This window comes from Amblyraja radiata, chromosome 2 (genome assembly GCF_010909765.2).
Source record: "Amblyraja radiata isolate CabotCenter1 chromosome 2, sAmbRad1.1.pri, whole genome shotgun sequence".
NCBI lineage: Eukaryota > Metazoa > Chordata > Chondrichthyes > Rajiformes > Rajidae > Amblyraja > Amblyraja radiata.
In genome coordinates, this window is record NC_045957.1 from 18,951,438 (window position 1) to 19,095,035 (window position 143,598).

At 42.4% G+C, this 143,598-nt stretch overlaps 3 protein-coding genes and 1 long non-coding RNA gene across 10 annotated transcripts in view; all 4 read right to left on the minus strand.

Moving 5' to 3' along the window:
• Positions 1 to 12,639, minus strand: part of LOC116984085 — a 19,042-nt gene extending 6,403 nt beyond the window's left edge. Inside the window, exons 1-2 of the long non-coding RNA XR_004414876.1 lie at positions 12,630 to 12,639; positions 5,165 to 5,171 (exon numbers count right to left, since the gene is read on the minus strand). This is a non-coding gene — a long non-coding RNA (uncharacterized LOC116984085). The remainder of the gene's footprint in view (positions 1 to 5,164; positions 5,172 to 12,629) is intronic.
• A 16,165-nt stretch (positions 12,640 to 28,804) lies between these two features.
• Positions 28,805 to 40,138, minus strand: bet1 (Bet1 golgi vesicular membrane trafficking protein). The gene is made up of 4 exons (XM_033042608.1): positions 39,712 to 40,138; positions 37,663 to 37,757; positions 32,061 to 32,117; positions 28,805 to 30,829 (listed from the first exon to the last, which is right to left on the minus strand). Exons 1-4 carry the CDS (start codon positions 39,728 to 39,730, stop codon positions 30,674 to 30,676), a joined length of 327 nt encoding a protein of 108 aa, XP_032898499.1. The 5' UTR covers positions 39,731 to 40,138; the 3' UTR covers positions 28,805 to 30,673.
• Positions 40,139 to 51,120: 10,982 nt separating this feature from the next.
• On the minus strand, positions 51,121 to 98,311 carry LOC116986861 (probable acyl-CoA dehydrogenase 6). Of its 7 annotated transcripts, none has more exons than XM_033042667.1 (10): positions 98,195 to 98,311; positions 97,930 to 98,032; positions 75,803 to 75,923; positions 69,400 to 69,529; positions 67,433 to 67,539; positions 64,701 to 64,868; positions 61,852 to 62,025; positions 54,221 to 54,382; positions 52,896 to 53,046; positions 51,121 to 51,883 (listed from the first exon to the last, which is right to left on the minus strand). In XM_033042667.1, the coding sequence occupies exons 1-10, from the start codon at positions 98,296 to 98,298 to the stop codon at positions 51,790 to 51,792; spliced, it is 1,314 nt and encodes a 437-aa protein (XP_032898558.1). In that variant the 5' UTR covers positions 98,299 to 98,311; the 3' UTR covers positions 51,121 to 51,789. The 7 variants fall into 7 exon arrangements, with proteins under 7 accessions (XP_032898558.1, XP_032898549.1, XP_032898532.1 ...); XM_033042658.1 differs by having other exon boundaries at positions 97,930 to 98,039; positions 98,196 to 98,307; XM_033042641.1 differs by having other exon boundaries at positions 97,930 to 98,080; positions 98,123 to 98,304.
• A 21,166-nt stretch (positions 98,312 to 119,477) lies between these two features.
• LOC116984090 (guanine nucleotide-binding protein G(T) subunit gamma-T1-like) lies at positions 119,478 to 121,413 on the minus strand. The gene is made up of 3 exons (XM_033038181.1): positions 121,310 to 121,413; positions 121,065 to 121,164; positions 119,478 to 119,800 (listed from the first exon to the last, which is right to left on the minus strand). Exons 2-3 carry the CDS (start codon positions 121,143 to 121,145, stop codon positions 119,675 to 119,677), a joined length of 207 nt encoding a protein of 68 aa, XP_032894072.1. The 5' UTR covers positions 121,146 to 121,164; positions 121,310 to 121,413; the 3' UTR covers positions 119,478 to 119,674.
• Positions 121,414 to 143,598: the final 22,185 nt, after the last annotated feature.

Genomic DNA, 143,598 nt, shown 5'->3' on the forward strand with positions numbered 1-143,598 from the left:
AGGTGATGGATGGAGGTCGAGGCGATGTCTGGTAGGGGGGTGGTGGGTGGTCAGGGAGGAGGGGGGTATGAGGACCATAGTGTGGGTGGGAAGGAGCTGGGGTCACATGGTACAAGGGGGAGGAGGAAGACCCAATGGAACAACCACTGAGGTTCCCTGTGTTGGGGTGGGGGGGGCACTAGGATCCAGCACAGGGATGAACACTTATCCACGCACTCATTTATCATTATGATTTGCATGATCTTTTTCAGTGTTAACCACTCCAGCGCAGTTTGTCAAAAACCTTTCACGGGTTCTTAAATGTCATTTCAATAAAAGTAGAAGTGACTAAGAACAGGTGATCCTGAGGATTTTCCTCTACCAGTGCACAATAGCCATCTGAATTAGTTGTCCGATGCTTTCTTAGCCACTAGAGGGTACTATATCACAGCATACTGATTCCATTAGAACTAATGAAATAGCTTCTGCAACAACAATTACTTAGAACTAATTACTGAACTATTTGTGTCATAGTTATTCACTAAAGTAATAAACCACTGTCTTTAAAATAATTAGCTTTAACTTGCAAATACTGTAAAATAATTCTGATATTTTCTTAACTTGACCATTTTGAACTAAGTCTCCAATTATTTGCTACAAATTGCTTATATTTTCCCCCATTAATTTAAAACGCTATAAAGATGAGCCAGTCTGACAATGTAGCTGACAATCATCTGAAGCCAGTCAGCTCTTGAAATCCTTGAGCCTGTGTCGCTAGTGGCTTGAGCGGGCATAAACATGGCTAGTCACACAAAACACAGCACAGTGGGATAGCTGCTAGATCCGCTGCCTCACAGCACCAGACACCCAGGTTCATAAGATCATAAGTGCTAAGAGCAGAATCTAGTCTACTCAGCCATTCAATCATGGCTGATCTCTCCATTCTCCTGCCTTCTCCCTATAACCTCTGACGCCTGTACTAATCAAGAATCTATCTATCTCTGCCTTAAATACATCCACTGTCTTTGCCTCCACAGCCTTCTGGCAAACAATCCCACAGATTCACCACCCTCTGACTAAAGAAATTCCTTATCTCCTTCCTAAAAGAACATCCTTTGATTCTGAGGCTATGACCTCTCGTCCTCGATTCTCCCACTATCAGTCCTGAGTCCTGACCTTGGTCCTTAACACTATTGGTTCGATCCTGAGCTTGGCTGCTGTCAGTGTGGGGTTTGCATGTTCACCCTGTAACTACGAAGGTTTCTTCCGGGTGTTTGATTTTCTTTCCACCATCCCAAAGATGTGTGGATTTGTAGGTTAACTGACCTCTGCAAATTGCACCCAGTGTGTAGGGAGTGGGTGAATGAAATAGTGGGACAACAGAACGAGCATGAATGTGTGAAGTGGACTCAGTGGGCCAGTGGGATTTTATCCATCTTGCATCTTTCAATCAAAAAGCCAATTACTGCTTTGAATTGCCTCTTCTTGACTTGCGTCCAAACTCATCCATTGGAGCATGTTGACGACTGACAGCGTGGCTCTCAATATGTTGCCATTGGTACTGAGGGCTGTCTTTTAGAGCTGACTTTTTTGCGAACAAATAATTATTTTCTGTTTGTGTCACTGCCTCCTAAGATGACATCTTGTTTATGTTGCCATGGTCACTAAAAGCACAGTGGCATAAAGCATTGTCATAACAATACACAATGCAATTATTTTCAGGTTTGGAATACCGGAACAACGTGAAATGTCAAATCTAAAGTTCATATTTTACAACCCAGTTTTTAAGAATATAGGAGTTTCTGGTGGATGGATGGGGCTTGAGGGGGTAAACCTGTAATTGCCCGCAATCTATGGGAAAAGTAAAGTGAGTGGCATAGATGGAAAGGCTCAATTGTCCACACTATTCCCATCAAATGCCCACAAGACAGCACTGAATATGTTGAAACCCAGCAGTTGAATTATGACTAGACTACTATGAAAACTCCAGGGAGTTTTTTGCCAGCTGCTCCCACAACCTTCCCTTCAGCAGTAACAATTGTTCCTTTGGTCTTCAAGTACCACAGTGGCAGTAGGGGTCAGGGGATCAACCTCACAACATAATTTTTCGACCTACATGGTTGAATTATCTGAATTGTGCTGTAGCCAGCAAACGGGCAAGCAGAATACAACTGGCAAACTGCAGTGCTTGTGTCAGACTGTGCCCTGCAGGGCAGATGTAAAGAGCATGCAGGGTAATGTTGCGGGTGCATCTGACCCACCATTGAATCTGAATCTCAATGAGCTGAGCTACGGAGTCTGTATATTTCATATCTAACCCTCAGCTTTATCCTGGTGTGGCCACAATCATGTGAACTTCACTGAAAAGCTAAGTGAAAGTTACTGGTTTGTTTCCCTTTACATTTATTATTATTTTAAAGCCCCTGTCCCACTTTCACAACCTGATTTGCGACCTCTGCCGAGATTGCCCTTGACTCATACTCGCAGCATAGTCGCCACGAGGTCATAGGAGGCCTTTGTAACTCTTCCTCATGCTCATGAGTGGTCTCCACGTACTCGTGGCCTCAAGTAGGTCGCGGCGTTTTTTTCAGCCTTAAAAAAAATGTCCACGAGTAAAAAAAAGGTAGGCATGGAAAAAATTGATACTATTTACTCGTAGGTAGGTCGTAGTAGGTCGTGATGGTAGTCGTAGGTATTCGTAGATAGTCGTAGGTATTCGTAGATAGTCGTAGGTAGTTTCATCTGGCCAGTATAGTGGTGCAGCTAATAGATCTGCAGTGACCAGGGTTCAATCGTGACCTCTGGTGTTCTCCTACATTTTAAAGATGTAAAGGTAGATTGATTGGCCACTGTAAGTAAATCCTGTTAGAATATAGCAGTAGTTAGTGGGAATATGAGGACAATAAGAAGATTGACACAAAATGCTGGAGTAACTCAGTGGGACAGGCAGCATCTCTGGAGAGAAGGGATTGGTGACCTTTCGGGACTAGACCCTTCTTCAGTCTTTTATTTTATTGTGTACTAGATTAAGTGGGACCCGTTGGGTCCCAGGTTCACACGGGAGGACTGGTCCCCCAACGCAATATTCCACCTCCCCACCAATTCCAATATTGGTGGCCAGTGGGGGAGAGGGGTTCTGTAGCACTAGCATGGGTGTTGTGGGTCAAGTCAAGTCAAGCACAGTGAGTGCAGGGCCAACAATCCATTTCACTCTATTTCATGCCAAGTCAATTCATTTCAAGTCAAGTCAAGCACAGGGCAGGTGGGGCCAGCCAACAATACAATCCATTTACTTTCATTTCAGATGAGGTCAAGCTAAGCAAAGGCAAAGCAAAAGCACAGGGCAGGCGGGGCCAACCAACAATACAATCCATTTGCTTTCATTTCAGGTGAGGTCAAGCAAAGCAAAGGCAAAGCAAAAGCAAACGCACAGGGCAGGCAGGGCCAGCCAACAATACAATCCATTTGATTTCATTTCAGGTGAGCTCAAGCAAAGCAAAGACAAAGCAAAAGCACAGGGCAGGCCAAACAATTCATTTCATTTCATTAAGGGCTAACAAACCTTTTATTGCAAGCACATTAAGGGTTAACAAATTATCATTCATTGCAAGCACATTGCTGGCTAACAAATCATTTATTGCAAGCACATTAAGGGTTAACAAATCATCATTCATTGCAAACACATTGCCGGCTAACAAATCATTTATTGCAAGCACATTAAGGGTTAACAAATCATCAATTATTGCAAGCACATAAAGGGTTAACCACATAAAGCACATAACCACATAAAGCACATAACCACATAAAGCACATAACCACATAAACCACATAAAGCACATAATGGGTAGACTCACAGCAGAATCACAGTTGTGGCCTCTCCCTCGCGATCTTCCAGAGTGACTGACTCACGTCCAGGCATCCGGGGTTTTATAGTCCTGCCCCCCAACCCCCCAGAAGAGGCGTTACCTTCATCATGGTGATTGATAGGCGAGAGGACCAATCAGCTGATCTCAAGATTTTTTAAACATTCATAACTTTTTTATTTTTCATCGATCAGAAAAATCCTCGGGGCTGCCTCAGCGGAGGACTGTGAGTGTAAGATGGCCAAAAATCATTGTGATATATGGTAGAGTTTTTTTTCTAAAATCAATATACAGCACAGACAGGAAGTGGTCAGGATGAGACTTTTAGTTATATAGATAGTAAATCTTCAGACTGAACAAAAATCTCAACTCAAAACAGTCTGAAGAAGGGTCTCGACACGAAACATGAGTCTGAAGAAGGGTCTCGACCTGAAAGAATTGTTTTAAGTATCTGGAAGAAGACATTGAGTGAATTAGTTTGAATCTACGATCACCAAAGGAAGAAAGGAAGAAGAGTAAACTTGCAGCATTGCTAGGAACAGAAAAGAAAACTTCACTTTGCTCTAATGTGCAATAGCTGAATTAATGTAAATTTCAAATTTATTGAGTGGAATTGGGAATGAATCACAGCACGGCAAATGGGCCACATAATAAGTTGCCAATCAGTTGGCCTATTTGAGACCACGACTGAATAGAGTTGTACAGCGAGGAAAAAAGCCCTTCGGCCCAACTTGGATCTTTATTTGGATTCAATGCGCTCTAACCTTCCACAGCAGTCTATCATGTGGATCCTTGTCAAATGCCTTGTTGTAATCCATAAATACAACGTCAACAGCTCTGCCCTCATCAACATTTTGGTCACATCTTCACGTACTAAACCATGCTGACTAGTCATAATCAGCTCTTGTCCATCTAAATGCATGTATATGTTATCCCCCAGAATAATCTCTAATAACTTTTTGTCCACAGATGCTCACTGGCCTGTAGATTCCAGCCTTTTCCCTGCAGCCCTTCTTGAATAGAGGCACAACACTTGCCACCCTCCAGTCTTCCGGCACCTCACCTGTACTTAATGATGACTCGTAAATCTTAGTCAGTGGACCTGCAATTTCCTCTCTAGCTTCCCACAGTGTCCTCGGATATATCTAATCAGGGACGGAAAACTTGTCTACCTTCACAGGCATCAGGACCTTCAAAACCTCTTCAACTGTAATACTGACTGTTTATATATATAAGTAGACTGAATGTTTATATATAGTGACTGCCCAGCCTATTAAGTGATGAGTGGACAATTACCTGTAAAAGATGAGTTTGTATGGGACCTAAATTCTGCCTTTATTTTTCCAAAAGCAAATTAGAAGCAAGTTTTTTTTAAAGTTAGGATTTCTGGATTTCGATCTCTGTAGTTTTACCATTGTGTTCCTGACTCAGCTCACCTCTTGATCATGCCTTTTGACAGCTTATCAAGAACAATCTTGGCCAGCTACCCTCTTCCTATTCTCCGTTACTTGACATTATCCAAAACATTGCGCTGACCATTTTGGCATTGTCCGCATCCTGTTAATGAATTGTAAAATTCTTCATGTTTGCTAATCCTTCAGGGTGCTATCCCTCATTATCTACATTGTCTCTTCCAAGATGGCAATCATTGCCACTCCATGTCCACTGTTGCTTGCCATATATATTAATGATTTAGATGGGAATGTAGGTTTCATGAGTAGTAAGTTTGCAGATAACATCAAAATTTGTGGTATAGTGGACAGTGAAGAAGGTTGGGTGAGTGGTGACAGGATATTGATCAACAGGAGCAGCAGCTAAAGAAATGGCCGATGTAATATAACATACTAGACTAAGTGGGACCCGTTGGGTCCCAGCATCACACAGGAGGGCTGGTCATCCAACGCAATATTCCACCTCTCCACCAATTGTAATATTGGTGGCCAGTTGGGGGGGGGGCATTCTGGAGCACTAGTATGGGTGTTGTGGGCTGAAGGGACTGGTTTCCAGAGGGCTAGTATGCAAATTGTGCGCCAAATGGATTGTTGGGCTGGCGTCCCTCCTCCATCTTGCAGAGACTGAGCCACACCCACATTTCCGGGTTTTATAACCCCCCCCCCCCCCCCCCACCGGAAAAGGTGTGGCTTTCATGGAGTGATTGACAGGAGAGAAATTCTCAACATTTTTAAAAAAACTAATAACACTTTTATTTTTCATTGATGGGAAGAATTCTCTGCACCTGCTCAGCGGAGGGGGGCTGAGTAAGATGGCCACAAATCACAGCCGTAAGTGGTAGCATTTTATCTAAAATCAATATACAGTGCAAACAGGAAGTAAGTGCATTTACAGTAGTGCCTTTTAACTTCAAGCCAAAGCATCCAAGCCACCATTTGCAGTAAGTAGTGCATTTCAACTTTATGCCACCATTTGCAGTAAGTGGTGCCTTTCAACTTCAAGCCAATGCACCCAAGCCATCATTTGCAGTAAGTAATGCCTTTTAACTTCAAGCCATTGCATCCAAGCCACCATTTGCAGTAAGTAGTGTCTTTCAACTTCAAACCACACCCAAGCCACACCCAAGCCACCATTAGCAGTAAGAGGTGCCTTTCAACTTCAAGTCAAAGCTCCAAAGCCACCATTTGCAGTAAGTAGTGCCTTTCAACTTCAAGCCAAAGCAACCAAGCCACCATTTGCAGTAATAGTGCTTTTCAACTTCATGCTACCATTAGCAGTAAATAGTGCCTTTCAACTTCAAGCCAATGCACCCAAGCCACCATTTGCAGTAAGTAGTGCCTTTTCTACTTCAAGCCAAAGCAACCAAGCCACCATTTGCAGTAAGTAGTGCCTTTCAACTTCAAGCCAATGCTCCCAAACCACCATTTGCAGTAAGTAGTGCCTTTCAACTTCAAACCAAAGCTCCCAAGCCACCACTTGCAGTAAGTAGTGCCTATTGCTACTTGCAGTAAGTAGTGGATAAATGTGAGGTTATCCATTTTGGTGGCAAAAACAGGAAAGCAGACTATTATCTAAATGGTGGCCGATTAGGAAAAGGGGAGATGCAGCGAGACCTGGGTGTCATGGTACACCAGTCATTGAAAGTAGGCATGCATGTGCAGCAGGCAGTGAAGAAAGCGAATGGTATGTTAGCTTTCATAGCAAAAGGATTTGAGTATAGGAGCAGGGAGGTTCTACTGCAGTTGTACAGGGTCTTGGTGAGACCACACCTGGAGTATTGCGTACAGTTTTGATCTCCAAATCTGAGGAAGGACATTATTGCCATAGAGGGAGTGCAGAGAAGGTTCACCAGACTGATTCTTGGGATGTCAGGACTGTCTTATGAAGAAATACTGGATAGACTTAGTTTATACTCTCTAGAATTTAGGAGATTGAGAGGGGATCTTATAGAAACTTACAAAATTCTTAAGGGGTTGGACAGGCTAAATGCAGAAAGATTGTTCCCGATGTTGGGGAAGTCCAGGACAAGGGGTCACAGCTTAAGGATAAGGGGGAAATCCTTTAAAACCGAGATGAGAAAAACTTTTTTCACACAGAGAGTGGTGAATCTCTGGAACTCTCTGCCACAGAGGGTAGTTGAGGCCAGTTCATTGGCTATATTTAAGAGGGAGTTAGATGTGGCACTTGTGGCTAAAGGGATCAGAGGGTATGGAGAGAAGGCAGGTACGGGATACTGAGTTGGATGATCAGCCATGATCATATTGAATGGCGGTGTGCAGGCTCGAAGGGCCGAATGGCCTACTCCTGCACCTAATTTCTATGTTTCAACTTCATGCCACCATTTGCAGTGCCTTTCAACTTAATGCCAAAGCACCCAAGCTACAATTTGCAGTAAGTAGTGCCTTTCAACTTCATGCCACCATTTGCAGTAAGTGGTGTCTTTCAACTTCAAGCCACACCCAAGCCACCATTTGCAGTAAGTAGTGCCTTTCAACTTCAAGCCAAAGCAACCAAGCCACCATTTGCAGTAAGTAGTGTCTTTCAACTTCAAGCCAAAGCTCCCAAGCCACCATTTGCAGTAAGTAGTGCCTTTCAACTTCAAGCCAAAGCAACCAAGCCACCATTTGCAGTAAGTAGTGTCTTTCAACTTCAAGCCAAAGCTCCCAAGCCACCATTTGCAGTAAGTAGTGCCTTTCAACTTCATGCCACCATTTGCAGTAAGTAGTGCTTTTCAATTTCAAGACACACCCAAGCCAAGCCAACCGGGGGTGGCTTTCTGGAGCGCTAGTGTGAACCATTTTAGAACCAATAGTCATTTTTTTTTGCAAGCTTTAGAACCAATAGACATTTTTTGCAAGCTTTAGAACCAATAGTCATTTTTTTTGCAAGCTTTAGAACCAAGTCATTTTTTTGCAAGCTTTAGAACCAATAGACATTTTTTTGCAAACATTTTAGAACCAATAGACATTTTTTTGCAAGCTTTGACTTTGACTCTGACATCGGGGAGGGAGAGTGCAGTGGAGAGATAAGTTTTTTTGGCCTTCCATCACAGCAATGTGATGGATGTTTATGTAAATTATGTTGTGTCTTGGGTCTATTTGTTTGTAATGTATGGCTGCAGAAACGACATTTCGTTTGGACCTCAAGGGGTCCAAATGACAATAAATTGAATTGTATTGTATATTGTATTGTATTTAGAACCAATAAACACTTTTTGCGAGCTTTAGAACCAAGTCATTTTTTTGCAAGCTTTAGAACCAATAGACCTTTTCAAAGGTCAAAAGGTCAAAAGGTCAAAAGATCAAAAACTTTATTTGCCATTTGTGCTTACACACATAGGAACTCTTGTGCGGTTATTCAGAGAGTCAAGTCGTCAAATTAAAAAAATTTAAAAAAATTAAAAAGACACAGAAGACACATAATCTATAAAAACATATACTACTCTAGAAATAAAAAAAGAAAATGCCTAAAACCCTATATAAACGGGAAAGTGAGAGCATTGTAACTTGCACAAACCCTATATCAGGACATCAGTTCATTTTGTTTTGGCCAAGAGTCTCACTGTTGCAGGGAAGAAGCTCTTAAAAAAGCGTGTTCTGTTTGTGGCGATACTGTCTGCTCGTCTGTGCCTGAGGTTGTATGTGCAGTTTTTGTGTTTGAGCAGGGAGTGAGCTGGATGTAGTGTGTCTCTGATGATTCTCTCTGCTCTTTTTTGACAGCGCTGTGTGTAGATTGTGTCCATGGAGGGGAGTTCCGTTTAGATAATCCTCTCTGCAGTCTTTATGACTCTTTGCAGAACCTTCCTCTCTGTCTGTGTGGTGTTTCCATACCACACCGTGATGCCTGTGGTGAGGATGCTCTCTATCAGTCCTTTGTAGACCTGGGTGAGAGGGCGACAGTGCAGACCAGCTTTTCTGAGCAGCCTGATGAAGTACAGTCTCTGCTGGGCTTTTTTCACTGTGGCTGTAGTGTTCAAAGTCCAGTTCAGTTCTGATGTTACTTGTAATCCCAGGTATCTGTAACTGTCAGCCCTCTCCACCACAGTCCCCTTGATGATTTGGGGCTGCAGGGGGGGTGGATTTTTTCTGAAGTCCATTATTATTTCTCTTGTCTTGTCTGTGTTGAAGCTTAGGTCGTTCACCTCACCATAGGCAAGAATGTCATTCACCAGACTCCTGTAGCCCGACTCGTCCCCCCCCTTGATGAGGCCCAGGATGGTGGTATCATCCGCATACTTAATAATGATGGTATTTTCCTGGGTGGAGACACAGTCATGTGTGTACAGGGTGAAAAGTTTGGGACTGAGACAGCAGCCTTGTGGTGATCCTGTGCTGACGGTGAGCTCTGCAGACACCCTCCTTCCCATCCTCACCACCTGTGGTCTTTCAGTCAGGAAATCCAAGATCCAGTTGCAGGTGGGAGTCGGGACGCCGAGGTCTGTCAGCTTCTCAGTCAGCCTGCCCGGGCGAATGGTGTTAAAAGCCGAGCTGTAATCCAGGAACAGCGTTCTGACGTATGTTCCTCTGCTGTCCAGGTGTTGCAGGATGTGGTGTAAAGCAATGGCCACTGCGTCGTCCACTGAGCGGTTGGGGCGGTAGGCGAACTGGAGGGGGTCGATCGTGCCCGGGACCATGTGATTGATATGTGTGAGAACCAGTTTTTCTAGACACTTCATGGCAACTGGCGTGAGTGCCACTGGCCTGAAGTCATTCAGGGTGGATGGGTTTGGTTTTTTTGGTACTGGTACAATGGTGGAAAATTTAAAAATACATTTTTTGCAAGCTTTAGAACCACAGACATATTTTTGCAAGCTTAGAACCAATAGAGACATATTTCTGCCAGCTTTAGAACCAATAGACATATTTTTGCAAGCTTTAGAACCAATAGACATATTTTTGCAAGCTTTAGAACCAATAGACACATTCTGCAAGCATTTTTTAACCACTAAGGGCACTTACATGTGAGTAGACATGTGTTCAGTGTTATTCACAGCTCAAAGAAACGTGACCCTCTGCCTTCCTCCATCTTGAAGAGACTGTGTGGCACACCACTTCCTGGTTTTATAGTCCCTCCCCCCCTGCCGCCAGCGGGGGCAGCAGAGAGAATGGGGAATTTTGTAAAAACATTAATATATCTGTCATTTTTAATCGACGGGAAAAATCCTCAGCACACATGTGGCGGACGGGGGGCTCTGAGCAAGGTGGCCAAAAATGACGGCCGTAGGTGGCAGCGTTCTCTCGGAAATCGCAGCACAGATGGCCAAAACGGTCAAGAACAGACTTTTAGTAATATAGATAGATAGATTATTACATATAATATAACAAAGTGATGCATTATTGTAGGTCAAATTAGGGAAGCACATAAACTGTGAATAGGACCCTGTGAGTGTTGTTGAATGGACAGATCAAGGGTACAAGTACATGGTTTCATGAAAGTGAGGCCCAATTAAACAGGGTGGTGAAGAAGGCATATGGTGTGCTTGTCTTTGTTGGCCATGGTGTAAAGTACAAACGTTGCGATGTCAAGTTATATTTGTGCAAAACTTTAGTTAGACTGCACTTGAATATTATCTGTAGTCTGGTCACTGATTCCAGGGAGGATTTGATTAAACTAGAGAAGATGCAGAAATAAAAACATAACGAAGTTGCCTGGTCTGGAAAGCTTCAGTTTAGTTTGGTTTAGTTTTGTTTAGAGATACAGCATTGAAATAGGCCCTACGGCCCACTGAATCCATGTCGACTAACAATCACCAGTACACAAGCTCTATTCCACACACTAGGGTCAATTTACTAAAACCAGTTAACCTACAAACCTTAGAATGGGGGAGGAAAGCAGAGCACCTGGAGTGAATCCGCACAGTCACAGGGAGAACATACAAACTGCGTACAGACAGCACCCATAGTCAGGAACGAAACCAGTCTCTGGCACTGTAAGGCAGCAGTTCTATCGCTGCCCACTGTGCCACTCCTGAGAGATTCGATAGGCTGACACTGTTTTTCATGGAGACTGAGAGGTTTATACATTATAGAGGATTATAAAACAATGAAGTCACTGATAGGGTAGATAGTCACAATCTTTTGCCCAATCTGCGAAATCTGAAACGGAATCAGCAAGTCATGTCAAATCAAGTCAAGTTTATTGAATTTATGAGATAACGGTACAATGAAAATCTTGCCTTCAGCAACATCATAGGCACATAGATATGGAAAATGCACAAAAGTATAAATTATATATAAATTACACATATATCCTACTGATTGATTCAAGAACCTGATAGTTGCAGGAAAGTAACTGAGTATCCTGGATATTAGATGGCTCATGTAGAAGCTTTAGATAGTAGGGAGGACTGTGTCCATGATGGACCAGAAGGTAGACAAAAATGCTGGAGAAACTCAGCGGGTGAGGCAGCATCTATTGAACAAAGGAATAGGTGGAGTTTCGAAACGTCACCTATTCCTTTGCTCCATAGATGCTGCCTCACCCGCTGAGTTTCTCCAGTATTTTTGTCTACCTTCGATTTTTCCAGCATCTGCAGTTCTTTCGTAAACACCATGATTTCATAGCAAAAGGATTTGAGTATAGGAGCAGGGAGGTTCTACTGCAGTTGTACAGGGTCTTGGTGAGACCACACCTGGAGTATTGCGTACAGTTTTGGTCTCCTAATCTGAGGAAAGACATTCTTGCCATAGAGGGAGTACAGAAAAGATTCACCAGACTGATTCCTGGGATGTCAGGACTTTCATATGAAGAAAGACTGGATAGACTCGGCTTGTACTCTCTAGAATTTAGAAGATTGAGGGGGGATCTCATGGAAACTTACAAAATTCTTAAGGGGTTGGACAGGCTAGATGCAGGAAGATTGTTCCCGATGTTGGGGAAGTCCAGAACAAGGGGTCACAGTTTAAGGATAAGGGGGAAATCTTTTAGGACCGAGATGAGAAAAACATTTTTCACACAGAGAGTGGTGAATCTCTGGAATTCTCTGCCACAGAAGGTAGTTGAGGCCAGTTCATTGGCTATATATAAGGAGTTAGATGTGGCCCTTGTGGCTAAATGGATCAGGTGGTATGGAGAGAAGGCAGGTACAGGATACTGAGTTGGATGATCAGCCATGATCATATTGAATGGCGGTGAAGGCTCGAAGGGCCGAATGGCCTACTCCTGCACCAGCCTCTTGCATTCCTGTGCATTGTAATACGAAGCCATGATGCAATCAGTCAAGATATTTTCAACACTGATCTGTAGAAGTTTGTTTGAATATTCGGCGACATTCGGTTTACAATTCTAAGAAAATAGACACATTGGCACGACTTTGTTGTGATTACATCCATGTACTGAGCCCAGGGCAGCTTTATGAGATGTTAACACCCACACATTTACATCAATGTAAACTAGCAGTTGGTCTTCCAGCATTCTCGTTCTTAAATCAACAGTTAGTTCTTTGGTTTTGTTAATGTTGAGCGAGTGGTTGTTGCTGAGGCTCCAATCCACCCAGTGTTCTGTCTCTCTCCTGTTTGCTGGCTCATCAGCACCCATGATTTGGCCAACAACAGTGGGTGCTGTCAGTGAATTTCTAGATAACTTGGAGCTCTGCATAGCCACACAGTTGTTGATGTAAAAAGAGTAAAGCAAAGTTCTAAGCATGCAGCCTTGAGCTCCACCTGTGTTGATGGTCAGTGAGGATAAAATGTTTACGACAAGAGCATAGGTTTTGAGTGAGAGGGGAAAGATTTAAAGAGGATCTGACGGGCAGGTTTTTCACACAGAAGATTGTGGTTATATCGAAGTGGCAGAAGCAGGTACAAATAAAACATTTAAAATAACATTTGGACAGGTACATGAATGGGAAAGGTTTAGAGGGATAATTTTCATAGGCATCTTTATTGGCATGCACAAGTTGGGCTGAATGGTCTGTTTCCATGCTGTATACCTCTATGAATCTATGAGTCAGCCACTTGACCATCTCTAAATCTAATCATTTAATTTTTATGCTAGCAAACTTTCAGTTGCCAAGGACCTAAGGTCAAGAATTCCATACCAAACCTTTTTGCCCTCTTTCACATATCTTTTTGCCCTCTTTCACTGTATCTTGATCAAGTTTAGCCGTTTTAATGGAGTATTAAACACTAAACAAATCTCTAGCTACAAATACAATTTAAAAATAACTTGCTACTCTACCTACTAAATACAAATGTATGTTTGGAGTTTGACTCTCTGCAAAATGCTTTAAAAAGTTACTTCAAAGATTAGATTTTATCATAACTTATTTTTAACACTAAATTAGCAAATAAACTCTAAGGGAATAACAAGGTCAAACTACCTTTTTCAAGAAACTAACAGTGAAACAGCAAAAGCCATTTTGTAGTTTGGGGTATATTCGAAGCTTTTGGAGAATGTCTGTATTCACAATATATTCACAGCTATCTCCATTTGGCAGCAAAACTGGATCTATTTTCAGATTTTCAAACCGATTAGAAACTCTAACTGGATTTCTTCTTCAGGTGCATTAAAGATAAAATTATCCACTAAAATTCTTAACAAACGGCACCTAACGAGGTAGAGTGAAGACAGAACAGTCGCAACAAATCCCTTCTCCCTCTTTTAATCCAATGCCTGTGCAAAGAATTTACTAATTTTTACCAGTTTAGCAATATTGGATGAATTATGATATGAGATGTAATGAGAAGAAAAACACTGTGCTGAATGATGACCAATGATCCACATAACATAGACACAAAATGCTGGAGTAACTCAGCGGAACAGGCAGCAATTCTGGAAAGAAGGAATGGGTTCCTTCTCTCCAGATGGGCTGCCTGTCCCACTGAGTTACACCAGCATTTTGTGTCTATCTTTGGTTTAAACCAAGTCAAGTCAAGTCAAGTTTATTTGTCACATACACATACGAAATGTGCAGAGAAATGAAAAGTGGCAATGCTCGCGGACTTTGTGCAAAAAGACAAACAAACAAACAAACAAACAACCAAACAAACTACAAACAGAATGGAACAGAACCACATATTATTTTACATATTAAATATTGTGGGCGGAAGGAAAAAGGGGAAAAAACAGCACTTTTAAAAAAAGCAGTAGAGTGGTACAGTAAAAGTTAGTCCCTGGTGAGATGGGAGTTTACAGTCCTAATGGCCTCTGGGAAGAAACTCCTTCTCAACCTCTCCGTTCTCACAGCATGGCAACGGAGGCGTTTGCCTGACCGTAGCAGCTGGACAAGTCCGTTGCAGGGGTGGAAGGGGTCTCCCATGATTTTATTGGCTCTGGAGTTGCACCTCCTGATGTATAGTTCCTGCAGGGGGGCGAGTGAAGTTCCCAAAGTGCGTTCGGCCGAACGCACTACTCTCTGCAGAGCCTTCTTGTCCTGGGCAGAGCAGTTCCCAAACCTGATTGTAATGTTCCCGGACAAGATGCTTTCCACAGCCGCAGAGTAGAAACACTGGAGGATCCTCGGAGACACTCTGAATTTCCTCAATTGCCTGAGGTGGTAAAGGCGCTGCCTTGCCTTACTCACGAGTGCTGCGGCGTGTGATGTCCATGTCATATCCTCAGAGATGTGGACTCCCAGGTGTTTAAAACAGCTCACCCTATCCACAGTATCCCCATTTATCCTCGATGGTGTGTACGTCCTCGGATGATATGCCCTCCTAAAGTCCATGATCAGCTCCTTAGTTTTTTTGATGTTCAAGAGGAGGCTGTTGTCCCGACACCAGAGTGCCAGATCAGCCACCTCCTCCCGGTAGGCCTTCTCATCGTTATCGGAGATCAGGCCCACCACCACAGTGTCATCAGCAAACTTGATTATTGAGTTGGAGCTGAACCTGGCCACACAGTCATGTGTGTACAGTGAGTACAATAGGGGGCTGAGGACGCAACCCTGGGGTGATCCTGTGCTCAGGGTGAGGGACTTCGATGTATTCCCTCCCATCTTGACTACCTGGGGCCTGGTGGTGAGAAAGTCCAGGGCCCAGGCACACAGGGGGGTGTTGAGCCCTAATTCCAGTAGCTTCTCGGCCAGTCTGGTGGGGACTATCGTGTTGAAGGCTGAACTGAAGTCTATGAACAGCATCCTCACATAGCCCCCCTTCTGGCTGTCAAGATGAGAGGGAGCGGTGTGCAAAACCTGGTAGACCGCATCGTCTGTGGATCTGTTCGGACGGTATGCGAACAGTAACGGGTCCATGTTGCGAGGGAGGAAGGTGCAGATGTGTTTCTTCACCAGCCTCAAAGCATTTCATGACTACCGAGGTAAGGGCCACCGGACTGTAGTCATTCAGACAGGCTGGGGAGGCATTTTTTGGTACCAGTACAATGATGGATTTTTTGAAGCAGGCAGGGACCACGGACTTGTCCAGGGAGAGGTTGAATATTGTAGTGAGCACCGGAGCTAGCTGCGTAACACAGGACTTGAGTACTCGCCCCGAGATGCGATCGGGGCCTGCAGCTTTCCTCGTGTTCACCCGTGTCAGAGCCCTCCTCACATCGTGCTCAGACAGCGAGAACGTGTGCACATTCCTCCCTTCAGCTTCGTTAGCCAGCCCGCTGGCGGTATTGTCGATAGTCGGCAGACCTGGTCGATAGTTGGCTGACCAGCATCTGCAGTTCCTTCATACACGGAATTATATTTCAAAAGCATAGCAGTTTCATACAATTAAAAAATGATTGTCTGTTTGGGAAACATTGGGAAAATGATTAGCAGAACAAAGTAATTTTAACCATATGAATTACTGATATTTTTATTTGAAAAAAAATGGAGATTCCATAATGTCAATTATATTTAATCTTTTTTGAGATCTACATAGCCTATAGTCTGACAGCAACTAAGTAAAAGTCTCAAAGGATTTCAAACATAAATAGAATTTGACACAGCTTCAACAAACAGTTACTGTCACTGAACAGTTGAGTACGTCCACAGAAGCAAAACATAACCTCAGCTGGCAGTCTGTGGCCTAAGGAAATACTTGCTTGCTTCAGTACAACTACATATGTCTGTATTTGGAAGGTCAGGATAAGATCAACTTCCACCACTCAAGTAAAATAAATATTGGTAAAGGACAAGGTTGAGGCAAGTTCATAACATTTTGCTAGCATGTAAGTTAATTGGACAATCTATTAAACTGGAAATAGGCACATGGATATGCAGGCAATGGAGGAATATGGATCACGTGCAGGCAGAGGAGATTAGTTTAATTTAGCATCGTATACGTCACGGACATTGTGGGCTGAAGGGCCTGTTCCCATGCTGTGCTGTTCTTTGTTATAAATTGGCGGTTAGATCAAGAAAAAATTCAATCTTTTTTGAACTTATTGTTAGGGTAAATCAAAGAACTAATACAATTCAAAGATGGACACAAAATGCTGGAGTAACTCAGCGGGACAGGCAGCATCTCTGGAGAGAAGGAATGGATGACATTTTGGGAGTAGACCCTCTGTCAGTCTTTTATTTTATTGTGTACAGTAAATCAGCCAGTATCTGACTAAGTTGCCGATACACCTCTATTATATCACAAGATGATAGATATAGTCTGAAGATTCTATGTATTACTGAGATGTTCCTAGAAAGTGTTGTGCACCCAATTGTAGACCTCCCATCATTGCAGTTATCACCAGCTCATCTGTTCAGAATCACAACCTGCTAGATAAAATCATGATTCATTTGTTTATGGAACCAAGTAAGATGCATATATTTGTTTTGCATGACATTAGCGTGGCCAATGGCCATGCGCTTTAGTACTTTAGCCTTTGTGCATGTGCACAAAGCATTGAAGGCCATGGAAGACTATTGGAAAATAAATTAGTCCTAGAAAAATAACAATCCTGCAGTCACCATATTTAATCAACCTATAGCTCTGTCACTGCTGAAATGAAATCAGCAAGAGCCACAAATGATTTTAATTCTGTTATCAGCTTCTACAAACTCCCAGGTTCGCCATTTTTGATTAACTGTATATTTTTGTCAATCAATCTTAAACACATCCAGGTTCAAGCAGATTCTATTTAAGCATTGGCCATTTAAATTGCATCATACAGATACATATAGCATCTATTGCATAGTTTGGAGGTGCAGAATCCATAGAAACCATTCAAATAAGTTTACATTCAATTTTATCATACCTACCATCATGGGGACATTAATTTTAGAGGTGTTGATATGCTGTACTAGCACGTACTGTCACAGAAAAAGTACTGGTTAGATCCAGGATGGCTTCTTTGTTGGTTGCTATCTCTTTTAAACCAATTTGTTTCTAGTTCTTGTTGTGGTTCCCGACTATTCTGCTGTTGCACTTCCTTTCCCGAATTTGTGCGTTATGATTAATGGGTATACTCTGCTAAAAGCTAATAGATTCCCTTCCATTCCACATGGATAATAGTATCTTATAAAATTTTCAGTAACTCTGAATTTTTCACTTCTTATTGTATCACTTTTTACAAAATTGTGTATTCTGAACTATTGATGGAATATTATTGCAAATACATTATTGCATTATGTGAAATAAATTGCATGCACATGAGGCGAGTATTCGAAGCAAAAGCACTTTAGATATGCTGTTAACGGTTTGGTCAACGAGAAAGATCGGTAAGAACTGACAACCTTTCTCTGGAAATGCAAAAGCATATTTCTGAAAAGAGGAACACTGTTTCTAAGTACAGTAAACCCTTGCTGTAGACAATAGGTGCAGGATTAGGCCATTTGGCCCTTTGAGCCAGCAACACCATTCAATGTGATCATGGCTGATCATCCACAATCAGTACCCCGTTCCTGCCTTCTCCCCATATCCCCTGACTCCGCTTTCTTTAAGAACCCTATCAAGCTCTCTCTTGAACGTATCCAGAGAACCGGCCTCCACCTGAGAGAATTCCACACTCTCTGTGAGAAAAAGTGTTTCCTCATGTCCGTTCTAAATGGCTTACCCCTTATTCTTAAACTGTGGCCCCTGGTTCTGGACTTCCCCCAACATCGGGAACATGATTCCTGGCTCTAGCGTGTCCAAACCCTTAACAATCTTATATGTTTCAATAAGATACCCTCTCATCCTTCTAAACTCCAGAGTGTACAAGCCCAGCCGCTCCATTCTCTCAGCCTATGACAGTCCCGCCATCCCGGGAATTAACCTTGTAAACCTACGCTACACTCCTTCAATAGCAAGAAGGTCCTTCCTCAAATTAGGGGACCAAAACTTCACACAATACTCCAGGTGTGGTCTCACTAGGGCCCTGTACAACTGCAGAAGGACCTCTTTGCTCCTATATTCGACTCCTCTTGTTATAAAGGCCAACAGGAAACAACAGCCAACAGGCCGATTAGGAAAAGGGGAGATGCAGCGAGACCTGGGTGTCATGGTACACCAGTCATTGAAAGTAGGCATGCAGGTGCAGCAGGCAGTGAAGAAAGCGAATGGTATGTTAGCTTTCATAGCAAAAGGATTTGAGTATAGGAGCAGGGAGGTACTACTGCTGTTGTACAGGGTCTTGGTGAGACCACACCTGGAGTATTGCGTACAGTTTTGGTCTCCAAATCTGAGGAAGGACATTATAGCCATAGAGGGAGTGCAGAGAAGGTTCACCAGACTGATTCCTGGGATGTCAGGACTTTCATATGAAGAAAGACTGGATAGACTTGGCTTATACTCGCTAGAATTTAGGAGATTGAGAGGGGATCTTATAGAAACGTACAAAATTCTTATGGGGTTGGACAGGCTAGATGCAGGAAGATTGTTTCCGATGTTGGGGCAGTCCAGGACAAGGGGTCACAGCTTAAGGATAAGGGGGAAATCCTTTAGGACCGAGATGAGAAGAAACTTTTTCACACAGAGAGTGGTGAATCTCTGGAACTCTCTGCCACAGAGGGTAGTTGAGGCCAGTTCATTGGCTATATTTAAGAGGGAGTTAGATGTGGCCCTTGTGGCTAAAGGGATCAGGGGTATGGAGAAAAGGCAGGTACGGGATACTGAGTTGGATGATCACCCATGATCATATTGAATGGCGGTGCAGGCTCGAAGGGCCGAATGGCCTACTCCTGCACCTATTTTCTATGTATCTATGTAACATGCCATTCGCTTTCTTCACTGCCTGCTGTACCTGCATGCTTACTTTCATAGACTGATGAACAAGGACCCCCAGATCCCGTTGTACTTCCCCTTTTCCCAACTTGACGCCATTTAGATAGTAATCTGCCTTCCCATTTTTGATACCAAAGTGGATAACCTCACATTTATCCACATTAAACTTCGTCTGCCATGCATCTGTCCACTCCCCCAACCTGTCCAAGTCACCCTGCATTTTCATAGCATCCTCCTCACAGTTCACACTGCCACCCAGCTTTGTGTCATCTGCAAATTTATAATGTTACTTTGAATCCCTTCATCCAAATCATTGATGTACATTGTAAATAGCTGCGGTCCCAGCACCGAGCCTTGCGGTACCCCACTAGTCACTGCCTGCCATTCTGAAAGGGACCCGTTAATCCCTACTCTTTGTTTCCTGTCTGCCAACTAATTTTCTATCCGTCAGCACTCTACCCCCAATACCATGTGCCCTTATTTTGCGCACTAATCTCCTATGTGGGTGGGATCTTATCAAATGCAGTAGGACCTTAGCAAATTTAGAATAAGTTGAGCCATACCTGTACCAGGTGAGGTGTGTGAAACAGTACCAAGTGCTGCAATTCTTTGAGAAACACAGGAGAATTGAGATGCTGAAGTCTTAAGCAAAAACAAAGTGCTGAAGGAACTCAGCGGGTCAGGAAGCATTGGTGAAGGGAGATAGACAGACAATATGAGCAGGAAAGAACTGCAGATGCTGGTTTAAATTGAAGGTAGGCACAAAATACTGGAGTAACTCAGCGGGTCAGGCAGCATCTCTCCAGAGATCCTTCTTCAGACTGAAGCAGGGGGGCGATAGCTGGTAGAAAGAAGTGATGGGAATAATGAGAATGGGCAAAGAGCAGGAGAACCACAGGAATTACAGAGGGGGAGAAGTAAGAGAGTGTCTCACAGAACTCCTGTCGGAGAGAGAACGTCTAGGTGGATAAATCCTTCCTCCCATCTGACATCTCCACCCTTCTTTCCCCCACTTGATGTATCTGACAATCAACTGCTCCTCATCCACTTATCACTTGCTGACTCTTTCCCCACCTTCCCCTCGCCTTTTTAATCAGCTTCCTCATTTCTAATCCATTAGTCTGAAAAAAGGCCCAGGCTGCAGTTCTTTGACTTCCATAGGAATGGTATCTAAATGTGGACATCTTCTTAATATTGTTCATAATTAGCTTTCAGCAAAAATACCGTAATCTCTGCATTTCATTTCACAGTGACATTTAACTGCTTATCTCATGGCAAAGAAATCCAGCTCTGTTAATCAATCACAATCACAATAATACTTTATTAGCCAAGTATGTTTTGCAACATACGAGGAATTTCATTTGCCAAGTCAGTCATACAAATAAAAAGCAACGGAACACACAAAATACATTTTAACATAAATATCCACCACAGTGACTCCTCCACATTCCTCACTGTGATGGAAGGCGAAAAAAAAGTTCAAATCTCTTCCCTTCTTTGCTTTTCCGCGGTCAGGGGCCTCGAGCCCTCCATTGGCGGGACGACCTTGACTCCCGTAGCCGGCGGCGTTTGGGCCCTCTGCATCGGGGCGATCAGCTCCTGCATCGAGGGGGATGTCAGCTCCCTGCGCCGGGCGATCGAACCCCGCGTCGGGGATGGTCGAACCTTCCATGATGTTGGAGCTCCCGACTAACCTCTCCCAAGACTGTGAGCTCCTGACGTAAAGTCTGCAGGCCACGGTTGGAACGATCCCAGGCAAGGGATCGACTCCGATGTTAAGTCCACATCCCGCAGTGGGGCTCAAGTCAGTCCGAGGAGGCCTGCAGCTCCATCGATGGTAGGCCCCAGAGCGACTGGAGATGCAATCCGGAAAATAATCGCATCACCGGCACGATAAGAAACTGAAAAAAGTTTCCCTGACCCCTTCCCCCACATAAACCAAAGCAGAAAATAATATGAAGCGATATATGATGCCAATCTAATGAATGCCATCTGCCTGTACCTAGTCTGTATCCCTCTATACCTTGCTGTTCATGTGTCTGTCTAAATGCTTCTTAAATCACATCCAACCATAAAAATAAAGACTGAAACCATAAATATTCTATCTTGCATGAGTACATGGGGAGGTTGTGAGGATCGGTGAAATCTGAGTATCCTGTCCAGGGGATATAGAGAAAGAAAGACATTCAGTCACCTGTCACAGGTATTAGTGCTCAGTCACCATACGATATGTTAGTAGAATTAGGCCATTCGGCCCATCGTCTACTCTGCCATTCAATCATGGCTGATCTATCTCTCTCTCCTAACCCCATTCTCCTGCCTTCTCCCCATAACCTCTGACACCCATGCTAATCAGGAATCTACCTATATTTAATCTATCTATAATTGTCATAATGACAATCGCAGCAGGGAAGAAAATCTATCTACATTAGTTTATTGCACCAATCTTACCATTTCAACACTAAATAGATTTTTTATCTCAGATCTTCACATGTGCAATAGCAGGTTGCAGTTCTGCTAGTTTTTCAGAAGAGCTCGTCCCTTCCGAAAGGGAAGCTGCAGTACCAGGGATCTCATGTATACCATGCAGTTGCAGTAGCTCAGAAATGTGCTTTTTGGTGAGAACCGATAGAATTTTACTTGGATATTCACCTGCAGATTCATAAGTGAGTGTAAACTGCCAGTGCTGTTGGCTGGCTATAATGAGTCCTTGTCAGGATGTGTAGCAATCTCTAAGTTCTTCTCCACTGGGCAGAGACACAAATAAACAAGAATGTTTTCTGAATAGATTGATTGTGATTGAAGAGAAAAATAGATGAGTGAATTGGTTAACATTGCTGGACAATCAAATGTATCTATGCATGACTTCACCACAGCTGTGCACAGCATGTTAGCTAATAAATCCATCAACATCTAAAAGATGTTCAATGTCATGTCATCGGCCTTACTGTGCTGCATGGATCTGCATCCATGTTCTTGCCAGCTAGATTAGTTGTGGTGATATTCAGCTGAGCCATAAATGGGACGATGGCAAAGGAGTATTGGAAGCACAGGCTTTCAATTCTCATCTATTGTTCCTAACCTTAGTCAGCATTTGACATACTGCCTCATCTCTACATTACTGGCCCTGACCTTACATGGGAGGAACAACCTTCAGCAATGTCCACGTTGGGTCTAAAATGCAAAGTTCATCAGCTAAGAGTTTCTGATATTCAGAGAAGGGACCAGAGAATCTTTTGTACAATTGGTGTGCAGAAAATGTAAATGAAAGTTTCTACTGAGTTGTCAAAGAACATCAATTATATTGCCCATTTGTGGTTGCTGGTTTGCAATTGGCTTATAATAATCTTTATAATGAATAGGAGGACATACATGGCTGTGGCAAAATGGAGATTATGCAATTAATGGTAGGTCAATTGAAGGAGTAATGATGGATGATTGAGAGAGGGGCACATTCAGAATATATCGTGCCCTTCAGTGGTTATTGCAGTGCTCAAGCTGGAAAACATTAACTCACCTGAGATGGAGCAGTGGTAATCAGTGGTTTCCCTCTCTATACCAACCTGATGATGTGGAACCATGCATCATGAAATTGATGTTGGGACCTTCCAGAGCTGTACCCTCTCAACTCTATTCCACCTTGCCACTATCTCTGATTTGTCTGGCTACAAATGTAATAGGATGGACCAGGAGATGGTGATGGAGGGTCTGGAACCCTGACTGAAAATTATGTTCCATGAGTTGACCAGTTTAGATGAGAAGTATTACTCAGGTTTAGAATTAATAGCTGACCTATTTGGTAGAGTGACTTGGTTAAACAGCTATTCACTGTAGAGGGCACTGTGTGATAACTGAATCTGATTCAAATTTCTTGCCTCACTTCATCTTTGGCTGTTGCACAGAATCGAGTCTGAGCTATTTCCACTCCAAATTCTGTGAGTGCTTAAGTGGCTGATGAGGCCAATGTGCGACCTGGTCACTATCACAGATGAGGCACTTAAAGGGCTGAAGAGGTGGGCAATTACTCCTTTCCCCACTTTAGCATGGTTTCTATATGACTCCAAGTCGTTTGACAAGGGCATTTGAACGGCCATAAACCTATGAATCAATAGAAGTATTGCAATTTTTTCGAGCTTTTGAGTGCAGCCTTGAATTATTTTTTTGTACACCTATTCGTCGTTGGCCTTGACTGCGGTCTGTCCATTATATCAGCTAATTGTAAGAAAACCATTGATGCCTGAATGTTCATCTAGGAATATGACACTTACGTTACTTTGCTCACCCTGTCAGTGGATTTAAAATACTTTGTAGAGAAATTGTTGATATTACTTTTGTAGTTTTCTGAGATACCGGTTCCTGGCAATCCATGTATCTGAAGCAGACAGAGAAGGAAATAATCACTAATACCTAGCAGACCATGAGTTGTCTGCTGTGCTTAATTACTTACTTTTCAAGTCATCTTTTCAATGGCCACAACCTACACTAGCAGGCAGAAGACAAACCTAACTTTTTAAAATCATCAATACATTAATAGGAAGCTCGCAAGATATGAGAAGGTAATGCTTTCTATAAAATAGCCATGGAATTTAATTGGTGGTGCAGTGCTGTGTAGAGCGGGGTGAGCAAAAGGACAGCTTGGTAAAGGCCCTTTGTGTTATGAATGTTTAGTGCAAAGTTCATTTTTTTGTATTCTTTAGTGAAGGAGTTGACGATAGCTTAGAGCTTGTCCATAAGTGTGCACATACTAAAGTTCAGCATTAGGAGAATATATAATTTAGTAAAAAAAAATAAAGACAGACAAAGGAGACGGTAGCTGCTGGAATCTGGAACATTCTGTCCAGATGAAGGGTCTCAACTTAAAATGTTAATTGCCCATTTCCTTTCACAGATGCTGCCTGATTGACCGAGTTCCTCCAACAGCTCATTTTTTTGCTTAAAGTGAAAGATTCATATAATTTCCTTTTAAGTTTAACAATTATTTGTTATATCTTTTCATGCTTCCACTTCGTGAAGCATCAATCCATTATAGCAGCCAAAGTATTTCAACAGGGTTAGGCCATTTTTGCCAACTTTGACTTCTTACAGCCTACTTTGAAAACTGGCTACAATGCAAGTGAATTTCTAGCTCATCTGGCCCAGATCAATAAGTTAAAATTCATTTCTGTCTTTTCAATAAACCTTGAAAATGTTTCACGGTAGGATACACTTATAATTTATTCCAGTATACAGTGCATTCACAAAGTATTCAGACCTCTTCACTTTTTGTTACATTACAGCCTTATATAAAATGGATTAAATTCATGTTTTTTTATCATCAATCTACACACAATACCCCAGAATGAAGAAGCGAAAACAGATGTTTAGAAATATTTGCAAAGTAATTTAAAAGAAATAACTGAAATATCACATTTGCGTAAGTATTCAGACCCTTTCCTATGACACTCAAAATTGAGCTTAGGTTCATCCTGTTTCCATTGAATATCCTTCAGATGTTTCTACAACTTGAATGGTCCACCAGTGGTAAATTACATTGATTGGACATGATTTGGAAAGGCACACACCTGTCTATATAAGGTAAGGTCCCACAGTTGACAGTGCATGTCAGAGCAAAAACCAAGCCATGAAGATGAAGGAATTGTCCGTAGATCTCCGAGACAGGATAGTGTCGAGACGCAGATCTGGGGAAGGGTATAACACAATTTCTGCAGCATTGCAGGTCCAGATGGTGACAGTGACCTCCGTCATTCTTAAATGAAAGAACTTTGGAACCACCAGGACTCTTCATAGAGCTGGTCGCCTGGCCAAACTCAGCAATCGGGGGAGAAGGGCCTTGGTCAGGGAGGTGACCAAGAAGTCACTCTGACAGAGCTCCGGAGTTCCTCTGTGGAGAGGGGAGAACCTTCCAGAAGGACAACTATATCTGCAGCACTCCACCAATCAGGTCTTTATGGTAGGTACACAAAATTACTGGGGAAACTCAGCGGGTGCAGCAGCATCTATGGAGCGAAGGAAATAGGCGACGTTTTGGGCCAAAACCCTTCTTCAGACTGATAGGGGGTGGGGAAAGAAAGAAGGACAAAGGGAGGAGGAGGAGGAGCCCGAGGGCGGGCGGATGGGAGGGTGGGGGGAGACAGCTAGAGGGTGAAGGAAGGGGAGGAGACAGCACGGGCTAGCCAAATTGGGAGAATTCAATGTTGATGCCATAGGGACGCAAGGACCCCAGACGGAATATGAGGTGCTGTTCCTCCAATTTCCGCTGTTGCTCACTCTGGCAATGGAGGAGACCCAGGACAGAGAGGTCGGATTGGGAATGGGAGGGGGAGTTGAAGTGCTGAGCCACCGGGAGGTCAGGTAGGTTATTGCGGACTGAGCGGAGGTGTTCGGCGAAACGGTCGCCCAACCTACGCTTGGTCTCACCGATGTAAATCAGCTGACATCTAGAGCAGCGGATGCAGTAGATGAGGTTGGAGGAGATACAGGTGAACCTTTGTCGCACCTGGAACGACTGCTTGGGACCTTGAATGGAGTCGAGGGGGGAGGTGAAGGGACAGGTGTTGCATTTCTTGCGGTTGCAACGGAAAGTGCCCGGGGAGGGGGTGGTGCGGGAGGGAAGGGAAGAATTGACGAGGGAGTTGCGGAGGGAGCGGTCTTTGCGGAAGGCAGACATGGGGGGAGATGGGAAGATGTGGCGAGTGGTGGGGTCACGTTGGAGGTGGCGGAAATGGCGGAGGATTATGTGTTGTATTTGCCGGCTGGTGGGGTGAAAGGTGAGGACCAGAGGGACTCTGCCCTTGTTGCGTGTGCGGGGATGGGGAGAGAGAGCAGTGTTACGGGGTATGGATGAGACCCTGGTGTGAGCCTCATCTATGGTGGCGGAGGGGAATCCCCGTTCCCTGATGAACGAGGACATTTCCGATGCCCTGGTATGAAATGTCTCATCCTGGGAACAGATGCGGCGTAGGCGGAGGAATTGGGAGTAGGGGATGGAGTCTTTACAGGGGGCAGGGTGGGAAGACGTGTAGTCCAGATAGCCATGTGAGTCAGTGGGTTTATAATGTATGTCGGTCAGGAGTCTGTCCCCTGCGATGGAGATGGTGAGGTCAAGGAATGGTAGGGAAGTGTCTGAAATCGTCCAGGTGTATTGGAGTGCCGGATGGAAGTTGGTGGTGAAGTGGATGAAGTCAGTCAGTTGTGTGTGGGTGCAGGAGGTGGCACCAAAGCAGTCGTCAATGTAGCGGAGGTAGAGGTCGGGGATGGGGCCCTGGTACGCATCGAACAAGGATTGTTCAACGTACCCGACAAAGAGGCAGGCGTAGCTGGGGCCCATGCGTGTGCCCATAGCTACGCCTTGTGTTTGGAGGAAATGGGAGGAGTCAAATGTAAAGTTATTGAGGGTGAGGACCAACTCCGCTAAGCGGAGGAGAGTGTCAGCGGACCATCGGTACCGACTGGCTATCCACCGGCATACCCAGCATTGAAGAAGGTCTTTATGGTAGAGTGGCTAGACAGAAGCCTCAGTAAAAGGCACATGACAGCCCGCTTAGAGTTTGCCAAAAGGCACCTAAAGGACTCTCAGACCATGAGAAACAAGATTCTCTGGTCTGATGAAACCAAGATTGAACTCTTTGGCCTGAATGCCAAGCGTCACGTCTGGCTGTACTTGAGGCTGTAATAGCTGCCAAAGGTGCCTCAACAAAGTACTGAGTAAAGGGTCTGAATACTTTTGTAAATGTGATATTCCAGTTATTTCTTTTTAATTAGTTTGCAAAAATTTCTAAAATTTCTAATCGTACAATATTAGCTTACAATAAAGTTGGTTTGAGGAATACGTTCATATTTTTTATCACATTTTTATTCTGGGGTATTGTGTGTAGATTGATGACTAAAAAAAAAGAATTTAATCCATTTTAGAATAAGTCTGTAACGTAACAAAATGTGGAAAAAGTGATGGGGTCTGAATACTTTCTGAATGCACTGTATGTGTCACAAACATCATGTATGTTATTCCATAACATTAATAATTGCAATTCTTTTTAGGGCACTACTATTATTGAAAGTTTTCTAAACTTTCATTCTATTAATGTAGGGAAGTATTTTCAACGTATCTTCTATCTTTCATTTTCATCTGCTTCTCAGGCTATGCTTAAGGCTATTTTACATTCAATCATCAAATCATAATGCAAGTAACATTTTCTATACCCCATGACATTTACAATTTAATATAAATGCTATCACGGATCATTTATTGTCACAACCTTTTGGTCCTACAAAAGCATCCTTCTGTATGTATTCTTAAATGAATATAATCAGGCAACAAGATCTCGACATTGTTAATACTGCAAACTTATGTTCCACTTTCCTGCAAGAGCACTGTTCGATATTCAGGTCTATGAATCACAGTGCTGTGGAGAGCTAATGGAACTAATGGCACCAGGAACAAGCCTGATATTCTGGGAAAATACAATCTTGTATTGCCGCTATATCAACATTTTTAACAAATAATGTTTCTGGCAATATTATAGTAGACAATGATGGAACATTCAAGCAATCGCCGTAACTCCTAAAATTGTTTCAAAAAACATTACTAGTAGAGGTATCATTTGCTCTTTTCAGTTAATTTTGATTATCTACAACAGATCTCAAAATGCTTCTGCCATCAAAATACAAGTTATTTCCAGAAATACAATGCAATTTCACGATAGGTAAATCGAGGACCAGAGGTTTAAGATGAAGGGGAAAAGATTTAATAGGAATTTGAGGGGTAACCTTTTCACACAAAGGGTGGAGGAGGGTGTATGGAACAAGCTGCTAAAGAAGGTAGTTGAGGCTGAGGCTATCCCAACATTTAAGAAACAGTTAGACAGGTACATGGATAGCATAGGTTTTGGAGGGATATATAGAGCAAACCCAGCTAGGTGGGACTCGTGTAGCTGGGACATGTTGGCCGTGCCTGTTTCTACACTATATCACTCGATGACTATAATTTATTTGAAATGGTGCTGTGGATAGCTTGTTCTTAATCTCCCTCTAATACAGTTGTGTGCCAAGGATCTTGTTATGGTTATAGATTGATATAGCGCTTTGCGCTTCTAAATACAACAATGCCTTTTCTCTGACCTCTTTAGTTGCTTCCCATAACTTTTTCTCAACTCCTGCTTGATGTCACTTTCTTCCTGCAAATAACTTGGGACTACATAACTTTCAAAAGACGTTTGCAACCACAAATAATTAAAATGTTTAAAAATGCAAATGGTGCAAATAAAACCACATTTGGATAGTACTTTGCTCATGAACAGGAAAGCATTTGGAGGTTTACAACTGGATCATATCCCCACCATTCCTCTATTTATAGGGATATTCAAAAACATTATCTTGCCATTAATATATGTTCAACTGAAAATACTGTCCACAATCAGTAGAAATAAACTATGACAAGTAAAAGAAAATTCAAAAAATTTAATTGTAAAGTATTTTGGTGTACATTTGAATACAAATAATAATTGCATCCAATGTATGGATCTTCTATTTATTTATTTATTTATTTGTTGTCACAACCAAGGACCACCATTTTAGACATGTATAATTAGCTTTCTTTGAGAAAAGATTCTGAAAGCATAACTTGAGAAAAAGTGGTTACCACAACAGTCATAAATCAGGGCAAGCGTTCACTGATGTTAAATTATTTGCAATATTCTAGTGTAGCCAGTCCTCACCAGGAACCAGATGAATCCTTCTCACATTGACTTAACATAATATATAAAAGGTTAGGCAAACCAGGATTGAAATTGGCCTTTTGACCAATTCCAGCATTTTGCAATGCCAGGAATTTTAAAATCATTTATAAGATGGATTTTTGTTTCAAAAGCAATTACATAGGTTCCAATAAAAACATGAAGGGATAAACTGTACCAAAGAACTGGTTGCCGCAAATGCTGATCCAACTATTTTACACGTAACTGATGAACAGTTGAAGTAAACAAGAGTTAAACAAAACACCAGCAAGATAGGAAATCAACCTTCCTTTAAAATCACTACTGTAAAATTAGTTAAAACTGCTCAGCCAACTGCAACTGAAATGATTCAAGGAAACATCCTCAACAAAAAGATAGACACAATAACCTGGAGTAACTCAGTGGGTCAGACAGCATCTCTAGAGAAAAAGAATAGGTGACGTTTCGGGTCGAGGCCCTTCTTCAAAATATCTTCGGATAAATCTTTTTGTTTTGTTTCATATTTACCCATTCTCCTTGAGTTCCTCTGCATCACCCTTTCACTTCTGTGTACAGAAATGAAGCCAACTTCACCTGCCATCTTTGCCCACTCCATACCCATGGCTTTCCACAATTATTTTTGAATTTCCAAGCATCTCATGAAACAAGCACTGTATCTTACAAAGAACATGTAAACAATATTAGCGTACAATAAAGTTGTTTTGAGGAATACGTTCATATTTTTAATCAAAAAAAGGCCTTTGCATCATATTGGATTTGCAATAACCAGGCAACCCCATTAGTGGTGCACTCTCTTCTGAATGTGCCTTAAATCAGCTTGGGAGACAATCTTGCTTTTCGTCTGCTTTGGGATGCAGACGTCAACTGAAATTTATTAAGACACTGTTAAAAATCATCGACTATTGTGAAAAGTAATTTAATAGAATCTTTTGTGTAAAGATTCAAGGTTATTCAAGCGAAAGTAATAAAATATAGCACGGAATGTCACGGAATAACTTAGCATTACCTGATTTTCCTTCTTATTCCAAATTACAAAATAAGTTGGCAATGCGAGTGAAAAATAACATGCAGCATCAGAGAAAGGGTCTATCCCTTGCTCTGCTACTGAGCAGCTCATTAATGTGCTGCACCACCATAAAATGCTCAAATCCAATTGGCACAAGTTAAGCACAAAGAGTTATCAATGGTACATTTTACAAAAAGGTGCTATTTATTTTTTCCATAATAGTCCCATAACTAGCAAAAGTAATCATAAATGTCATGCTATTATTGTGACAAAAATTGCATACCTCACGTGATTCATTGATCACCTTTGAACCCACAGAGCCATTGTGGAAGCAAAGTTATCTATGACCCCAAGGGATTATTTCAGAAGATGACTACTACTGACATTTCTCATTTTATAAACATGGAACGTTCTGATAAACAAACATTGAAAAAAATGAAACAACAGTCTACAATGTGAATGTAATGTTAAGAAATAGTCTACAACATAATCACATCAATTATCTTATAGAGAAGGGCCTATACAGTAATGTGTAATAATTTAGATCCAGATACTGGAATAGGATAATTTATTTCACCTTAGTTTAATAATCCAATAAAGAACAAAAAAGACAAAAAGTGCAAAAAGCATCATGTAACACAAGACTTTTGTTTGGTTCCCACGAGATAAATGTTTGAGTCGACCCATGGTTGCTCCCAGCAGACCACCTGTAGATTCAAATCCTGAATCCTGTGAAGAGTATGGATACATAGCTGAAAATACACCTCCAAAGTATACAATGGATTATATAACCTTTAACACTACTAGGTGCTGAATGATTAATGTAAAATCAAAGTTCAAATCTAAAAACAAAGGTTTGAAAAATTACCATACTTCAATAGTTATTTACATCAAGTAACAAACTGATGAACATCATTGTGGAGAAAAGAACTGGACATGCTGGGTTTTTTAATGAAGATAGACACAAAGTGCTGGAGTAACTCAGTAGGTCAGGCAGCATCGCTGAAGAAATAGGGTTGATAACATTTTAGGACGGGATCCTTCATCAGCCACCATCATTCAGCCGTGATCATCATGGATCTGTTTCAAGAGCCTATGAATCCTTGTACAAAATCATTTTACTGCAAACATATTTTATTCAATTCCTCTCATAATTTATTAGCTTTCATATATACCAACACAATTCAAGCTACCTTTCAAGCATTCCTCATTATTTGGACACATTAGTTTTGCAGACATTAACTACTGAAGCAACAAAGGGCTTTACCATTATGTCCACCTTCTAGCTGCACACTTAAGCCCCTGTCCCACGATGCGAGTTTACCCAAGAGCTCTCCCGAGTTAAAAAAAAATCAGACTCGTGTATTTTTTCACTCGTGAAAATTTTTCACGCTGTTGAAAAAACTTCACGAGTTTCCGCGTTTCCCGAATACCTGCCGTTAACATTACGAGCTGCTACGAGGCATCCACGAGCTCCGACGTACCCGCTACATACTTACCACGAGTTTGATTTATTTTTTTAAACTCGGGAGAGATCTTGGGTAAACTCGCATCATGGGACAGGGGCTTTATATTTGGTTGAATACTTACTTGCTTATTTTTTTGCAATGACTGCAAAGTCAGGAAGTGACAAATCTTGACCAACATAAAGAATCAGTGGGATAAATAATTTCCAGTACAATCCCCTTACTGACATAATAAAGTATTTGTGATATTGTAGCTGATTCATGCTCATTAAAATTCCATTATATCAAAATGCTTAAACCCAAACTGCTGAAATTAGAAAATGAACTATGCATCAACGACACATACTTCAAATAGGGTCTCGACACAAAACACCGGCTGTCCATTTTCCCTCATGGATGCTGCCTGATCTGCTTGGTTTCTCCAGCACTTTGAATGTTGCATGCAGACAATACATTTTTACTGATATCTGATTGAGAGTGTACTTGACACGTACCATTTCATCCAGCACTTTGTTGTGGTACTTCACTTCAGTTCCAATATCAATGGAAAGCTGTCAGTAGGGGGAGATATAACAAAATACGAAATGTTTATTTGTCCTCGGATGTGTCATTTCATATTTCTAAATTCCAATAGGTGTGCTATAAATTATGATGATCACATTTTCATTTAATAGCACATTTCTGGTGTCTACCTAGCAGCACAGCAAAATGTTGCTGGAAATTTTCATGACATAGTGGCACAGCCAATACAGCTGATGCCTCACAGCTCCAGTGATCTGGGTTCAATCCTGATCTCTGGTGCTGATTGTGTGTTCTGCCTTTACGGCAGTTTCCTCTCACATCCCAAAGATTTATAGGTGGATAGGGTAATCGGACAATTCTTCTTGGTGGTTTAAGTGAGCCATAGAATCGAGGAGAAAATGATGGACATTTGGGGAAAATTAAATTGGCTTTATTGTCAATGGGTGCCTGCTAATCAAGTGTTTAGCTGCTAGGCCAAATGACTGTTTTTTCTGCCTTCTCACAGTTGGTCCTCCTGATCAAAGAGAATGAAAAGCCTTGGATAACTTTCTGCTGGACCTAATGATTACACACTACATTACATTAAACTCTCTTCACTTGCAAAGTCAGTTCAATGCATTCTTCATGCAATCCAATTTTGGCTTCTTTAACTGTTCTTTTTGTGTTTTAATTCTATTTCCATCTCTGTACCCAGAGGCCAGTAAGTATTTCCAAAAGGTATAGAGCAAAGGTCACAGGAATAAGAGTCGAATTAGACCATACGGCCCACCAAGTCTACTCCGCCATTCAATCATGGCTGATCTATCTCTCCCTCTTAACCCCATTCTCCTGCCATCTCCCCATAACCTCTGACACCTGTACTAATCAAGAATTTATCTATCTCTACCTTAAAAATATCCAAACAGATAAGTACACATGCATTGGAATTGTTCAATTATTTGCATTAAATCTCTTGTTTCAAATAATTATTCATGCATTAATTATTATGCACTGTTATATGTGCAATTATTATGCACAATAATAATGATGTACAGTTATAGGAATGTGTATGCGATTTAATATAAAAATAAAACAATTATTGCAGTCATGGTGTAGTTAGAGTTGCAACAGAGGCTGTACATAATGTCAACCTCTAGATACATTTTGAGCATGAAAAATACAAAAAAAAACATACTGGAGGGCATTCTACGGAGGTTAAACCAATTCAATACACTTTGTTCACGTTTTACTGCAAAGTCATAAGTGCCCTGTATTTAAACTAATTATGTTGTGCATCCCACAGGAAATTTTACCCAATTTTGTAAAAATCTATTTTCAAACAAGAATCAGCAAGCACAATTCAATAAACTACAAAAATCAGATTTTTCTTTACAAAAAGAAAGAGAATCCTTGCTTCAAATTATTAGTTATTGAGTGATTTACTAATTACTGAATAATTGGATGAAATTAATTTAGCATCTATATAATTAAAACTCTCATCTAGACCACTTCCTGTTTGCATTGTGCTTTGATTTTAGAAAAAAACGCTACCACATATGGCTGTGATTTTTTTGGCCATCTTACTCAGTCCTCCTCCGCTGCGCAGGCCCCGAAGATTTTTCCCATCGATGAAAAATAAAAGACTTATTAGTGTTTTAAAAATCTTGAGATTCTCTCTCCTGTCAATCACCGCCATGAAGGCCACACCCCTTCCGGTGGGAGGGGGGAGGAACTATAAAACATGGAAGTGTGGGCGTGGCTCAGCCTGTCTGCAAGATGATAAGGGAGAGGTCACAACTCTCTGTCTGAGCTGGGAAACTACAGAACACTGTGAGTATGCAATGTACTTGAATAAATGATTTGTTAGCCCTTAATGAAAATGAAATTAGTTATTTGGCCTGCCCTGTGCTTGAAACTGCAATGGCAATGGAAATGAAGTGAAAGTGCAATGAGTTGTTTGACTTGAGCCTGCCCTGTGCTTGAAAGTATAATGCAGGGCTCGAAATTAACGGTTGCCCGGGTGCCACAGACCACTCAAAGTGCCGCCGGGCAACTAAACACAGAGTCATTTTGCCCGGGTTGGCAACCAGATACTGGTTTGTACCGAAGATAGACACAAAAAACTGGAGTAACTCCGCGGGTCAGGCAGCATCTCTGGAGAAAAGGAATGCGACGTTTTGTGTCGGCGGTGACGGCTGTATTGCGTGGGAAAGATACTAGGTGCGGAGTGACGAATGGTCGCAGCGAATGACGGGCCCCGAACACCGACAGCGGCTCCATCTCCTCCTCCTCCCGCCCCCCGTGATAAGGGCCGCTGCTTGCAAATCCGCTATAGGATCTTTGCCGCTAACGGCGCACTTTCAAAACAAACCCTCCCGCACACCGAGGCCAGGAGCAGGGAGGGAGGAAGGGAGGAGGAGGCCTCGGCGTGCGGGAGGGTTTGGTTTGAAAGTGCGCCGTTAGCGGATTTGCAAGCAGGAGGAGGGGATGGAGCCGCTGTCGCGGTCGCTGTGCGGGACCCGTCATTCGCTGCGACACTTCTGAAGCAGCTGCACCATAGATCCTATAGCTATGGGATCTTTGAGCTGCATCGCTCGGCCCCGCACCTTGCTGTTGGCTGGCGGAGGAGGGAGGCGGTGGCGAGGAGTTCCCAACGGCCAAGGCAGCGGGGCGATGTTGTCCGAGGAGCGCTGACCTTCCTTCCTCCCCACCTCGCCCCCCTTCTCTTTCTCTCTCACGCCCCCTCCACCCCCTCCCCTTATCCTGGGACCCCTCCTCTACATCCAGCACTGATCCCCATTTCCGCCTCTATTCAGTTCTCACTGACATCCCCTGTGCTTCCTTCCCCATCTCCCCCCCCCCCAATCTATTCATCCTGCGCTGATCACCCTATCCACCTCGCATTAATTCTCCTGCAACCCCCCCGCTCCCATCCATCCTACACTGGTTCCCCAATTCACCCTGTACTTACCCCTTTCCCATCCATCCTGCACTTCTCTTCCAACCATCCTGTACTGAGCCCCCATCCATCCTGTACTAATCCATGCATTCATCCCGTACTGACCCACCCTCCATTTACCCTGCACCTTCCCCTCATTCATCCTGTAGTGATTCTCCATTCATCCTGCACAGACCTCTGATCCACACTGTACTGATCCCCCCCCCCATTCATCCTGCGCTGATCTCTCCCCCCCATCCATCCTGTACTGATCCTCCCATTCAAGAAGAATGGGGGGAACAGTCTGAAGGGTCTCGACCCGAAACTTTGCCTATTTCCTTCGCTCCATAGATGCTGCCTCACCCGCTGAGTTTCTCCAGCACTTTTGTCTACCCCCATCCATCCCGTACTGAACCCCCCATTCAACACCACTGACATCCCCGTGCTCTCCCCTCACAATTTTTCCTCCTCCAACCAACACGTACTAATTCATTTTCCTCAATCCATCCATTCTGCACTGACTGCCTTCTAATCCCCCCCCCCCCCCGCCATCTACCCACCCCGCACTGATTCACACACACCCCCCTCCCTGACCCTATTGTCCTGGAAATGCCTTCAGAGCAAACATTGACTATGTTTGATAACGGAATGCAATCAAATGTGTTTTAATTCCCAATGTTATTATTTGTTTTAATAATTCATTATATTGTGAACACGTGAAACATTAAAACCGCAGTGTTCGATTGTCACGGCTACCGTTGACACGTTATTACAGAATTCATTTTAACGGCAAATCAATGCTCTTAATATGGAATATCAGTACTGTTATTTAATGAGCAACATTCACAACTATACGTACGCATATATGTTACCATGGTCCAGGATTTATTGACACAGGTTGATCATACGCTGAATAATTCAACCACATTTTTGTTTGGAAGTGGAAAGACCTAATAGAAATTGCATTAATTGCAATGTGTAAAAAGAGTTGAGATACTGTCTTATAATTTCGCTGCATGTCATTGTGGGATATATGTCTTGATTGGTGAATGTTTAGTTTGTGACTTTATTTGAAGCAGAAATAATATGTGAATGCTTCATTGAGTATAATTCTGACTGGTAACTACGCACTTCGTCCGAGCACATTATCGCACGCGTCATGTAAGCCGTCTTAAATGACCACCTAAACTGTCATTTGGCAACCTAAAAAGCTGCCATGGTTGCCCGGCTGGCAACAGGGAAAAAAAGTTAAGCGAGAGCCCTGATAATGGCAATGGAAATGAAGTGAAAATGCAATCAGCTGTTTGGCTTGAGCCTGCCCTGTGCTTGAAAGTGCAGTGGCTTCTTCTTCTTGCGTATGGCGTGCACAGCCTAAAGTTGTAGGACAACTTGTTTTATTTGATTGTGCACACCAGGTTGATTGCATTCGTCGAAACAGGGCGGAACACGTGAAGGTTGCAATCTCCCACCCAAAGTGCAGTGGCAATGGAAATGAAGTGAAAATGCAATCAGCTGTTTGGCTTGGCCTGCCCTGTGCTTGAAACTGCAATGGCAATGGAAGTGAAATGAAAATGCAATGTGCTATTCGGCCTCCCCTGTGCTTGAAACTGCCATGCAATTGGAAATAAAATGAGTTGTTTGGCCTGCCTGAAACCACTAATTTTGGCCCACAGGCCCCTATTATCTGAGAAACCAGTCCCCTTTCCCCAAAATGCCCATATTAGCACAGAAGGAGCATTTTGGCCCAAAAGGCCCGTGCCAGGCCAGGAATAGTCCAGAAAAAGTGCTTTTCACATATTTCACTCAGATTTTATTTTTTTTAAAGAGCACATTCGGCCCAGGAGTCCCTTCGGCCCATCAGTAAGTATTCCCCCTGCAAGTATTAAACCTCACCCCAGTATTTTTCTCCCTCCCTTCATTTGCTCCCTGTGAGATCCAGGCCAGGATAGACTTTCCTCCTTCATTGCTGTGATCTGCAGAAAAAGATGAAAAGTGTCTAAAATTGATTCTCCACCCTCTCCCTCACAGAGTCTCTCACCTGTTTTGGGCAGAATTTCTGGCAGTTTCTGAGCTGCCAGCCCACCAGGCCTGAGTGACTGAGCTGCCAGCACACCAGGCCTGAGTGACTGAGCTGCCAGCCCACCAGCTCTGAGTGACTGAGCTGCCAGCCCAAGAATCCATTTGGCCCACAATGTCCATACTAGCCCTCTGGTAACCAGTCGCCCACTGGCCAGCAATATTGGAATTGGTGTAGAGGTGGAATATTGCGTTGGGGGACCAGCCCTCCCATGTGAATATGGGACCCTACGGGTCCCACTTAGTGTAGTTTATAATAAATGTAGTTTAGAAATAATAGAGCTCCACTCTTTTTACAATAGTCAATTGTAAATATAACCGTTAAGTAAAATGACGTGTTATTCTCAATAAGCAACCGCGTGAAAGTTTTAATTAATCAAACTTAAAAAAAACGATATAGTGTCTCTGTAGATTTTAAGTTTAAATCAACCATTTAAAAATTAACACTGTATTCGGAATTCATGGAATCAGTACCAAAGAATATGAATGCAAGGAGATAAATAATGAAAAATTTAAAATACACGATTCAAAATCACTATTAGTTTACAGGAACAAAATTATTCAGAAGTATTTGAACTTACTGATTTTAATGCAGTCACTTTTTCTCGAAGGCCTTCGGTTAAGTTATCATTTTCCTCTTCATAAACATTATAACCACCTCCAGCGTATCCTTCCCCTGGGAATCAGAAAATTAATTATGGAGAGATGAATTACAAATATTTGCACGGAAACAAATTGCATCTAAAATAAGTACATATTTCAGTCTCCTCCCTGCAACACCTCTTTTAAAAGCCTCCTTAAACCTCATATAGAGTGGTTGTCATCCTAATAGCTTGTTTTCTTTGATTTGTTGTCTATTTTCCTCTCTCTGTGAAATGTGTTGGGTCATTTTCAGACACTACAACAGTAAGTATTTGTACAAAACTTACACCAAAGCAACCTGTTTGTGTGTTACAAAGAAACATTAACAAATACTGCCATATAGGAGACACATGGAGCAGACAACCATAACTGTTCAAATAATTATTTAAATTAGTATTTTTTGGGAATGAAAGCAAACAGATAGTCAGAAAGATTTCAGTTTAGTTTTGAGAAACTGTGTGGAAACAGGCCCGTTGACCCACCAAGTCCACACCAACCAGCAATCACCTCTCTGTTACTTCTATCCTACACACCAGGGGCAATTTACAGAAGCCAATTAACCTACAAACCTGCACATCTTTGGAATGAGAAGGAATGAGTTGCTCTGTGCATCACACCCTTTGACCCGATGACCTTACGTGCAACCCCCCATAGGTCTTAGGGCAAAAGTTCTTGGGCAACAAAAGATCATGTAAATAAAGAACGAGGAGAGAATTAAATTAAAAACTTTGTACAGATACGTGAATTATTTCAGTGTATATTATCAACAACTGAATATATATTTTTATGGCACACGTTGTTCTTATAGCATCAACAGCTAAATAGTTGCACGTAAGATCATCAGGTCAAAGGGCATGATGCACGGAGTAGCTCAATCCTTCTGGAGTACAAGGCAGCTTCCGGCATACACTAGTAACACACGAAACACGTACGTTCTTACCTGTTAGAAACCACCAAAATGGTCAATTTTTGCGCTGTAAAATATTGTGGAAATAAGGGTAACCGTGAGAGAAAACCGGCAAAATCACTGCTGCTCAATGACTTGCGAAAGAGCAGCGTGCTGGCGGATTGAGGGCAAGTCCCGACCCACGACCGCCCGGGGCTGGAGTCTCCCTCCAGTCTGAACCCGAGCACCAAGGTGGAAGCGGCCAAAGGTGCGGATCACTTGGAACAGCCCCCACTCTCCCCTCGGGTCAGCGATGTCCGGCCACGGCCGCCCTCCACCCCGTCTCCCCCAGTGCGGCTGCACTGTGACGGGCTGTGGGTTGGCAGCGCCCACACACGGGGCTGGGTGGAACAGGGTGCCAAAAACCCAGCAACGTCCCCGTCAGCTGCAGCAGAGTTGGGGACAGTCTGGTCCCTCAGCCCAGTCACTGACCACGATGCACCAGCACCCTACCCCCACACCAGGGTGATTCACCCCCTGACCCCCGGACCCAACATCAGGGTGAATCATCCCCCCCACCGGCCCCCACCACCATACCTGACCCCAACACGGGGTGATTCCTACCCGCTCTCTGCTTGTACTCCAGAAGGCGTTGCGTGGCAACAGTACGGGTCAACCTCCCTATAAGTATTTGAGGGAATTTCTGCAGTTCGGGAATTACTTGCAACCAGTTGTACCTCCAAACAGCTATTGATCTTTGTGTAGGAAAGAACTGCAGATGCTGGTTTAAATCGAAGGTAGACGCCAAAGATCTTTGGTAGACACAAAGTGATGGAGTAACACAGCAGGCCAGGCAGCATCTCTGGAGAGAAGGAATGGGTGACGTTTCGGGTCGAGACCCTTGATCTTTACTCAGAATCCTTTGGCTTCTTTCCGTAAATTGCATGACTAAGTACTGCCGGCGAGTTAACGGGGAATAGCTCAGACCAATATGACTGCAGTTTTCAGCTAACTTGAGTTATCCATCTGATAAACAAACTATCACCCACAAACAAGTACATGGTGATCTTTTTAAACAAACAACAACATATCCTCGTCTTACCTAAACCTGCACGCCTCATTTTCCCCAGCTGTCTGGTTTATTTTATGCCCTCTTGTGACGATGGCAGCCTAAGCACAGGATGGTTCACACACCAGCCCCTGTGTGCTGAACTCTGTACCCGACTTCCTGGCAGCGCCACGACATCACTCTGGCGGCGGCGGCGGCCGCGGTACCGCGCGCCTGCTGCTGGGAGAATCTTGTGCAGTCCGCCCGCCGGCACCGGGTTCCAAACCCCCGGCAGCTCGCGCCCCGCCGGCGCCGCGCGTCTCGTCCCGCGGCTGCAAGAGAAGGAGCCGCGCTCCCCGGATCCGCGACCGCCTCCTCCGCGGTCACCAGTGCTGCCCCCCGCACCCCTCCTCCAGCACCGAGACTACACCTCCCAGAGCTCACCGCCTGCACTCTGTCACCACGCTCACGCCCGTGGGCTTCTGGACTGTACGGACGTATGAGTTGCCTGAACATCGCCGACTTGGGGGAGGTTCCTTCTTGCGTCCTGCTTCCGTTATGCACATTGTTTGCGTTAGGGATAATAAGATCTTCTGCAGAAATTGCAAAGCTCAGCTGCACGGCCACGGGGAGTATCTTGTGTAGAAATTGCAATGCGTCAGCCGTATGGACAGAGGAACGTGTTATTATGTGGGAAGGAACTGCAGATGCTGGTGTACACCGAAGACACACAAAATGCTGGAGTAACTCAGCGGGACAGGCAGCATCTCTGGAGAGAAGGAATGGATGACGTCGCGTTTCGGGTCGAGACCCATCGTCAGCATTATAGCATATGTTACTGTATCCGATGTACAGATGGATGAATTGGCACAGTGGTCGTTAACACTGGTCTAACTTATAGGTTAGCTGTTGAAAATCAAAAGAGCAGAAAATCTAGGACAATTCTTTAATTCTTAATTTGTCAATTCTAGGACAAAATCTAGGATATTCTTATGATAATGCTATTTTACTCCGTCACAGGTATCCCTTTTGTCTTATCATTCTTTCCCACAATTAAATTATCTATCTTTCCCAATTCCAATGAAAGAGTTTGACCTGAAATGTTAATTCCAATTATCTTTCCATAGATTGTTCCACGAGCCCCATTTAAATCTTTCCCCTCTCACCTCAAACCTATGTCCTCTGGATTGTGACCATTCATCATATCTATGTTTCTCATAATATTATCGCTAAATAAGGTTATTCCCTCCCTAGCTCCACGGAAAACAGTCCCGGCCTATCTCGTATTTCCTCATAACTCAGGCCCCCTTGTCCCGACAAGATCCTTGTGAAACATTTCTACATTCTCTCTAGTTTAATCACATCCTTCTTATTGTATGGTGAGCATAACTGCACACAATAATCAATATGCGGTCTCACCAGTGCTTTCTACAGCTGTTAAATGATGTCACAACTCCTGTACTCAATGCCGTCTGATGAAACAAGCGTGCCAAACACCTTCTCTTGTCTACCTGTGTTGCCACTTTCAAGAGGAGAGACATGTGTTTAATTGTCACTAGACTAAGTGGGACCCATTGGGTTCCAGATTCACATGGGAGAGCTGGTCCCCCAACACAATATTCCACCTCTCCACCAATTCCAATATTTGCTGGCCACTGGAGGGGGGAGGTGGGCTTTCTGGAGCACTAGCGTGGGTGTTATGGGCCGAAGGGACTGGTTTCCATAGGGCTTGTATGGACATTGTGTGCCGAATGGATTGTTAGGTTGGCAGCTCAGTCACTCAGGCCTGGCAAGCTGGCAGCTCAGTAACTCGGCCTGGCGGGCTGGCAGCTCAGAAACTGCCAGAAATTCTGCTGTAAACAGCTGACAGACTCTATGAGAGAGAAGGGGGAGAGGGTGGAGAATCAATTTTAGACATTTTCATCTATTATTACGGATCACAGCAATGAAGGAGGATCCTTGCATGGATCTCTGGAGCGCTAGTATGGGTGTTGTGGGCTGAAGGGACTGGTTTTCAGAGGGATAGTATGGACACTGTAGACTGAATGGATTCTTGGACTTGCAGTTTAGTGAGTCATGGCTGGTGGGTTGGCAGTTCACTAAGTCATGGCTGGTGGGCTGGCACTTCAGTAACTTACAGCTGGTGGGCTGGCAGTCCAGTCACTCACGGCTGGTGGGGTAGCAGTTCACTCAGTCACCCCTCCTCCTTTCACCCCCCCCCCCACTCTGCTCCTTGCCATTCCCCTCCCCCCCGACGCATTCAGTCCATCTCCCCTCAACCCCCCCCCCCCATGCACTCTTAGTGGCTCTCTGACAGCGCAGCCATTCCTGCCTATTAGGTTCCCATTTTGATGAAGAACACGCAGGCATGGCAAGCGGAAATGGATTTATTAAAGTTTAAAATGTGAATGACTTAAAATATAACAAACAATTAAATGTTAAAGATGAGATTTATTAAGTTCAGTTCTTTCTTGTTATGTCTCTTGTTGTGTTCTGCTGCTCACTGCCTCTTGATGGCTCTTTTTGGTTGATTAAAAAAAAGAGAGATTGAGCGGTCAAATTTTAACAAAGAAAATCTGAGAATTTACCTCAAAAGTCATCATTCAGTGCAGGCCAGGTAGCAAATCCAATCTCCCAGCACTTACAGCAGAGTGCAGGCCAGGCAGTAAATCCAATCTCACAGCACTTCAAGCAGAGTGCGTGCCGGGCAGCAAATCCAATCTCACAGCACTTCAAGTAGAGTGCGGGCCAGGCAGCAAATCCAATCTCACAGCACTTCAAGTAGAGTGCAGGCCGGGCAGCAAATCCAATCTCACAGCACTTAAAGCAGAGGGCGGGCAGCAAATCCAATCTCACAGCACTTCATGAAGAGGGCTGGCAGCAAATCCAATCTCACAGCACTTCAAGCAGAGGGCGGGCAGCAAATCCAATCTCATAGCACTTCAAACAGAGGGTGGGCAGCAAATCCAATCTCACAGCACTTCAAGCAGAGGGTGGGCAACACATCCAATCTCACAGCACTTCATGAAGAGGGCGGGCAACACATCCAATCTCACAGCACTTCAAGTGGAGTGCAGGCCAGCAAATCGAATTTCACAGCATTTCAAGCGGAGTGCAGATCAGCAAGTTCACACACACATACACACGCTCCTCCTCACACACACATACACTCTCACACACATAGACACACACACATACATTCACACACACACACACACACACATATTCACACACACACATATACTCACACACACACATACACTCACAGACATACACACACTCAGATACACATATGCACTCGCACACACTCACACACATATACACTCACACACATACACACCCACACATACACACACACACACACAGCAGTAAACTTTCTTGCATACTCACACGGCTGAGCACCACCTCTGCACTGTGGGGCTTCCGCAGTCAACGGCACTTCCACAATCAGCGTGACCTCTGCACTCACCGGAAATTACCCAATCAGCGCGATCTGTCCACTAAGCGGAAGTCACGAAATGAGCGGGACCTTTGGAGTCAACACAGTCGGGTCTAATAAAGCATTTATTCCTTCCAAACACAGTAGGACATAAAAAAGCATTTATTTGTTTCAAACACAGTTGGACATAATAAAGCATTTATTCCTTCCAAACACAGTCGGACATAATAAAGCATTTATTCCTTCCAAACACAGTCGAACATAATAAAGCATTTATTCCTTCCAAACACAGTCAGACCTGATAAAGCATTTATTCCTTCCAAACACAGTCGGACCTAATAAAGCATTGCAGTTTCAAGCACAGGCAGCGCAGCAGGCCAAACAACTCATGGCATTGTCATTAAGGGCTAACAAATCATTTATTGCAAGTACATAAAGGGTTAACAAAGCATCATTCATTGCAAGCACATTGCTGGCTAACAAATCATTTATTGCAAGCACATTAAGGGTTAACAAATCATCATTCATTGCAAGCACATTACTGGCTAACAAATCATTTATTGCAAGCACATAGGGTTATTCACATAAAGCACATAACCACATAAAGCACATAAACTGCAGACTCACAGTTCAGTTGACTCAGTGTTCTTTGGACTCACAGCAGAATGAAAGTCGTGGCCTCTCCCTCGTGATCTTGCAGTGAGACTGTCACATCCAGGCATCCGGGGTTTTATAGTCTTTTTTATCCTAAATGAGGCAAATTTCAGAAATATAATTTGATGAGATTTTTGCGGAAAGAATAGTTATTTGTACAAAAGCTCATGACAAGGGCAACATTGCAAGTATAATAGAGTGACACAGTATGGAAACAGGCCCTTCTGCCCAACTTGCCCACACCGCCCAACATGTCTCAGCTACACTAATCCCACCTGCCTGCGCTTGGTCCATATCCCTCCATACCTGTCCCATCCATAATATTCCATGCTCATAGTCGCCTGTGCGGAACATAATGCCAAGAACCGCCCTTATCTGTCTGCACATAATCCACAATCACAATAATACTTTACTAGCCAAGTATGTTTTGCAACATACGAGGAATTTCATTTGCCAAGTCAGTCATACAAATAAAAGCAAGGGACCACACAAAACACATTTTAACATAAACATCCATCACAGTAACAACCCCCCCCACCCACACATTCCTCACTGTGATGGAAGGCAACAAAAAGTTCAATCTCTCCCATTTACTCCCCTGCGGTCGGGGACCTCGAGCCCTCCGTTGACGGGATGATCTTGACACCCATAGCCTAGCAATGTTACAAAATTTTGAGATTTTAAAAATCAAGTCTTTAATTTATCCCATCAGATAAAGCATAAAAAGTTTAATTTGACACCTAATTCACTTTCATATCTTCAGTATTAAAAAAGTTATGGCCATTTTCATTCTCGGAAATTGGCATCTTGTTCCCTATAGCTTTTTCATTGACTTAACACAAAAGCTGTGATCGAGAACATTTAAAAGCCGATAACTTTCTTAAAATTTAAGAGAACTGAAAGAAATTTTCAGTTATTTTAGATTGAAGCATTCTGAAACAAATATGAAACAATCTTACTTAGATGACTTGAAATTAAAGCATATAATTAGTTAGTTATCTAATTGTAGCTAATTACAAAATTCAATTACTGGATCTAAACATCTATCCATTTCTTAAGAATAGATTAACATTTTTAAATAGCCTAAGTGTCCAAATAACATTCACACAAGAATTCAGAATATCACAATTTTAAAATCTCATTGTCATGGGTTTATAGGCCAAATGGAAGGAATTTAATGTTTAATACCTGTAAATTAATGGCCATTTAAATCAGCTTGTGAGTGGGATTTTCTGGAACAGGACCATTTGGAACGTTAAAGTTGTGGTGAATTTAGTCCCCATATCGGCAGCAAATACACTGCCGGTTCTTCGGGGGGAAAAATCACCGTTTCGCAACTTAAAATGTGAATTAAATACATCTTAAGAAACACTTTTATACATAAAAATAAATTACTTTCTTTTACCTGGTCCTCCATAAAATCCGTCCCCGTTGTCGGCATTGACGGCTTCAGAAGCTGATTTAAAAATCATTCCAGTCGATTAACTTGTCCGGTGAATTTTTTTTTAAAACACACCAAACGGCCGTAGGAACGATTCTTTAGCAACATCTTGCGCTCCAACAAAATATAATTCAGGACCAGGTTGGGAAAAAAACCCGTTTTAATCCCACCCCTCCCCCCCTCAAACGCGCCAAAATCGCGCACATGGCCAGTGGCAGAATTGCAGCGCCGCTGAAGGTAAGTATTGTAACATACCTACAGATCCAGCAGCGGGCCCTCCTCGTCTATGCGATCAGCTCCTGCTTCGGGGGGATGTCAGCTCCCCTGCGCTGGACTTTCGAACCCCGCGTCAGGGCTGGTTGAACCTTCCGCGACGTTGGAGCACCAGACATCCACGGCCATTCACCATCTTCTGTGTAAAGAACTTGCCCTGCATATCTCCTTTAAACTATACCTCTCTCATCCTAATGTCTCTAGTATTTGATATTTCCTTCTAGGGAAATAGGTTCTGACTGTATTCCCTATCAGTGCCTCTCATAATTTTATATATTTCTATCAGGTCTCCCCACACCCTCCGGCATTCCAGAGAAAACAATCCAAATCTGTGCAAGCATGCCTTCTTTACCACTCTATCCCGTTATTCATTTTAAGGAAGTTATTCGCTTGGAATCCAAGATCCCTCGGTACATCAATGCTGTTAAGGATCATGTCATCTATCTCTTTCCATAACTAAAACTCTGATCTTGTGCCCTTCCGGTTTGCGGTTTTTCTATTTGCGCAAAAACAGTACGCGATAACACTACGATTTTTCGCCAGGTTAGTCACTGTTCTTCTGTAAGTTGGTAAATTGTAAAAGTTATCGAGGTTGAAAAATCTTAAAAACTGCACTGCAGATTCCTTCAGTCAGCGCCACGCAGATTGGACTCTTCTGCAGTCAATGCCACGGACGGGATGGCAACACCTTCCTGCCCCACTGGCAGCGGCCTGTCCCGCCTCACTCACAAACTCCTCTCTCCCCTTCTCACAGTAACTTGTCTATCGTATTCCCCTGCCACCGGCAGCAGCCGCAGGGGGGGGGGTTCAGTGGAGGCCCTGGTCCATCTCTCTCCCTCATCACTCACCCCTCTCCCCCGCCCGCCTTCTGCGGCAATGGCGGTCCCGTCCGTCCCCCCGGGTCCATCTCCTCCGCCGTTGCAGTAACTCACCCACACGGCCTTCTCGGAAGACATCTCCACCAGCTCATCGAAACTCCTCTAGAATCTTTGGTAGGGAGGGAGGAGGGGGAATAGAGGGGAGTGGGGGAGGTAGGGAGCAGGGAATAGAGGGAGAGGAGGGCAGTGGGGGAAGTAAGCAGGGATAGTGGGGGGGGGGGGGTAGAGGGAGGTGAGGAGTGGGGATAGAGGGATAGGAGGGGGGTAGGAAGGGGAATGGAGTTATGGAGGGAGGAAGTGATTGAGGGTAGGGGTAAGGAGAGGGAGGGATGTGAGGGAAGGATTGGGGGAGGGGAGGGAGTGAGGGTGAAGAGGTGGGGGAGGGAGTGCTGGGGATGAGCCGTGCCTGCACAGTTGGGGGCTATGCGTGAGTGGTGCAATATTGCGTTGGGGGGATGGGTTGCATTGGGGGAACAGGTGAGTGATGGAATATTGCATTGGGGAACGGGTTCCGTTGGTGGACCTGGCCTCCCATGTGACAGGGACCCAACGGGTCCCACTTAGTCTAGCTAATTGTGTATTTTCCTCTTACACTCAACCTCACAAAGTGCAGCACCTCACACATGCTTGGATTAAACTCCATCTGCCATTTCTCCACCTATTTCTGTATCTGATCTACAGTGCCCTCCATAATTTGGGACAAAGACCCGTCATTTATTTATTTGCCTTTGTACTCCACAATTTGAGATTTGTAACAGAAAGAAATCACATGTGGTTAAAGTGCACATTGTCAGATTTTAATAAAGGCCTTTTTTATACATTTTGGTTTCACCATGTAGGAATTACAACATTGGTTATACATAGTCCCCCCATTTCAGGGCACCATAACATTTGGGTGTCTGTAGTTTCCACGTTCTCTTTATTTAGTTTAGGTTAGAGATACAGCACCTTAGTCGACCTAAACAACCCAGTAGGAAACATTCAACGTTTGCCTTCAGTATTGCAACCATTGCAATGTCATGTAAATGCAAGTAGTCATGTTTACTATTTTGTTGCATATCCTTTGCATACAATGACTGCTTGACCGCTGGTGTCCTGGTGCCTTCATAACAACCTGGAGCTCAATTCTCTTAGGACAGTGGAATTGATAGTAGACTTTAGGGATAGGCCCTTAAAGCCTTCATCCATATATTTGCTGTTCTCATATCATTTGCTCTAATGTGCTTCCTTCTTCTGTCCAGAAAAAAGTAATAATGCTGCATATTAGGATATTTTGTATTAAAAAGGTACCATATAGGTTTTGTTGCATCACTTTGTGGGAGTTTCCTGTGAAAACTTAATCACATGTTGACTGTGTTGAAAGAGTAATAACACTTCGGAAAATTATTTTATTGGTTGTAAAGCAGTTAGTGATGTGCTAAGGTCATCAAATGACTCTATTTAGCCAAATCCAAGAGAGGGAAAAAGTTATCAACAGAAAGGAAAATAACCCGAGCATATCAGACAACATCTGAGAAAGAAAGAGAGCCAATGTTTCAGGTCAGTGACCTTCAATCAGAACAGGTTTGCAGTCTCCTGCGTTCATTTTTGGAGTCCCAATGACAGAGAAACAAACAAAAACTAACCCGTAATAAAATCTTGCTTTCCACATACAAGCACATTAGAGCAATTCCACCTGAGGGCAAGAGTCTTTAATAATCATAGTCAAGAAGCTTAAAAAAAGAAACCAGCTGGGAAGTCAATACCACAATTTTCACATTTAGGTCTTATGAGCTGGTATGTTTTGTCAAGCAATAAACTGATAATATTCCAAATTTAATCAGGCTATTATATATTACAAGCTTATATTATAATACAATAGTGTATTAGAATCCATACCATTGCAAAGAGTACATCCTAATTCCACATTGCAAGCATTTTGCTCAAAAAAATTATATATTTGATCTGAAATCTATATTACTAAAACTCTGTTCTTGACCGCTTTTGGCGATCTGTGCTGCGATTTCCGAGAGAACGCCGCCACCTACGGCCGTCATTTTAGGCCACCTCGCTCAGAGCCCCCCTCCGCCGCATGTGTGCCGAGGATTTTTCTAGTCGATGAAAAATGACGATATTAATGATTTTACAAAATTCCCCATTCTCTCTGCTGCCCCCGCTGGCGGCAGGGGGGAGGGACTATAAAACCAGGAAGTGGTGTGCCTCACTCACCAAGATGGAGGAAGGCAGAGGGTCACGTTTCTCTGAGCTGTGAATAACACTGAACACATGTCTACTCAAATGTCAGTGCCCTTAGTGGTTCTAAAATGCTTTCAGAATGTGTCTATTGGTTCTAAAGCTTGCAAAAAAAGTGTCTATTGGTTCTAAAGCTTGCAAAAAAATGTCTATTGGTTCTAAAGCTGGCTAAAATATGTCTATAGGTTCTAAAGCTGTATTTACTGCAAATGGTGGCTTGGGTGCAATGGCTTGAAGACGAAAGGCATTACTTACTGCAAATGGTGGCATGAAGTTGAAAGGCACTACTTACTGCAAATGGTGGCTTGGGTGCTTTGGCTTGAAGTTGAAAGCACTACTTACTGCAAATGGTGGCTTGGGAGCTTTGGTTTGAAGTTGAAAGGCACTATTACTGCAAATAGTGGCTTGGTTGCTTTGGCTTGAAGTTAAAAGGCACTACTTACTGCAAATGGTTGCTTGGGAGCTTTGAAGTTGAAAGGCACTAACTGCAAATGATGGCTTGGGTGTGGCTTGAAGTTGAAAGACACCACTTACTGCAAATGATGGCTTGGGTGGGGCTTGAGGTTGAAATACTCCACTTACTGCAAATGGTGGCATGAAGTTGAAAGGCACAACTTACTGCAAATGGTGGCTTGGGTGTGGCTTGAAGTTGAAAGGCACTACTTACTGCAGATGGTGGCTTGGGTGCAATGGCTTGAAGTTAAAATGCATTACTTACTGCAAATGGTGGCATGAGGTTGAAAGGCACTACTTACTGCAAATGGTGGCTTGGGAGCTTTGGTTTGAAGTTGAAAGGCACTACTTACTGCTAATGGTGGCTTGGTTGCTTTGACTTGAAGTTGAAAGGCACCTCTTACTGCTAATGGTGGCTTGGGTGTGGTTTGAAGTTGAAAGCCACTATTTACTGCAAATGGTGGCGTGGGTGCTTTGGCTTGAAGTTAAAAGGCTTCATTGATTGTATATTGATTTTAGATAAAACGCTACCACTTGCCGCTGTGATTTTTGGCCATCTTACTCAGTCCCCCTCCGCTGAGCAGATGCAGAGAATTCTTCCCATCAATGAAAAATAAAAGTGTTATTAGTTTTTTTTAAATGTTGAGAATCTCTCTCCTGTCAATCACTCCATGAAAGCCACACCTTTTCCGGTGGGGGGGAGGGGTTATAAAACCCGGAAATGTGGGCGTGGCTCAGTCTCTGCAAGATGGAGGAGGGAGAGGTCACGACTCGCTGTCTTTAGTGGCTTTGCACCCTACTTCAAATGGTATGAAACTGCACTTCAATTTGGTGGCCTTGCACCCTGCTAGAAGTGGTAAGAAACTGCACTTGAATTTGGTGGCCTTATACCCTGCTTGAAATAGAATTTCAAGGATTAGCCGTGAGTCAACTACCAGCCCACCAGCCGTGAGTGAATGAGTTGCCAGCACAACAGGCTTGATTGACTGAGACGCCAGCCCAAGAATCCATTTGGCGCACAATTTGCATACTAGCCCTCTGGAAACCAGTCCCTTCAGCCCACAATACCCATACTAGCGCTCCAGAAAGCCCCCCCCCCAACTGGCCACCAATATTAGAATTGGCGGAGAGGTGGAATATTGCGTTGGATGACCAGCCCTCCTGTGTGATGCTGGGACCCAACGGGTCCCACTTCGTCTAGTATTAACTGTTACTCTTCCTACAAATGCAGCCTGACTTGCTGAAACTTTCCATCATTTTCTGGTTTTATTTTAGATTTCCAACAGCTGCAGTTTCAAAAAATGACACCAGGTATAGTCACAGAATTTTATATCTGGGTTCAATTCTCATCTCTGGCACTGTCTGTGCAGTTTCCACGTTCTCTTTATTTAGTTTGGGTTAGAGATACAGCACAGAAAACAAGCCCTTAGGCCCACTGTATTGACCTAAACAACCCAGTAGGAAACATTCAACTTTTGCCTTCAGTATTGCATAGGAGCCAGCTTGCAAAGTTTTGTCCTTACGGCTCAAAAAAATGTACATCTTACCCATGGTTTACATTCAGTCATATTCTTCCCATCCAACAGTTTGCCAAATCATTACAAACCCAGCCACAAAATATTTCAATCACATTCCCAAAATCTGAATGACAGATTTGTGATTTTTACATTTGAATAGTGGATTTCAGCATGACCACCACATTGAACCTTCTGAATACTTTGTGTTAAATCTTTTCACCAAAAAACTTTCCCTTAAGAATTATTTTAATACACTGAAAAGTATATGCTATTTTCTAGCTTCACAAAGATCCCTGATCACAAACTGCCATTCCTGCTTTGGCATTTAACATTATTTAAGGCTCGGAAATACTCTAATCAGTCGATGTACGATCAGAATTTTGGCCCTGCACTGGAATTGCTTGGTTAGCTACCTACTCTCCTTCAGGGTACAGGATCTTGTCCCAGATTGGACGGCAGCCATTTTGAGCGATAACTTTCTCAAACTGAATGGAGTCATTCTCCAACATTACACTCTAGTAATAAATTCCTTTGATCTTAAGGAGAATCCCAAACTGAAGCAAGCAAAAACGTTTGTTTTTTTTCAAACAAGGTAAAATGTGAACTTTAAGGCACTTTTGTCTGTGCCAGCTCTTAGCTGGAAGAATTTAAAGTATATTCAAATAGCTCAAATTTGTTCAGATTCAATAATTATGTATTTATCTGGACTGTGGCTTCTCTCTCTCTCTCAATTTAACCAGTCAGAAATTTAAACTGAAGACTTCTACAAATTACTCTTTTTATAATTTACATTATTCCATTCTGTCTAAAGCCTACATAAAAAATCCATGAAATTACTTTAGGCTTTATTATGCGAGTTGAAATAGTCCTAATGATTCATAACTCATTACAATCTCTCACTTTTGGTATAACATACTACTTCATATTGAGAGTCAGGTATAAGTACTTTGAAAAGGAAGTTATGCTTCTTCCTCTTCAAGTTTGAAGTTAAGCCAGATAAAAATTATTATTATTCCTTTTTGTCTTGCAAAATTTAATACAAGTGAAAATGATCTTTCATGACGAAGGCAACATCATTATAGAAAAGACTGTGTATCATACAGTACAGAATTTACAAACATTACTGTATATTTGTTTCGTAAATATTTCATGAAATCATAAAATGTCACAGAATACGAAAAATAATTAATGCAATCAAATTTTGTTTTCATGTCCCAGTGTTAATTTAGCTATTGTTTTCACTGATTATTTCTTTTCAGGAAAGGTTCCCATATATTTGCATATGATAGACAACATAACTTCATCTGCACCTCCTCCAATTGACATCAATCTCATATCCCTTAAGAAAAAGAATAAGAAAATAATCGGTTATTTGGTGATTGCATACAAAACATGCTGAAAGTGTAGCCGTGTAAAATAATGAGCCAAAATGTATTGCTTTCACTATCTCAAATATTTATCTGTTGAAAATCTTACATTGCCAATGTTCTGGTTGAAACTGGATGTAATGTGGTGAGAGGAGCTATAAGGGCCTGTCGCACTTGGCAGTCATTTGCGCCTCATTTATACGTCATATGTACAATAGGTCGACGCGTTGTGACACACGGGTGGCGTGTGGGTAGCGCGGGACGGGCGCATGGAGAGGCGTGGAGTGTGGCGCAGTATCGCGCGGTGCTCCATAATTTCGTACTGTACGAAATCCTTGTACGCCACCTGCGTGACGTATCGCGTACGCATGCTGACGCATTGGGTACATATGCTGACGCATTGGCGTCGCACGCTGCATCCTGACGTCTCAGGTGTATCGCGTGGTGATGTATGGTTACGTCACCGTGCGTAACCATGCGTCGCCGCGAGCCGCAGGCTATTCTGACGTCACGCACACCAGACGGCATCATGATGTGTGATTTGCACGTAACGACGCGTCGACCTATTTTACATATGACGCGTAAATGAGGCGCAAATGACGGCCAAGTGGGACAGGCCCTTTACTTAGTGCATCCTATAAAGGCCATAAAAGAAAGTACTGGCACCAGCACAGGAATGCTCCGTATAATTGAATTGAAATGATATTGAACTTGCAATTTATCTGTCAAATAAAACCTACTATTTACGCCTCTTTTTTAAAGCATCAATAAAAGGCATTACTGTAATTATTCTATTGCGTTCAATGATTAAACTGCTTTAATGATGATTTATACATTTCACAACCCCCTAGTTCACTGCTGAAATATCTAATTAAAAAATAATAATTTTAATGGAGATAGTATTTTGCTTAAAGGTTTCCTTTAAAGTGGAAAAAAAACATGATTAAACTCAGTTCATTCCTGTTTTTTAAATGTTTTACTTACCTATACAGTCTGCTGACCAACACTTCATTAGTAAAACCCATTCCTCCCCAGAACTGGAGACAACTATCAGCAACCTCACGAACTAGGCGGCCTGCTTTCAACTTTGCCATTGAGGCTAATTTGGTTACATCGTCTCCTTGAATATATTGAGCTGAATAAAGAAAGTGAATTAGATTTTTAGTGCAATCTTGATTGTAATCATGTATGGACTTTTCTTTGACTGGATACGGCACAAACAAGTTTTTAAAGTGTACCTTGGTACACGTGACAATAAATAAACTAAATTAGAATCTAATTTACTATTTTAAAAACAATGTAATACCTGCTAGTGGATGATACGAGAAAAGAAGGTTTAACATTCCATTATATGTGAAATGTCACCTCATCCCCAATGCGTTGGACAAACTCTAAATTGTGTTCTTTGCAACATGTATGAATCAAAAAATGTTGTAACATTTTTTATAACGAGTACCATCGCTTATTTTTTATAGCGAGTAATATCAGGAACACGTATATGCCCCTGATGAATCCAGCAATTTAATGAATTGTGTTATTGTGTCAGACAACACGACAACAATAATTCAGGGTTGTACTTTAATAAATTATTTAAACTGTCTCATGAGTAGGTATTAATTTTTTTTTATCGATCTTGTAGGAAGAAACGATTCCCTTTTAAAGGCAATTAAAATTGACACACAAAATTGTAAACTTGTCAGAGAAGAGGATTAGACAGTTGGATTAACTAGCATTTATTTCAATACAAGAGGACTGACAGGTTAAGCAGAAACACTCAGGGTGTGGAGTAGGTCGTTATAATCATTACAGAAACTTGGCTATGGGGGGGGGGGGGGTGTGGTGCAGATAGGACCAGCACCTTAATGTTCCAGAGTACAAGCACTACAGGCGAGATAGAGGTTGGGGTAATAGAGGAAAGAGAGGTGTTTTATTGGTTAAGGATAACATCACGGCAGTCAGGCTAAAGAGGTTCAGCTACAAATAAAAAGGGGGTGATCACCTTGCTGGGACTGTACTATAAGCAAACAAATAGTCTAAGAAAATTAGAGAAACAAATATGCCGAGAGATTACAGACACTACAAAACTAATAGGGTTGTCATAGTAAGAGATTTTAACCACCCTAATTTAGACAGGGACTGGTATAGTGTCAAGGCCTTAAATTGGGTGGAATTTGTCAAGTATGTTGAGGAAAGTACTCCCAAGTACTCACACTGTCCTTTTATAATTAGCACCACATTAACTGAAATCCACTCAACTGAAACAACACTGTTTGAATTTGGAAAAGATTTGAGTTACTAAAACTTCTTACCAACAGAACGATAAAGAAGGGAACGAAGAAGTTCAATTTCGGTCTCAAGTTCAGCAAGGCGATAGTGCACTGTCTGGTTATGCAACACAGGTTGGTCAAAAATTTTACGTTGTCGTGTATATTCAATTGTTTCCTGTACGATGTTCTGCATTGGAGCCAAAGCTGAAAAACAATTTTAAAAATGTATGCAGCCAGGTAACTACATGCCTCGAAGTCTTCAATCAATAAGTTAATGGAAAAGATGTTGAGAATTATTCTACACCAAAATTTTGGTGGAAGAACCTAAACATGGAAAGGCAAGGAACAGATCAGCATGCCTTTGTCTGGGGAGATGCTGCCTGACTCATTTAACTGAATTTTCTGAATGAACGAACATCATGATCTGTTGTAGTACAGTTGATAAAATCATGGTAGTACAGTTGATAAAATCATAGTAGTACATTTGATAAAATCTACTATGGCCAATATGGACTGACATGGTCCCATTTGGATGACTGATCCAAAAGGTAAGAGCGCTAAATTGGGTCAGAAATTGGCTTGGTAATGGGGCAGAGGGTGATAGATATAGGTTACTTTTTTGAATCACAGCCTGAGATCAGTGATGTCCCACAGGATTCGGTGCTGAGACCATTGCCTCTAAGATCTCTTACTTTTTGCTTAACCTTGACTTCTGATCTATTAGTGATGACTGAACCCTCAATTGATACTCGTATTTCATGCACTACTTCTCTCATTCATTTTCCTCCCAGCCAAAACAAGGATAGAGCTCCTCATTTTCCACTCCACCAACCTCAACATTCTATATAGTATCAATAAATCTCTAAAATGCCACTAATCACATCTGCCTCAACCATCACCCCGAGTAGCACGATCCAGGCACTCGCCTTTCTCTCTGTAAAATAAACCTGCCCCACACATCTCCTTTAAACTTTGCCCCTATCACCTTACAACTATGCCCTCTAGTCTTTGATTTTTCCATCCTGGGAAAAAGATTCAGACTGTCTACTCTATCTATGCCTCTCATAATGTTATATGCAGTTGAACACCGATTTTCCAGCAACTGATGGTCAACCCACCCCTATAATCTTGACAAAATTATGAGAGCTCTGTTGAAATTCCATGAGTGGCCAAAGATGGCATCATGAGTGACGAGCGGTCTTGTCGGTCATGCCCCTCCATTATGAAAGAACCAACTATGCTCTCAATCTTCTCTCCTAACTGTTTCGCAAAGACAATACCGTAAACCCTCGTTTTAATGACCTCCTTATAACAGATGTTGGATATAGCGGACGGACGTGCTGACACATCACCGGCCTGCACTGTATCCCCGCCTGTTTAGACCCCCGAATCCGTCCACAGTCCCACCTCACAAGGTGCACCAGTGAACCCTTCATCAACCACCGAAAGGACAAAAAGTGCTGGCGTATTTCAGCGGGATAGGATCTCTGAAGAACATGGCTAGGTGACATCGAGGAAGGGCTGCGGGGTGGGGAGGATGGGTCGCGGGTTAGGAGGAAGCTACGGGGGGGAGGAGGGGGCACAGTCATCTTTCTGGTAAACCTCCTCTCCAAATTCTCCACATCCTGTAATGGGACAATTAGAACTGCACACAATACCCTAAATGTGGCCTAACCAAAGTCCTATAAAGTTGCATGATGACTTCTTGACTCTTATATTCATAGCTCCAATCTTTGAACGCAAGATAACCATATGCCGGATTAAACCCCATCTGCCATCTTCCCACTTTTCTCCCCTGCGAACACAGGAGATGCAGCATCTGACCTTTCGCCTTACACCTTCCCACCCTCCAGGGACCCAAACAGCCTTTCCAGATGAAGAAAATTCTCTTGCACGTCTACCAAGATTCTACAGGAATATAACAGTATTTATTGCTCACTTTGAGGTCTTTACATCCAAGAAACCATGCACAATCTGGGGACCACTTTGCTGAACACCTTCCTTTGGTCAGTAAAAGGAGTAGTCCATAAAATCTCTGCAACTACATGCCTTAGATAATTCTCAAGTTCAAGTTCAAGTGAGTTTATTGTCATGTGTCCCTGTATAGGACAATGAAATTCTTGCTTTGCTTAAGCACACAGAAAATAGTAGGCATTTACTACAAAACAGATAAATGTGTCCATATACCATGATATATCTATCTATCTGTCTATCTGTCTATCTGTCTGTCTGTCTGTCTGTCTGTCTGTCTATCTATCTATCTATCTATCTATCTATCTATCTATCTTACTAAAACTGTGTTCTTGACCGCTTTTGGCGATCTGTGCTGCGATTTCTGAGAGAACGCCGCGACCTACGGCCGTCATTTTTGGCCACCTCGCTCAGAGCCCCCCTCCGCCGCATGTGTGCCGAGGTTTTTCCAGTCGATGAAAAATGACAGAGATATTAATGATTTTACAAAATTCCCCATTCTCTCTGCTGCCCCCACTGGCGGCAGGGGGGAGGGACTATAAAACCAGGAAGTGGTGTGCCTCACTCACTCTTCAAGATGGAGGAAGGCAGAGGGTCACGTTTCTCTGAGCTGTGAGTAACACTGAACACATGTCTACTAAAATGTAAGTGCCCTTAGTGGTTCTAAAATGCTTGCAAAAAAAGTGTCTATTGGTTCTAAAGCTTGCAAAAAATGTCTATTGGTTCTAAAGCTTGCAAAAAAGTCTACTGGTTCTAAAGCTTGCAAAAAGTGTCTCTTGGTTTTAAAGCTTGCAAAAAATGTCTATTGGTTCTAAAGCTTGCAAAAAAATGTCTATTGGTTCTAAAGCTGGCAAAAAAATGTCTCTATTGGTTCTAAAGCTGGCAAAAAAAAAGTCTATTGGTTCTAAAGCTGGCAAAAAAATGTCTATTGGTTCTAAAGCTGGGAAAAAAATGTCTATTGGTTCTAAAGCTGACAAAAAAATGTCTATTGGGTCTAAAGCTGGCAAAAAAAATGTCTATTGGTTCTAAAGCTGGCAAAAAAAATGTCTATTGGTTCTAAAGCTGGCAAAAAAATGTCTATTGGTTCTAAAGCCGGCAAAAAAAATGTCTATTGGTTCTAAAGCTGGCAAAAAAATGTCTATTGGTTCTAAAGCTGGCAAAAAAATGTCTATTGGTTCTAAAGCTTGCAGAAAGTGTCTATTGGTTTTAAAGTTTACAAAAAACTGACTATTGGTTCCAAAGCTTGCAAACAAAAATGACTATTGGTTCTAAAATGGTTCATACTAGCGCTCCAGAAAGCCCCCACACCCCACCCCACTCCCCTGGTTGGCTTGGCTTGGGTGTGTCTTGAAATTGAAAGGCACTACTTACTGCAAATGGTGGCATGAGGTTGAAAGGCACTACTTACTGCAAATGGTGGCTTGGGAGCTTTGACTTGAAGTTGAAAGGCACTATTACTGTAAATGGTGGCTTGGGTGTGGCTTGAAGTTGAAAGGCACTACTTACTGCAAATGGTGGCTTGGTTGCTTTGGCTTGAAGTTGAAAGGCACTACTTACTGCAAATGGTGGCTTGGGAGCTTTGGCTTAAAGTTGAAAGGCACTATTACTGCAAATGGTGGCTTGGTTGCTTTTGCTTGACGTTGAAAGGCATTACTTACTGCAAATGGTGGCATGAAGTTGAAAGCACTACTTACTGCAAATGGTGGCTTGGGAGCTTTGGTTTGAAGTTGAAAGGCACTATTACTGCAAATGGTGGCTTGTGAGCTTTGGCTTGAAGTTGATAGGCACTACTTACTGCAAATGGTGGCTTGGTTGCTTTGGCTTGAAGTTGAAAGGCACTACTTACTGCAAATGGTGGCTTGGTTGCTTTGGCTTGAAGTTGAAAGGCACTACTTACTGCAAATGTTAGCTTGGGTGTGGCTTGGGTGTTGCTAGAAGTTGAAAGACACCACTTGCTGCAAATGGTGGCATGAAGTTGAAAGGCACTACTTACTGCAAATGGTGGCTTGGTTGCTTTGGCTTGAAGTTGAAAGGCACTACTTTCTGCAAATGGTGGCTTGGTTGCTTTGGCTTGAAGTTGAAAGGCACTACTTACTGCAAATGGTGGCTTGTGAGCTTTGAAGTTGAAAGGCACTACTTACTGCAAATGGTGGCATGTGGTTAAAAGGCACCACTTACTGCAAATGGTGGCTTGGGTGCAATGGCTTGAAGTTAAAATGCATAAATGCGTTAAATGTGGATAAGTCTCCAGGTCCTGACAGGATATTCCCTAGGACATTGAGGGAAGTTAGTGTAGAAATAGCCGGGGCTATGACAGAAATATTTTAAATGTCATTAGAAACGGGAATAGTCCCCGAGGATTGGCGTACTGCGCATGTTGTTCCATTGTTTAAAAAGGGTTCTAAGAGTAAACCTAGCAATTATAGACCTGTTAGTTTGACTTCAGTGGTGGGCAAATTAATGGAAAAGATACTTAGAGATAATATATATAAGCATCTGGATAAACAGGGTCTGATTAGGAACAGTCAACATGGATTTGTGCCTGGAAGGTCATGTTTGACTAAACTTCTTGAATTTTTTGAAGAGGTTACTAGGGAAATTGACGAGGGTAAAGCAGTGGATGTTGTATATATGGACTTTTGTAAGGCCTTTGACAAGGTTCCTCATGGAAGGTTGGTTAAGAAGGTTAAACTGTTGGGTATAAATGCAGGAATAGCAAGATGGATTCAGCAGTGGCTGAATGGGAGAAGCCAGAGGGTAATGGTGGATGGCTGTTTGTCGGGTTGGAGGCAGGTGACTAGTGGGGTGCCTCAGGGATCTGTGTTGGGTCTTTTGTTGTTTGTCATGTACATCAATGATCTGGATGAAGGGGTGGTAAATTGGATTAGTAAGTATGCAGATGATACCAAGATAGGGGGTGTTGTGGATAATGAAGAGGATTTCCAAAGTCTACAGAGTGATTTAGGTTGGAAAAATGGGCTGAAAGATGGCAGATGGAGTTTAATGCTGATAAATGTGAGGTGTTACACCTTGGCAGGACAAATCAAAATAGGACGTACATGATAAATGGTAGGGAATTGAAGAATACAGTTGAACAGAGGGATCTGGGAATAACCGTGCATAGTTCCTTGAAGGTGGAATCTCATATAGATAGGGTGGTAAAGAAAGCTTTTGGTATGCTAGCCTTTATAAATCAGAGCATTGAGTATAGAAGCTGGGATGTAATGTTAAAATTGTACAAGGCTTTGGTGAGACCAAATCTGGAGTATGGTGTACAATTTTGGTCGCCCAATTATAGGAAGGATGTCAACAAAATAGAGAGCGTACAGAGGAGATTTACTAGAATGTTGCCTGGGTTTCAACAACTAAGTTACAGAGATAGGTTGAATAAGTTAGGTCTTTATTCTCTGGAGCGCAGAAGGTTAAGGGGGGGACTTGATAGAGGTCTTTAAAATGATGAGAGGGATAGACAGAGTTGATGTGATCAAGCTTTTCCCTTTGAAAATAGGGAAGATTCAAACAAGAGGACATGACTTCAGAATTAAGGGACAGAAGTTTAGGGGTAACATGAGGGGGAACTTCTTTACTCAGAGAGTGGCAGCGGTGTGGAATGAGCTTCCAGTGGAAGTGGTGGCGGCAGGTTCGTTGGTATCATTTAAAAATAAATTGGATAGGCATATGGATGAGAAGGGAATGGAGGGTTATGGTATGAGTGCAGGCAGGTGGGACTAAGGGAAAAAAAGTTGTTCGGCACGGACTTGTAGGGCCGAGATGGCCTGTTTCCGTGCTGTCATTGTTTTATGGTTTGTTATATGGTTATTACTTACTGCAAATGGTGGCATGAAGTTGAAAGGCACTACTTACTGCAAATGGTGGCTTGGGAGCTTTGGTTTGAAGTTGAAAGGCACTACTTACTGCAAATGGTGGCATGAGGTTGACAGGCACTACTTACTGCAAATGGTGGCTTTGGTGCATTGGCTTGAAGTTGAAAGGCACTATTTACTGCTAATGGTGGCTTGGTTGCTTTGACTTGAAGTTGAAAGGCACCTCTTACTGCTAATGGTGGCTTGGGTGTGGCTTGGGTGTGGTTTGAAGTTGAAAGCCACTACTTACTGCAAATGGTGGCGTGGGTGCTTTGGCTTGAAGTTAAAAGGCTTCATTGATTGTATATTGATTTTAGATAAAACGCTACCACTTGCCGCTGTGATTTTTGGCCATCTTACTCAGTCCCCCTCCGCTGAGCAGATGCAGAGAATTCTTCCCATCAATGAAAAATAAAAGTGTTATTATTTTTTTTTTAAATGTTGAGAATCTCTCTCCTGTCAATCACTCCATGAAAGCCACACCTTTTCCGGTGGGGGGTGGGGTTATAAAACCAGGAAATGTGTGTGTGGCTCAGTCTCTGCAAGATGGAGGAGGGAGAGGTCACGACTCGCTGTCTTTAGTGGCTTTGCACCCTACTTCAAATGGTATGAAACTGCACTTGAATTTGGTGGCCTTGCACCCTGCTAGAAGTGGTAAGAAACTGCACTTGAATTTGGTGGCCTTATACCCTGCTTGAAATAGAATTTCAAGGATTAGCCGTGAGTCAACTACCAGCCCACCAGCCGTGAGTGAGTGAGTTGCCAGCACAACAGGCTTGATTGACTGAGACGCCAGCCCAAGAATCCATTTGGCGCACAATTTGCATACTAGCCCTCTGGAAACCAGTCCCCTCAGCCCACAACACCCATACTAGCGCTCCCGAAAGCCCCCCCCCCCCCCCCCAACTGGCCACCAATATTAGAATTGGTGGAGAGGTGGAATATTGCGTTGGATGACCAGCCCTCCTGTGTGATGCTGGGACCCAACGGGTCCCACTTAGTCTAGTATATATATACAATTCTTAAGATTTGAGTTAGCACTTGCTAATAATTATCTGGTTACCAGTTCTAGTTTGTAACCTAATTAACAGTGCATTTTCCACTGGTAGTCAGCTTGTTTAGCAAAGACTCACTAGATTTCAAAAGGAAAACATTCCACAAAATTGCCCAATCACTAAATACCACACATTTGTGCACTAAGTGCTGGTGTAACTCAGCAGGTCAGGCAGCATCTCTGGAGGACATGGGAATATTGCCAGTCTGAAGAAGAGTCTAACCTGAAATATAGCCTATGCATGTTCTCCAGAGATGTTGCCTGATCCGCTGAGTTACTCCAGCAATGTGTATGGTTTTTTTTTTTTGTAAAACAACATCTGCAGTTCCCTGTGTTCAGGCAGTTACACAGTCTGATGATCACGTGATTGTCAGTAAAACACCTTCTCTCTATATGGGAAAGCCTTCTGATGTTCCAAAATTGTGATCTTTATCAAATTACACAATTCAACCTGTGTAACAGTAGATGTTTAAAGCAACCTGAAAAATAATAAATAACTTCTCTTTTCCTCTGAAGAATCTTTTGAGGGTAATATTTCCTGTCATTGCTGTTGAATTTCCGATTAACTAAATGCAATTTTTTCCGATTGGTAAATGCATCCGCTTTTATGTTCAGAATTATACTTGGAATGATTCACATTACCTTAACTGCAGCATTACCTTTTAATTTGCTATGAAAGACATTTCAAGAAGTTATAACTCAAGATCCCAACGTTTGTTCCCCACCTTCCATTTAAGTCCCACTAAAGCCATCTAATCTGCAGTTGTACAGCAAAAACTTCTTACTTCCTGCAACTCCCCACATTCGTTCTTCTTGGAATTGCAACATCTGGTAGGTGAAGCCCTTTCCTTCATCTCCAATGAGATATTTTGTTGGAACCCTGACGTCTTCAAAAAACACCTCTGCTGTATCAGATGATCTCATGCCCAACTTATCGATCTTCCTAGTCACATTAATTCCTGGAAAATATTATGTATATTAGCTAATTTAGTCACAAAGTATTTTGAATTTCATTTCATGTACTGAAGAAATATCTTTTTTATTAAGAACAATGAGTAGTGGTACTTAGTCAACCAATCAATCAATTACATATTACAAGTTGCAGACCTCTCTGCAAATGTAAGCTCATAACCTTCGCTAACACCTCCATGCAATACCGATATCAGTCTTCAAATGTTTGTTCAGTGGACATAAAATGTTCAATGCTACTATCAGATCATTGTGAAGTTCCAAGGCAATTAATGCAAATGCACAGTGGGAGCAAGAAAGCCACCAGCAACTTTACACCACATGTCAGGTGAAGCTGTTGAAAAAAGTAGCTCTCAACATGGTATTTCTTTTGTATTGTATGGTAATTAATTTATTAGCCAAGTATGTAAAAACTTGCTCCCCCATTGCTCAAAACACCACTCACCGCTTTAATCCCATTTGCATTATCCTCTCTTTACCTTTCATCAATTTCCTGCCTTTCCTATCTCTATCTCTACATGTACCCCATAGAATTTATTAAGCTTCGTGTTTTCTTATTTCAACATCTTAATCTCCCCAGGGGGAGGAAGCAAATGGCCATAATTTCTCCTTCATTTGTTTTGGTTCTATTTCCTTCACAGCAGTTTGTTAGCTCAATTCACTTCAATGTAATTAATCAAGTTGAAAAATGAAACAAGAAATGAAACAAGGTCTTTCCAATTAAATTTCCTTATAATCAACAGAGGCACATATACAATAGTGTCAAAGTACAACTCTTTATATGCTTTCCTTTTCCATTTCCTACTTGTTTTTAAAGTCGCTCAGGTCCCATTGACTCTTCTACTCACTTTTATGTTTTCTATAAATCACAAAATAACTAAGTAATGCAAGCTGAAATTTAGGAAACCAGAAAGAATAATTCATAACTAAAACTGTGTGAGTAATAGTGTTGAATTCAGGGATATTAACTATAATTTGGATGCTGAGGCTGAAAAATTCAAACTCAAGTTAGAAGATTTTAATTTTAGGCAAAATTATTGTTTTACTCGTTTTGTAAGCAGAAGCCTGAATTAAGACATTAAATTCCACTCCAGTGGAGAGATTTATTGCATCAGTATACACATACTGCACCATTTAGAAATAATTTTGAATATATAAAACAACTAATAAGAAATAGTATGCATTAAATATTTCTCAAAGCAGTTTGGGTGATCAATGACCATTCTGAGTTTTCTCAAAATAATCTTTTACTAAAATAGCAACTGTATAAACCACATATATTACATCTGAAAAATGAATTATAGTACTTCCTAATGGGCCAACAGTTACTTCAAGTATTTATAAAGAATACAGTAAACCCTTGTCATAACTGACCATGGGGGGAAGGGGGGGTGGGGGGGGAGGAGGAGGCGTCCATTATTGCCAATTGTTCACTATGATCGAGCAAGGGATTACTGAGTAATAGAGTATTATTGTATAAGTAGTAGAAACCAAGAACTCCAGGTGTTGGTTAATGCACAAAAGGACACAAAGTGCTGGAGTTTGTTTGCTCGTGTGTCAGACGATGTAACTCGCTGTTGGCTTTGGTCGTCGTCCAACATGTTGACAGAATTGTCGCCCGACGCATCACAGAGTGCATCGCGTCGTCGCTTCCAGGGATCGCCACGAGGAGGCTTCTGTCATGATCCCCAGTGCTGGAGTAACTCAGCAGGACAGGCAGCATCTCTGGAGAAAATGGAAAGGTGACGTTTCAGGTCAAGACCCTTCTTCAAACTCTAGGTCTGGCAAAGGGCCTGGAATCCAGGTGAGTTGACGGCCCAGCCCTGCTGGCGGCCGGGGGAGAGGCGAGGAACTACAGAGTCATTGATCGAGGCCAACGGCGGCCGTACTGCAGGTAAAGGTCGGTGATGGTGGCAGCAGGCGCGGCCTGGAAGCGGCCATGGAAGGTGTGTGGGCCGGCAGTGGCGGCAGCAGATCCAGCGTGGAAGTATGCGGAGAGGCAGTGCAAGATGGCACAGCCTGGCAGTGAAGGTCGGTAGGTGCAGCCTGGTTGTGGCTGGGAAGGCGATGCAGGCCAGGGATGCCGTTGGCAAACCACCTGGATGCGGCCAGGGAGGCGGTGTGGGCCAGGGCTGACATTGGCAGCCCGGCCTAGCGATGAAGGTCGGTAGGTATAAACAAAAACCGTTATAAAGCGGTCCATAATTACGAGGGTTTCACTAAAATGCAGGACTTGGTGTGTAAACAGGAAGAACAGGTGGGGTAAGAACGACATTAAGAAGGTAATTTTCACACTTAAAAAGTGTGGGTTAAATGGTTCACATAATTTTATTTCATTCTCATACTTAAACTGTAATGCTTTATTATTAATGTTTAATGCTGTGTGTGTCATTCTTAATTGTTATTGTATGCCGTGTTGCTACTTGCGAGTGGAGCACAAAGGCAAATTCCTTGTATGTATACATACTTGGCCAATAAACGTACTCATTATTCATTCATTTATTCATTCTCTAATGTCCATCTATTTGTTAGCAGCGTACAGGACAGAGGAAACTCTGATAAACCTTTCTTACAAATCTTACTTGTATTTGATATTCTGCAATTTCATTGCCCCATTTTGGGACATATGACAATAAAACACTCTTGACTTGACTTCAATTCTCACCTGGTAATTTCATGGGCAGACATATGAGAGATTTGCTTTTGTGAAGAGGCCCATTACCGGTGTTTGCTAGAAGACACATCCAGTCAGCTTGACAACCATTAGTTATCCACATTTTTCCTCCATTTATTATATAGTCATCCCCATCCTTGACAGCTTTTGTCTTGATATCTGCAAGGATGAATAAACATTTAAGATATGAAATGCAATTGAATAAGATTTACAAAATATGTTGATCCAAAACTTGGTATAAATTGAAACTGTTCCTTGAAACAAAAATATCAGCTGGATTTCAATGGACTTGAATTTACATTTTAGGAAATAAACTCAAGTATGCCTTTTGCTCCATCCCTCTCCCTACCTTCAGCCAGTCCGATCATCTGTTGGTGCTTCTCCTGCTGGCTTGCTGGGACTGAAGAGGAGGCACCATTGAACAGAGGAGTGCAACAGTGGTCTGAGAAGGCCAAGGCTCTACCTCAGAACAGTCCGAGTTGGTGGACTGGAACATATTAAAGACCTTTACATCCATCCCGAATGAGTATATCTCAGTTGTCACCAGTTTTATCAAGAAATCCGTTGACAACCGTGTTCCAACAAAGACAACTGTGGTCTATCCTAACCAGAAACCTTGGGTGAACAGAGAGATTAATTCACTACTAAAGTCCTTATCCGAGACTTTTAAGGAGGATGATTCCACACTCTACGAGGCAGAGTACAATCTCCACAAGGCTATCAATGGTGTCAAGAGAGACTTCCAAAACAAGCTAACAGCTCAATTCAATCTATCAGATGCCAGGCAACTGAGGCAGGACCCAAGTACCATCATGAGCTACGATTGAGGGTGGCCTCTGGCAAAACTGGATGAACTCAATGCCTTTACACCCATTTTGAACAGCCAAGCTATCTAGGCCCTTCCTCTCCTGCCCCCATACCCCACTGGCTCTGTCCCATACATATTGGTGGCAAAAGTCAGATCCACCTTCACGAAGGTAAACTCTCAGAAAGCGCTGGTCCGGAGAGAGTCCCTGGATGGATTCTGAATCCGTGTGCCAATCAACTGGCCGCCAGCGATATGTTCAACCTCTCGTTTCAACAGTCTACTGTTCCATCTGGCTCAAGGAAACCTTTATCAAGAAAAGTAAAGTGAGCTGTCTCAATGACTACCGCCCAGTAGCTCTAACATCAATTATAATAAAGTGTTTTGAAATTCTGATAATGGCCCCAGTAAGACAATGGGATCCTTAGGTTTACCAACAAAACCACTTGTGTCGAACAGATGAACTAAAACATCAGACGGACCACAGTAAAGAGATCGAGAATCTGTGTCATGGTTCACGACAACAACCTAGCCCTTAATAACAGCAAGACAAAAAAAATAATTGTTACCTTTAGAAAACTATATGGTGAACATAAACTTGCTCTCATCAATGGAGCTGCTGTAAAGATGGTCAACAGCTTCAAGTTCCTAGGTCTCCATTTCACCTGCAACCAAACTTCATCCCTTCACACAGATGCAGTGATCAAGAAAATGTAGTTTAGTTTAGTTTATTGTCTATCTATTTATTAATATTTCTTCATTTTCTGCCTCAGTTGAAGGGGAAAGGGTGATTTTTAAAAATCTGATAGACCAGAAGAAATGGAATGGACATGTTTTCCGTGAAATGTCTATAATATTCATGTAAAAAACTATTTCAACAACTTCATCTTTCTTTTCATCAAGAATGGGAGCTTCATGCATAATTGAGGCCATGTGAAACATGTAGAGCGTTAATCCAACCATGAAATCTGGACCAGTAGGATGTTTTGAAGAATCTTACGTTATGTTTTTCATTCCATTCGTGGTCATTTGAGAACAGAAAGAGCTGGGAAATTTGATTTTTAATTATCAAATTAGTACAGAAATGTTGAGGATCCAATGGTCACAAACTACAAATAGAAATTCAGAACTGCTGAGGCACAAATGTTAGTAGCACTTTTATGCTTTGCAGTCCACACAGTGTTGACAATCTTGTCTTCAATGTAACCAATGTTAATTGAATATGAACATTGTCATAATTTCATTTTTGACCCTTACTCAATGTTTCACATCAATAATTTTTGGGGTGAAGAAATATTTCAATGAACAAAAATTAGCTGAAATATATAGGGGTGATATTAACATTTGTGCTTCAGGTGGCAAGAACTATAATCTGCCATTTTGCTTCTCAGTGTATTTATTTTCTATTAGTTCCCCATCTAATCAATTACATTTTAACCATATTTTTTGATTTGATTTTTTGAACAATGCTTTCGTTCGCCATAAAAATTTGAGCTTTTTTTTCTGTCCTTATCCCATCTCCCAACCTGGAAAAATGCAATTCTTTGACAACTAAACTCAACAAGCAGTTTGCAGTTAATGGAAAATACAAAATGTGAAAACTAATGTGGTTTCAACTTTAGCCCATCCATTGGAACAATAGGGTCAAAGAGAGCTTGTAATTGCCAAATAATCTAATAATTGATTGTGGAAAAGTCAATAATACCCTGATAAATAAGTTGATTTCTGGCACTCCACCTTCCCCCCCTTCTCTTTATTACTATGAATATTTGGAAAATGGTATGCTTCATAGTATTAAGCAACACCAGCAGTGATAAACTTAAAACTATTTACTGGTTCCACAACGGCTTAAATAAACTTTTAAAATTAGTTGTCCTGTCATGTTGCACATTATTTATTCAATAAATATATTATGTACTTGCAACGTCAGATCCAGCTCCAACTTCACTGACGCCCAAACAGGCTACCATGTCTCCAGCAATGGTAGGTTGAAGAAATTGTCGTTTCAATTCTTCTGAGCCAAATCTGGGAAAGAAATGAGTGTTTTTTTTTGTCCCCCATAATGCACATAATATCCCCCAAAATAAATAAATAAATTATTTTGCAAGAAATTAGAAATGTGACGAGATTGTGTTTTATCTTTGATGACTATTCTTGAAGAATAAACTGTTGCTTAGAAACTGGATTGCACCTTCTCCAGGATTGCACATTTTAATCTCCATAATATTGACCGACACCCCACCTGTTTCAATTAATTTGCTGCTGAGAACCTCATCCATGCATTTTCAGATTTCTATGCCAACGGACCTACTTTATAAAGTTGAGGAAACCCAATGCTCTACTGCTGTGTCCTAACTTGCACAGTTCTGTTCACTCATTAATTTCACAGGTTCCCCAGTTAAACAATGCCTCAGTTCTGAAATTCTCCCAATATTTTTCAAATCAGATTCAGATTCAGATTCAGATTCAATTTTAATTGTCATTGTCAGTGTACAGTACAGAGACAACGAAATGCATTTAGCATCTCCCTGGAAGAGCGACATAGCAAATGATTTAAATAAATAATAATAAGTGATAATAAGTGTCCGGGGGGTGGGGGGGTGATTGGCAGTCACCGAGGTACGTTGTTGAGTAGAGTGACAGCCGCCGGGAAGAAGCTGTTCCTGGACCTGCTGGTTCGGCAACGGAGAGACCTGTAGCGCCTCCCGGATGGTAGGAGGGTAAACAGTCCATGGTTGGGGTGAGAGCAGTCCTTGGCGATGCTGAGCGCCCTCCGCAGATAACGCTTGCTTTGGACAGACTCAATGGAGGGGAGCGAGGAACCGGTGATGCGTTGGGCAATTTTCACCACCCTCTGCAATGCCTTCCGGTCGGAGACAGAGCAGTTGCCATACCATACTGTGATGCAGTTGGTAAGGATGCTCTCGATGGTGCAGCGGTAGAAGTTCACCAGGATCTGAGGAGACAGATGGACCTTCTTCAGTCTCCTCAGGAAGAAGAGACGCTGGTGAGCCTTCTTGATCAGAGTTGAGGTATTGTGGGTCCAAGAGAGGTCATCGGAGATGTTGACTCCCAGGAACCTGAAGCTAGAAACACGTTCCACCTCCGTCCCGTTAATGTGGATGGGGGTGTGCGTGCCGCCCCTGGACTTCCTGAAGTCTACAATGAGCTCCTTGGTCTTCTTGGAGTTAAGGGCCAGGTTGTTGTCAGCGCACCATGCTGCTAAGTGCTGGACCTCCTCCCTGTAGGCCGACTCATCGTTGTTGCTGATGAGGCCAATCACCGTTGTATCATCTGCATACTTGATGATGGTGTTAGTACCATGTACAGGTGTGCAGTCATAGGTGAAGAGGGAGTAGAGGAGGGGGCTCAGCACACAGCCCTGTGGAACGCCGGTGTTCAGGGTGAGGGTTGAAGAGGTGTGCTTGTCTAACCTAACAGACTGGGGTCTGTTGGTTAGAAAGTCCAGTATCCAGTTGCAGAGGGAGGGGTCGATGCCCAGGTTACCGAGTTATTTGAAATCCTTTCAACCCTGTAACCCTCTGATTGTCTAGACTTTTTCAGTTCTTAATCCACCATTAGAAATGTGCTCAGGACTCCCACACCCTCAATACTTCGTCTCTTTTAAAAAAATCTTTAATACAATCTTTAAAGCATACCATTCAGCACACTTTTGTTCATCTGCCCTATTATCATTCTATGCAGCTTTGTGTCAAATGATGATGTTTTTGTTCCTGTGAAGTGCCTTGTGGCACTTTTAACATTACAGGGACTATACTCAATATGTTGGTGTTCAGCCTTCAAATTATTTAATGACATTCCTAATTTCCTTTATCAAATAGCTATCCAAAATGTTGCATGCTGCCCTTAAAGTTGTAATCATACCTGGCTAAAGCTGGTGTTGCCATATCAGTCTGGACGCCAATAGCCATGGGAATTCCGCCACACCGGATGTTTCCCAGCTCTTCTGCCACTGCAATATTGTAGCTGAAATCCAAACCAAGGCCCCCATATTCTGTAACAAGAAACCAAAATATTTCATCCAGCTAGAAAAACTAACAACATTAATTTAAGTAAAGGTGGTAGGTCAACAACAAACATACAAAACACTTAGGGGTATAGATGTCGTATATATTCATTAATTTGTAAGATCATAAAACATAATAATTATAGAATTCACCAAGACAGGTGGATTTTCAGGCAAAACTGTCAAATCACTTACTAGTTACTAAATTTGCAACTCTCATGGTTACTCTTCATTACTGGTTCCATTATGTAACCTTGCATTAGGTGAAATTTACTTCAATCTGCATTTGCAAAAGTCTGTTGTACTAACATGCAGTAAAATGAAGAGGTAGAGCTTCATCTTTGCATTGAACCTGCTGAAGAGCTTTTCTTACATTATACATAAGATGATCTTACAGGGACCACTTTCTACAGAGTAGCCAATAAACTGCTCAGACCACTCAGTTACAAATGATAATCCTCAAGGTGGCATCATTGCTTTCTAATGCATTTTCTGAATACCGTGTGTTGGGAAAATGAAACATATGAAGTAGTACAAGGAATATAGCACATTCATTCTTCCATTCCCAATCATCTTATTGATTCACTGAAACCAAAGTTAAACCTGCATGGTTGACCCATGGAAGGTTCTAAAGGGTTTTGAACTTGAAATATTAACGTTAATATTAACTCATGCCAGCATTTTCTATCTTTATTTCAAATTTCCAGCATTTGCAGTTCTTTTTCTATTTACTGAATCTGAAATCCGGATTACATGTTTCTTTAAAATGTCCCTGCTTACAACTCATTTTCCAGTGTCTGGGATCAGGAACCTTCCATGCAATTAAATTGAAGTGGCAGGCTACAGAATGGTCCAATTTAAAAAAATGCTATGGTATTTAATACCTTTAAAACAAGAGCATAGTTTGCTTTTAAAGTCTGACATTTAAAAGCAGCTCCTCTAATACCCTCAAAAAATAATTCAAACTGCATTATTGATTTCCAAAATGAAAATGAGTTTCAAGTTGTAAATGTTCATACATCATGGGCCACTGAAAGCACTCACTTCAAAAGTACCTGCTGCTTGGCTAGCAAAATCACATTTCTAGTTGTAGAAGTGCAATTTGAGGCATACTGCTTATTGCGAAAAATAACACAAAGTTAATGTTACAATACAACAGTGATTAAAAGCAAAACTTCAAATAATCTTAAATTGTAGATGACTTTGCGAGAACAGAAAAAGCTGAAAAAAATCTCAGATCGGGTAGCAAATATGGAAAGAGAAACTGTAAAAGGGCTTTCTCACGGTGCGACCTGACCCAAGACCTAACAAGAGTTTGACATCTGGGAACCTCCTGCGATAACAGTACGGCATTCGTGGACCACCGAGGACCTCCGTGGCGCTATCGTGTAACTTTGTAAGGTCGGGAGAAAATTCAAACATTTTTGAATTTCTCCAAGAGTGACTTGAGCACTTTTTGGTGAGCGTTGCAACATTGTATGAAGCAGATGCCAGTGCGATACCCGTGCGATATCCGTAATGACTCTTGCGGGTACCGTGGGAACTCCTGCGAACGGTAAACCCGGAAGCTTGACAGAGGGGACATAAGGTGAGTAATAGGTATTAAAGGGGGCTTTGGGTGTGGAGGAAGGGAAGGGTGGGGGGGGGGGGTGCTCGGGGTGATTACAATGCTCTCTGGGGTGCGGGAAGAAGGGTCTCGAAAAGCAACTCGCCGCTTTGCTCTTAAGACAAATTGCTTCGATTTGAATCTCCCCGCAGTACAAGGAAGTAGAGGCAAGGTTGCGCCGTGTGTTGGAAGGAACTGCAGATGCTGCTTTAACCCGAAGATAGACACAAAAAAACTGGAGCTCTTCATCGGGTCAAGCAGCATCTCTGGAGAGAATGAATAGGTGACGTTTCGGCTCGAGAGTTTCTGGTCTGAAGAAGGGTCTCCCAACCCGAAACGTCACCTATTCATTCTCTCCAGAGATGCTGCTTGACCCGATGAAGTGCTCCAGTTTTTTTGTGTCTATCTTCGGGTTAAAGCAGCATCTGCAGTTCCTTCCAACACACGGCGCAACCTTGCCTCTACTTCCTTGTACTGCGGGGTGATTCAAATCGAAGCAATTTGTCTTAAGAGCAAAGCGGCGAGTTGCTTTTCGAGACCCTTCTTCCCGCACCCCAGAGAGCATTGTAATCACCCCGAGCCCCCCCCCCCCCCCCCCACCCTTCCCTTCCTCCACACCCCAAGCCCCCTTTAATACCTATTACTCACCTTATGTCCCCTCTGTCAAGCTTCCGGGTTTACCGTTCGCAGGAGTTCCCACGGTACCCGCAAGAGTCATTACGGATATCGCACGGGTATCGCACTGGCATCTGCTTCATACAATGTTGCAACGCTCACCAAAAAGTGCTCAAGTCACTCTTGGAGAAATTCAAAAATGTTTGAATTTTCTCCCGACCTTACAAAGTTACACGATAGCGCCACGGAGGTCCTCGGTGGTCCACGAATGCCGTACTGTTATCGCAGGAGGTTCCCAGGTGTCAAACTCTTGTTAGGTCTTGGGTCAGGTCGCACCGTGAGAACAAGCCATTAACAATTTGAGCCTGCAGCCCCTGTCAGAACAGGGAAAGAGTAATGCACAAAAGGAGAAAGAGTGGGGAAGGCATGTGTATATAAAGGAAATGTCTGTGACATGACAAGTTGAAATGGCTTAATGATGGCAATTACCAACACATTAAATATCTTGGAAAGTGTAATGAGTTGCTCATGGTAAGATAGTGGAGCCCGAGGAAAAGGGAATCTTGTTGGACCTGGAAAAATTGATAAGGTAAGTTGAATGTGCAGACAGATAGGGTGGAAGGCAAGGAACTAGGGAATTTTTTTTGTTCTGTCCAGGTTGAGAGCAGAGTTGCAGAAAATAGATGAGATGCGATCAACGGTTCTGTCCACTATGGTAGAGAGAAGTATAACTAAACTAAACACAGTTAAAAAAGGAGGAGATAATTTCAGGAGCACCTGTGCAGAATGTTTCACAGAAAATGCGACAGCGGAACTGAAATAATAGAATGGTCCTTATAGGAGGTACGATGGATGGAATTATAATCCGGGTAGCTGTGCGAGTGTGTTAGCTCGTAGCGAATGTTGGTGGCGAGTCTATCCTCTGAGATGGAGAGATCCAGAAAGGGAAAGAAGAGCCAGAGATGAATCAAGTGAAAGAGAGCAAGGTGGAATACAGCTGCAAAAGACCCAACAAGTTTTTAAATCAATAACAGTTTATTTGCAATCATGTAAATAAAGAGAAACACTGAATTTGAAATTGTTAGTTAATAGGTTATACATCCATTTAATATTTTGCATTTGATTTTAATGCCGAAAATATTTTCCTCAAGCAAATCACTACATCATCACAGTGATGCAGACACAATTCAGCACAAAGGAAATTCAGCCAGCATTCAAGTTTATGACATAGATGTTTGAGCATGAAGGCTTTGGGTGTGCAAAGAAGTGCATTTGGTTGGAAAATCTCCAGAATCAAATGCATTACAGAAATTCAGAATCTAGATTTAAGCATGCAGAATTATTTAATCAAGGTAACCAGAGCACATCTGAAAACATTTTAGTTTTATGAGAACCCCCCCAAAAAATGAGAAAAGCTATACAGTTATATCCAAGTATGTATAAGTGGTTGCAGGATCTCATTAACATTTTGTGATTTCTTCTATATTATCTATAGGACTTTAATAAAAGTATGAGCTGGTAAGAGGAAATTATATTTCAGGTTACATATTAACTGACAAATGTCAATTGATGAATCAAAAGGCCTTTTATTATTCCATACTATTTTAAACAAGTAGCAAAACAGGTGCAAGGTTTTATTCATATTACATGTTACATGGACGAGTATATTTTGACCCAAAATATTCATTATTATCATAAACCAATTTGAAACTTTTATTTTCTTTCTTGATTCATGATTTTCAGATTATTTATGAAAAGGAAACCGTCAATCTGGTGAAAACAGAGAAAACTGGTTTCCCTATATTCATGTAGAGGAATTATTAAAAGCTACTTTTCAACTTGCTGACTAAATGTGTTAATACAATCTACACCCCTCAAACATCTTCAAAAACTCTTGTGTTGTTTCAGCAGTTAGATTCCATTATTTTTCATTGACCTGAACAGACCTGCTATAAAATGAAACATCCCACTGCACCAAGATGTTCATAAATTAAAATGTACTTGGGTTTTACATATTGACGATAATGTACACTTCAGATTATACTTTTTTAAGAAGGTGTCATTTTTAAAAGGGGTCTAAATGCAATCATCATATTCCAATTTCTCATGTTCAAGAAGCACACACCACATACAGTGCCCTCCATAATGTTTGGAACAGACCCATCATATAGGCTCTGAACTACAACAGACTATTATTATTATTATTGTTGAACTGTATTGTTTGTTTATTGAGCATGTGTGTATATGGGTATATGGGTTGTGCGTATGTGTATATATACACACTGAGCTTTAATTTTCTCTCTCGTTTGTCATATCATACTATGTTTACATATTCTGTGGTGCTGCAGCAAGTAAGAATTTCATTATTCTATCTGTGACATATGACAATAAAACACTCTTGACTTGACTCTTGACTCTTTATTTATTTGCCTCTGTACACAATTTGAGACCTGCCATAGATAAAAATCACATGTGGTTAAAGTGCACTGTCAGATTTTAATAAAGGCCATTTTTATACATTTTGGTTTCACCATGTAGAAATGACAACAGTGTTTATATATAGTCCCCCCATTTCAGGACACCATAATGTTTGGGACACAGCGATGTAATGTAAATGAAAGTAGTCATATTTAGTATTTCATTGCATATCCTTTGCATGCAATGACTGCTTGAAGTCTGCGATTCATGGACATCACCAGTTGCTGGGTGTCATCTCTGGTGATGCTCTGCCAGGCCTGTGTTGCAGCAATCTTTAGCTTATGCTTGTTTTGGGGGCTAGTCCCCTTCAGTTTTCTCTTCAGCATATAAAAGACATGCTCAATTGGGTTCAGATCGGGTGATTGACTTGGCCACTCAATAATTGACCATTTTTGAACTTTGAAAAACTCCTTTGTTGCTTTAGCAGTATGTTTGGGATCATTGTCTTGTTGTAGAATGAACCGCCAGCCAATGCGTATTGAGGCATGTGTTTGAACTTGAGCAGATAGGATGTGTCTATACACTTCAGAATTGATTATGCTTATACCATCAGCAGTTGTATCATCAATGAAGATAAGTGAGCCGGTACCTTCATCAGCCATACATGCCAAGGCCATAACACCCCCACCACCATGTTTCACAGATGAGGTTGTACGATTTGGATCTTGGGCAGTTCCTTCTCTCCTCCATACTTTGCTCATGCCATCACTCTGATATAAGTTAATCTTCGTCTCATCTGTCCACAAGACCTTTTTCCAGAACACTGGTTGCTCGTTTAAGTACTTCTTGGCAAACTATAACCTGGCCATCCTATTTTTGCAGCTAACCAGTGGTTTGCATCTTGCAGTCTCTGTATTTCTGTTCATGAAGTCTTCTGCAGACAGTGGTCATTGACAAATCCACACCTGACTCCCGAAGAGTGTTTCTGATTTGTTGGACAGGTGTTTGGGGATTTTTCTTTATCATAGAGAGAATTCTTCTGTCATCAGCTGTGGAGGTCTTCCTTGGACTGCCAGTCCCTTTGCGATTAAAAGCTCACCAGTGCTCTCTTTCTTCTTAATGATGTTCCAAACAGTTGATTTTGGTAAGCCTGTTTGGCTGAGTCTCTAACAGTTTTATTCTTGTTTCTCAGTCTCATAATGGTTTATTTGACTTTCGTTGGCATAACTTAGGTCCTCATGTTGATAAACAGCAATAAAAGTTTCCAAAGGTGATGGAAAGACTGGATGAAAGACTAGGTGCTGAGAGCTCTCTTATACCTACATTAAGGTGGCAATTAAACACACCTGAGCAATTACAAACACCTGTGAAGCCATGTGTTCCAAACATTATGGTGTCCTGAAATGGGGGGGACTATGTATAAACACAGCTGTAATTTCTACATGGTGAAACGTATAAAAATAATCAATACAATCTGACAATGTGCACTTTAACGACATGTGATCTTTTTCTATTACAAATCTCAAATTGTGGAGTACAGAGCCAAATAAATAAATGATGGGTCTTCGTCCCAAACATTATGGAGGACACTGTAACTATATAGAACATGAAACGTTTGTTACCTTTTGGTCTGTTAACACCGAGGAATCCAGCATCTCCAAGAATTTTGAAAATACGATGGGCTGGGAATATTCCTGCTTCTTCCCATTTGTCAACAAAGGGATTGATTTTCTTCTCAATTATCTACTTGAAGTAAAATAAGCTTTTACTAACATTTTCGACAAGGATAACTCAGGAAGCTATTGCAGCAAAAATAAATTATTTCAGTTTAGAATATTGCCCAGGTTGATGTATTCGGTTAAAGATTCGGTTAAAGACCAATTCAGTCCATTGGTATTTGAAGTCAAAGAAGCATGGTCAATAAAAAGATGGAGAGAACCATCGAAACGAAAAGTTCAAATTTTTTTTTTAAAGCAACTTTAAAAAAAATCTGTTTTAATAATTGTTCAATTACAACAAACATGCAGTTTGAATCCATCGGGTGACGACAGTAATGGCTGCCTCGCCAACGGTCTGTCTCGTCCATTCCTTCTTTATTGTTTTTTAGTATGTGTTAAATGTATGTATGTGTGTTCTTTAGCTTGTTTTATGCTGGGGGTGGCGGTGGGGGAAACATTTTTTTAATCTCTTATCTCGATGGAGATGCGATTTTTTTTCCGTATTGTATCTCCGTCCACACTGCGGCCTAACATCCAGGAGTTGGCGGACTCTGCTGGAGACCGACTTCGGGAGCTCCAACCACAGGAGCCTGTGGACTTACCATCGTGGAGCTTGCGATCCCTTTGCCAATGATCGTACTTGGAACTCCAAGCTGCAGGAGCTCCAAGCCTGCGGACTTTAACATCATGGAGCTTGTGGTCCCTGGTTAGAGACTGACTTCAGGAGCTCCAAGATGCAGGAGCTTCGATCGCCCTGACGCGGGAGCTTCGATCGCCCCGAGTGCAGTTGGTTCGACTGCCCCGACCGCGGGAGAATAAAGAGGGAAGAAGATTAGACTCTTTATTGCCTCCATTATTGTGAGGAATATGGGGAATCCGCTGTGGTGGATGTTTATGTTAACTTTTATGTAGTTGTGTGTCTTGTTGCTTTTTTTAGCATGGCTGTATGGTAAATCGAATATCACTGCACCTTAATCGGTACACGTGTCAATAAAATACCTTTGAACCTTTGAAAAAGGATTTCTTTTTTTTCTACAGGGGAAGAGCTCCTGGTGCTGTGCATGGGTTTGTTTGTCAATGTCCTTGTGTAAGCTGTTGGATGGTTAATGGCAATAAAGGAGTTTCTGTCCATCCATGTAAGAGGATTCAGAATTTGATAATGTAAAGCTAGGCACTTGCAGTGTCATACTTTATAGACCAATCTCTGAGTAAATTACCAACTGTCATTCAATCCTCATCTGTTGCGAGTCATATATTAGTGTTATTTTGTTTTTAAAATCATATACTGCACATAAAAACTGGATTACATTAAGTACAAACTCTGTGGTTCTTGAATCATTCTGCGATTCAGTGGCCTTAATCCATTGCATCACATATGCCACACACCTTGAGCAAAAGTGATTAGCCTGATCAAGAATTAGCCTAGGATCGGGCTGTAATTACATACAACTTAAGCATCTTATGGAACTGTGGAGGTCATAGCCTCCCCTAAAGCTAGCTGCAGACAATGGAATTTCTCCTTCGAGTAGACACTGCATGACTAAAACACTATGAACTGTACATTTGGAAGCTTGAGCATTCACCTCAAGTTGTTTTTTGATTATGGATAATTATAACCCGACAGCTATTCTCATCTGGAATATGACTACAAGAGCAGAGAAGAACGGTGAGCCCATTACAAATGCATCATTTTCCCCAATCCATCGTTAATGCTTACACTCTCTCAACACCCCACCCGGGTGCACGTGTGTGCAAACACTCGCACTCACACCAAAATTATCCTCGGCTGAAAATGGCATATCCATGTAAATCCATTTCCAAACAACGTGTTGACCAAGCACAGACTAGACAACGGTTTTGCAGAACACTTGTGCTCGAACCACCTCGGCCTGCTAGATCTCCCGGTTGCTAACATTGTTAAACCCCCTTTCCATTTCCATGCAACCATAACCATTAGCCTCTACCATTCTTACGCCACTTTATATAGATATCTATGCAATATCGATTTACTAATTGTGCGAGCTGCGGTTATATAAATCTATTATTTGTGTAGGCTAGTCTTAAAACTATACTGTGCACTTTTGAAAGGCTGTGAACAAAATTGCAAAGTTGTTTGCGACAATTAACCAATGTAAAAGTTTTAGAAGGCCAGGGGCATGGGAGTCATGAGCTCAGTGCTAGCCGTTCAAGCCGTAAAAGATAATCATAACACATTTGGACAAGAACATTTGGCACGAGAATGTAAACTGCTTTGCTACCTAAAGAAGCGGGAGGTAAGAGTAAAGGTAGGACTTGCAGCACAAATGTCTTAAAGATGAGGTTTGGGTAAAAGATAATGACCTCATGTCATGATCTATGTGTAGGTATTGAGGCCAACACGGAGGACCAGTGGGTTGATAAAAAGGTCACTCATCCATTAGCATTACACATGAATGGTAACAACACTTCCTCAGGTGTCAATCCTTGTTTTTGATTCAAATATGTAAAAGTGAATGTACTCTGATACTCTGAAAGAGGTTCCCATGCATGCTCGTACAGATCGAATTAAGACATGCTAGAGTCCCAGTGCAGGGAAACAGGTCCTTCGGCCCAACTCATCCATGCCAATCAAGATGCCGGAGAGCGGGGTGGGCCATCGGAGAGCGAGGAGAGCCTCCAGAGAGCGAGAAGGGCTGTCGCAGAGCGAAGAGGGCCTCCGGAGAGCCGAGGGAGAACTGCCAAGATCGATGGAAGACCCAGTGGGGAGGGGTTGGGAAGTCTAGAACGAAGGGGAGACTGGGGGTGCTTCAGCCGCATGCGGCGGCAGGCTGTAGATAGGAATCTTTGATGAACTTTTGTAATCTTGTGGGCATCAAACCGTAGCAACACTTGTGTGCTGCCTATGTGAGGTCTGCTATATGATTTTACCGGGTTGTATGCAAAACAAAGCAATTCACTGTACCTAGGTACATGTGACAATAAAGTATCATCATTGAGATACCCATTTAAGCCCATCCTATTTGCCAGCATCTGACTCATATATGTCTAAATCTTTCCTGTCCATGTACCTGTCCAAATGTCTTGTATATGTCATTGCACCTCAACCACTTCCTCTGGCAACTTGTTCCACATATGTACCCCTTAAGTTCCTATTAAATTTTAAATCTTTCACCTAAAACCTATGTCCTCTAGTTCTCGATTCCCCAACATTGGTAAAAATAAATGTGAATCCATCTTAACTATGCCCCACATGATTTTATAAACTGCTACATGATTACCCCTCAGTCTCCTAATTTCCCAGGAATAAAGTCACAGTTTGCCCAACCACTTCCTATAATTCAGTCCCTCAAGTCACTTTCCAGCTTAAAGGCATCTTACCTATGGCAGGGTAATAAAAAATTAACACAAAACTCCTTGTGCAGCCTCATCAATGTCTTGTACAACTGTAACGTTACATCTCAATTTTGATGATCAATGCCCTGGCTGATGAAGACCAGGATGTCAAAGGCCTTCTTTACCACTTGTCTACACTGTCACACCACTTTCAGAGAACAATGTACTTGGACTCCTCACTCCACCTGTGGCACAATATTTCCCAGAGGCTTACCATTCACAGTGAAGGTTCTCCCTTGGTTTGACTTCTGAAAATGCAACATCACACTTAACTGAATTAAACTCCATTTGCTATTCTTCAGTCCATTTTCCCACCTGATCAAAATCCCACTCTGATTCTGGATTACCCCTTCTTTACCATCTACATTATTTTAGTGTCATCTGCAAACTTATGAACCATGCCTTGCACATTCCCATCCAAATGGCTGATATAGATGACAAACAACAATGGGCCCCAGGACTGACCTCTGTGGCACACCACTTGTCACGGACCTCCACTCTGAAATACACCTTTCACCACCACCACCCGATACTTACTAGCATCAAATAGCTCTCCCTGGATTGCAAAAGTCCATATAGACACTGCTTAATTCTTCAACCTTCTTAATTCTTCAAAAAATTTAAATCAAATTTGTGAAACATTATCTCAATAGACAATAGGTGCAGGAGTAGGCCATTCGGCCCTTCGAGCCAGCACCGCCATTCAATGTGATCATGGCTGATCATCCCCAATCAGTACCCAATTCCTGCCTTCTCCCCATATCCCCAGACTCCGCTATTTTTAAGAGCCCTATCTAGCTCTCTCTTGAAAGCATCCAGAGAACCTGCCTCCACCGCCCTCTGAGGCAGAGAATTCCACAGACTCTCAAACAGAAATCAGTGTTAACTATCCCTAATCACCCATGTCTTTCCAAATGCATATATAACCCTCAGAATCCTCTCCAGCAACTGATCTATCACAAATGTTTGATCTACTGGTCTACCGATGCCAGATTTGTCTAAATCAAGGCATATTAGCCACCCTCCGGCACATCACCCTTGCCTAACGATGATACATTCATCTTAGCCGAGGTTTCTGTAATTTCTTCTCCAGCATCCCAGATGTTCTTGGATATACCCGATCGGGACCAAGAGATTTATTTACCGTCGTATGGTGTATCTCCGGCCTCCAAGTGAATGGTCCAAAACAAAGAGTAAGAATAATGTCGTCATTGTGGCATGACAATGTTTATCTGACGTATCTTGTTATCATGAAATAACGTACTTCACTGATACCTCGATGTCGAGACTGATCCATTAAACAAAGCAATCATTTAAAATCTTCTCTGTTAAGCATGACCTAAATAGCATACTAAGCTTATTAATTTAATCTTAAATACAAGTATGCTTTTTAAAACTGACAGCTATCCATTTTCAGAATCACAATGGGACATTAAGTTTGACTTCAGTACTAAAATCAAATATTAGAATTAATTAACTTTGAAACTATATTTCTAACATTAGCACAACAGAAGAGCAGCTCAAAACTTTTAGAACAGCCATAACGCAATATTGCACTACTAACCCGTAGCCCCCACGGGAGGCGTGGTCCCCCAAATCAACCCGTTGACGAACGTAAGATTCCAGCACTCCCCTGCCTCACCCAGCACTGGAATTTAAATTAAATTCCAATTGCAGTTCCCCAATTGCAATACAAATTTACCCTTCCCCTCTTGTCCTGCCAGAAGCGGAGTAAATGTTGTATGATGGCAACATTGTTGCAAATGTCAGGTGGAAGACGGTGATATCCCATTCATGTGAAAAGTTGGTGGAAGCACAGAATGTTCCTGTATTGCAACCTTGTATCGAAGTTTGTTGGAAGCTGCAGGAAGGATTTTAACAGAAAAAATCTTGTGAAAGTTGGCTTCTTTAAACCTTGAAAAATCAATAACGTGAAATATAAAATCAAATATGAAGAAACTTTGTACAAACGACCACGGGAAAAAGCCGAGTAAGATTCTGCAAAACATGTTTGCGCTATTGTGTACAGTTTTGGCGTAGCTCCTGCGATCAGACAGACAGAAGACAAACAAGACGAGACTAGACCAAGTGTGACCCGTTGGGCCCTGTCCCCCAAAGCAATAATCCACCACTCACCCGTTCCCACAACGCAACCCGTTCCCTCAACGTAACCCGTTCCCCCAACGTAACCCGTTCCTGCAAAGCTATAATCCACCACTCACCAATAGCCCCCATAGGAGGCCTGGTCCCCCAACGCAACCCGTTCCGCAACATAAGATTCCACCACTCACCCGTTGGGTCCCTGTCACACGGGAGGCCTGGTCCCCCAACGCAACCCGTTACCCAACGTAAGATTCCACCATTTACCCGTTCCCCAACGCAACCCTTTCCCCCAATACAATATCCCACCACTCACCCATAGCCCCGAACTGTGCAGGTCATTTTAAACTTTAAAAAGAAATGCAATTGCATTAAGAGTTAATTTGATGTAGGTGCCACCGACAATGCCATATTTTGTTACCCAAATCGAATCATTAAACTTTGCTGTGCTGGGTTAGGCTGGCAGATTATTTTCCTGAAGGACATTTGCTGTGAAGGACTCAGTGTTCTGGGATAGAAACTTCGTAGTCGATAGGGCATTGTGATGTCATAACTGCCCAACTGTCAGTGCAGATTTGAAGAAATACAACTTTTACATGTCACTTTAAAACTTTTAAATCTCCCCCACTACAAGCGCTAGAATCAGATAAGTAAAGGGCCTGTCCCAATTAGGTGATTTTTTTGTTCAACAGTGGTGACAATGTTTGCTGTCGTAGGTGTTTAACTGGAGTTATTTAACTGGAGAGAAGGAATGGGTGACGTTTTGGGTCGAGACCCTTCTTCAAATGATATTTAATCTTTCTTTTTAAGACAGTGAATTACTTTTCCTTTAGGATATTATTGTTAATGCAAATGCATATTTGTTCCAAAAAGATTAACCCTTGCTTGACTACAATTGTACTTTTAAAAATCTAGTTTCTGCTATCCATATTGGCCAACTTGCTGTTCATACCTTCTTTTTATTTGTTTAGATTTAAAACTACAATTTTAGATATACCAAAACCACTCACAAATCCAGTACAAAATATGACTAAATGTAATCTTAAAATATCATATGATCATAACTTTCCATGGGGAACCTTTGAGTACAAGGTTGTTAATTAATCAGTTATCACATCTAAAATAGCATGTTACCCTTTGATTTTGTGATCTATCCTGAACATAGACAGACCATCAATAAAACATACCATTAGCTTGAGGTTCTTGGCATCATACACAATAATCATTAGTTTGCCAGCCAAATGTGGTTAAACATCACAGTTAACGAAACAGTAAACGAGCGGAAGAGGTATAGACCGGGTCTCTAGCCCAGAGTAGGTGAATCGAAAACCATAGGTTTAAGGTGATGGGGAAAAGATTTAATAGGAATCTTAGAGATAATTTGTTCACACAAAGGGTTGTGGATGTATGGAACAAGCTGCCAGAGGAGGTAGTTGAGGCAGGGACTATCCCAACAATTAAGAAGCAGTTAGACAGGTACATGGATAGGACAGGTTTTGGGGGATATGGACCAAATTCTGGCAGGTGGGACTAGTATAGCTGGAGCATGTTGATCGGTGTGGGCAAGTTGGGCCGAAGGGCCGGTTCCCACACTGTATCACTCACTGTATGACTCTCGGTAACATGGAATATTCTGACAGAATAGGTTTAACATTCCTATGTTAAATGAAGAGTGCTGAGCAGCCTGGCTCACCACCAGGACAGAAAGTCCGGAGGAGAAAGTATTGCAGATGTCATTGGAAAGACACTTATTTTGTTAAAGTTGACTTGAATTAGAATGATCATTCCTCTCCCCCCTAATCCAGAGTGCTCTCAAAACCATGTCTCGGTCAAATGTACCCATCTCCCTTAAGATCTAGTACTGCTCAAATGCTCTGTGAAAGCTTGATCTGTATCCTGATACTTAAACATCCTGCCACCATCCCAATAAAACCAAAGTAAGTAAGTAAGTAAGTAAGTAAACTTTATTTATATAGCACATTTTAAGTCAACTTGCATTGACCCCAAAGTGCTTCACATAATTTAAATAATGTTCCATTGCAAACCATAGAAAAAGGTTTAAAAAAAAAAGAATAAAAATGGACACAACATATTATAGAGTTCAACACAAACATCCCCCCACAGCAGAATCAAAACATTTCCACTGTGGGGGAAAGGCACCAGAAAGTTAAGTCCTCTTCCTCTGTGAAAAGGCAGGTGCATACAAAATAGATTTAGATTGTGTTCTACAATTCTTAATTTTTAATCTCTTGCCACTTCCATGCTCACAGTGCAAGGATAGGATAGAATTACAATTCTGACCTATCAATCATAAAAAGTAATCAAAATAGAAAATTCAGAAAATTCAGCAGTCAGGCATATCAACTCAACAACCTGACATATCGACTCAACAACCTTGGCATCTCCCTATCAGAGATATGTTGTTCTATCCAATCTTAACTTCACACTCTCTTCAACTTAAAATTAAAATGTATTTCATCTTCCCAGTTCTGATAAGGATCTTCAATTTGAAATGTTAATTGTTTCTTCTTTTCAAAGAGATCACCTGGCCTGCTCGCTGTTTCGAAAATTTCCTTTGCTTAATTTCAGATTTCCCAGTTTCACAGAAATCAGTTTCACTTTGATTTTCAAATACAAAAGGAAAAGCAATGCATTAGGTAATAAAATAGATCTATTCTTCAGGCTGATTTATCCACCCTTTTTTCCAAATACAATCCAGGCCAAATCTTCCCCTCTGTCTGCTTGGTGTTTGACACTGATGTATTAGATTGCAGATTTAAATACTTGTCTTACTCAGAGCATCAATTAATTGTTTTTTTATTAGACAAGCATTTTGTTTTGTTAACAAGACGTCTTTTTACATATCAGCATTCAGTTCACCCAATTGCATTCAACTATTTATGATCAGACAGATCAAATTGGACAGAGCACAATGGCACAGCGGTAGAGTTGCTGCTTTACAGTGCCAGAAACCCGTGATTGTATGAAGTCTGTATGTTCTCCCTGCGACCGTGTGGGTTTTCTCTGGGTGCTCTGGTTTCCTTCCACGTTCCAAAGATGTGCAGGTTTGCAGGTTAATTGGCTTATGTAAATTGTCCCTAATATGTAGGTTAGAACTAGTGTACAGGTGATGTGTGGACTCAGTGGGCTGAAGGGCGTTTCCACTCTGTATCTCAAAACTAAACTAAACTCAGATAATAAATGGGTTTGGTAAAAGTCTTGCCACATGCAATTATTAGTGGTGGTGGTCAATGAAATAGCCACCATCAATCAAATATGAAGATGCCAAAGGAACAACTGATTTTGGAGCCAATCATTTGTCAAAGACAAGTCCAAAACATAAGCAACAATCTTCAGAAGTGACAAGTGATGATCATTTTTTTTAAATTCAAGAACAAATATATTTGGAATTGCCCTTGAGAAAGTGATGGTGAGCTGCTGCCAAGATTCATTGCAGTTCTGGTGATGGTACTCCCATGGTGCTGTTAGGTAGGAAGTTCCAGGTATTAGACCAAGCAATGAATGATCTGTGATGTATTTCTAAATCAAGGTAGTAAACAACTTGGAGGCAAACTGACAGTGATGATGTTCCCATGCTCCTACTGCCCCAGCCAATCTTGATGGTACAGGTCATGGGGTTGAGAGTGTTGTTGGAATAGCATAAGCAAATAAATGGATTGTATTTTGGCAATTGTTCATGCAGTAGTCACCATGTGGTAGAGGGAGTATTTGATTAAAGTTATCCAACAATGAACAAAGTGCCCAGTACTATTTAAGCCACATCACAAAGCTAGTCCTGAATTAGGTCAATTATCCATGAAAGAAACCCCGTAAAACAAGACTGAACTTAGTTCAAGTTCTGGGATGCAAACTTTTGTATCCCCGAATGAGACATACTTTTAGCGTGTACTAGAACAAGTGTAGACCCGCTGGGTTTTCTCCCCCATCGCAATATTCCACCATTCATCCGTTCCCCAAATGCAACCTGCTCCCCCAACACAATATTCCACCACTCACACATAGAGGGAGGGGGGTATAGAGGGAGGGTGGGGGATAGAGAGGGAGGGGGGGATAGAGAGGGAGGGGGGGGGGTAGAGAGGGAGGGGGAGTAGAAAGGGAGGGGGAGTAGAGAGGGAGGGGGAGTAGAGAGGGAGGGGTAGAGGGGGAAGGGGAGTAGAGGGGGAGGGGGTTAGAGAGGGAAGGGGTTAGAGAGGGAAGGGGTTAGAGAGGGAAGGGGTTAGAGAGGGAAGGGGTTAGAGAGGGAAGGGGTTAGAGAGGGGGGTAGAGTGAGGGGGGTAGAGAGGGGGGGGGTTAGAGAGGGAGGGGGATAGGGAGGGAAGGGGATAGGGAGGGAGGGGGATAGAGGGAGGTGGTAGAGAGGGAGGGGGTAGAGAGGGAGGGGGGTAGAGAGGGAGGGGGGTAGAGAGGGAGGGGGGTAGAGAGGGAGTGGGGTAGAGAGGGAAGGAGGTAGAGAGGGAGGGGGTAGAGAGGGAGGGGGGTAGAGGGAGGGGGTAGAGAGGGAGGGGGTAGAGAGGGGGAATAGAGAGGGAGGGGGAATAGAGGGAGGGGGAATAGAGAGGGAGGGGGAATAGAGAGGGGGGGGTAGAGAGGGAGGGGGGGGGATAGAGAGGGAGGGGCGATAGAGAGGGAGGGGGGGTAGAGAGGGAGGGGGGATAGAGAGGGAGGGGGTAGAGAGGGAGGGGGAATAGAGAGGGAGGGGGAATAGAGAGGGGGGGGTAGAGAGGGAGGGGGGGGGATAGAGAGGGAGGGGCGATAGAGAGGGAGGGGGATACAGAGGGAGGGGGGATAGAGAGGGAGGGGGGATAGAGAGGGAGGGGGTAGAGAGGGGGGTAGAGAGAGGGGGGTAGAGAGGGAGGGGGTAGAGAGGGAGGGGGTAGAGAGGGAAGGGGATAGAGAGGGAGGGGGTAGAGAGGGAGGGGGTAGAGAGGGAGGGGATAGAGAGGGAGGGGATAGAGAGCGAGGGGGTAGAGGGGGGGGGGGGATAGAGAGGGACAAAAACAGCTGTCCACACACAACTTCCCTCCAAGTCACATGCTGGCTTAGAATATGTTGCAATTTTTCATCGACTGGATGTAAATACTAGAACCCCTACATGCCAGATCTGTGGGAGGACTTTCAATTCAAGAAAAGCAAAGGTTTGACACAATGCTCATGCGAAGCTGAAGTCATTACTAAATGCTGGAACCACCACAATTCCTTCTTCCAACTAATCTGTCCAGTTTTGTTGCAATTTTGAAGTTTTCTATACAGATCTCCTTTAGGAACACATTATCTCCAGACTCAAAAAATAAAAATGCTAGTGACCAATCCACAACTGACACATACAAGTCCCTGACACAGATAGGAATAAACCATTATGTTGTTATAATCAACATCTATGTTTTAATCAATTGAGAGCCAATATTGATGAAATATGGTTATGTTTTAAATGTTTGTGTACTTTTATGGAAGTGTTACCATCGGCAGTAACTCCACAATTTAAATGTTGCGTCAATTCCTTTCCAATTCAATGTTCAAATTAAAAAGCAAACAGTAAAAAAAAATTTCTGTTGATATCCTTGTCAATAGTTGCAGATAATTATACTCATCTCACGTCATTTGAAAACTTAATTGTTATAACAATGAAGAATGAATGATCATGGACCTTCAAAATGGATTTGTAAGTGGGAGATCATGCATGACTAACTTGTTTAAATTGTGTTTATTACCAAACATACGGTGAACATAAATGTAGAGGATATATTTATATTTTTAGAAAGTGATTCATTAAGTTCGACACACAAAGCTACTATGACGATATTGATGAATAGATAGCTGAAAGATTCAAAACAAGAATAATAAGGAGGTGCTTTAAATAATCGCAAGCTGGTGGCATGCTAAAGGAGAGCTATCAAATCTCATTTTTTGTATAAATTTATTTCTTCATGTGTTATTGACAGCAATGAAAATCAATAACAATAATAAGCATCGAAGTTGGTAAACTGAGTTCTTATTTTGCTTTTAATTTGAACATTGAATTGGAAGATGGTAAATGAGCAAAACTAAAATAAGACTGTTCATACTACAATGCAGTCATAATGTATGGGATGGCGGGGGCATAAAGAGATGCATTTACATTATGACAAAGAGTACAACATCATTTTCCATTGCAGGTGTGCACACAGGAACATGGAAAATGTGACAGAAGTTTACATTGATATCAAACCTAAATCGAATACAGCTTTAGAATAGCACAATAAAATACAAACTTGGCCCTTTTCTGTAATTTTAAAAGTTTCAAGTAATTTTACATTTTTGGAAAAATTGCATTCTGATAAATCTATTTTCTTAATAATCTAGGCAATTCCTCATGTTAGTTGCTTGGGTTACTGAACTTTACCCTTACAGAATTCACAAATCATTATCCAAAAAATTGATACATTATAAAATTGCTCTCACAGAATTTATGTGGGGAAAATAAAATAAATAAATCAACACAATTATTTTTTCAACTCATGTTTCTTGATGCATACACAGATGATGTTTTCCAAAATTACAATGTGACTCGTTTTCGAGGAACACAACCCTCATTTTATGGGATAGACACAAAATGCAGGATTAATTCTGGAGAAAAGGAATAGGTGACGTTTCGGGTCGAGACACTTCATCAGACTGAGTCAGGGAGATATCTTCAGTCTAAACCAGCATCTACAGTCCTCTCCTCATTATATGAGGCTGCCTCTATAATCAGCATTGTTGACAGATTAAAGCAGCATGTGATTCATAACTTGTAACACCAGATATATTAAGCACCAATGTAACAGCTCAGCTCCATTCAGGGACCCCAGCAATCTTTCCAGGTGAGATAGAGGTTCATGTGCATCCAGCACCCACCACAATCAGTCTGTAGGAAGAACCCAACCCAAAATGCCACTTATCCATGTCCTCCAGAGATGCTCCCTGACCCTCTGAGTTGCTCCCAACATAACTTCCCAACTTTTATGTTCTATGCCTCAGCCTAGGATGGTATGCATGCCATATGCATTTTTTTTACCTGTGTTGGTACTTTCAGGGAACTATGAACACCAAGGTCCCTCTGTTCATCAACATTCCTTAAGCACTCTTAACATTTGTACAGGTACATAAATAAGAAAAGTTTAGAGGGATATGAGCCAACGGCAGGCAGGCAGATCGGAGCACCATAGATGGCGCATCTTAGTTGGCATGGACTAGTTGGGCCAAAGGGTATGTTTCCGTTGTATGACTCTGACCTCAAAATGCATCACTTTACACTTGATGATTAACTTTGATCTGCCAATGCTTCCATCTGATCAAGATTTATGATTTACAGAAGATAAGCCATTCAGTTCTAGACCACAAGGTGATGCTACTATAACATGCCTAGATTCAAATTCAAGTGAATTGAGGGTTAGGAGAGTCAATTCCCAGTAAATTACGACCCATTCTGCCCAGATATGATTAAGATTACGAACGCTATAAAAGGTACAAGGCAAACCAGTGAAAATAAATGCACATAAAGCGCCATAGCTACCACTAGAATATCCTCAAATTCATTTATAGCCATGTTTCTCCCTCAGCATAGATTAAAGGATAAAATGTCTTCAAAACACCAGATACAACTGAACTACTCTTCAACACACTACCATGTGATCTTCTCATCTACAAATGAGTAATCTAAAACCAAACTTACTCGCTTTTGCATGAGCATAGATTCTCCCTCAGATCAAAGAAGTAGAATGAAACTAAAGATTTACGATTCAAGGAGAGCAGTACCAAATGTGAATCAGCACCTTTACGCACAATCACAACTTCAAACGAAAATGAAAACTGACAGTAATGGTACTGGCCAACAACTTTTTATTATACAGGAAAATAAAGGAAATTCCTGTATATTTATATGAATTCTAACTGTTAGTTTATACAGAATAACATTTGATCATCCACAATTATGTTTAGAAACGAAATATATAAAAAGGAATAGTTTGATATTATGCCTTTCATTTTTTTTAAATCCTGGATGCATAAACCTTATTTATTATGCACCAATCTTTTAAGCAGGCCTGTGCACTGTAATGGATCAAACAGTTTAATTCAGAAAATATAGCTTCATTACTACCTTCTATATCAAATTCACTCAATTGTTCTAATTTTAATTTTGTATGCATTTGTAAGTGTATTCTAAAATGGCTGGTATTTTCATCTATCTTATCTCATCTTGTTCTTATATATTACTAAAACTCTGTTCTTGACCGCTTTTGGCGATCTGTGCTGCGATTTCCGAGAGAACGCCGCCACATACAACCATCATTTTTGGCCACCTCGCTCAGAGCCCCCCTCCGCCGCATGTGTGCCGAGGATTTTTCCAGTTGATGAAAAATGACAGAGATATTAATGATTTTACAAAATTCCCCATTCTCTCTGCTGCCCCCGCTGGTGGCAGGGGGGAGGGACTATAAAACCAGGAAGTGGTGTGCCTCACTCACTCTTCAAGATGGAGGAAGGCAGAGGGTCACGTTTCTCTGAGCTGTGAATAACACTGAACACATGTCTACTCAAATGTAAGAGCCCTTAGTGGTTCTAAAATGCTTGCAGAATGTGTCTATTGGTTCTAAAGCTGGCAAAAAAAGTGTCAATTGGTTCTAAAGCTTGCAAAAAAATTGTCTATTGGTTCTAAAGCTTGCAAAAAATGTGTCTATTGGTTCTAAAGCTTGCAAAAAAAGTCTATTGGTTCTAAAGCTTGCAAAAAGTGTCTTGGTTCTAAAGCTTGCAAAAAATGTCTATTGGTTCTAAAGCTTGCAAAAAAATGTCTTTTGGTTCTAAAGCTTGCAAAAAAAATGTCTATTGGTTCTAAAGCTGGCAAAAAATGTCTTGGTTCTAAAGCTGGTAAAAAAAATGTCAATTGGTTCTAAAGCCTGCAAAAAAATTGTCTATTGGTTCTAAAGCTTGCAAAAAATGTGTCTATTGGTTCTAAAGCTTGCAAAAAAATGTCTATTGGTTCTAAAGCTTGCAAAAAATGTCTTAGTTCTAAAGCTTGCAAAAAAATGTCTATTGGTTCTAAAGCTGGCAAAAAAATGTCTATTGGTTCTAAAGCTGGCAAAAAAAATGTCTATTGGTTCTAAAGCTGGCAAAAAATGTCTATTGGTTCTAAAGCTGGTAAAAAAAATGTCTATTGGTTCTAAAGCTGGTAAAAAAAATGTCTATTGGTTCTAAAGCTGGCAAAAAAAATGTCTATTGGTTCTAAAGCTGGCAAAAAAAATGTCTATTGGTTCTAAAGCTGGCAAAAAAAAGTCCATTGGTTCTAAAGCTGGCAAAAAAAAGTCCATTGGTTCTAAAGCTGGCAAAAAAAATGTCCATTGGTTCTAAAGCTGGCAAAAAAAAATGTCCATTGGTTCTAAAGCTGGCAAAAAAAAATGTCCATTGGTTCTAAAGCTGGCAAAAAAAAATGTCCATTGGTTCTAAAGCTGGCAAAAAAAAATGTCCATTGGTTCTAAAGCTGGCAAAAAAAAATGTCCATTGGTTCTAAAGCTGGCAAAAAAAATGTCCATTGGTTCTAAAGCTGGCAAAAAAAATGTCCATTGGTTCTAAAGCTGGCAAAAAAAATGTCCATTGGTTCTAAAGCTGGCAAATAAAATGTCCATTGGTTCTAAAGCTGGCAAAAAAAGTCTATTGGTTCTAAAGCTTGCAAAAAGTATCTATTGGTTCTAAAGCTTGCAAAAAAATGTCTATTGGTTCTAAAGCTTGCAAAAAGTGTCTCTTGGTTCTAAAGCTGGCAAAAAAAAGTCTATTGGTTCTTAAGCTTTAAAAAAAATGACTATTGGTTCTAAAGCTTGCAACAAAAAAAAAAGACTATTGGTTCTAAAATGGTTCATACTAGCCCCCCCCCCCCCCCCCTGGTTGGCTTGGATTGGGTGTGTCTTGAAATTGAAAGGCACTACTTACTGCAAATGGTGGTATGAAGTTGAAAGGCACTGCAAATGGTGGCTTGGGAGCTTTGGCTTGAAGTTGAAAGGCACTATTACTGCAAATGGTGGCTTGGTTGCTTTGGCTTGAAGTTGAAAGGCACTAACTGCAAATGGTGACTTGATTGCTTTGGCTTGAAGTTGAAAGGCGCTACTTACTGCAAATGGTGGCTTGGGTGTGTCTTGCAGTTGAAAGACACCACTTACTGCAAATGGTGGCATGAAGTTGAAAGGCACGACTTACTGCAAATGGTGGATTGGTTGCTTTGGCTTGAAGTTGAAAGGCGCTACTTACTGCAAATGGTGGCTTGGGTGTGTCTTGCAGTTGAAAGACACCACTTACTGCAAATGGTGGCATGAAGTTGAAAGGCACGACTTACTGCAAATGGTGGATTGGTTGCTTTGGCTTGAAGTTGAAAGGCATTACTTACTGCAAATGGTGGCTTGGGAGCTTTGACGAAGTTGAAAGGCACTACTTCCTGCAAATTATGGCTTGGGTGTGTCTTGAAGTTGAAAGGCACTACTTACTGCAAATGGTGGCTTGAAGTTGAAAGGCACTACTTACTGCAAATGGTGGCATGGAGTTGAAAGCACTACTTACTGCAAATGGTGGCTTGGGAGCTTTGGTTTTGAAGTTGAAAGGCACTATTACTGCAAATGGTGGCTTGGTTGCTTTGGCTTGAAGTTGAAAGGCACTACTTACTGCATATGATGGCTTGGGTGTGGCTTGAAGTTGAAAGACACCACACTGCAAATTATGGCTTGGGTGTGGCTTGAAGTTGAAAGACACCACTTACTGCAAATGATGGCTTGGGTGTGGCTTGAAGTTGAAATACATCACTTACTGCAAATGATGCCTTGGGTGTGGCTTGAAGTTGAAAGACACCACTTACTGCAAATGGTGGCATGAAGTTGAAAGGCACTACTTACTGCAAATGGTGGCATGAGGTTGACAGGCACTACTTACTGCAAATGGTGGCTTGGTTGCTTTGGCTTGAAGTTGAACGGCACTACTTACTGCAAATGGTGGCATGAGGTTGACAGGCACTACTTACTGCAAATGGTGGCTTGGGTGCATTGGCTTGAAGTTGAAAGGCACTATTTACTGCTAATGGTGGCTTGGTTGCTTTGACGAAGTTGAAAGGCACCTCTTACTGCTAATGGTGGCTTGGGTGTGGTTTGAAGTTGAAAGCCACTACTTACTGCAAATGGTGGCGTGGGTGATTTGGCTTGAAGTTAAAAGGCTTCATTGATTGTATATTGATTTTAGATAAAACGCTACCACTTGCCGCTGTGATTTTTGCCCATCTTACTCAGTCCCCCTCCGCTGAGCAGATGCAGAGAATTCTTCCCATCAATGAAAAATAAAAGTGTTATTAGTTTTTTTTTAAATGTTGAGAATCTCTCTCCTGTCAATCACTCCATGAAAGCCACACCTTTTCCGGTGGGGGGTGGGGGGGAGGGGTTATAAAACCCGGAAATGTGGGTGTGGCTCAGTCTCTGCAAGATGGAGGAGGGAGAGGTCACGACTCGTTGTCTTTAGTGGCTTTGCACCCTACTTCAAATGGTATGAAACTGCACTTGAATTTGGTGGCCTTATACCCTGCTTGAAATAGAATTTCAAGGATTAGCCGTGAGTCAACTACCAACCCACCAGCCGTGAGTGAGTGAGTTGCCAGCCCAACAGGTTTGATTGACTGAGACGCCAGCCCAAGAATCCATTTGGCGCACAATTTGCATACTAGCCCTCTGGAAACCAGTCCCTTCAGCCCACAACACCCATACTAGCGCTCCAGAAAGCCCCCCCCCCAACTGGCCACCAATATTAGAATTGGTGGAGAGGTGGAATATTGCGTTGGATGACCAGTCCTCCTGTGTGATGCTAGGACCCAACGGGTCCCACTTAGTCTAGTATATATATATATTCAATAGTATATGGTTACACTGATCTGTTCTGTATTTATTTATGCCTACTATATTCTGTTATGCTGAAGCAAAGCAATAATTTCATTGTCCTATCTGGGACACATGACAATAAACTCTCTTGAATCACTTGAATACAGTATGATTTTCTGAAATAGCATGCAAAACAAAGTTTTCCGCTGTATCTTGCTACATGTGACAATAGTAAGCCAATCACAATAGTAGTTGACTTATAGGAAGATCTAATATGGATGTGTTAAAATCACAAAGTGCAAGGGTACAAGTAAAGTGGTGCTGACATAAGTCAGGCAGATAAGATTATGGAGAATCCAGAGAGATTTAAGGAAAGTAAGTAATTAGAGAGAGAATAGGTCTCCTCAGAAACCAAAGCAGTCATTTATGTGTGGCGCCAGAGTGGAAAGGCAAGATCCTCAATGAGTATTTCTCTTCGTTCTTTACCATGGAGAAATACATTAATTCTGGAGGAAGGCTAACATTGTGCTTCTATTTAAGAAGGGTTGCAAGGAAAAGCTTGTTGACCATTGAGCCTAATATCTGTGGTAGGTAGGTTACTGAAGGGGATTCAGAGGGCAAACCTTCGGTGGATAGTTTCTGATTGGGGATAGTTTTGTACGTGGAAGTTAGTGTCCCAAATGTGGGACACTAACAGGTGTGATAGAATTGGAGGGGCAAGAGGTGGAGGTGTTGCATTGCTTATCAGGGAAGATATTACAGCAGTGCTTTGGCAGGATAGATTAGAGGGCTCGTCTAGGGAGGCTATTTGGGTGGAACTGAGAAATGGGAAAGGTGTAGCAACACTTATAGGGGTGTATTGTAGACCGCCAAATGGGGAGCGAGAATTGGAAGAGCAAATATGTAAGGAGATTGCAGATATTAGTAGTAAGCACAAGGTAGTGATTGTGGGAGATTTCAATTTTCCACACATAGACTGGGAAACACATTCTGTAAATGGGCTGGATGGGTTAGAGTTTGTAAAATGTGTGCAGGATAGTTTTTTGCAGCAATACATAGAAGTACCTACTAGAGAAGGGGCGGTGCAGGACCTCCTGTTAGGAAATGAGACGGGTCAGGTGGCAGAGGTATGCGTTGGAGAACAGTTCGGGACCAGTGATCACAATACCATTAGTTTCAATATAATTATGGAGAGGGTCAGAACTGGACCGAGGGTTGAGATTTTTGATTGGAGAAAGGCTAACTTTGAGGAGATGCAAAAGGATTTAAAAGGAGTAAATTGGGACATTTTGTTTTATGGGAAATATGTGGAAGAGAAATGGAGGACATTTGGAGGTGAAATTTTAAGAGTACAGAATATTTATGTCCCTGTTCGGTTGAAAGGAAATAGTAAAAATTGGACAGAGCCATGGTTTGCAAGGGAAATTGGACACTTGGTTCGGAAAAAGAGAGATCTACAATAATTATAGGCAGCATGGAGTAAACGAGGTGCTTGAGGAGTATAAAGAATGTAAAAAGAATCTTAAGAAAGAAATTAGAAAAGCTAAAAGATATGAGGTTGCTTTGGCAAGTAAAGTGAAAGTAAATCCAAAGGGTTTCTACAGCTATATTAATAGCAAAAGGATAACGAGGGATAAAATTGTTCCATTAGAGAGTCAGAGTGGACAGCTATCTGCAGAGCCAAAAGAGATGGGGGAGATATTGAACAATTTATTTTCTTCGGTATTCACCAAGGAGAAGGATATTGAATTATGTGAGGTAAGGGAAACAAGTAGAGTAGCTATGGAAACTATGAGATTCAAAGAAGAGGAAGTACTGACACTTTTGAGAAATATAAAAGTGGATAAGTCTCCAGGTCCTGACAGGATATTCCCTAGGACATTGAGGGAAGTTAGTGTAGAAATAGGAGGGGCTATGACAGAAATATTTCAAATGTCGTTAGAAACGGGAATAGTGCAGGAGGATTGGCGTACTGCGCATGTTGTTCCATTGTTTAAAAACGGGTCTAAGAGTAAACCTAGCAATTATAGACCTGTTAGTTTGACGTCAGTGGTGGGCAAATTAATGGAAAGGATACTTAGAGATAATATATATAAGCATCTGGATAAACAGGGTCTGATTAGGAACAGTCAACATGGATTTGTGCCTGGAAGGTCATGTTTGACTAATCTTCTTGAATTTTTTTAAAGAGGTTATTCGGGAAATTGATGAGGGTAAAGCAGTGGATGTTGTATATATGGACTTCAGTAAGGCCTTTGACAAGGTTCCTCACGGAAGGTTGGTTAAGAAGGTTCAATTGTTGGGTATTAATGGTGGAGTAGCAAGATGGATTCAACAGTGGCTGAATGGCAGATGCCAAAGAGTAATGGTGGATGGTTGTTTGTCAGGTTGGAGGCCAGTGACTAGTGGGGTGCCACAGGGATCTGTGTTGGGTCCACTGTTGTTTGTCATGTACATCAATGATCTGGATGATGGTGTGGTAAATTGGATTAGTAAGTATGCAAATGATACTAAGATAGGTGGGGTTGTGGATAATGAAGTAGATTTTCAAAGTCTACAGAGAGATTTATGCCAGTTGGAAGAGTGGGCTGAAAGATGGCAGATGGAGTTTAATGCTGATAAGTGTGAGGTGCTACATCTTGGCAGGACAAATCAAAATAGGACGTACATGGTAAATGGTAGAGAATTGAAGAATGCAGGTGAACAGAGGGATCTGGGAATAACTGTGCACAGTTCCCTGAAAGTGGAATCTCATGTAGATAGGGTGATAAAGAAAGCTTTTGGTGTGCTGGCCTTTATAAATCAGAGCATTGAGTATAGAAGTTGGGATGTAATATTAAAATTGTACAAGGCATTGGTGAGGCCAATTCTGGAGTATGGTGTACAATTTTGGTTGCCTAATTATAGGAAGGATGTCAACAAAATAGAGAGAGTACAGAGGAGATTTACTAGAATGTTGCCTGTGTTTCAGCAACTAAGTTACAGAGAAAGGTTGAACAAGTTGGGGCTTTATTCTTTGGAGCGCAGAAGGTTAAGGGGGGACTTGATAAAGGTCTTTAAAATGATGAGAGGGGTAGACAGAGTTGACGTGGATAAGGTTTTCCCACTGAGAGTAGGGAAGATTCAAACAAGGGGACATGACTTGAGAATTAAGGGACAGAAGTTTAGGGGTAACATGAGGGGGAACTTCTTTACTCAGAGAGTGGTGGCTGTGTGGAATGAGCTTCCAGTGAAGGTGGTGGAGGCAGGTTCGTTTTTATCATTTAAAAATAAATTGGATAATTATATGGACGGGAAAGGAATGGAGGGTTATGGTCTGAGCGCAGGTATATGGGACTAGGGGAGAATACGTGTTCGGCACGGACTAGAAGGGTTGAGATGGCCTGTTTCCATGCTGTAATTGTTATATGGTTATATGGTTATAAACTACACTGTTCTTTTTGAATAAATAACCAATGAGGGCAGGGGCGTAGAAAATTGTCAAAACAAACTCTGCAGGGTCTTTAATAGGGTTTTGCATGGTACGTTGTCCTAGAAGGTTAGATTGTATGCGATTCAGGGAGAGCTAGCTGACTGGGTACAGAATTAGCTTCATGGAAGGAAGCAGAGGGTCATAGTGATGAAAAGTTATTTTTCAGACTGAAGACCTGTGCCTCAGGAATTGGTGCTGTGCTCATTGATGTTAGTGGTTTATGTCAGCAATTTGGATGAGTATGTACAAAGCACAATTAATAAGTTTGCAGATAAAACTAAAGTATGTGGTATCATATTCAGTGAAGGTGGTTATCAAAATTACAGCAAGATCTTTAACAGCTGGGCAACTGGGCTGAGGAATGGCTATAATGTTTTAATGCAGATTAGTGCAAGGTGTAAGTCAAACCAAGGTCAGACCTTCACAGTGAATGGTAGGCCCCTGGCGAGTGTTGTAAAAGCGTTACTGTGCATTGCATCATTTTTTGAATTTGCGGTGTCACGGGTAGATAGGGTGGTAAAGAAGGCTTTTGGTACATTGATCTTCATCAGTTAGGCTATTAAGTATGTAAGTTGGGAAGTTATGCTACAGTTGTTTAAGATGCTGATGAGGCCGCAGTTAATGTATTGTGTTCACTATTGGCCACCCGGTTATAGGAAGGATGTCATTAACCTGGAAAAACTGCAGAGAAGATTTGAAAGAATGTTGCCAGCACTCAAGGGACTGAGCTATATGGAGAGATTTGGCAGGCTAGGACTGTTTTTATTATAACATAAGAGACTGAGGGAAGGCCTTGTAGAGATGTATAAAATCACGATGGGAATAGATTGGGCAAATGTACAGTCTTTTACCCAGAATAGGGGAATCAAGAACTAGAGGACATAAGTTTAAGGTGAGAGGGGAAAGATATAATAGGAACCAGAGGGGCAACTTTTGCACACAGAGGGTGGGTATATATGGAACAGGCTGCCACATGAAGTGGTTAAGGTACGCTAGCAACATTTAAAAGACACCTGGACAGGTGCATGGATAGGAAAGGTTTAGAGGGATCTGCGCGAAACGCGGACAAAATGTTCTAGTTTAGACGGGGCATATGATCTTGGTCGGGATGGACGAGTGGTACCGAGGGCGCTGCGTTCATCTATCAACATAAACGTTTGGATTTGGCTTTTATTCGAGCCCGCACGGCACTGGGCCGCAGCTAGCCTTACCTTACGGAGCGACTCTCTTAAATTGCAATGCTCCTCGGTGTAGATAATGCCCCCGGTCGGCTGGGAGGAAACATCTCTCTGTGTCGCTTTGTCGGTGTAAAGCCTGGGCCCGAGCATCCAAGGGGCTGAGCTGTAAAGCCTGGGCCCGGGCCTGAGCATCCAAGGGGCTGAGCTGTAAAGCCTGGGCCCGGGCCTGAGCATCCAAGGGGCTGAGCTGTAAAGCCTGGGCCCGGGCCTGAGCATCCAAGGGGCTGAGCTGTAAAGCCTGGGCCTGGGCCCGAGCATCCAAGGGGCTGAGCTGCGGCTGCGGCTCCACAGCAACGTCCGAACGCAGCTGCAAGCCATGGCGCCGTGGTTGCGCATGCGCATGCGCCGCGGATTCGCTCTCCTCATCCCCAGCAAAGAGCGCGGGGGGAGCGGGAGCTGCAGCAACTGCTGGGGCCAAAGCAAAGATCCTACAGCAAACTTTGGCTGGGGCATTGCACTGAGGCGATGCAATCAGGGCATCTGTGGGGGAGGGGATCAATGCATGAGAAAGAAATAACAGCATTTTTACCAATGTGGGGAATTCTAGGGCCAAGGAAAGACTGAGGGAAATACAAAACATCGCAGAAGAAGGTGAATATAGGCGAACACATTTCAAGAGTGTGGGATGATAGTGTAGGAAGGAACTGTAGTAACTCGGCGGGACAGGTAGCATCTGTGGATAGAAGGAATTGGTGATGTTTCGGGCTGAGACCCTTTTTCAGACTGGTAAGCTGAAGACCGATCTTTTGGAGAAATAACAAATGGCAAGATCAACGCAAGATTAAGTGGCGATGGGATCGTTGCAAAAATAGACAATCAGAGAGGGTCTGCAAGAGGAGAAGAAAAGTGGCCGTACAACCCTGAACAGACATAACTTCCTAATGAACTGGAAATCACTTGTTTAAGGATGAATACCATAGAATAGCAATGTTACAAAATTTTGAGATTTAAAAAATCAAGTCTTTAATTTATCCCATCAGATAAAGCATAAAAATAAGTTTAATTTGACACCTAATTCACTTTCATATCTTCAGTATTAAAAAAGTTATGGCCATTTTCATACTCGGAAATTGGCATCTTGTTCCCTATTGCTTTTTCATTGACTTAACACAAAAGCTGTGATCGAGAACATTTAAAAGCCCATAACATTCTTAAAATTTAAGAGAACTGAAAGAAATTTTCAGTTATTATAGATTGAAGCATTCTGAAACAAATATGAAACAATCTTACTTAGATGACTTGAAATTAAAGCATATAATTAGTTAGTTACCTAATTGTAGCTAATTACAAAATTCAATTACTAGATCTAAACATCTATCCATTTCTTAAGAATAGATTAACATTTTTAAATAGCCTAAGTGTCCAAATAACATTCACACAAGAATTCAGAATATAACATGATTTTTAAATTTCATTGTCATGGGTTTATAGGCCAAATGGAAGGAATTTAACATACCTACATAGAAGGAAGAGTTCGCATTGTCTGTTAAGCTGGTTGTGTCAAATAAACAGGAGTAGACCAAATCGAAGATATTATTGTTTCTCATTGCTCTCAAGGGAGATAAATTTATGTAATACAGAGGGTATAATGCTGAGGCTTTATAAGGCACTGGTCAGACTGCATATTGTGAGCCGTTTCAGGTCCCATACTTGAGGAAGGATGTGGCACTGGCGAGGGTCCAGAATGATTCCAAGAATGGTTGTGTTAATATAGGGGGGTTGCACGTAAGGTCACTGGGTCATAGGACTTGACGCATGGAGCCGCTCAATCCATCTGGAGGACATCCGTAACTTCCGGTATATGTTATTAATGCAAGAAATGCGTACTTTTCTACCTGTTAAAAACCGCCAAAATGTTGAATTTTTGCGCTGAAAAAAAATTGTGGAAGTCGGGGTAAGTGTGAGAGACATGTACCCAACTTTAGAATTCCAAAAGTGAAGCGAAATGAAGGTAAATAGAAGCGAGAGCTGAAGGGACAACAGCAGCTAAAGTGCTTGGTAAACATTGGCTGTGCAGATATCGGAATTGAAAATATTGGGAATTATCGGGTTTGCTCACTGCATTTCATCAACAGTAAGGCATTATTTGTGTTTTTTCTTGATTCCTTTGGTATCTAAAAAGTCTCAGAGGTGATAAATCTGGCTGTAAATTTTTCTTCCGATGCGTTTTCATTTTGTATGTAAAAACCCACTTGCGAACCATGGGAGATTTAAAAAATTTACAACCAGATTTATCACTTCTGAAACTTTTTAGATGCCAAAGAAATCAAGAAAAAACACAAATAATGCCTTCGTTGATGAAATGCAGTGAGCAAAGGGCTAATGTTCGCTAAGCACTTTAGCTTTTGTTGTCCCTTCAGCTCTCGCTTCTATCTACCGTCATTTCTTCTCACTTTTGGAATTCTGAGGTAGGCTAAATGTCTCTCACACTTATCCCGATTTCCATAATTATTTACAGCGCAAAAATTGACAATTTCAGCGGGTTTTAACGGGCCCGCTACGCTGGAAACAATGGTAAGTGCCTACCTGTAGTTCATCGCGTGTACTCCACTTGGAGTAGCGTAGCAACAGTACGGGTCATGGGTCGTGACCCGACTGCCGTGAAACCTCCCTATATGATGAGCGTTTGACGGCACTGGACCTGTACCTGCTGGGGGTTAGAAGGATGAGAAGGAACCTCATTGAAATATACCGAATAGTGAAAGGCCTGGATAAAGTGCATGCAGAGAGGATGTTTCCACTCGTATGAAAATCTAGGACCAGAGGCCATAGCCTCGGAATAAAACGATGTGCCTTTAAAAAGATGAGGAGGAATTTCTTTAGCCAGAACGTGGTGAATCTGTGGAGGCCAGGTCAATGGATATTTTTAAGGCAGAGATTGATTAGTATGGGTATCAGAGGTCATGGGTTGAAGGCAGGAGAATGGGATTGAGGGGGAAAGTAGATCAGCCATGATTGAATGGCGGAACAGACATGATGGGCCGGTTGGCCTAATTCTGCTTCTATAACGTATGAACTTATGAATAAATCCTTCAAATGAGATGCTGTAGAATGCACTAATTGTATTACAAGCACGCTGTACCCCATTGGGGATGGAACCGATGATTGGGAATGGCACTCTATTCACAACCAGAAGCAGGTTTGGTACTTTCTCAATTGAGCTAAGATTATTAATAGATACTTGTGTAATTTTGAAGATTTGAAAGACAACCTTTTTCCATTGGCATTATTACAAGGGGATGGGGGAATTGCAAGAACAGATGCCAACATAATGGAGTTATATCAGCAAGAGGCGAGATATTAAAGTCGCATTTATAATTTCTGTAACTGATTGATTTGTATGTATAATTTACTCAAAAGAGAATTGATATGGAAGTGCACATTTTGAGCTTCCTGATATGATCGTACACTACTCATCGATGCAGACTATTTACTAAAGCTATCCCACTGTCTTTATATATGTAAACCTGGACATAACAGTTCAAATAGTTCACTGATAACTGATGGTATTACATAGTAAAATGGGAACACTGACTCATCTACCTTGTTCTCATTGGATTCAGGCTACAAAACTGGCGGGCCTGAGCAAAAGTAGCAGCATTCCCACCACCAATCTGCTAAAATTGATAAATCCAGATGCTGGGAAGCTCTAATAAGGATCTCTTCAAACTGGTGACGTTTGCAAACATACCTTGGAGTTCTGTATTGCTGATTGAAATCTAGATGGGGGAGGTTAATACACATGACTGATATGGCGTGCAAGTGTGATGCGCACTAAAGGAACAAACAATGTGAAACGTCAAGGCCATGACAAATAAACAGAGAGCGACTCATTTTTAGTTTAAAGTTTAAATAAATGTTATTCAACCTGCCAATTTAAAAATGTAAATGAGTTCAAAGTCTATACTATTAGACTATTTCCTTAATATTGACAGCTCTATGTTGCAATGTATTTGCTTGTTATTGTGAAAACAGAACTAACATGCTATTGTGAAATTAATTGAAATGCAATTGAAAAGCCATTTTTTCAGTTCCCCAAGTGAATCATGGAAACAAAGATGAGATGACGGGTGTTTATAGATCAAAATAAGAGTTATATATTTACTTTTGATAAAATTAGTAATGAGCTATTTCAGATTCAGGTTAGTTTATTTCATATGCACCAGGGTGCATTGAAATTCCTTGTTTACATGAAGCTCACATTAACAGTCTACATACAGTCATACAACTGAGTGCAAATCAGAAGAATTGTGCATTATAGTGCAATTTGAAGTAGAGCAAAAAAATATTAAAATATAATAACAATACCATAAATGAGGTACAATAATGTGGCAGCATCTCCAGGAAGAGTATGTGACAGATGTGATTGATTCGGGAGTCTGATAATATTCATGAGGGTCGCCATGTTGTCGTGGTGGAGAAGCTTAGGCTTAGGTTCATTATTATTGTCACGTGTACCGAGGTACAGTGAAAAGCTTTGTTTTTGTATGCTATCCAATATAATCAGATAATACTACACATAAATACAATTCAGCCATACTGAAGTACAATTGGTAGAGCAAAAATAAAGATATAGAGTGCAGAATATAGTTCTCAGCATTATAGAACAACAGTTCCAGTGTTCAATGGGGTGGGAGATTGCAACCTTCACGTGGTCCACCTTGTTTCGACTAATGCAATCAACCTGACGTGCGCAAACCAATAGATCAAATAGAACAAGTTGACTTACAACTGTAGGCTGTGCACGCCATACGCAAGAAGAAGAAGTGTCCACAATGAGGTAGACGAGAATCTGACTGTCCTCTAGCATATGGAAGGACCTGGTAGCGGAGGGGAATAAGTTGTTCCTGTGTCTAATGGTGCACGCTTTTAAGCTTCTGTGTCTTATGTCCAACAAGAGCGGCGAGAAGAATTCAATTCAATTTACAAATTCAGTTCAGTTTAGTTTATTGTCACATGCACTGAGGTACAGTAAAAAGCTTTTGTTGTGTACTATTCTGTCAGAATAGACATTACATGATTACATTTGAGACATTTACAGTGTATAGATACATGATAAGGGAATAACGTTTAGTGCTAGGTAAAGCCTGCAAAGTCCGATCAAGGATAGTCCAACGGTCACCAATGAGATGGATAGTAGATCACCACTGCTCTTTGGTTGTGGTAGGATGATTCAGTTGCCTGATAACAGCTAGGAAGAAACTGTCCCTAATTCTTGAGATGTTCATTTTCATACTTACCTTTTGCCTGATGGGAGAGGGGAGAAGAGGGAGTGGCCAGAGTGTGACTCATCCTTGATTATGCTGCTGGCCTTACTGAGGCAGTGTGAGGTATAAATGTAGTCAATAGAATGGATGTTGGTTTATTTAGAAACAAAAGGCTGGAGTAACTCCACAGGACAGGCAGCATCTCTGGAGAGAAGGAATGGGTGACGTTTCGGGTCGAGACCCTTCTTCAGGCTGAAGTCAGTGGAGGGGGCGGGACAAAGATAGAATGTAGTCGGAGACAGTAAGTAGTGGGAAAACTGGGAAGGGGGAGGGGATGGAGAGAGAGAAAGGAAGGCCTATCTGAAGTTAGAGAAGTCAATGTTCATACCGCTGGGGTGTAAACTACCCAAGCAAAATATGAGGTGCTATTCCACCAATTTGCGCTGGGCCTCACTCTGACAATGGAGGAGGCCCAGGAGAGAAAGGTTAGATTTGGAATGGGGGTAGTTAAAGTGCTGAGCCACCAGGAGATCAGGTAGCTTTGATTTAAACCAGCATCTGCAGTTCTTTCCTACACAGGTTGGTTTGTGTGATGGTCTAGACTGCGTCTGTAATGTTTGAGACCACGTAAGGCCCTGTTGTGACTAACACAAGCAGAAGGAAAACACGTCCGACATCTTGTAAGTATGATTTATTCTGCCCCACCCACGGACACTTCTCCAAGGTCACCTGCTCTCGATCACGAGGCACAGCCCTTTATATTAAAGGGGCACTGGCATTTACATATACATCACATCTCCCCCTTTTGGTGTCAGACCTGGAAAAATACAGTGACATGTGTCTGATAGCTGAAGCAGCAGCCGAACAGATGAAGCAGATTGCCCCAACCGCCATCGACACCGAAGAGACAGTTGATTATGTGAAACGGGACAGCGCCAGTTGACCTTGTGGCCGAGGCAGGGATTCGCGACCCAGACAACCACAGACAGAAATCCGTGATTCTGGTAAGGATACCGTCTGCCGGTCATGCACCCGCGGGCATAAAGGCAACTACTGCCCTGCTCAGTACATGAGATGTTATACCTGCGGCGAGATTGGACATCTTTCCAGATCCCCCGACTGCCCGGTAAATAGAGCGCCCAACAGCCGCCCACGTCCCCGACAATATGACCGGCGAATCAGCCAAAAGGCTGGGGACTGGAGCCGTGACGTCCGCAACGTCGAGTTCCAGATGAACGCCTCACCGCTGCCTGAGCCAGTGGACGACGAGGTTGAGCCGATTCCCCCACCACAGACCCTTGTGATGCGGCCTGTGATAGTTTGCTTGGGAGACTAGCTCCTTCTGGGTGAGGGGTTCCTCCTTGTGGGAGAGTGTTCGCACTTGTCTGCTGCGTGTTGCCAGGGCATGGCTCAGCTGCTTCGTGCGCAGGTCGTATGTCCTTCCTGTTCCTGCGGAACTCTGTACCGCTCGGTGTAGAGATGACGTAGCTCCGAGGGGACAGGTTTTCTCTTGCAATATGGCCGCGTTGCCACTCAGTTGGTTTGGTATGAAACCATACCTGTTGTTGTTGTTCCAGGCGCGGCAGCGGCTCGACGCTTGCCTTCAGATTGAAGTATGCTGCACATCTGTCCCCATTCACACGTCGACCCAATCACAGCATCAGTCACGGCGTCAATGTAGAAGACATCAACCTCGTCGTCCACTGGCTCAGGCAGCGGTGAGGCGTTCATCTGGAACTCGACGTTGCGGACGTCACGGCTCCAGTCCCCAGCCTTTTGGCTGATTCGCCGGTCATATTGTCGGGGACGTGGGCGGCTGTTGGGCGCTCTATTTACCGGGCAGTCGGGGGATCAGGAAAGATGTCCACTCTCGCCGCAGGTATAACATCTCATGTACTGAGCAGGGCAGTAGTTGCCTTTATGCCCGCGGGTGCATGACCGGCAGACTGTATCCTTACCAGAATCACGGATTTCGGTCTGTGGTTGTCTGGGTCGCGAATCCCTGCCTCGGCCACAAGGTCGACTGGCGCTGTCCCGTTTCACATAATCAACTGTCTCTTCGGTGTCGATGGCGGTTGGGGCAATCTGCTTCATCTGTTCGGCTGCTGCTTCAGCTATCAGACACATGTCACTGCATTTTTCCAGGTCTGACACCAGAAGGGGGAGATGTGATGTATATGTAAATGCCAGTGCCCCTTTAATATAAAGGGCTGTGCCTCGTGATCGAGAGCAGGTGACCTTGGAGAAGTGTCCGTGGGTGGGGCAGAATAAATCATACTTACAAGATGTCGGACGTGTTTTCCTTCTGCTTGTGCTAGTCACAACAGGGCCTTACATGGTCTCAAACATTACATGGTGTCAAAGTTAAAAAAAACTAAAGAAAAGAATGGCAGGACTCAAGCCACCGGGACCACTCTCCATGCAAGGAAACGTGGCCGAGAATTATAAGGACTGGATAAGGGCATTCCAGCTGTACGAGGCGGCAACAGAACTAACAAATAAACCAGATAATATTCGCTGTGCAACATTCCTCCACGTAGCCGGGCCGGCAGCTCAGGAGATTTATGAGACCTTTGAGTTTACCCAGGAGGAAACTGACAAAATACAACCCCTGAAGGATAAGTTTCAGACATACTGTGAACCAAAAAATAACTTAACTGTCTCAAGATATGTCTTTAATACACGTAATCAGCGGCGAGGGGAGACCTTCTCCAGCTACCTGACTGCAGTGAAGTCTTTAGCCAAAGATTGTGAGTTTGGCATTATCTATGACTCATTGCTACGAGACAGAATTGTCTGCGGCATCACCAGCCAGCCGCTCCTGGAAAAATTACTACAATGCGATGCTTTAACACTGGCATTTACATATTCATCACAGCGTCCACAATTTGCTGCAATTTCTTGCAGGTCTTGGACGGAGCTGTTCCCAAACCAAGCGGTGATGCATCCTGATAAAATGCTTTCTGTGGTGTATCTGTAGGATTTGGTGAGAGTTGTAGCGGCCATGCTGAATTTCCTAAGTCTAAGTTGGCGTTGGTGTGCTTTCATGGATGTTGCTTCAACATGGGTGGTCCAGGAGAAGTAATTCGCAGGCGACACCACCATTGTGGGCCGGATATCAAATAATGATGAGACGGAGTACAGGAAGGAGATTGAGAACCTTGTGACCTGGTGTCGAAACAACAACCTTTCCTACTGTCAGGAAAGCAGTGGAGATAGTGATCGACTTTAGGAAGCTATCAACAATAACTTGTCCTGGACTACCCATATTGAAACAATGCATAAGAAAGCACACCAAAGTATCTACTTCCTTAGAAGGCTGAGGATGTTTGGCATGTCTCCAACAACTATCAACTTCTACGGATGCGCCATAGAAAGCATTTTATCAGGATGCATCATAACATGGTTTGGGAACAGCTCCAAGACCACAAGAAATTGCAGAGAATTGTGGACACAACCCAGTCAGTCATGCACACCAACCTCCCTTCCATTCTCCATTTACATCTCACGCTGTCTCCACCAACATAATCAAGGATGAGTTGCAGCCCGGCCACTCCCTCTTCTCCCCTCTCCCATCAGGCAATAGGTAAAGAAGTGTGAAAACATTCTCCATATTCAGGGATACTTTCTTCCCAGCTGTTATCAGGGCACTGAACCATCCTACCATCAACTAGAGAGATGTCCTGAACTGATATCTACGTCATTGGAGACCCTCAAACTATCTTTGATCGGACTTTACTGGACTTTATCTTGCACTAAACGTTATTCAAGCTATTCTGTTTATCATTTATCTGCACACTGTGGATGGCTCGATTGACATTAGATTCTCAATCTCTTTCCAGTACGTCATACTGCCCCACCCCCACCTCAAGGTCAAAACTGAGCCGCCGCAATGTCGGAGATCATCATATCTCCTCCTTTTCGAGGCAAAGACTGAGCTGCCAGGACAATCCCGAGACCACCAATGCCTCCGCTTCAAGTCAAAGCCACCGGGATAAGCTCTAGACAGTCATACTCCTTTGACGCTAAGACTGAGCTGCACAGACAAGCCCTGCATTGCCAGTGCCATGTCACATGGACACTGACGATAAGGGCCGGCACTCCCATGCGGTCCTGGACCTTCTCGTCACTATTGTCCTTCACTATAAATAAATGATATCACGTGAGTTCACCCACTGCAAATGTTGGTGTAGTCATTATTTACCTGGCGTCATCTCCAACATCACAATGCTCTGGAACTTGAAGCTGTCGACCATCTTCACAGCAGCTCCGTTTATGAGGACAGGTTTGTGTTCACCCATTGATTTTCTTAGGTCAACTCTTTTGTTTGAAGAAGGCTTCCAATCCGTAACATTATCCTTGTTCTCCAGAGATGCTGCCTGACCCGCTGAGTTACTCAGGTATTTTGTGTCTTGTTTTTGTAAACCAGCATCTGCATCTAAGTTACACAAAAAAGCTGGAGAAACTCAGCGGGTGTAGCAGCATCTATGGAGCGAAGGAAAAAGGCAACGTTTCGGGCCGAAACCCTTCTTCAGACTGAAGAAGGGTTTCGGCCCGAAACGTTGCCTTTTTCCTTCGCTCCATAGATGCTGCTGCTGCACCCGCTGAGTTTCTCCAGCTTTTTTGTGTACCTTCGATTTTCCAGCATCTGCAGTTCCTTCTTAAACAATCTGCATCTAAGTTGTCGGCTTTACACCATGACATAAGATTCTTGATCTCTACCCAGTACTTCATCTCATCACTGTTGATGACCTGGCTGATCACAGTGATATCATTGGCGAACTTAATAATCAAGTTGCCATTGCACGTGGCCACACAGTTATGGGTGTACAAGTGGTAGAGAAAGGGACTGAGTACATGACCCTGCAGGGCACCAGTGTCAGGTTGGAGGAAATGTTATAACCATTTCTAACTGACTGACGTCTGCCAGTCAAGTAATCAGAAGCCATTTGCAGATGGAGGCCTCCAGGCCAAGATCCAGAAGTTTAGGGTTGAGCTTATCCAGTGGTATGGTGTTGATTGCAAAATATTTTATAATATTTCAAAATAAAACCATGCTGGGATTATTATTTTTATAAAAATATTAAATTTTAAAATTTTATTTTACTATTTCCCAGCAGATCAAGCAGCATCTGCGGAAAGAAAAACAGTAAATGTTTCAGATCCAAATTCCTTGATCATAACTAGGGAAATGAGTAAACAATTTAGTTTGGTGTGGCAGATAAAGTGGGGGAAGGATGGTTATAACAAAGGGGATGTCTGATAGGGTGAGGCCAGGTGACATAATATGGCATTTAAGTAGCTGTTGAGATCAGATTAAGCTTCTCTGTCTATGTGATGTTAAAGCTGAGGGACATGCTCAATAAACTAGATTATACATATTTTTTTAAGGGTAACACAAAGCCAAAACAATGACAGGCAATAATAATCAGTTCTGATACAGACAGAAAGAACAAATGAATGTTTCCAAAAGTTGGTGAATTCAATATGGACCCCTGAAGGCTGTAACATGTCCAAACAGGAGATGAGATAATGTTCTTCAAGCTTGTGTTGGGGCTTGTTGTAAGGTCATCGACAGATAGGTCAGAGTGGGAACATGATGGTGATTTATTTTGGATGACAACTGGCAGCTCATGGTCACTCTGTGAACTGAGAGCAGATGGTCCATAAAGTAATCTCTCAATTTGTGTTAGTTCCTCCAATGTAGAGGAAGATGAATTGTAAATACCAAATGCAATACCTAGTTAGAAGGAGTGGTAGTGAAATGCTGTATCATCAGGGAATTCTAATTGGGCCCTGAATGGGAAGAAAAGAGATGAAATGAGAGATGTCATATCTAATGTGGTTGCATGGGAAAGTGTCATAAGATGGGGTGTGAAAAGTGGCCAAAAAGAGCAGATCAGGGATTTGCAAAGATTGAAAACCCTTTGAAATAATGAAAAAGAAGGAAATATGTGTCTTAGTGTGGAATCCTGTTGGAGATGGCAGAAATAGTGAAGAATGATCCATTAAATGCAAAAGTTGGTGGAATGGAAGGTAAAGATCGAGAGAGCTCTGTTCTTGCTTAGTCTAGGAGTAGAGGAGTTGAGCAGGGGTGTGAAAATAGATGAGAGTATATCTTGCAACCAACCATTCCATTAGGAACACCTTTTATTCTACCCTTTCCTTACCCGTCTTGTCTGCTACCTAAATACTAATTTATTTCCCAGATCTGGGGAAAGGTTCCCAAATCAGGAACATTAATTATTTCTCTTTCCACATTTGATGTCTTTGCAGTGAAACGTTTCCAGTATATCTGTTTTTATTTCAAATTTTCAGTAACTTCTATAGATTTTTACCAGGGCAATATAAATGTTGAATTGGGAGAGGGTCGCAATTACGAGGTCATGGATGGGAGCTGTTTGTCGGTAGATTTTGGCCTGCGAGCCAATAAATCATAATTTGAGAAGATTAGGCTTAGATTTAGACTTAGGTTTATTATTATTGTCATGTATACTGAGATGTGAAATGTTTTGTTTTGCATGCTATCCAATCAGATCAGATATACCATACAGAAATACAATCAAGACAAAATCAAGTACAATAGATAGAGCAAAGGGGAAGATACGGAATGGACAATAAAATATAATTGGAATATTTAGAAATGATGCTCTACTTACAGATAGAAAAGAGAGTTAAAAGATTAGAGTGATTGTATCAGATGATAGAATATCATTTTCTGGGAAGACCACATAAAGAAGTGCCATGTTCTGACAAGTTGTGGTATAGATTTAGGTTTCGGCAGAAAGATAATTTAGGCAGGTGGAGGTAGTTCTGTTCTTAAAGGAGGAGATCATTTTTCAATTCTACTTTCATACTTTAGTGAAGTCTTTACTTATGACATTAGTTTGAGACCTAGGTTTCTCACTCTCAAGTGGAAGATGAAATTCCTTGACATTATAATGCTGTTCCCTGGTGATGCTTTATCAAGAGATTATTAATTAAACTTGCTGAATCGCACATGACTAAATCTAAAATTAGGATGTGGCAGCTACTGTAGGTGAATGCATTTATATTGAATTTGATCAGACCTTGCACAATCCTATGTAGCACCTGTCTCAGCTTTGACAGTCAGGCTTTTGTTCACATCGCTTTCTTTGAAGTTATCATTTGCAAAAGTGATTAGTATGGATGTATGTCTACTGGTCAGTGGGGACATGGTGAACCAAGTGGCCTTTCTGCATACTGTATGACACTGAAAGAAACTCTGTCCCTCTTTTGTTTCCTCAGACACCAATAGATTAACAAAGGCCGGAATGCTTTGAAATCTACCTACATTTTCAAAAGACGTGATTTGGACAACAAGCCATCTAATTGACAAGTAAAATTGAGTCTAAGACACATACCTGTGCTGGAGTGAGGAAATATCTGCACAAAATCTTTTTAGGTTGCAGACAACTGATAATAGATAACAAAGGAGCTCCATCTGTCCATTTCCCCCACAGATGCTGCCTGACCCCCTGATTTCCTCCAGCACATTGTGTTTTATATCATTGGCTGATTTGGGCCATTATGACACTTTTCTCATTGCTTCATCAAAATCCTGGAATTCCCTAAATAGTAACAATGTTGGAGAATATTAACTAGGCAGTGATTTTAGCAAGATCCTTATCATCAACTTTTCTCGAGCAATTGGATGTTTTGACAGCCACATCATAATTTTGCTAATGACAAACATAACTGTGTTTCAGTGACAACATCCTTTGTCAAAATATTAAGGTTTCAATCTCACTTTCATTCTGTCTAATCTCTGATTACTGGGTAGACATCCAGTGAGATTTTGGAAAGTGGAGTGAAACCACGATGCACCTCTCCACAATTATAGTACTTGTGAGCAGGAGCAGGAGACTGGAGCTCTAGCGTTTCACTACATCACAATACTACAATTCTATGATGTACTTATGCCTGATGGAAGTTGAAATGATATCTGCAGATATTCCAAGATGATTCATTTTAAAGAGTGTTGTGAGTAATGTTAATGACAATTGATGTAACAAAGCACAATTTTCTTGTGCAGTGAGAATTGTAAGAAATTGTTTGCAGCGGGGAAAAGAAGAGACAGATGAGGCAAAAAACCTATTTAGTTTTAAAGCAATTATCAGATATTAGAGGGAGCTTGTTCATCTAAGATTACTTTGAGAGAGAGGAGCTTGGATTGACTGAAGTCCTTCATTCATTTAGAGTTTACTCTAAAATATTGATCCTTCAAAATTACCTTCAAAATTACCTTGGTAATTTAACAAATGTATACCCTTGTTGTCTTTTGTGTATGATAAATATGCTGAAATGTCTTTGACATACAAATCCTTCTTAAATCTTCATCTGCTATTTTATTTCAATACAAAGCTATCTGTCAATACTAGAATTTAAGTGCTATGTTTTCTGCAGTTCGATCATCAGATTTTCCAACTCAACAAAACACTATTATTAACATACCATTTTACGGACTCTTTTACTTACTAATACCTTTATCCAACGAGTTTAACAAATAAAACTGTTATCAATGACCTGTTGAACATCATGGATAATTCTTTCCACACTTTCCTTCAAGCTTTTACACCACTTGTTGGCATCAGTTACTTTTGCTTCTCAGCATTAATTGGGGCAGATTTTTCATATTAAGGCATTTTATAAGTGTACATTTATGGTTATTTACAGATATTACTCTAAACCAAGACCAGCACCAAGATCCATTCTTTCTCAATATAGAATGAGAGCACTAATTTTACTCCACTCTTCCCCCATTTGTGAGGAATAGCAGTTGACCCGAAATGTTAGCTTCTTTTCTTTTTCCACAGATTCCACTTTTTCCTGAAGGTCCTGTTTCCACCCTGTATCTCTAAACTAAACTAAACTCAGGCAGTAAAGCAGCTCACTGAGACCACGCTGACCATTGATCATCCGTTCACATTTGTTCTATCCCAATTTCCTATCTACTCCTTACACATGATGGGCAATAGACAGCGGCCTTTTAACCTACAAACCACACGTCTTTGGGATGTGGGAGGAAACAGGAACCACCTGGACGAATCCAACATGGGTCACAGAGAGAACATGAAAATTCCACACAGACAGCATCCATGGTCAGGATTAAAGCTGTGAAGCTGCATCACTGTGCTGCCCTTTTCCCAGTTCTTCCAGCATCTGCTGTTTTCTTTCATTTACTTTACACCCTAATTGTCACATTTCCTGTGTTAGTTTTCGACAGAAAATGAATTCACTAAATCCAAACTGATTTAATTTGCTCCTTGCTAATGGTTTAAAATCTAATCTGTTTTGTAATAATCTCACAAAGGCACTGTCTGGACACAAAGTGCTGGACTAACTAATTTAGTTTATTATTATTGCCACGTACACTGAGGTACGGAAAAACATTTGTTTGTGTGCTATCCAGTCAAAGAAAAGACTATACATGATTACAATCAAGCCATTCACAAGACACAAAATGTTGTACCCATTAAAGGATAATGGGTACAACATTTAGTGCAAGATAAAATCTGCTAAAGGTACACAAAATTGCTGGTGTACCTTCGATATTCCAGCATCTGCAGTTCCCTTTTGAACATAAAATCTGCTAAAGTCTGATTAAAGATAGGTCAAAGGATTCAATGAGGTAGATGGGAGGTCAGGACCACACAATATGATGAGAGGACCATTTAGTTATCTGCTGGGAAGAAACTGTTGCTGAATCTGGAGGTGTGTTTTCAAACTACTATATTTATTACCTGATGGGAGAGGGGAGAAGAAGGAGTGACCAGGGTGAGACTCACCTTTGTGTAGGTTTAGCTAGTGGAAGGGAGATAGACACAAAAAGCTGGAGTAATTTAGCAGCTCAGACAGCATACCTGGAGAAAAAGAATAGAGGACGTTTCAGGTCGAGACCCTTTTTCAGTTGCTTTGCGTGATGGACTGGGCTACATCTACTATGCTGCAATTTCTTGCTGTCTTGGATGGAGCTGTTCCCAAACCAGACTGTGATGTACTCTGATAAAATACTTTCTACGGAGTATCTGTAGAAGTTGGTGATGGTTGTTAGGGACTTGCTGAACTTCCTAAACCTTCTAAGGAAGTAGAGGCATTGGTGTGGTTTATTGGCCAGAGCTTCGATGTGGGGCTGGTCCAGGACAAATTGCTAGTGATATTTATTTATAGAAACTCCCAACTCCCAACCACTTTGGAAATGTCTCAAATTGCCCTTCCCTGCTATTGACCATCGTTACACCCTCTCAGTCGTCTTCAATGATGACCAGATCCTGACAACAATAAGCCCATTTATAGGGAGGTTGGATGGGTACAAACCAGGCTAGTGAGGGTTAATTTAATGCCAACCCCTAAATTGTTATGGCTATGATTCACCTTTCCTAGTACGATGTAAGGAATTATACCAGACATGAGCGTTAGAATGACTACTACTACAATAGTAGAACTCATTAGATGATAATATTTCTACATTGTTGTTCTTTTACTCAGAGGTAGTGATTGTAGTGTAGGAATGCAATGTCAATGTAATCTTAGTGTGTAGCTGCATTACATCCTACAGCTACATTGCTCTTCCACCTTGGGGACTAGGTCTTGAATGGTGTTGTGAGTTGTGTTATGGTAAGTCTACCATCATCCTCTGACTTGACCTTAGTTTTGAAGGATCTTGAGAAATATGCAATAGAGAATACTCATTAGCTTTTTTGTCTCCGTAGCATTGGCATGATTGGTTTAGTTAAGTTTTGCATCAGTGATGGTGCTTCAAAAATTTGATGGAGGGGGATATGATGATGACAGTGCCATTGAAGATTAAAAAGGAAGATTAGAAGTGTTATGTTGGAGATGGTTAATGCTTGTGCCACCTGCTTACCATGAATTTTACTTACTGTTTACCAGCTGAGGCCAGCAGGTTTTCCAGGTCCTGCTATAGACGACCTGGATTGCTTCAATATCAAACAACTGAACAGAACTAACTAGATATTGGTAGGAATGTAATTGATGAAGATTGTTAACCCAAATATTTTCCTCAGAAACTCTTGAAACGATGTATCGCAACTGCAAAAATGGTTATTTGACAGCATGCAGCATGATCTTCCTGTATGCTAATTATAATTTCAGAGTCTGGACCATGGGAGGGAATATGGGCTGCTCGGTAGATACATTGCAACATATAGTCTCTCACTGTCAAATGTTCTGTGCTTCACCTTCATCACCACATCTGTGTGTGGCCAAATATTCGACTCTGGTGCTATAAGGAACTGAGTCCCCTATCCCTTGATATTTCCCTTGGGCTCTGAAGATGAAGGAGGAGCTAAGCCATTGGGTCAAGGAAAGATAATCCTGCATTCTCCCAGCAAGTGATCAGTTAGGAAGTCATTTGCCATATGTCCGACTGCAACCAAATGTTTCTTCACACACTTTACTCATTGACTCATTGATCAGAATAACAAGGAACACATAGTCCATTTCTTTGCTGTATTATAATGGAAAATTAGTAACCGTGGCCAAAATAAGAAGCCTCCCATAACATTGAGTTATGGGAGATATATATTGTAGCCTTACAATCAAAATCAACAGGATACAAAGGTTGCATACAGTCTGGTTCAAACTGCGACATAGAGAATAAAATATGTTATGGAATCTTTCCAAAAACTTGACAGGTTTGACAGACAGTTAAAGGTTTGTTTTCATGATCTGTCAAAGGTTTCTCAGCACTTTTGTAGATGGAGCTCTTTTCTCAGGGTCGGCACGATGGCTTGCTGTGAGGAGCTTTCCAGGATATCCTCCATCATTACCTCAGTAATGTCAACCAGTGACCTGATTACAAGATCCATGGCCAGGGTACATTGAGGGGACTAGCTACTCTGGTACAGGATGTACTCAGCATGCAATATCAGCTTTATGGATCTGAACCAGATAAGTGTGAAGGTCAATGAGGAATCAAAGTGATCACTGGGCCCCACTCAACAAAATCCAAACGAAGACTCCCTGACATTAAAGTGAAAAGATGTGTGATTTGTCCAAGATCAATGTTCTAAGATCACAGCAATAGTCTAATGGTCAAAGTATCATATAATCATGAGAAACATTGGGAAGATAGAGTTTTCTCTTCTTAATTACCACCATTCTTGAGACTCAGTAAAGGGCATTCCAACAGCGCCATCGACAATGGTGTGTTCTCTCCCAGAGTCAAGAATGTCACAGATCCTTGCATTCCAAAACAAGGCAAACTTCCAGAGGTCGTGCTTCTCATTATTTAGTTTAGAGATACAGCATGGAAACAGCCCCTTCGGCCCACCGAGTCCGCACTGACCAGCGATCCCCGCACATTAACACTATGCTACACACACGAAGGACAATTTTATATGTTTACATTTATTCCAAGCCAATTAACCTACAAACCTGGATGTCTTTGGAGTGTGGGAGGAAACCAAAGTTCTCAGTGAAAACCCATGCAGGTCACAGGGAGAACGTACAAAACTCCGTACAGACAGGCACCCATAGTCAGGATCAAACCCGAGTCTCTGGCGCTGTAAGTCAGTAGCTCTACCACTATGCCACCCTGCTGCCTAGTGTTGGTGTTAATAACATAGATAAAAAGAAGATGAGATTGCGCTGAGATTGCCGGGGTGGTGGTGGAGGCATATACAATCGTGGCATTCAACGGACATTTGGATAGGCACATGGATATGCAGGGAATGGAGTGGAATATTTAAAGTGCATCGAGGAGAGCTTTTGGAGCCAGTCCTACCTGAGAAGGGACAACATTGGGCCTAATCTTAGGGAATGTAGTTAGGTGAGTGTTTAAAGTTTCAGTGGATGAGAAAAATTGAGGAGCCATAAACAATCGCTACAGAAATTCAAAGGGTCCTGCAGCATCTATGGAGGAGGGGAGATATTTGACGTTTTGGGTTGAAATCACGGTATCAGGACTGAACATGTTATTTGCTGGACCTTCCTTGTCTCTTTCCATAACTACCTTGATTATGGTTGCAATCTCCAAAATTAATTAAGACTTTAACCACTTGCCCAGCTACATTCCATGAGATTAGGCCCACTGTACCAATAACAAGTAACAGAGTACGGGGTGGAACTATGAAATGAATAATTAAACTATTCAATTTCATTAGTTACATTGTGATCACATTTTAAAAACACTTGAGGGTGGCACAGTAATGCAGCAGTAGAGTTGATGCCTCACAGCGCCAGAGACCGGATTCGATCCTGACTATGGGTGCTGTCTGTACGGAGTTTACACGTTCTCCCTGTGACCACATGGGCTTTCTCCAGATGATGCAGTTTTGTCCCACATTCCAAAGATACGAGGTTTGTAGGTTAATTGCCTTCTTTAAATCGTCCCTAGTGTGTAGTATAGAACTAGAGTATGGGTGATGGCGTGGACAGTTTCCAAACTGCATCTCTAGAGTAAACTAACCTCTAATCTAAATACCTAATTAGCTGTGAAGAAACGAGAGAAACTTTTGACGATACTAGAAAATGTAATTTTTTTCCTTCTTACTATTTTATAAAGCTGTTTAAAAATAAAAAATATGTCCTAATTGTTACTCCTAGGAATAGTTCATTTTGTCCAATGTCAGTGATTTTTGGCATGTGTCATTATTTCTGACTGTTCTCTTCTATTATACTTTATCCTGATACATAATATGTAGAGATAGTGGACTTTTAGCAAAATTGCCTATTTCTTTAACTAATAAAGCAATACCCTATTACTGCTGCATTGCCTGCATACCACTTTTGATAGAAAGTTAATAGTGTAGATGATGGAAATCTGAAATAAAAACAGAAAAGGCTAGAAACACACACAGGTCTTATATGAATGTTCAATGAAAAACAGTTAAAAAGAAAGGAAACAAGTTAAGTTTAAGATGCAGAGACGGGAGAGTAATGGAATTGATGTATGGATTGCTTTACCCATCCCCCACCCACTCTATAACTTAAAATGAACTCACTTTCCTTATTTCCCAGTTCTAACAAAGGGTCTTTGACATAAAATGTTAACCCTAATTCCCATTAAACAGATATTGCCTGCTATTGGTATTGGTCTATATTGTCCCATTACTGAGATACTATGAAAAACTTTACTTTGTATGCTATCCAGGCAGATCATACCATACATGAGTATATCAGGCTGTGTGAACGAGAAAGTAAATAGAGTGCAGAATATAATTTTACAGCTACAAAGAAAGGTCGTTTTTTAAAAAAAAGTGCAAGAGCCACAAGGAGGTAGATTGGAAGATCAGAAAGATTGGAAATTTGCTTTGCTTAGTGTTTATAACATTTTCTGTTTTTATAACACTCTTGTCTGTATTGAAGGGACTTGATCCACTGAATTTGCTCCTCCACTTTTATTAACTAGCCACAAATATTGATACTGTAAAATATGGAAACCCTTAAACCATACAGGCAATTGCCATGTGGGATCAGGAATGGCTCATGTAACTCCATGAACTACTTTGTCATTTAAATGGAACTTGGGAGGTTGGTATTTGTACTCAATTTGCCGATATTGATTCATTTCCACTAATTATTTTAACTATGAAAAATCTTTCAATTTCAATTGTAAACATCAAGTTCAACCTGTTTTTTTAGGGGAGGTAATTTCTGACTTTTATTAACCTTTGGGTGAAGAAGTGATTGCTAATGGGGAAGTGAATCCCAGAAAGAATTTAAAAAAATGAGTGTAACCTGAATGGTCTTGATTTAATTTTCAGGTTATGCTCATTTTTCAAGGATTCCTACATGGGCAAAAATGTTTTCTCACTTCCTGGCTTATCAGATCATTACATTACATTTAAATGAGTAACTCGTTCAAAAAGATGTCCATATGATTTTATTTCCTTTAATTGGAAAAAAAACCCTGTGTCTTTCTCAGGAGATCATCTGGTTCCAGCATTGCGGAATGTGTTGCCTGGTTGTAATGGATTGAATGACTCAGAACTGTCGGGCCAGGTAGACTTCTGCACTTAAATCAATTGCTCTCAATTCCACCTCTTCCTCACCTCTCTCGGTTCCTGAGAAATATTTCTTATAAGAAATAACATTGTCATCTACACTCATCAATTAATTATGCTGCTGTTTATGCCAATACTGAAAAGGCTGAAATCACTTATTTTGACACATGAAACAAGCTTTTTTTATATGTAATCAATTTAATGATTGTTACTCCTATGTAGAGTTCATTTTGTCCAATGGCAGTGATTTTGGCATGTGTCATGATTTCTGACTGTGGTTGAACCAAATGGTTTCATTCTCTGCATTCTCTTTGATCTTCAGATGCCTTTCAAACCTAATTTTCTATTTGCTGCAAATGTGGGACCTCCAAATGTTTGATCACCTTTATTTTGCATTGAAACTCTTATATGTTGGGTCATCATTCGGGCTTATATCTTGCTGATCTCATTATCATCAAGAAACTTCAAATAGTCCAAATTTCTGTTTCACATATTTTATTTCACAGTTAGTCGTGCTCAAATAATTACATCCATCCTGCTAGCCCTATCATTCCCTCTTCCTCACTAACTTTAAAATTCTAATAATTAAATTAATCCTTAGCATTAAATCTCTGTTAATTCTCTATTTGTTTGCCACTGGCATGTTGTTCATCTTCTCTCCCTGTGCTCCACCTTTTCAGTCATTTTATTTTAGCAGCTTGGGCTCTTCCATTTCAAATGTCTTTCTAACATATTCTGTGATTACATTTGTATCATTGTTTGTCTTCTCAAAATGGAAAACTTCCAGCAAATTTAACTCACCCCCTCTATATGTATCTCTCAATCACGAGGCTTCTTTTTAGTGGTGAAGCGATCTAGTGTTCCCTTTGAAGACTACATAGTGGGAGAAGCACGAATGTAAAATTTCTTCAACTTATAAGCATTTATTTTACATATAAATACCTGAATTTGTTGTTCCTTGCGTGAATGTATCAAAACTGAAAGCTAGATTGGTTAAATTCTGTATTAAATAGTTAAATATATCGGAGTAACATTATCACCTCTTTATATACAATGTAAATAAAAATATCTCTGCTGAATTTAATGTTTTCAAACCAGTTTTTAACTGTATTTTCAATATGAATTAAGTGGAAAATAATGTTGTTTTGTTAATATTGTATCCTATGCTCACAATTATCAAAATATGTATACAATTGGAATGTCATTTCAAAATAAGTGCCATCACAAAGTAGTAATATTAAATTATGATTTTATCAGCTCCTACAGATCAGCTTTCAAAAGGTTTTCTTTTCTAAAACGTTAACACCATTCATGATTGAATTTGCCAAATTTTCAACTTTATTTGCAACAGGTGCAGAAATGCTTTTTAACTTCAACAACAATATAAAGATGACTTGCCAATGTATACGATAAAACATATCTTGTTTTTTAGGTTTTCCACCTGTAGGGTTTCATTGCACTATGATCACTAGGCTGTAGAAAATACCCTGATGACCAGAGAATATTTGAGTCCCGTCTGATTCATGTGATAACACAGCCTCCCTTCTCTTTGAAAGGATTCTTCTCCTCAGGGATTCCTTTTACCAAAGGATCTTCTGCAGACTGCGATTCAATGTAGTCCTTCAGTTCCTCTGCACACTTGGATACCTGAAATAGTTCAATGCCAAATCGTAAGAAGAAGATAGTAGTAATGATAACAGAATCTAAAGCATACGCTTTTCACAGTTTGAGTTTGCAACCGGTGGCTCAATGAGCAGGACTCATATCACAAAATTGATGTTTCAGAAATGTGTTGAAAATGTATTAGACTGAGGAAATGCCATATTGTCAAATGTATCAGAGCTGAGGGAATGCTGCCCTGCCAGAGATGTATCTTTTAGATGAGACCAAAGATGGTTGTCATCTCAGATGTACATAAAATAACCCATATTGTGGTTTTGCGATGAGAGTTAATCCTGGTGGCATGACCAGCATCACTAAACCAGACTATCTGGTTATTACAGTACTGCTATTAACCCATACTAATATGTTGATATATTTTGTATGTAACAAGAGGTACAACATTTTAAACACAAATTGTCCAGCTATAAAATACATGTTCATCATGGGGATCTTAGAGATAGTTTTCTCTCACCTATTACTATGAGAGTGCCAGTTACAACTGGTAAATGCAACATGGGCCTTATGCCCCTGTCCCACTTAGGAAACCTGAACAGAAACCTCTGGAGACTTTGCGCCCCACCCAAAGTTTCCGTGCGGTTCCCGGAGGTTGCAGGTGGTTGCCGGAGGTTGCTGGTAGTGGAAGCAGGTAGGGAGACTGACAAAAACCTCCGGGAACCTCGGGGAACCGCACGGAAACCTTGGGTGGGGCGCAAAGTCTCCAGAGGTTTCCGTTCAGGTTTCCTAAGTGGGACAGGGTAACGGTTATGTTTCAGATACTATGGTATGAATAGTGCAGTATTACTACAATTTGCGATGTGAATATATGGTTTGTATTCCAGCATTTCTATATTTATCTTCATGTGTGATATTATATGTGTTGTAAGTCAGGAGGAGGGAGACACACCAAGCCTACTTTAATCAGGATCAGCCGGATAGATCTCTATGCTGAGTGGCTATTAGTAATGGTCCTTATTACACAAGATTACAGTTGTTAGTAACACATGGCATGTCGATTCAACCCATGCCATAAGATTAGCTCTGTATCAGACTTGCATGAAATATAAATTAGTTTCTCACATTCTTGATCTTTCAGCAGAATTCATTAATGCAGTTGGGCAACTTGTTTGTAAATGCTGAAATTAATGTTAACAATTGGGTGATATAAGATATCTACAACTCCTCAAAGCTGCAACAGGAAATGCAAGAATTGGCATGCTATTATTCTGAAATCATAAACATGAGTTCCTACCAGCATCCTCTCTAAAGGCAACTCTTTCTTAAGTTGGTCTACTTCCATTTTCGCACGGTCTTTATCTGTCAACTCCTCCATCCCAGGCTCCAATAGTTGTCTTAAAAAATAAACAAACTTCCGTTCATAAAATTGTCAAAACAGTTGCAATGTTAAAAGTATAGAACCAAGAATTAAAACAAAAAGAGAAACGGTGAAACCATGCCACGATGCGAAGAGGCGGACAGTGCATTGGATGGGCTCACCAGTCTCAAGCGATGCTCTCCCGCCGCCGCCTCCGCTGCTGCTGCTGCTGCTGCTGCTGCTGCTGCTGTCCACGTTATTCCCGCACTTCACTGCCACAGCCAGTGATCCCTCAGCCTACCGGCAGCTCTTTTAAAGGGCCCCCATAATATTTTAATCTGTAATATGATTAAATCATGAGCTTTAACAGATTTGTTCATTAAGTGGAAGGAGAGAAAATATTTTCTTACGGAACATATTGTTTTAGAATTGCATACGCACCTTTCAAAGAATATATATTTATATATTATTAAAAACCCACATATCCTTCCTTTGGTTCGTCAGCTTTCCTGTAAACATACTTTATGTTTATTTTAAAATTACACTTATTAATAAAGTGGATCATACTGACGTCAGTAGCCCTAAGCTGCAAAAGTCCGTTATCATTGTATTTATCGCCTCTTTAACATCTGTTGGACTGGCCACCTGATTCATGCTGTCCCAGTCACTTATAATAAGCCACGCACTTTAGTTACAACATTGTACACAACACTAATACTGGATTAACAATCATTCTTTGCTAAGCATAGACTCAGATTTAAATATTTGTCTTTTGTTTGTTCAAAACCACAACAAAAATATGTCTTCTATATGACAGTCTACTGACTCAACGTTGAAGATGCAGTTTTACTCAGCGGTAATATCTATTGAAGGTATGTTTAAATGTAATAACATTGAATAGAAATGGATCTCGCTTTGCCAATTTACAAGCATAAAATAGATTTAGAGAAGCCCAATTTCAACACCAAATGTCTGTAAAATAACTATTCCACTAATTAGACAATTTTTTTTGAAATGTCTTTGGCTGACACCCAAAACAGATTTGCATTAGGTTGCAGGTGAAAATAAGGACTGGTTATATGTTTTAGGCTCCTTCGCTAAAATTCAATTTCACAGAAGCATACTGAATTTCCTGTGCTTCCCAGAAGATTTGGTGGAGCCTGCCAATGTACCATAGTTGCCTCTTCCGTCCCTCAGAAATATTCTGCATTCCTCCCTTAAAGAGAAAGAAACGAAGCGCTGAAGGAACTCAGCAGGTCAGGCAGCATCTGTAGACGGAATGGACAGACGAGGTTTCGCCCAGAAGCTTTTTCAGATTGATAGAATGGGTGGGGGGACTGGAACAAAAGTGGGAGTGAGACAAAGCCTGGGAAGTGATAGGTTGATGCAGATGCGTGAGAGGGGGTGATTAGCGGATGGGTGGAGTAAGTGACAAAGGCTGGAGGTGAAAAGCAAATAAAAGGTTTAGCGATGCAACGCAGAAACAGCCCTTCAGCCCACCTAGTCCATGCTGACTAGCGATCCCAGTACCCTAGCAATATCCTACATATCCACTGGGAACAATTTACAATTTTTACCGAGGCCAATTAACCTACAAACCTGTATGTCTTTGGAGTGTGGGAAGAATCCAGAGCACCCAGAGAAAATTCATGTGGTCACGGGGAGAATGTACAAACTTTGTACATCACGCTCTGTATGGGGTTGATTGAATACATTTTCAAACACCTCTGCTTCCCTTTCAAATGAACTGTTCACTTTGCTATTCAGGTGCAGGGTCGCTTAGATCACAAGGGAGTAGTGGAAGTGGATGAGGCCAATTGAAAGCAACAAATACCTTGATCTGAATCTTGCAGGTACCAGTTTATGGATCAATATCCCTTATACTTTAGAGTTGTGAAGCATAATCTTTTGTGTGGAGGGCCAGATTTACAATACAGCTGGTGGCCTAAAAGCTCCATCATCCTGAAGTGTCCTTGATGCTGTCAGTATAACTCCAGTTAATCTGAATTGGTTAATCCAGTTCATCTGAAGTAGTTAGTTTGAGGAAGGGCCACGACCCAAAATGTCATCTATCCATTTCTCCAGTGATGTTGCCTGACCTGCTCAGCTACTTCAGCATTTTGTGTCCATCTTTGGTAAACCAGCATCTGCAGTTCCTTTTTTTATCATATTTTAACTCCAGTTAATGTTGGATTTCTCAAGGATTCCAGATGGAATCTGAAGTAGGTCAGTGACACCACCAATTTCAATGGATAGGAATGACTCCAAATAAGGTAGATACCGTTTTAATAATTTACATTTTTGAATTAATAGTTAAGTTATATGTATTCAATTGTTTGTATTTCCTTGTATTTTATTTTGAGCAACAAATAAAATCTCCTTAATAATGTTTCAAACATAAGATTAATTTGGGATTTAGTAGCTGTGAATATTTCTAATTTTCAGAGACATTCAAAGTTCTTTATAACAGTTTTAACAACATGTGAGTCCAAGATGTGAGCCTTAATCAACTATCAAAAATTGCTGGAAAGATCCCAAATGCACCTGGGAATTGGAATATCAATCAATTCTCCCTTACTACGTGATTGTCCTTTCCATCTTCCCGAGTTAGCATCTACAACCATGGGGAAATCATAAAGGTGAGAAAACACAAAAAAAACATTTTGTTTAGATATAATAAAGAAAAGGTATGATAAAGTAAAAATCTATTACAGGGTGGCACAGTGGTGTCAGGGTGGCACTGATGTCAGGGGGTGGGAGATTGTAATCTTCAGTGGGCTGCCCTGTTTCGACAAATGCCATCAACCCGGCGTGCACAATCAAATAAGATCAAATAGAACAAGTTGTCCTACAACTTTAGGCTGTGCATGCCATACGCAAGAAGAAGAAGAAGAAGAAGAAGAAGAAGTGGAATCAGGGAGGCACAGTGGAATCAGGGAGGCACAGTGGTGTCAGGGAGGCACAGTGGTGTCAGGGAGGCACAGTGGCGTGGTGGTAGCTTACCTTACAACGCCAGAGACCAGAGTTCGATCCTGACCTCGGGTGATGTCTGTACAGAGTTTATACATTCTCCCTGTGATCACGTGGGTTTTCTCTTGGTACACCAGTTTCCTCCCACATTTCAGGGAAAAGTACGTTTGTAGATTAATTGGCTTCTGTAAATTGTAAATTGTCCCCAGTGTGCAGGATAGTGCTAGTGTACAGGGTGATTGATGGTCAGTGTGGACTTGGTGGGCTGAAGGGCCTGTTTCTATGCTGTATCTCTAGTCTAAAGTCTATTTTTGGCACAAATAAAACATTGTTCTTTTTCCTGTTATAACTTCTTCAGTTCTTTTAAGGAAATTAATATCAGTTAAAGGCCGTTCTCGCTCCTCCTCCCACCAGGTAGAACAAATATAGTTCCGCGAGTCTTCACATTTCTCCCTACCAGCCCCTGTATCCAACACATCATTCTTCGACATTTCTGGCACCTTCAACGTGATGCCACCACCAGTTAGTATTCAGTAGTATTCAGTATTTACTTTAATGTCATTTTAACTGAGTACTTACATACACAGATGAAACGAAAAAATTGTTTCTCAATCAGTTCCCATCAGTGCGGTTAATAAAAACAGAATACATATTGCTTTAAAAATTAAAATTACCATATCTAAAATAGGCCTAAAAATTGAAATAAAAACAGACATTCAGACCGAACAGTGGCTTTGCTTTGACAGGTATTGTATTGTATTGTATATATTTATTGTTATTTTCCTAAGTACTCACATACCCAGAGGAAACAAAAAAACGTTACTCAAACCAGTGTCCATTCAGTGTGCAGTAAAAAATAAATAGAAATAAAAATACATATATCATGAACAAGTTTAACACTACTCTCAACTAAACATCAACAGGCGTTCCGATCGGCAGCGGCACGACAGTGGCTCTGTCCAGGTTGGTGGTTGGTGCGCGATACTTTGGCAGGGGGCAAAGTCCGTTTAACAGTCTTATAGCCTGCGGGAAGAAGCTGAGGAGCATCCTGCTGGTTTTGCAGCTAATGCTCCTGTACCTCTTCCCAGATGGCAGGATGGAGAATATGTGATGCGATGGGTGGTAGGGGTCTTTGATGATGGAGATGGCTCTGTTGATACATCTCTTCCTGTATATGTCCAGCAAGAAAGGGAGTGGAGCACCAATAATCCTGCTGGCGGTCTTCACAATCCTGTCAAGTTGGTGCCGTTTGTACGCCTTGCAGCTCCCGAACCAGGAAGTGATGCCGTTGGTTAATGTGCTCTTGATTGTCCCCCTATAAAAAGTTCGTAGATGTGTAGTGGGGAGACCTGCTTTACGTAGTCTTCGGAGAGGGTGTAGTCGCTGCTGGGCTCTCTTGAGCAGTGCTGTGGTGTTGGTTGTGGACATCAGGTCATCTGACAGGTGGAGTCATATTTCTATCCTTAACCCACCTTTCATCTTTTCATCTCTGGTCCTTGTCCATCTGCCTATCAACACATTCCTCCCCTGCCCCCGCCCCCTCATCTGTATCCACCTATCATTCACCAGGTTTTGTTCTTCTCTTCCTCTCTCTCCGCTTTCTCCCCCTTCCCCCAACACAGGTGCCTAGCTGTCAAAGTATGGGCGAGGTTAGATGTGTTACAACATCCCATCGCTCCATCCGCAACTCCTTGGTTCACTCATCCTTTACCACTCAAGTCACCTCCTCCTCAGGTACTTTCCCCTGCAACTGCAGGAGATATAACCCCTGACCCTATGTCTCTTCCCTCACATCCATCCAGGAATGTCAGCAGTCCTTCTGGGTGAGGCAGATGTTCACATGCACTTCCCGTATCCCCATCAACTGTAACCTGTGTTCCCGATATGGCCTCCTTTTCATCGACTTGACCAAGCATAGACTTGCCGACCATTTTTCACGAACATCTGCACTTGGTCCGCCAAGGCCTACTGGATCTCCCTGTTGCTAACCATTTCAATTGGACTTCCCATTCCCATCCCAACATTTCTGTCCCGGGCCTCCTCTATTGCCACACAGTGAGACCACATGGAAATTGGAGGAACAGCACCTCATATTCTGCTTGGGTAGCATTGAATTCTCCAATTTTAGGTAACTAAGCTATAACCCATCCCTTTCACCACTCCTTTCATCCCTCTCTTCTCTGTGCCCTGTCGAGACATGCACACATTTCTCCCCTCCCCTCTCTTTCTACTGGTATCGCTTCCTCTAGCTTCACAATTCATATTTCTATCCTTAACCCACCTTTCATCTTTTCATCTCTGGTCCTTGTCCATCTGCCTATCAACACATTCCTCCCCTGCCCCCACCCCCTCATCTGTATCCACCTATCACTCACCAGGTTTTGTTCTTCTCTTCCTCTCTCTCCGCTTTCTCCCCCTTCCCTCAACATAATCAGTCTGAAGAAACGCCCTGACCAGAAACATCACCTATCCATGTTCTCCAGAGATGCCGCCTGACCCGTTGAGTTAAACCAGCACGCTGTGTCTCTTTTTGTAAATCAGCATCTGCAGTTCCTTGTATCTTCATCAGTAAAACGCTGATACCGGCTGAAACAAATGCTATAATTTAAAATATAGATTAATTGACCTATTTATTTTCAAAATCTGGGTATGCTGACTGGGTTAACATACATTATCCATTTATATCTGCCTTGAAGACATGGAGCACGGAAACAGGCCAAACGTCTCAACTTGTCCATGCTGGCCAAGATGCCCCAACTACACTGGCTCCACTTGTTCACGTTTAGCCCATATCCCTCAAACCTTTCCTATCCATGTACCTGTCCAAATGACTTTTAAATGTTGCTATGTACCTGCCTCTGCAACCCCCTCTGGCATATACCCAGCATCCTCTCCATGAAAAAAGTTATCCCTCAAGTTTCTATTAAATCGTTCCCCTCGTACCTTAAACCTATGACCTCTCATTCTTGATTCTCATACCCAGGGTAAACTACTCTGTGCATTCACCCTATCTATTCTCCTCATGATTTTATACACCTCTATAAGATCTCGCCTCATTCCTTGGAGTAAATAAGGTCCTAAAAGTCCTATCACATTCAAATGATTCAATGTACAATGTTATTTTATTGTAATGTGTACCTAAATAGAGTAAAATTATTTTTTTGCATACAGTTCAGTGACAATCCCACGAAATGTGCTGCACAATCATACTAGGTATAAGAGTGTAAGACAGACCACACTGAGTCAGTACACAAAAATCACCACATTTTTGGCACCGCCCTGCACCCTTCAGGTCCGAAAAGTTTGAAAAATATTAACCTAACCTGGCCATTAAGGCCCATTGTCCAGGCGGCAGCAGGGCTGGGTCAGATTTGTAGGGCTCGGCCTGACCAGGTGAAGTGTCGATGTCCTCCACTGCTGCTCCACTGCTCCGAGCCACTGCAGGCCGCATCCATTCATCCTTGGAGTGGCGCCCGATCTAATGAAGACCCAGGCTGCTGCAGGGTCTCCAACAACCCACTCCCACACCTTCTTGACATCAGCCAGTGATATACCTTTGCCTCCGGCGCCATCGCTCAGACTCCGTACCCCAGGTGCCTCCTGCAGTCGACCCAGTGTGTCTCTGAGGGCACAGGAGGTAAGTCACTAGCCCTCTTACTGGCATCGATCTTTTCCTCCACGCGTTGCCCCCACCATCTTAAGTTTGCAGTCCCCATGATGATAGTGGGCTGTCCTCTTGAGTCAATACAGTGTTTCCTGGAGATACTACCATGTTTTTGTCTTCTGTGCAACGAGTTACTGTGGTCAGGAATGCACTGCCTGAAAGGATAGTAGAAGCACATCCAACAATAACTTCATGGTGGAGATTAAATTGTGTCTGTGAGGGAAAGGCAGAAAAGACGGAATTATTTAATAGATCTGTCAGGGTCCAAACACACATGCCAGGCTGAACAGTCTTATTATGCCTCATCTTTCAATGAAACTGTTATTCTGGTACATATATGGAATAAAGATATGAAGCATCTACTATAGGTAGTCGGGCATGATAGGTTGAGGTTACAATCAGATTGACCCTGATCTTGTTAAATTGTTCAGAATGGCAGGCAATGGCGAGCGGAGTGCCGCAAGGCTCGATGTTGGGGCTGCAACTGTTTACTATATATATTAATGATTTGGAAGAGGGCATTAGGAGCAACACTAGCATGTGTGCGGATGACATAAAGCTGGGTGGCAGTGGACTGGAAAAGGCCGAATGGTGTTATGATGGCCGTCTTGGGCATGTCGTCGGGGTGGACGGGAATTTGATTGTAACCACGCACCAGGCCGACCTTGGAGAGCACCGTAGCCCCGGCTAGGTGTGCATTGAAATCCTGAATGTGGGGGACCGGGTACCTGTCAGCGATGGTGGCATCATTAAGCCAACAATAGTCCCCACAAGGGCGCCAGCCACCGTCCGCCTTGGGGCCATGAAAAGCGCCCATCCCCGAAGTTGAGGGAGAGCGTGCGCACCCCATATAAGCAGATTGGGCTCCCATTTGCCGCGGTGAGGAGGGGGCCGCGTTTACCGGCACAGACATTGCCATTAGAAGGGGACAGCACACTTATCTCTGCCCCGGTGTCGACGAAGAAACGAGTCCCAGTGCGGCGACCCCACACAAGCACGCGATGAATCTGGCCGACCGCTGAAGCAATCACTGACAGCCGGACCATTCGTTTGCCAGGACAGTACAGGGCTGCCGACACTGACGAGCTGCAGGCCCCCAGCGGCTGTGATAGTAGCACCAGCTCCCCCAGCTGGCTTCTGAAGAAACAGGTGGAGGTGCGGGCTGATCTAACCCCCAGCAACCTCTGGTGGCCTCCAAAGGAATTGACAGCAGGCTACGCTGGGACGACGTGCCGGCGCCCGGGTGCGCAATGGTGGCCGGATCCCGCTGCGGAGGGCGTTTAGGCGCGGCAGAGATGCGGTCAATTGGAACACCGACCTGCTGTGTGCTGCCCGGCGCTGCCGGGAGGATCTCCAGCGCATCCAGAGCCTGCTGATGGGCCATCCAAAGTTGATCGGTATGCTCGCCCACCCACGCTCGCATGTCAGTGAAAGGGTCGCTGGTAAGCTGCAGGCGGATGGATGTCCGACAGGAGCTGCTGCAGGTAGGCATGTTTAAAGATAAAATAGGGCTTGTGGTCGCCCATAAGGGCCAGCATATCGCCCAGCAGGGCCGACGACCGGCGGTCACCCAGGCCAGTCATCCGCAAGATTTGGGTCGCCCGCTCGGCCTCGCTGAGGCCAAACCTACGTAAGAGTGGGGCCTTAAGGGCCTCTTACTTATTAACCGCCAGGGGGGCGAGTAGAAAAGGTTTAACCCGTCATGCAGAGGCCTGGTCTAGTGCACTGATAACATAGAAAATAGGTGCAGGAGTAGGCCATTCGGCCCTTCGAGCCTGCACCACCATTCAATATGATCATGGCTGATCATCCAACTCAGTATCCTGTACCTGCCTTCTCTCCATACCCCCTGATCCCTTTAGCCACAAGGGCCACATCTAACTCCCTCTTAAATATAGCCAATGAACTGGCCTCAACTAGATTCTGTGGCAGAGAATTCCAGAGATAACATAATAGTATTTTGTTGCATCTGCCATCACGCCGCGCAGTGCAAACTGCGCCTAGGCCTTGTCAAACCAGATCTCGGGCTCGTCGGTCCACAGGGTAGGCAGCTTCAGCGCAACGGCATGGAGATCGGCGGGGCCAGCAGGGCCCAAGGACGGTTGACCGACATGGTCCAAGGGCGGTTGGCCAGGTTGTGCGTCCTGTCGAACATTCGGGTCCATGGGCATCACAATTAGGTTTTTAAATTGTAAGGTGCATCTCTATTGTTTTCCCTTCTTACCAGCATATGTAAGGGAGTGTATATAAAATAATAGGCAGAAAAACATAAATTACACAAATTTGTCCAAGCCAGAGTGCCGTGGTGGAATCTTGGCCCTGCCCTTTCGTTTCCATAGTCATTGCGCATAAAGGCGTCCCTCTATCTATATTACTAAAAGTCTGATCTTGACCACTTCCTTTTGTTCTGTACATTGATTTTAGACAAAACGCTGCCACTTACGGCTGTGATTTTTGGCCATCTTACTCAGAGCCCCCCTCCGCTGCACAGGACAAGAGCATTTTCCCCATCGATTAAAAATAAAAGAGTGTAAAAAATATTGAGATTCTCTCGCCTGAAGGCCACACCCCTTCCGGAGGGACAATAAAACCCAGAAGTGTTGAGGGCCTCAGTTAGTCTCTGCAAGATGGGGGAGGAGAGGGTCACGTCTCTCAGTCTCTGTTAATAACACTGAACACATGTCTACTAAACTGTGAGTGGTTTTACTGACCTGTCAGTGCCCTTAATGTGGTTTGAAAATATAGTTTGGAAATGGTAAAGCTGTGTTGCCTTTGGTTTGGAAATGCTAAAGCTGTGTTGCCTCTGGTTTGGAAATGGTAAAGCTGTGTTGCCTTTGGTTTGGAAATGCTGAAGCTGTGTTACCTAATTAAAGTTGCCATGCCTAATTAAAGTTGCCTTGCCTAATTAAAGTTGCCTTGCCTAATTAAAGTTGCCTTGCCTAATTAAAGTTGCTTTGCCTAATTAAAGGTGCATTGCTTAATTAAAGTTGCCTTGCCTAATTAAAGTTGTCTTGCCTAATTAAAGTTGCCTTGCCTAATTAAAGTTGCCTTGCCTAATTAAAGTAGCCTTGCCTTGCCTTCTATATAATTAAAAGTCTAATCTTGACCACTTCCTGTTTGTGCTTTATATTGATATTAGAAAAAACGCTACCACGTTCGGCTGTGATTTTTGGCCATCTTACTCAGAGTCCCGCCCCGCTCATCAGGTGCCGAGGATTTTTCCCATCAATTAAAAATAAAAGAGTTTTTAGTGTTTAAAAAATGTTGAGATTCTCTCTCCCACCAATCACGCCATGAAGGCCGCACCCCTTCTGGTGGGAGGGGATAGGGACTATAAAATTCAGAAGTGTGGGCGTGGCTCCGTCTCTGCAAGATGGAGGAGGAAGAGGTCATGACTTGCTGTCTTTAGTGGCCTTGCACCCTGCTTGAAATGGTAAGAAACTGCACTTGAATTTGGTGGCCTTGCACCCTGCTTGAAGTGGTATGAATCTGCACTTGAATTTGGTAGCCTTGCACCCTGCTTAAAATGGAATTTCAAAGAATAGCCATGAGTCAACTGCCAGCCCACATGCCGTGAGTGAGTGAGCTGCCAGCACAACAGGCTTGAGATACTGAGCCACCAGCCCAAGAATCCATTTGGCCCTCAATGTCCATACTAGCCCTCTGGAAGCCAGTCCCTTCAGCCCACAACACCCATACTAGTGCTCCAGATAGCCCCCCTCCCCCCCACTGGCCACCAATATTGGAATTGGTGGAGAGGTGGAATATTTCGTTGGGGGACCATCCCTCCCATGTGATGCTGGGACCCAACGGGTCCCACTTAGTCTAGTAATTCCTAAAACTCCCTCATTTGTCTGACAAGACCATTCTGTCTACTAGAATCTTTGGTTCTATGGGGACCAATGTACAAAATTCGCAAGCTAGGACATTCCCCTGGGAGACTTTGTCATGGCCACTCATATGGATATTGCGCTTAATAATGGCTAGGTTGACTGGGAAGGCTGAGGTTAGTGTAGTGGTCAGCGTAGTTTTTAAGTTATGAAAGTCTTCTTCTTGTTGGAATGGGAAAGTTAAAATTAATAAGAATTAACCAAGCCCACGAAAGCCTTCATCTGCTAGGAATGGGCGGGCCGGTATGATTTACAATGGGATGGTCCGTTTCCCTGTCAATCAGGGTCCTGGGTGCTGTGATTGGACAGTGATCCAGATTGCACTTGGTCAGAATCCCTGTAATTCAATATATTGCCACACCCCACAACCATTGGGTCATTCACAAACTCTCTTCTCTGTCTTTCTCTCTCTCCAGCAGAGGCGAGCTCTGTACCAAAAGTGATTCAAAGTTCAAAGGCAAGTTTGCTTTAAAAGGTTGGCTTGTGATTTAAATGTTTTGAGCAACCTCAATTCTCATGCTTTTTTTCCCTTTTCCAATCTTCTTTAATTTATCTGCTGTTTCGCTCTGATGCTCTGCGTTGTTTAACTCTCTCACTGCTGAATTCAATTACTGCTCCTTAATCCTCTTCTGCCACAGACCTTTCCCATCTTTCTCAATCTGCCTTTTCAGTCTCCGAGTCGCTATCAATATCTTTTTTGTCTAGGGGTGTCCTTTCCTGTAGGGGTGCTGGAGCCTCCCCCCTCCCAGTGGGATCTTGTATGGGGAGGTGGTCTACACTATTCCCGACTTTACTCCTTCGTTCCCCCTCTTCTATAAACAGGGTCGTCATGTCAGACAAGGGGTCTTGAGAGGACTTACCGATACCGGGTTTGTTCTAAACCATTAATTGCTTGTTTTCTGAACTCTTCTTATCAGCGCTTTCTCTCTCTACCTTGGCCATTTCCACTTGTTCCTCTGTCCACTGGCATATTACTTTTAGGATTCAAATAACACGTGATGCACAGGCGCTCTCCTGTCAATTGAGTCCAAATTGTTACCCATCATTGCAGTGTCTTTTAACACTTACTTAATTGTGAACGACAGGCTTTCGACCTACGGAGCCAATCACCGACTACGTTCCTAGTAGCAAAATACATTACCATCTACTTTCCCAGTAGCAAATTCTCTTACCAACTGCTTTCCTAGTAGCTTTTATCCAGATTATTCCCCATAGCTGCGACACTCTCTCAGCCCAGCTACTTTGTGAATGACAAACTTTTTTAGTTTGCGAAGCCAATTGCCAACTACTCTCTTAGTAGCAAAATACATTACCAACTACTTTCCCAGTAGCAAATCCTCTTACGAAACTACTTTCCCAGTAGCAAAAATCTTGATACAGTTGGTCCTACCTTCGTTGTCTGCATCTAAGGATATCGGCAAGGCACCAGATCAACCTACAGTGATGGACGTACGTTTTCCCGGGAACTTCTTCGGGAGGTCGGTCTCAAGGGGTCCGACGAGTGCACTTTTTTCTCCCCATCCGATCCCGGTCAAACTACGGCGTCTTACTCAGTTGTCTGTTGATGGTCCCAGCAAAATCCTGCTGACTACGCCAGTGTTAAGGTTCATTTCTTAAAAGACAACTCATGATAAATTAGGTCTCTCGGGGGTCACATTCTCTCAGCAATCGCTTTCTCTCGGGTTGCTTTCTCATGGCGCTTTCTTTCGTCTCCTCAGTCAGCTGCTCTCTCTCCCCCCCAGCCTCTCTTCCCCCTGGTCTCTCTTGCACCCCCCGGCCTCTTTTCCACCCCCTTCGCCCCCTTCTCCCTCCCTCTCTCCCCCCTTCTCCCTCCCTCTCTCCCCCCTTCTCCTCTCCCCCCATCCCACTCCTCCTCCCCCTCCCTCTCCTCCGCCACTATTCCCACTCCACCCCCCTCTCTACCCCTCTCTCTACCCCCCTCTCTCTCTACCCCCCTCTCTCTCTACCCCCTCTCTCTCTACCCCCCTCTCTCTACCCCTCTCTCTCCGCTCCTCTCTCTCCACTCCTCTCTCTCCGCCCCTCTCTCTCGCCGCCCCTCTCTCTCTCCGCCCCCCTCTCTCTCTCTCTGCACCTCGCTCTGTCTCTGCCCCTCTCTCTCTGTCTCTGCCCCCTCTATCTCTGTCTCTGCTCCCTCTCTCTCTGCGCTCTCTCTCTACCCCCCTACCCCCCTACCCCTCACGAGTTATGCGTGTGGATAGGGCGGGGATGGGGTAAAAGAAGCAAATAAAAAATATTAATATAATATCAAGGAGGGTGGTTAGTGTGTGTGGGGGATGGTTAGTGTGTGTTTGCGGGGTGGCTAGTATGTGTTTGATGCCACAGGCCACCCTCAGCAACCGCTCGTTGAGGGGTCGGAACCCAACGGTTCCCACTTGGTCTAGTATATAATAAATAGAAGTTTCATAAATTAATAACCACAATACTATTTTTTTAAATCCCTAACTCCTTAGTGAACCTTAGACAGTCAATCGAACTCTTTATGTAGAAACATGGAACTGCAGATGTTGGTATACAAAATAAGACACAAAGTGTTCATGAATTCATAAGTTATAGGAGAAGAATTAGCCCATTCGACCCTTCAAGTCTTCTCTGCCATTGAATCATGGCTGATCTATTGTTCCCTCTCAATCCCATTCTCCTGTTAGAAATGTTTCCCATTCCTTTATCCACTTTTAAACAACGACATACATCAACAAGTGTCCAGACCTTTGATGGTTTACCTATTTTGAATGAAAAATAGAAAATTATGGTCAGCATCTTTGTTTGGTGCTTTTGTTTCCATTCACTTGGGCATGTTGATTTAAAACTTTTAAAGATGCTAAGATCTCATGAAAGTACGCAAAATTAAAACATTATCTAGACTTATAAGTAGGTGCAGATGCTGGAATCTGAGACAATAAACAATCTGCTGGAGGAACATAATGGCCTGAGCGGCATCAGTGCAGGGAAATGCATGGATGACATCTCGAGTTGAAGCCCTTCATCTGGACTGAAAGAGTAGAGGGGAGATAGCCAGAATAAAGCCGTAAGAGGAGAGGTGGAGCAAGAGTTGGTACAGGATCCAGGTAAGGAGGGATTCATTGGCAGATTGATACAGATGGGCAGCAAAGGGTGGAAATCATGATAGGGAGTTGATATGTGAAGGTGTTGATAGGTGAGGTGAAAGGTGAAGGTGAATTGGACCGATGGGAAGTGGATGAGAGGTCCCAGCGGGAAGATTATGAGACTGGTGGACAGATACAGTGGATGGTGAAGGGAAAATAAATTGGGTTTTTGTTGGTTGTGGGTGATTGGGAATTGTGGGTCGATCAGACAGAGGTACAGAGTGTCAGAGGGAGGGCAGGATTCTTTAAATTGAGGAATTCAATGTTCATGACATTGGGTTGTAGACAACCCAAACAGAATCTGAGCACCTGCTTGCATTTGCCCTCACTCTGGAGGAGGCTGAGGATAGACAGATCTGTGTGGGAGTGGGATGAGAAATTATAATGGCTAACAACCAGGATCTACATATTGCCATTGCAGACAGAGCATGTCGTGGTTTACAATACTCAAAGTTAGGATAAGATGATACAGACACGGAGAATTCTTCAAGAAGACGAAAAGCCTTTATTTGCACAAATCTCTGAGCCTACCATGATGTTCTTAGCTAAAGCAAAATAAACTAAGCAATAACTTGTTTTTGTGCCTTGACGTCTGATCACATAAAAATAGCCGACATCTGCGAGCTTTACTAAATGTTTTAAACATATAAGGTAAAATTAAGAAGTAACGTGTTTCTTCTATATACATTCTATATAACTTCTATAAGCACAGCCATTTAGCAAAACGGTCGCCCGCTTGGTCTCACCAACGTAGAGGATGCTACGTTGAGAGCATGAAATGGAATAGGTGAGGTTGGAGGAGGTGCAAGTGAATCCCTGCTTTACCTGGAAGGACTATTGAGGTCACTTTGTGCTGTTGGAATAGCTGTCCAACTAGTCGAGTGTAACAAGTCAGATAGCACAGTTGCTCAGCGGTAGAGTTGTTGCCTTACAGTGCCAGAGACTCGGGTTCGATCCTGACTACGGGTGTTTGATTAGTTTAGTTTGGAGATGCAGTGGGAAAACAGGCCCTTCGGCTCACCGAGTCCGCGTCGACTAGCGGTCCCTGTACATTAACACTACCCAACACATACTAGGGACAATTTTACACATATACCAATTCAATTATGCTATAAACCTGTACGTCGTTGGAATGTGGGAGGAAACCGAAGATTCCGGAGAAAACCCACGCGGTCTCACTGGGAGAATGTAGACACTGTAAAATCAGCACACATAGTCAGGATCGAATCTGCTGTAAGGCAGCAACTCTACTGCAGACCGCCGTACCGTCTGTACGTTCACCCCTTGACTGCATAGGTTTTCCCTGGGAGGTCCGGTTTCCCCCCACACTCCAAAGGCGACCAGTTTGGAGGATAATTGGCTTGATTAAATTGTAAATTGTCGCCAGTGTGTGTATTATAGTGTTATATCAGTAAACCAAATCGGTACACGTTCGATGAATACATTTCAAGGAAAATCTTCATTTTCACTGAAAGTAACACCAGACATAGAAATTGAAATGTAATATGTAGGAAGGAACTGCAAATGCTGGTTTACACCGAAGATAGACACAAATAGTTTAAGTAACTCAATGGGTCAGGCAGCATCTCTGGAGAGAAGGAATGGGTAACATTTCAGGTCGAGAACCTTTTCATACTGAGAGTCAGGGGAAAGGGAAACTGGAGATTTGGATGAGTAAGTAAAGATAACAGATCAAAGCAAACAATGATCAAGGACATTTAAGAAATACACAAAAAGTTACACTCAGCGGATCAGACTACATCTTTGGAGAAAAGGAATAGGTGATGTCCAGACCCTTCTTCAGACCTTCATTGAACCATGAACCATTTTACATTTCCTTGAACAGCAGCTGCTTTGATCCGTCGTTTTCACACCTTACATTTCCATATCTCTAGCTTCCCTCTCCCTGAAATGCAATAGTTGAGTACACGCAGTATACACCAGAACCGTTTTGAGCAAGATGTTCATTGCAATAGGAGTAACAATAACTTTATTTCAGTCCGTACCAACAATGATTACAATCTACATTTTTTAAGCTAACTCATTCTTTTCGTTAACGTTCAAAGGAAAACTTAAAAAAAAAACTACGTTACTGATTCTGGCCACGACAAGCTGCAGAGTCAGCAGCAAGGAGCCGCAGATGAAGGTGAAGACGCCCCACTGCATGGTCGGTCAGTCCGGGTGAGTCAGCTGCGCTCTTCGTCCTGCGACCCGTTGCCGTTGCGGATCAGCGGTACTGAGAGCATTCACAGCTCACATTTATAGAGCGGGGCTTCGCACCGCTGCACCTAGTCCAGATCAGAGAGTCCGGTGTGGCTCAAACTGGTAAACCAACGGTGCCAGTCCCATTACCACATTGGACAGGGATGTTCAGATTTGGGGAATGCGGGTTTGGATTTTAAACTATGGCTTAAATCATTAATATTGCAATGATTGTCTATTTTATCCTGCTCTTTCAGGTAAATTGGAGTTAGATGTATTGTCAAGTGTCACAGGGATGAACAGCACCACAGCAGGGCTTTTGGCACCAATAGCAACTTTCTACATCACCATCAATTTCATATTTTTAAGACGGCCACATTTTACATTCTCGCCCCTTGTAAAACCTGCCGTGCACCTCGGTTCCGGTACCTTTCAAGAATGGGTTGGGTTCACAAACAGAACTGTCCTGGCAAACCCATTGTTTCTGCTTGTTCATGTCTCACCAAATTAATTTCCACATACCTCGACTCCATCCTATCCCCCCTTATACAATCCATCCCTAACTATGTCCAAGACACCTCCTACGCTCTTCATCTCCTCAATTACTTCAGTTTTTCAGGCCCCCACTCCCTCATCTTTACTATGGATGTCCAGTCACTCCAACCCCCACCAGAAGGGTTTCTTCCTCGACCACAGAACCAGCCAATTTCCATCCACCAATACTCTCTTCTGCCTAGCAGAGATGGTCCTTACCTTCAACAACTTCTTCGACTCCTCCCACTTCCTCCAAATCCAAGGTATGGGCTCTCGCATGGGCCCTAGCTATGCCTGCATTTTTGTATGGTACGTCGAACAATCCCATCTGTGCCAGGGGTTAAAGATGCGGGGAGGGCAGGAGTGCTGAGGAGGGGGCCAGAGATCATGTCAGACTCACTCACTCACCGCTGCCGCAGAGCTCCGGGCACAGACAGCAGAACTGGCCGTCACTTCCGGGAAAGGAAGCAGCTCGGGTGACTGCGAGTGGCCGCCGGGACCCGACAGCAGAACTGACCGCCACTTCAGCACCTTCTGCCGGCTCGTGAACGTGCAGTCGGAATTTAAAGATTTGCGGGGAGCCGGCGAGCGGCAGGAGAGAGGTTTTTAGATGGAGAGCACTGCTAGAGGTTTGCGGGGACCGGCAGAAGGGGTTGTCTGGTCCCAGCGTCCGCTCGCAACCACCCGAGCTAATTCACTCCCCGGCCACAATGCGGTGGCTCCGTGCCCGGAGCGTCGCAAGTGGGTTACTGGCCCCGATGTCCTCCTTCACAACGTTCCTGCCCTCCCCGCAACTTTACCATGGGTCAGACTCCCCAAACACTGTGAAAGGAGCTCTCCCCCCTCCCCGGGAAATACAGTATTTAAAAACATAAAGCACCAAGAAATGTACTTACCACGTTATTGGTACATGAAGTCCATTCTTCACTCTTTGTTTCCTAAGATACTCTTAATATAATGGCAATCCATAATTTGAAAATCCCACCAAGAAACTCGCGCTGCGCATGCACAGTAGGCTGCTGCGCATGCGCAGTACTGCAAAGGCAGAATTTCTGCTGCCTTCAGCTCCGCTTGAAATTGACGGCTTGAAGCAGCGCTGCCGGCACGTGGGCTGCACAGAGCTTTCCCTTTTACAAGTGCTGCGGTTGCAAGGCACGGAGAATTATGCATACCTAAGAGATCGATCTCTTAAATAGGCATAATTCTCCCATGCCTTTACTATTTATATTTAATAATTGCCATTTCATAATTTTAGCACTTGCCTGTCATAGATGTTGCCGTGGGTTGTCGCCAGGTGTCATAGGTGAATTCCATTAAAATTAGTCTCTTGGCAGTTGCCTAAAGAGTGTTCAAAGTGGGACAGGCCCTTAAATGTAAGCATCGGTCGTTTCTGAGGTTGTTGGCCATTCAGACACTAGTTGAAATTGTTCCACAATGCAAGTATTCTCTCCTTCGTGCATTTCCTTAATTCAGTGGTTCTTAAACTTTTGAGCCCCATGACCCCATCAGACATTCTTGGTCAGTACCGTGAGCCCCGAAACAAAAATTGGGAAAAAAACAGCCCGATTTATTAAAACATGTCTGCCAATGCCCAGTCAATGGGATGGCTGAATTGCCTTGCAGTAGGTATGTTGCAAAGCCTACCTGAAGCGTCGTTGAAGATCTGCTGCTGAGGGTGTGCGCGATTTTGGCGCCGTTTAGAGGGGGCGGGTTTAAAACGCGATTTTCTCTAAGCTGTTCCAATCGAAAATGTTCAGCCTAGTTAATTATTAACGAAAAATCGCTGGAAGACCTCGTCGCAAAAGCTATTATTAGGTTTAAAGGCCTTGAATAATAGTTATAGTAGTTTAAAAATCAATCTCTAAACCCGCGACCGCCAGCAACCGCAGGGTCTCATAAAGCAAATAACTGAAGTTAGGTTGTATATTTTTATATTAAAAAGGGCTTCTAAAGATCCCTTTATACTAAGTTTAATATTGCGATTAGCTCAATTTGGGCCCATTATATCCCGCAGTATTTTTCTCGGCATTTGGGGGCACAAATCTACCGCAATGTGAACGTTCTAAACCAGCGCGTTCCACAGGGACCCACTGGAAAGCTGATTTAAATGGGCATTTATTTACAGCAATTGAACACTAAATTCCTTCCATTTGGCCTATAAATTAATGTAAATGAGATTTAAAAATCATGTTTTATTGTGAATTATTTGTGAATATTATTTGGACATTTAGGCTATTTAAAAATGTTAATCATTTATTAAGAAATGGATAGATGTTTAGATCTAGTAATTGAAGTCTGAAATTAGCTACAATTAGGTAACTAACTAATTATATGCTTTAATTTCAGGTCATCCAAGTAAGATTATTTTATATTTGTTTCAGAATGCTTCAATCTATGATAACTGAAAATTTCATTCAGTTCTCTTAATTTTTAAGAAAGTTATGGGCTTTTGACTGTTCACGATCACAGCTTTTTTGTTATGTCCATAGAAAATCAATAGGGAACAAGATGCTCATTTCCCAGTATGAAAATGGCCATAACTTTTTAAATACTTGAGATATGAAAGTGAATTAGGTGTCAAATTAAACTTATTTTTATGCTTTATCTGATGGGATAAATTACAGACTTGATTTTTAAAATCTCAAAATTTTGTAACATTGCTACTTGCAGCCATCAGGCAATCAAAACGAGGACGAATGCTCGACAGGCAGCACCTCATGTCAGCGTCAATCACAAGCCTCTTGCGTACCTTCATTTTCAGAGTTACCATAGTTAGGAATCCAGCCTCACAGAAATAGGTTGAGGGGGACTGGACCAATAGGGTCAGGGTCCTATTCAAAAGAACAGGACAGTCGTTCACTTTCAGCCAAAACGTGGCGAGCTCTTGTTCCATTAAGTCACCCTTGAGCTGCACCTCTTCACGAATTCGGTAAAATTCAATCTTCGCAATCACGTCAATATTGCTGATGGTGCCGTTTTCACCGGAAAAGGGTCGGATGATTCATTCATTACGAGAGCGGTCGTCCAGTCCGGGAAGTAACGTTCGATGGCTTCACTAATTGCCAGAAGGTGGTTTGAGATCTCCTCGTGGAAGTGACATTCAGCATCTGGCGTAGCATCCAGGAAAAGTCGTCATCTCAGAGAAGATAATCATGTCACCGTCCTGAACTCTTCTCTGGTAAAGGTTCCTCCTGAACGCTGCCACTTTGTCACGAGCGGTTTGTAGCATTGGGAGGTTTCCTTGAAGCGACAGGTTCAAGGAATTCACCTCGGCGATGAAGTCAGCCAAGTAAGCAACGTTCCACGAACAGTTCATCCTGCATCTTTTCATGAAGCTGATTCTCATTCTCAGTACACCCTGTCTCCAAGAACAGCGCTATTTCCTCTCGAAGTTGAATCACACAATTGAGAACTTTACCACGCTAAAGCCTCTGTGTGGAATATCAGAACAGTGAAATCGGCGCCCATTTCTTCACACTTCGTTTTGAAGATTCTTGAGTTTGTTGTGCTCCCTCGGATGTGGTTCACAAGCTTCACCACATCTGAAAGCACTTCTCGAAGACCAGGAGTGAGAGTCTTCATCGCTACAGCATGGTGATGTATCATGCAGTGGGTGAAGGAGATATGGGGAGCGACATCCTTCATGAAGGCTTTGAAGCCGGATCTGCAACCGACCATGGAAGGTGCCCCATCTGTACACACCCCAACAAGGCATTCCAGCCAAGCTCATGTTTGATGACGAAGGCTTCCAGCATTCTGAACACATCTTCTCCCCGAGTGGTAGTAGCCAATGGTTCAGAGAACAGGTACTCCTCCTTCATGGCTTCTCCATCAAGGTAACGAATGTAGACTAGCCGTTGGGAACATGAGGCAACATCTGTTGACTCGTCCAGTTGCAGTGAATACACTGGACTGCTCTTCACAGCGCTCATTATTTGCAACAGAATATCATTACTCATATCCGAGATTCGACTTTTGACTGTGTCATTCGAAAGGGATAGCTGCCTGAACTTGTTTGACTGCTGTTCCCCCAGCATCAGCTTTGCTGCTTCGAGAGCGGTCGTCCAGTCCGGGGAAGTAATTGCCAGAAGGTGGTTTGAGATCTCCTCGTGGAAGTGGCATTCAGCATCTGGCGTAGCATCCAGGAGAGCCGTCATCTAAGGGAAGATTTACCAGAGAGGAGCCCAGATCTTCACCGATGCTGTGAGGTTTCTTAGTCTATGCGATTCGATAAGCAATCCGGTATGAAGCCTCCAACTGCTTCATTTTGATAAGCGCAGTGACCCATCGAATCGATGTGGGAACCCTTGAGTGCGGCTTCTTTTTGTTCGAAATAGTCCACGCCCTTCCCCGCCAGGTTGCTGTGACAAGACTCCAAATGGATCTTCAGTTTGCTGGGCTTCATGCTCTTGTGGCTCAAAACCTTGGCACAGATAACACATTGCGGCTTGACCACGGATTTTTGAACAATGCCTGTGAAGCCGAACTTGAGAAATGCTTCACTATACGTGCGCATCTTGGAAGACATGGTTCACAACACACACAGTTCGTGTGTGTATATACAGGGCCTCAGAGGAATTTTATCAGTGGGTACAAAGTTTCTTTCAGGCCCCCTTCCCTTCTCCATTAGTCATCCTATTTTATCCACTATGCTGCAGCTTTATGACATGAGCTGTAGCCTGTAAAGCAAAAAGGGGTATGGATGATGAGTAAGGGGTGGAATTGAGCGATCTGTTGATTTTCTGCATTTGAGGCCTTATGCTCCTCTAATCCCTCCATGATAAATATAAATAAAATAAAAGGATCAGAAAGCACATGTGTTTTGAACATCTTTGTTAATGCTGCAATATAGATAAGGAGAAAAAAAATCACATTTAAACACCCTTTTATATTTCAATGCAGATCAGATCATCAGAATACATAATTATTAGTAAAAAGTAAAAGAAGGTAGATAGGTTTAGAATTTACTTTAAATAAAGTAAATAAAGTAAATACTAAACTTAAAATAAAGAGCTTTCCTGGCCTTTTTTTGTGAAAAATTTCAAATCACAGCATGAAAATTTATAGTTCTGGCAATGTTTGATTCAATAGTATTGATTCAATACATTGACATCGTGGGGCTGTGGTCTGCCGAGCTTCTAGCCGCGGGCGTGGCGTGGACTTACCATCCGGAGCCTGGGATCCCTCGCCGGGGATCGCCATCGAAGAGCTACGACTGCCGGCATGCGGCCTATAACATCCTGAAGCCGCGGTCTGCGGAGCTTCTAGCCGCGGGTGTGGCGTGGACTTACCAACCGGAGCCTGGGATCCCTCGCCAGGGATCGCCATAGAAGAGCTACGACCGCCGGCCTGTGGCCTATAACATCCTGAAGCCGCGGTCTCCATTAGGAAAGTGCCGAGTCGGGACCTCCAAGCCTCGAATATGTTTGTCCGTCCCGACGCCAGAGTTTGGATCATCCCAATGAGAGGGCCTGTACATTGGGCTGTCCGTAGTGGCGACTACGGAGGGGTTATGGCCCCGACCACGGATGAACAAAGGAGGAGGACTGCCTGAACCTTATTGTCTTCCACCACAGTGAAGAATGCTGTGGTAGATGTTTGTGTTAAATTCTATTGTGTATTGTGTGCTCTTTTTAAGTGCATCGCTGCTGGCAAATTCATTTCACTGCACCTTCGGGTGTATGTGACGAATAAAATTGACTTTGATTTTGAATACTTAGCCTGGCCAAATCCAGAAGACGTTCCTGAGACATTGTAGAACTTAAATAATTCTTAATCAGCATGTGTTTGCTAAATGACCTTTCTCCAGAAGCTACCGTTGCTGGAATTGTTAATAGTATTTGTAAGCTAACACAAACATTTGGAAACAGGTCACCAGGTCTATACTCTGTTAACAAGTTCAACAGAACTAATGGTTTTAACTGCATTTACAAAATTCACCCTCCCAATAACACACACACACCCACACACACACCCACTCACCCACACACACACACACACACTCACCCACCCATATACACACACACACACACACACACACACACACACACACACACACTCACCCACCCACACACACACACACACGC

Bases quoted from the DNA above. Each gene is read 5' to 3' on its own strand.
- LOC116984090 (XM_033038181.1), bottom strand. From the start codon at position 121,145: ATGGAGGAGTTGACAGATAAAGACCGTGCGAAAATGGAAGTAGACCAA. The intron at 119,801-121,064 runs GTAGGAACTCAT...GAACTATTTCAG, and splicing joins TGCCTTTAGAGAGGATGCTG to GTATCCAAGTGTGCAGAGGA.
- LOC116986861 (XM_033042619.1), bottom strand. From the start codon at position 98,298: ATGCGCATGCGCAACCACGGCGCCATGGCTTGCAGCTGCGTTCGGACG. The intron at 69,530-75,802 runs GTAACAAACGTT...TTCTTGTTACAG, and splicing joins CGGTGTTAACAGACCAAAAG to AATATGGGGGCCTTGGTTTG. The intron at 53,047-54,220 runs GTAAGAAGTTTT...TTCTTTATTCAG, and splicing joins CCTTCTTTATCGTTCTGTTG to CTCAATATATTCAAGGAGAC.
- bet1 (XM_033042608.1), bottom strand. The intron at 32,118-37,662 runs GTAAGTTCAAAT...CCCTACTGACAG, and splicing joins AAGTGACTGCATTAAAATCA to CTTTCCATTGATATTGGAAC. The intron at 30,830-32,060 runs GTACGTGTCAAG...TACTCTTCACAG, and splicing joins ACAAAGTGCTGGATGAAATG to GATTCAGGATTTGAATCTAC.